Source organism: Cibotium barometz, chromosome 1, assembly GCF_041138505.1.
Source record: "Cibotium barometz isolate CiBa-2024 chromosome 1, ASM4113850v1, whole genome shotgun sequence".
NCBI lineage: Eukaryota > Viridiplantae > Streptophyta > Polypodiopsida > Cyatheales > Cibotiaceae > Cibotium > Cibotium barometz.
The window spans coordinates 14,660,138-14,804,316 of record NC_141046.1 but is presented as its reverse complement, the minus strand read 5'-3'; the positions used below and the strand labels follow the sequence as shown (position 1 = coordinate 14,804,316).

Genomic DNA, 144,179 nt, shown 5'->3' with positions numbered 1-144,179 from the left:
GCCCTGGAGTCCAAGGCAAAGATTTCTAGCATAGAGAGGGAGAAAGAAGTATTGTACACTGAGCTTGAGGGCATGCCCAACTTTACAGGTGTAAGCCCTGGAGCCCAAGGCAAAGATCTCTAGCATACAGAGGGAGAAGGAAGTATTGTAGACTGAGCTTGAGGGCATGCCCAAGTGGTAGCCAAGAAATTATTAGAATACTTGGGGCAGCCTAAGAAATCATTAAAAAACACCCAAAAAGGTAAAATCTATCAGTTACCATGTTTTTCACGCCCATTAAAAAGTTTTTTTTATGCCATGAAAAGCTTCCTAATATCGCATCGCGATTGTAGGGATTACATGATCAAGAATAAGGCATTGAATAGATTACCTTATCCACAAGTTAGGCTTCTTCACGTTGTGAAAGATTAGCGATTTTCACATGAAAAACACCTTTTCACAATACAACAAATTCACAATGTGTGAGATTTTCACATTATGAAAAATAACTTTTCACAGTTAGCCATTTCATAGTGTACGAGTTTTTCACGCCATGAGAGACCAAATATTTTCATGCCAAAAAAAAATACATGTTAAAGTTTTCACGGTACAACCAATTCACGGTGTAAAAGTTTTTTACATTAGAGTTTTGGAATGAAAAAATAGAATTTTTAAAGCTGTTAAAAACCAAATGCTAACGTCAAGAAATGGACACAAAAGTGCAAGAAAAAGTGGGGAGAAGCTTCAAAGAAGTGGGAAAATACTCCTCACACAAGCCTATAAAAAATGATACTCAAGAAAAATTGCAAGAAGAAGGGAGAGAAGCTTTAAATACATGGGAAAATACTCCAGCTTACACAAGCCTATAAAAAATGAGACTCGAGATACCACACCCCCCCAAAGTGGACTTTAGGAGAGAAGGGAGAATTTTTATCTCTAAAATGTGCGTAGGTTTGTTTTCTTTAAAATGAACACCTGAAAGTCTTACACAAAGCATTCCTAAGAAAACCTCCACATTTTAAGGTTAACCATTTTTAGAAGCTAATATTTAAGTGTCTCCTTATTCAAAAACACTAAAGAGATGGGTGAGATAACCTCCCGAGAGCATTTGATGAACACAAATGGGATGGGTGCTTGTTCAAGAACACCACTAGGATGGGTGAGACTTGAACATTTTGACTATACACATAGTCGAAGTTGAACAAAGAGAGACAAATTATCTCAAATTCAAACCGTGTGTATTCTTATACACTTTTGCTTACTTCGAGACCTAAATGGGATTAGCTAAACATTTGCACTTTATTTAAGAGGTTATGTGCACACAAATTATTTAATCTTGTCTTGCCAAGCCAACACAAAACACTAAAAACATCTAGAGCCTAAAAAATCTAAACCTATATAAATACAAAAAACTCAAAAAATAAACTAATATAAAACCTAAAATTATCTAAATAATGTATAAAACTCCAAACTATTCAAACAAATAGAAATATATATAAACAAAATGTGCACTAGCTCATCAAGGCATGAAATGCCATTTTTTTCGCATGAGACCTTAAGGCATGAAACACCGTTTTTTTTTTTGCGTGATGCCTTAGGCATGAGATGCTTAAGGCGTGAAACATAAATTTTTATTTATTTTTAGTCCAAAGGGAAATTCGAATTTCCTTGTTTGGGAGGGGGGTATTTTTTTGAATTTTAAATTAGGGAGATATTGGCATTTTTCCAAAAAGGCAGAATCAAAAAAGTCAACCCTTTTATGACACCCCCTTACACCCTTCATAAATGACCTCCAAAATGGACAATTTGACAACTCATTCGTATCTTCTCATTCAACGCTCATTAGCCTTAATGAGTTATGCAAAAAAGTGTTTAGAAATCAATCAAAGATTAATCCTTCCCCCTTTTAGACTAATTAAGAGCACTTTAATTAATCACTAATCACTAATTAATTCACACCATTGAGCACATCATTGGATAGAGTATGAAATTGCTAAGCTATGTGCATCAATAAATGTGTCAATTAATGTATAATTAGATATTAATTAAACTCTTAATCAATGTCTCTTCTCTTTAAGAAAAATTAAGCAAAAGAGAGGAAAATTCATCCAATTGATGTAATTAGGTGTTTTGATGCATCTAGATGCTCTCAAAACACTCAGAAACACTAATTTCAACTTCTTACATGATCAATTTGGACCCCAAAAAACACATCTTCTAAAATTTTTACCTCTTGAATTGGATTAATCACCCTTAATGATAAAAACCAATCAATTAAGGAAGATTAGTCGATTCCAAGGGTTTTTTATGATTTTGAGAATTTTTTGAAGGATTAAGCTTCTCCTAATACTTGCTAACACTCTAATGCATACAAATCAATCAAAAAACATACAAATCATGCAAAAAATAATGATTCTAACTCTATGTTTAACTCTAAAGAGAGCTAAAATTTACTAAAAATTGCATTCTTTTATATTATTTGATGCAATGGATACAAACTAAGCCTAATACAATCTATGTGCAAGCCCTAGGAACATTAAAAACCACATTAACAACAACAAAAATAACAAATTAAGCAAAAAAAAAGCATTCTTTACAAAACAAAAAAGAGAGCTATTTTGTACAAAATCACACACAAATCTCTATCAAATCCATATCTATTTCATGGGAAACCATTAATCAAGACACTGGCAATGGGTAATGTGCAGATTAGAGAAAAACAATGGAAAAAACCAAGGGTATTTCATGGGAAACCATTAATCAAGACACTAGGCAATGAGTAATGCGCAGATTAGAGAAAAACAATGGAAAAAGCAAAGGGATGGCTCCCCAGTAGCAGCACCAAAAATATTATGGCTCACCCTAACCCTCCTTGAAACACATGGAACAAGAGATTACCTGATGAACCGCAACTATCGTGAGGATCTTTCCAAATGGCCGAGCTCATGACCCTTGAGGTCTCCAAGCTCTACAACTCCTTGAGAATCAATTCCACCACGTCTTCCGTGAGCGTTGTCACACCGCCGCGTTACACTACGTGTACTCGTTCCTCCTCTCACCTCACATTACTCACACACACTCACTAGCATGCATTAGAGAGAGAGATTAGCAAGAGGATTAGTAAGAGCATGACTCTATTGCACAATGGGAGAGTATCCTTGTATTATGAGAGATATTCACTTATATGGGCGGTTGCAAGATAAGGGTACTCACTTTCGTTCACTCTCTCTAAAATTGGGACATCCACGCATCTCGGGCGGAGTACCTCGATCGTGATATCGCCATAAATTAAAACACGACACGTGCCTCCCAAGCCTAAAGCGACATATCTCAAACGAGATACCCACTAATGCCATGCTAGCAGGTCCGGGTTTCCAGTCATCATCCATGTCACCAATACAGGTCACCGCCACCACACTATCTCGATCGAGATATTCATGCCACTCGGATCAACATCAATGCCACGCTGTATCCCCCTAAGCATATTTGACTAGCCCATCTCCACCGTCCATGTACCTTGAACGAGATATTGAAATAAAATCTCGACCATTCATTGTTCGAGGTATAGGGATACAATCTCCACCGTCCACATATCTCGAACGAGATATTGAGATCAAATCTTGACCATTGAAATACCTCGTTCGAGGTAAAGAGATGCAATCTCGGAGGTACAGAGATGCAATCTCCACCATCTAAATATCTCGTTCGAGGTACAGAGATGCAATCTCCATCGTCTATTCACGCACACATTGGAAGATGCGATCCCAACCGTTTAAATATCTCGATCGAGGTGTTTAATGAATCTCTACCGTCAAAATACCTCGGTCGTGGTAATGACTTAAAATCTAAGCCGTCCATGTACCTCAAACGAGAACTAATATCAAATCTCAGCCATCGTCGATCCTTCACCAACCCTAAAATTAAGTGTGTATCTTGGCCGTTTGTTTCACTAACCCTAAAATCCAAAGTGTACATCTTGCAAACCCTAAAGTGCATGATGCCACCGAACCTCGTTCGAGGTTATAAAACTGGGGAAAAAAAAATTTTGCCTCATTGTTAGAAGTCGTTTTCACTCTCCTTGCTCTCTTGATTTGGATTAGCATTAGTGGGCCCATTAGCATTGTTATATAGCTTCATTAGTGCTACTTAGCACTAAGCATTGGACCCTTCACATTGGACCTTTGTCTTAGGCTTAGGTTTTAGCATGGAGTCACACGAGGAGGGCCGCTCGTCTATTGTGGACCTCATCTCGTAGACCGCGAGTTAGCGGCTATCCGTAGAAGTGGTAGAGACACACCGTCTACATTACATATCGTTGGCAGACTTGGAGGCGATGCTTTCGTCCCTTCGTAGCCTTCACGATATTGTTTATGTAGATGAGTGGATAGCCCACCATCGCACTGCTCCTGTGTCACATGGCCTGACATATCGTTAGGTTTGTGATCTTGGTCCGATTAGGGATGGATCCTACTTAGATCTTTTCCTCGATAGTCATGGGATGAGGCCTGGGGGGCGGGTAAGCCCCTTACTATTTCGCGGTGTTCGCATCCTCGTATGGCGGCACATATCTATAGTCGATATGTTGCCGCATATGGGAGGATGCCGAACAACTGCCAGATTCCCATATACTTTGCAAAGTAATTATATGTGGAGTTTGTCTTAGGGGAGGAGGTGGATTACACTAGCCATCGGCCAGGTGGTGGTGCTGGCCGAGTCCACCAGCCCTTCGTGTAGCTCCTACAGATCCTTCATTTGTTCCTATGTCGACAGTCGAGGCTCTTGGCACACCCAGGTTGGCATCGACGTACGGAGTACCACACGGAGAGCATCCAGCACGTGGTGCGCATGTTCTCACGATCGATACCGACGACAGATGTTGAGGTATTTACATATTTATTACTTCTTAAGTTTTTTAAGTCATTTATTTACATGTTTATATGAGTGGCATGGTTGATTGTGTCATGTAGGATCCCACACCTACCACACTGAGAGACTCACTCAGGAGTTGGTAGAGGCGAGAGTAGAGATTGACCGCCTTAGAGCTGCATTACAGATGGCAGAGGCAGCTACTACAGAGGCAGCTACTGCATTACAAACGGCAGAGGCACGGCATGTGAGAGAGTCTCACATCCAGCATGTAGGTTTCTCTTGCACATAAAAGAGTTATAATTAAGGTCCTAAGTTATAAATTTCTTGTTATAAATTTCTTTAAGTAATACCAAATGAGAGAGACTAATCAATTATTTTTATGCTTTACTTTTTTGCGTAGGCTCGGATTGAGGCGCAGCATCACCAGATTATGGAGCGGATTGCACAGCATAGGGCAGAGCAGTTGATGCTGCATGTTCAAGAGTTCCGCAGATCCTCAGACGTGATAGTGCCTTACTTGCCTTTATATCCACGGCTTGTTTACAGAGGTTTTTCGATTACCTTTCCCTCAAGATGCACCACCATTCCTACGTGATGCCTGTTGCGCTCTCTGTATCGAGGATATTGATAGTACTGGTGGATATGCCCTGGGATGTGGACATTTTTTCCATTTGTCTTGCATCACCCAAGAGCTAGTACGCTTCTCAGCATGTCCCTCTTGCCGTGCACGTGTCGACCTAGCGACATACAGAGTTTTGGACATTGATGATCTTCACCCAGGACTCGTTCGAGTAGATGCTAGGACTGGCAGGCCTACTGATTTTACCTCAGCTACTACTGACTTGGGACTCAACGCCTTCGATGATAGAGATCAGGAGCCTCCAGAGATTGAGTGGAGGGCACATGAGTTCGATGCATACCAGAGAGTCCTTCACGAGAGCCAGATCACAGTATACGAGCGTGTGGGTGGTGGTGGTCCCTATCGGGTGATGGTGCTAGCAGCAGTGCTGCTTCTCATGAGCAGTTCTCATGAGCAGCGTGTCCTTACAGCAGAGGAGCTTACATGAGTAGAGTGGCAGACATATACCATTGCTGATTATAGATTTTGGGTTTACAGACAGAGACTTGCAGTAGCACGATGTAGAGAGAGGGAGAGGGCTATAGTAGCTTATGGGACTCGTGAGCTCCCGAGTACACTGACACCAACTCATGATTCTGCCTTTGAGGCAGACCTCCTCGCAGACCTTCGATGACCCCTGCAGTCAGCACAGCCTCCTCGACGTGCACAGCAGCCTCCGACGCACACGTCTACCAGTAGTTAGAGATGACGATTTTGATTGGGTTGCCGTTGATAGTGACTAAACTCAGACTAGCTGGGTTAGCTCACTTACATTGTACTTAGATTTATGGACAGTGACTAACCTCAGACTAGCTGGGGTAGCTCATTTTCATTTTGATGTACTTATTTGATTGGGTTGCCGTTGATAGTGACTAAACTCAGACTAGCTGGGTTAGCTCACTTACATTGTACTTAGATTTATGGGCAGTGACTAACCTCAGACTAACTGGGGTAGCTCATTTTCATTTTGATGTACTTATTTGATGTTTATATCATTTATGGATTTTTTCATTATTATCATTACATTTTAGTTGATATTCTTGATTTTTTTAAATTTTTTAACACTTTGGCTATCATATTGTTTGTTGAAAATCTCCATGCCATTGTACCCAAACATGCTCCGATGGGGGGAACCACACTTTGCAAGCATGTGGGGGAGACCCCACCCCCACATGCTTGCAAAGTTTGGTCATGATCGGAGTGTGTTTGGGTTAGTAATTAGTGCCCATTGTGGATTTTTCAAGTCTCTTAGTGCTTAAGAGGCCATGGAAAATCCGGGCCTTCCCCATACCATCGTACCCAAACATGCCCCAATGGGAACCATACTTTACAAGCATGTGGAGGGAGCCCACCCCCACATGCATGAAAAGTTGTCATAATCGGAGTATGTTTGGATTGTTAATTAGCGACGGCCAGTGAGGATTTTTCAAGTCTTTCTTGGTGCTTAAGAGGCCATGGAAAATCTGGGCCTTCCCATACCATCGTACCCAAACATGCTCCGATAGGGACCAAACTTTGCAAGCATGTGGGGTGGACCCACCCCCCCATGCTTGCAAAGTTTGGTCACAATCGAAGCATGTTTAGATTGGTAATTAGCAGCCAGTGTGGATTTTTCAAGTCTCTTAGTGCTTAAGAGGCCATGGAAAATCGGGGGCTTCCCCATACCATCGTACCCAAACATGCCCCGATGGGAACCAAACTTTGCAAGCATGTGGGAGGGGCCCACCCCCACATGTTTGCAAAGTTTGGTCACAATCGGAGCATGTTTGGATTGGTAATTAGCGGCGGCCAGTGCAGATTTTTCAAGTCTCTTGGTGCTTAAGAGGCCATGGAAAATCTGGGCCTTCCCCATATACCATTGTACACAAACATGCTCCGATGGGAACCAAACTTTGGAAGCATGTGGGGGGGATCCACCCCCACATGCTTGAAAAGTTTGGTCACAATCGGAGCATGTTTGGATTGGTAATTAGCGGCCAGTGTGGATTTTTCAAGTCTCTTGGTGCTAGAGGCCATGGAAAATCCGGGCCTTCCCCATACCATCGTACCTAAACATGCCCCGATGGGAACCAAACTTTGCAAGCATGTGGGGGGAGCCCACCCCCACATGCATGCAAAGTTTGGTTCCCATCGGGGCATGTTTAGGTACGATGGTATGGGGAAGGCCCGATTCACCCCCACATGCATGCAAAGTTTAGTCATAATCAGAGCATGTTTGGATTGTTAATTAGCGGCCAGTGCAGATTTTTCAAGTCTCTTGGTGATTAAGAGGCCATAGAAAATCCGGGCCTTCCCCATACCATCATACCCAAACATGCTCCAATGGGGACCAAACTTTGCATGCGGGACCCACCCCCCCATGCTTTCACAATCGAAGCATGTTTGGATTAGTAATTAGCAGCCAGTGCAGATTTTTCAAGTCTCTTGGTGCTTAAGAGGCCATGGAAAATCGGGGCCTTCCCCATACGATCGTACCCAAACATGCCCCGATGGGAACCAAACTTTGCAAGCATGTGGGCGGGGCCAACCCCCACATGTTTACAAAGTTTGGTCACAATCGGAGCATGTTTGGATTGGTAATTAGCGGCCAGTGTAGATTTTTCAAGTCTCTTGGTGCTTAAGAGGCCATGGAAAATCTGGGCCTTCCCCATACCATCGTACCGAAACATGCTCCGATGGGAACCAAACTTTGCAAGCATATGGGGGGACCCACTCCCCCATGCTTGCAAAGTTTGGTCACAATCGAATCATGTTTGGATTGGTAATTAGCGCGGCCAGTTTGGATTGGTAATTAGCGCGGCCAGTGTGGATTTTTCAAGTCTCTTGGTGCTTAAGAGGCCATGGAAAATCGGGGCCTTTCCCATACCATCGTACACAATGTTGCCATATACATAGGCAGTGATGTGTGTGAACACACTTCGGACCGCCGGGGCACTTTTTCCCTCTTTAGGAGGTTTTTTCCCCCGGCTTGTATATACGCCCATCCTTCTAGGGCTAACTAATCTTTTGTACATTGACACAATCTAATACACTTTGTGTTGTGTGCATTCTTGCTTCTTCTTCTCCAAGCTTTGTTTGCTTTCCTGCAACCCTAATTCCAACAATTGGTATCAGAGCAGGCATCGGCTCCCAGGGCTACACCGTCAGCACCCTCCGACTCACGTTCTCCGATTGAGGTGAGTTTTCATGAGCGCTTGTAGGTCCCTATACTCTGCAAATAAGCCCGTAGGGCATTGCGTTCTCAGAATTTGCATCTGAGGTCGTTTCGGGCTCCGTTTTTGCATTTCAAGTTCTGCACAGGTGTTTTCGTCATTTTTTGCAGAAATTTCGACAGTGCAGTTTTTTGCAAAACAGGCATACGTGTTCTATTGTGGACCGTGCTACATAGCACAAGTTGTCTTCTGTTCAGTCTTTGCTTCATTACAGGTAGCTTTTGCATCAGTTTCAGTCAGTGGCCATGGCTGATAACAGCAATGATGTATTTCGCATGTTGTCTGCTGAAGACAAACTGGATGGAGACAGCAACTACCCACTTTGGGCATACATGATGCAGCATGTTTTGGTTGCAAAAGGAGTGTGGAACATTGTGCAGGGTATGGATATACGTCCAGGTTCTGTGGATGTAGGATCTGTTGAGGATGTTGCAGGTTCTAGTAGCTCTACTGTTGCTGCTGTTTTACCCACTGCTGAACAAGCTCGTTGGGATGGTAAAGATGCGCAGGCTCATGCCTTAATTGCACTTTCTGTCAAACGGAACATCACCCCACATATTCGTTCAGCTAAAACAACAAAACAGGCTAGGTCGTAACGAGGCAAAAATCGCTTACCTGCGTAAAGAGCTAGAATTGAAGATTATGCAAGAAGATGATGACATGAATGTTTTTCTTGCTGAGATTAAAGATCTCAAAGAACAGTTGATTTCTGCAGGTGAGATTATTCCTGATCATTCTCTTGTGCAGACTGTTCTTGATGCTTTACCTGAGACATATCAGACTTTTGCTTCCACGTGGAGACTTCTTAATGAGGACAGACCTGATGCTGTCAAGTATGATACTTTAGTCAACAAGCTCTTGCAAGAAGCGCAGTCCAGGAAAAACAGGGCCAGGCAGCGTGCAGTTGATCAAGCATTTATGGCTGCCCAGCAGCAGAGAAGAAGTGGTAAGGCAGCCCCTTCCACTGTTTCTTCTCCTATTAGTAGGTCTGCAACTTCTTCTACTTCCACAGGTAGCAACAATAAGTCTGAGAAGGCTCTTGATAAAGGCAAGAAAAAGACCAGGTGCAACTATTGTAAGGCAAATGATCATGTCATTAAGAATTGCCCTAAGCTAAAGGCTAAAGAGGCAAAGAAGAAAGAGTCAAATGCAGCCACAATAGCGGATGCTTCTATAAATGCAGATTCTGCAAATGTTGTGCAGGATACAGAATGGGCGTTTAGCGTGTATTGCCAGTATGACCCATCTGTACATGATGCATGTTTGGCAGTTTCTGTTGACTCTCATGTTTGGTATTTTGACAGTGGTGCTACTAAGCACATTACCTCGCATCGTGATATGTTCACTTCTCTTGAGGCTGTCCCTAATGGGAATACTGTCACATGTGCCAATAATGCTTCTTACCCAGTGAAGGGCGTTGGTAAAATCATGCTTACGGCTGCAAATGGCAGCGCTTTCACACTTTCAGATGCTTTGTATGTGCCAGGGATAAAGAAGAATCTATTGTCTGTCTCTGCGCTTGCTAAACTTGGATTTGTAATCAAATTTGTGGATGACAGATGTACTGTTCATGATTTGACTTCTGGTGATACGATTATTGCATCTGGCACCTTGTTTCGTGGGCTGTATAGGCTCAATTCTTATGACAAGTGTGTGGAAGATTCAGCAAATGCAGTTTCTGATGAAAAGGCAGTTTCAGATGCAAAACTATGGCATGCTCGTTTTGGTCATTTGAACTTTGCTAGTTTGCTGCGTTTGCAGAAATTTGATATGGTTGCTTCATTGCCCCCTCTTGAGGCACCATTGAAACATGTTTGTGAAGGCTGTATTTTGGGCAAAATGCAGCGTTCTGTGTTTTCAAAGGATGGTTCTGTGCGGGCCACTCGCAAATTGCAGCTTGTACATAGTGATGTATGTGGGCCTATGCAAACTCCATCATTTGGTAAACACTTGTACTTCGTGACTTTCATTGATGATTACTCAAGACATGCATGGGTATATCCACTGAAGGCAAAGTCCGAAGTGTTATTGTGCTTCAAACAGTTTTTTCTTATGGTTGAAAATGTATCCAATTGTACTGTGGGCACCCTCCGTACTGATCGAGGGGGGGAGTACATGTCTAAAGAGTTTGATGCATTTCTGGCTAATCGTGGGATAAAACACCAATGTACAGTGCCGTATACCCCTCAGCAAAATGGTGTTGCTGAGAGGAAGAACAGGTCACTTATGGAGATGGCACGATGTATGGTCAAGAGCCAAGCTTTGCCACATGCGTTTTGGCTTGAGGCTGTCATGTGTGCTTCATATGTACTCAACAGGTGTCCCACTAAGGCCTTGCAGTCTATTACTCCATATGAAGCTTGGCATGGCAGGAAGCCTTCTATTGGTCACTTGCGTGTCTTTGGTTGCTTGGCCTATGCTTTAGTGCCTGTGCAACAACGCAGAAAATTGGATGATAAGGCTGTCAAATGCATTTTTGTTGGTTACAGTGCTGAAAGCAAGGGTTACAGATTGTATCATCCACAGTCAAAGCGTATCTTGATTAGTCGAGATGTTGTTTTTGTAGAAGATGCTGTGCAGCCTTTATCATGTACCAAAGAGACAGGTGTGAGCTCACGGGATGTATTTGATACATTGTTGCCTCTGTTTACAGGTGGGAATTCAAATGTAAGTCCTAATGAGGCAAATATTCAGCCTATGCAGATTTCAAACGACATCATAGATCAGCCTATTTCTGATGCAGATTTACAGGATGTAATTCATGAGGATAGGGCTGAAAATGAGCAGGCTAGAGGTATGCCTAAATGGCTGGTGCAAACCTTGCGTGATAGTAAGATTGATGCACCTATGCCTAGTCGTACTCGTTCAGGTTTTCAGCATGCCTCTTATGCATCAGATTGTTATGCTTTGGCTGTGTCTAGTATGTGTGAAGAGGAAGAACCTCTTTCATTTGATGAGGCACAAAATTCAGAAAATTGGTTGGCTGCAATGCAAAGTGAATATGATGCCATAATGAAGAATGGTACATGGTCTTTGTGTGATTTGCCTATTGGTAAAAAGGCCATTGGATGTAAGTGGGTTTTTAAGTTGAAACGAAAGCCAGATGGCAATGTTGATCGCTATAAGGCTAGACTTGTTGTTGCAAAGGGTTATGCTCAAGAAAAGGGCATTGATTTTGATGAGACCTTTGCTCCCACTTGTCGTATGACTACCATTCGTAGCATTTGTGCATTGGCAGCTCATAATGGTTGGAATGTACATCAGCTGGACATAAAGACTGCGTTCTTAAATGGAGATTTGCATGAGGAGGTGTATGTATCGCAGCCTCGTGGTTTTGTTCAAAGAGGGCAGGAAAACAAAGTGTGCAGGTTAAAAAAGGCTTTATATGGTTTAAAGCAAGCTCCACGAGCTTGGTATGAAAAGATACATGCATATTTGACTGCACATGGGTTTCAGAATAGTCCAACAGAAAGCACTTTGTATGTTAAACGTGTGGATGGTGTACATCTAATCATTGCTCTCTATGTCGATGACATGCTGCTCACAGGACCAAATGAGAGTCATATTGCTGATTTTAAGGCTGATTTGAATGCCTCTTTTGAGATGTCAGATTTGGGGCATTTGCATCATTATTTGGGGATACAATTTAAGCAGTGTGATGGAGGTATTGCTTTGTGTCAAACAAAGTATATTGAAATATTGTTGCGGAGATTTGGCCTTGAAGACTGCAAGCCTATTGCTACTCCAATGGAGACAGGTTTGAAGTTGAGTCTTCATGATGCTGGAGATCACTTTGATGTCACACTCTATCAGACAGCTGTTGGTTGCCTCATTTATGTATGCATTACGAGGCCAGACATTCAGTTTGCAGTCTCACAGGTGAGCAGGTTTATGCATAGCCCAGGGTCTCAGCATTGGAAGGCAGTTAAACGCATCTTTCGCTACTTGAGTGGCACCATACATCTTGGGTTGTTTTATCCCAAGGGGGGATCGTTGCCGCCAGATTTACATGCTTTTTCGGACTCAGATTGGGCTGGTTGCTATGACACAAGAGTGTCCACAAGTGGTTTTTGTTTCATGCTCGGTAGCTCATGCATATCTTGGTTGAGCAAGAAAGCAACCTACTGTGGCCACTTCTAGTTGTGAAGCTGAGTACAGGGCAGCTTTCACAGCTACGGTTGAGTGTGTGTGGCTGACTTGGGTGTTGGGCAGGAGTCTGTCACCTCTATCTTCACTGACAGTCAGAGCGCATTGGCAGTTGCGAGAAACCCAGTTTTTCATGCTCGCACAAAGCACATTGAGGTGCATTATCACTATGTCAGGGAGAGACTCTCAGCAGGAGAGATCAGCTTGGCCTATGTGCCAACACAGGACAACCTTCGCCGATCTTTTCACAAAGGCGCTTCCTCGTGAGAAGTTCGAAGCTTTCCGCAAAACTTTGGGCTTGCTCCCCTTTGTGGATTGATCTACTTCGGGCATGGCACTCCCCTATACATGAGTGCCAGCTCTCGTTCACACCATCACTCCCAGGGGGGATTTGTTGCCATATACATAGGCAGTGATGTGTGTGAACACACTTAGGACCACCGGGGCACTTTTTCCCTCTTTAGGAGGTTTTTTCCCCCGGCTTGTATATACGCCCATCCTTCTAGGGCTAACTAATCTTTTGTACATTGACACAATCTAATACACTTTGTGTTGTGTGCATTCTTGCTTCTTCTTCTCCAAGCTTTGTTTGCTTTCCTGCAACCCTAATTCCAACACACAAACATGCCCCAATGGGAACCAAACTTTACAAGCATGTGGGGGGGACCCACCCCCACATGTTTGCAAAGTTTGGTCACAATCGGAGCATGTTTGGATTAGTAATTAGCGGCCAGTGCGGATTTTTCAAGTCTCTTGCTTAAGAGGCCATGGAAAATCCAGGCCTTCCCCATACCATCGTACCCAAACATGCTCTGATGGGAAACCAAACTTTGCAAGCATGTGGGGGGGCCCACCCCCACATGCTTACAAAGTTTGGTCACACAATCAGAGCATGTTTGGATTGGTAATTAGCGGCCAGTGTGGATTTTTCAAGTCTCTTGGTGCTTAAGAGGCCATGGAAAATCCGGGCCTTCCCCATATTATCGTATCCAAACATGCTCCGATGGGAACCAAACTTTGCAAGCATGTGGGGGGGACCCACCCCCACATGCTTGCAAAGTTTGGTCATAATCAGAGTATGTTTGGATTGGTAATTAGCAGCCAATGTGGATTTTTCAAGTCTCTTGGTGCTTAAGAGACCATGGAAAATCCGGGCCTTCCCCATGCCATCGTACCCAAACCTGCTCCGATGGGGACCAAACTTTGCAAGCATGTGGGTCGAGCCCACCCACATTCATGCAAAGTTTAGTCATAAATAATCAGAGCATGTTTGGATTGGTAATTAGCGCCCAGTGCTTGCAAAGTTTGGTGATTTTCAACAAACAATATGGTGATGGTGATTTTCAACAAACGATATAATAGCCAAAGTGTTAAAAAAATCAAAAAACCATGAACATCAACTAAAATGCAATGATCCTCAATAATGAGAAAACTCATAATGATATAAACATCAACTAAGTACATCAGAATGTGAGCTAACACAGCCACTAACTCAAAAGATCAAGGTATTTTGAAAACGAGCTACCCCAGCTATTCTGAGATTAGTCACTCCCAAAAAATCTAAGTACAATGTAAGTGAGCTAACCCAGCTAGTCTGAGTTTAGTCACTATCAAGATAGAGATCTAGTCACAGCAGCACCCTCTCTAGCTCTCAACTACTCTAGAATGCTCTCATGGTCATCCACTCAAAGCCGAAAACGAGGGTGAGAACTGTGTTTTCGGCCTGTACTACTCGATCAAGAGTGAGTCTGGTAGCAACCACTAGATGAGAGAACTGAAATGCCTCTAACTCCCACTTCCATTGCTGGAACTCAAGACTCCCCCAATGAAGTCGAATCTACTGGTAGAACCGGCTTGCCACAATCATGCTATGGGCATCAAAAGAAAACCCATGATCATCCATTGTATCTTGGTCAAGGATGCACTTTTGTTTCGTGTTTGAGCTATATTACTTATTTGATTTTGTGTCCTAAACGTCTGTATTGCTTACCTCACCAAGTTGCTATGATGTAGCTATCGACATGCAGAGGCTCATGTAGATGGTATAGCGAGTACCCCCGAGACCCGTGTCATTATTTGAGAGTATCATTTTTATATCAGTTATGATCGTTCACATGATGCACATTTTGTGTAACACTGTTTTCGTCTCCATGATGATTTTTTAGGAGATTGTGGGATCATACGTGGCCAGCGATGGGTTTGGTCGGATGGTTGTGGCGCACAGTTCAAGTCATCTCACGACAATTCTATTGGCTCTACAGGTAGTACTTATGGTTCTCTTATATTTGCAATTAAACTAAATTCACTAGAACATCTTAAAGAAAACAATAACTAAGACTATCTTTTATGGATTTATAGGTGGCATGTGCAATCTACTATCCCAGTGATTTGGTCACTTTGAGACTGGTTCACGGGAAGGGAGAGCATGATGGTGCGGGCGCGTGTGTGAAACGTGCCCTGAGGCATCATCAGCTACGGCAGGATGCTCAGCGGTTCAGAGATGCGGACCACGTAGCCTGGCGGTTGCGTGTAAGGTCGCCATGGGAGCTGCAACAACAGGTAGCGTAAGAAGCTTGTGAGAAGGAGAAGAGTGATACGGGTCCCAAAAGCAACATTGCATTGGCAGGTGCTTTCAATGTGCAAGTCTGCTGGCATTGGCAATAGCGCAATTCAGAGGAGGCAGCACATACTACAACGCAATAAATAAATAAATAATATTTTCTTAAAAGTCTTTAAAAGACCTTTAGAAATCACTTCATTAAGGGGGCATTCACACCACCAAGGTATATGCCTTGTTCACATGCCTTTAAAAGGCATTATATGAGAACACACCAATTTTCAAAGTTTTTTAGAAGATGTTCACACACACATCGAGGGTCCCCTGTCCGATTACGACCAAAATGGAGATAAAAATTGTAATTTGATATTCACCCATGTACTTAGGGGTAACCGTACCCGAGCTTGAGTGCTCAAAACGAGATGTGTATTCACCCATGGTATGAGGGTAACCTACCCGAGCTCACCGAGAAGCTCGAAATGGTTATCATGATGTGTGCACCTCACACGTGCATGAGCGATGCACGTGTGAGGTGCATGCACATGGGTTGATTCCTACCCGAACTTCTATGTTCAAATTGGACTCAGTGGTTCTGCTATGAGAGAGTCGGCTCAAAACAGACTTGGTGTCTAAGATGGTAGACACGCGCACACATGACTGGTTGATGGACACTCCAATGTATCATTGAGGGGAAGTGTTGAGAGGTACCGATTGCGTTTGTGTAATGCTACATTGATATGGGTGATGGATGATGGGTGAGTTGTGAAACACCTCAATTAAGAGGGGGTGTTGAGAGATGTAATCGTGGTGTTGTGTGTGTGTGGGAAAGCACCCTAGAGGTGCAAGATATTGTGGCAAGATAAGAATGCCACATGTAATATTATATGGTGTGTGAGTGTTGACCACCAAAAGAGTGGAAAAGGAGTTGCCACATGGATGATGACATGTAAAGTGGGATAAGGCTAGAAAGCCTATATCATTGTATGGTTCATTTGTGATATGCAATAGAATTGAGTGTTGAGTGTGCAATCTCCCTCTCTCTCTTATCGAGTTCTTAGTGTGGTTTAATCCACCTTAATTATGTTGCTTAATCTATGTCTATCACCATGATCAATCCCATTTTAGGATTGTTTAACAATATGTACATTTTCGAGGACTCTATTGGCCTTCATTCCCTCTTGGAATGCTTTTATCAAATCTGTGAAATTCATCTCCGCTAAAGTATTACTTTTAGCAAGGGGTTTAACTATAGAAATGATATGTCCCGTGACTCTCCGGATGCAATAGATTTAGAATCCAATGTTTTAGCTCCTTTGGCCATGAGATTATCCTCTAGTTGGATGGCATTTGTTGTTGTGACTTCATCCCATGTAGTGATCCCTTTAATGACTAAGCCATTATAGATCACTTCATGGTTAAGCCCATGGATGAATCTATCCAACAAATCGATTATTCAAATAGTGTTCATGTGGTGGAAGGAAATTGTTGAAATATACAAGTGAATAGGGTGTGTGCGGGAACAAGCCCTTAGTAAGAGGGTGTAAAAGAGAATCTGTAAATGAGAGGGAAGCTGTGAAAAGGTGAGAAGTATCTATTGGGAGAGAATAAAGGGTAGCATGAGAAGATTTAGGATGTGTGGAGATATTCTGGGAAGAGGTGGAGAGAATCAAGTAAAAGAGGTGGAGTGAATCAAGGAGAGACCAATGGGATTAGATGCTTAGATGTAAAATCTATAAATTGAGGCATTGGCCTAACAAGAATTTGCTGGTTTTTGATTATCCATGCCTACATTAAGCTATCAGTTAATTGCTCACTAATCACATCTTAATCATCGTCTAATCTCTTTATTGATGATGTTGATTCTAGCATTTGATCCACCATAGCTCATCACATTGCTGCAAATTTAACATGGTATCAGAGCCTACTTTAGAATCCATCAAATTTATGAGCCCATTATCTTGCTAATCACCTAGTTAATTAGGATTAGTAGATAATCAAGTTTTTACCTCTTTTTTTCAAATAGCTTCTGTACCCCCAGCTCTGGTGGAGGAGCTCTCTCTCCCTTCACACATAAAATTGACCCAAAACCTCTTAGCCACATGTAGCCATACTCCTTATGCTTCAGCTTGTCAAAACAAAACGCCAAACCGCCATCACATGCTGTCAATTTTCACTAAAAAGCCAGCGCCATTTTTTTGAAGGAAAATGGAGATCTTGTCTTCCACAGATACAATGGGTCTAATTCCTCTTGGCCCTAGGGGTTTTCAAGGGTGCTCTACAAGCTGGTGCAGACAGTTTTTAATTTCATCAAGTCTACAGTGAGATCCGAGCTCTCCATCAAATCTGCAGGTGACTTTAGTAAAACAGAGATTAAGCATTCAATGTTTGGTCAAATCTTATGTTTATTAGCTTAATCCTCTACTAGACTAACTGCTATTGATGTCTTTGAAAGGGGTTGAGCTCATTTGAACTCTAAGGCCCCAGATCCAGACTCCCCGCATACTCTATTTTTTGCACACAAAACAGAGGATTATTTTGCTAATCAGTGATTAATCAGCACTAATCACTATATTTTGGTGCAATTGAAGGTTCATTGGTACAGATCCCTATAACTTCAAATTGTAATTCGGAGATGGTTTGATACTCCAACCATTTAATACAGATTTGTTACCCTTGGTTTTATGTAATTTCTGGTGAATTTATGCTGATTGTAATCATCACCTAAACACCAGATTGAGTTGTAAAAGGATAGACACTGCCCTTGAATCTTGAAATCAAGAGGTAAGACCCCCTTCACATCATCTCATGAGCATGGCACAAGAGATAGCCAAATTTAATGGAGAGCAGTTTTATACATGGCAAACAAAAACCATGTATTTGCTCATGAGGAAAAATCTGTGGGGGCTAGTTAAGGGAAGAGATGAATGCCCAGAGGTGAGTAGGAAAAATGAGTGGAAGAGCAGGAATGAGAAAGCATTAGGAATTATCGCACTCGGTTTAAACGATGAGCTATGGTGGATCAAATGCTAGAATCACCATCATTACGATCATTAAGACGTGATTAGTAATTAACTGATAGCTTAATATAGGCATGGATAATGAAAAACCAACAAATTCTCATTAGGCCAATGCCTCAATTTATAGATATGCCAGGCACAAGGGACTCCATGTGTGAAGTGGTGTTGGCTACCATGTAACCGTGGGCATGTGGCTCAAGGGCGTTAGTCATAGATGCCATAGTTGGTGGTGTGGTACCTGCCACTAGATGAGGCAGTGCACTAGTATTATCTTGGGTTGGGGTAGCTCTAGGATCTAAGAAGGTGAATCTCATGTTAGAATGCTCTTGAGTCCTACAACATGGCCTTGTGGGTTACTAGATGTGGGGTGGATAGCCGGGTGATACTACAAAATTAGGATCCGTTGGGTTCATAGGAGGTGTTACCATTTGCTCATTGTGGGCATTCTTGCTTTGGATGTCCCAACTTGCGCCATAGGTCTTTGGATTCTTTCATGTTCAATGACCCTATATATGCAATCGTAGATACCCTACAATCATTCCTCCTCTGTTGTGGCCCGAGATATGGATTGCACAATCCCTTCCCAACTAACATCATAAGCTTGCCCTATGGCAAAATCCACAAGAGTCTATGTTGATGAGTCATACTCCCAATCATTTGTAAGAAGACGATCCATGATTTGCAAGCTTGGCTCTTTCCCCGAGGTAGACGATCCATGATTTGCAAGCTTGGCTCTTTCCCCGCCGAGGTAGACGTAATGTTATTGTGTATGTCAAGACTATCGGGCACTACTTATGTAGTCTTGGCTTGGGACTCGTTTTGAGTGTATTGAGCTGCAAATCTTTGTTGTGCCAATTGAAAAGATGCAAAGAGGAAGAGAGCTTGAGCTCTTGCAAGCACACACACACACTCACACAAACAAACCCTAGAACACACAAGATGAGAGGCTAAAAATTGTTCTTCTCCTTCTTCACAACAAAAAGGATTCTAACAAAAGATAAGGGAAATACAACATAAGTACTAAAGTACTATACGGTCCACGCTAAGTGAGTGAGCTGGCAAGATAAGTATGTACATAGTACTAAAGTACATAGTACTAAAGTACATACGGTCCACGCTAAGTGAGTGAGCTGGCAAGATAAGTATGCCATAACTCAATGGTGGACTAGTCGCTGGTGTAGTCCAACTGTAGAATCACTAGCAAAGATCTATTATGTCAGCATCCTACCAAACACGCCAGTGATGGAAGTGGTGGAAACAATCACCTAGGCATATCATAAGTGTCAGCTCGTGTTGAGCTTAACATCTCAACAATCCCCCTCAAGTTCAAATCCATCTCTAGGACTCCAAGCATAGTCTGGAATCTACAAAGCTTCTCTGCTCCCAGGGCTTTCGTGAAAATTCAGCTTCATGCTTCTCTGTGCTAACACACAGGAGATCAATGTCTTGCTATAAGACCCTCTCTCAAATGAAGTGATAGTGGACCTCTATGTGTTTAGTCTGCGCATGAAAAATCAGGTTCCTTGCCAACTGTATACTCCTAAGGTTATCACAATAGATGACAACTGTATACTCCTAAGGTTATCACAATAGATGACAACCTGTGTGTCAACGTACAGCCCCAAATCACCAAGTAGCTTGCACAACCAAGCTACCTCACATGCTTCCATTGTAGCACCCCTATACTCTGCCTTTGTACTCGACAAGGTAACTGTTGGGCTGCTTCTTGCTACTCCTGTCACACAGCACCACTCCCAAAAGAGAACATAAATCCACTGGTAAATCTCCTATTTGCTACTCCTGTCACACAGCACCACTCCCAAAAGAGAACATAAATCCATTGGTAGATCTCCTATTTACTATACTATGAGCCCAATCTATATCGATGTATCCAAACACCTGTAACTCTGTACTAGCCTCATAAAAGAGACGATAGTCTACTGTAGACTTCACATAGTGCAATGTGCGCCTCACACCATCTAGATGTGGCTTCCGAGGAACCTGCACAAACTGACTCTACAATCTAAGTGTATGGTTAAAATTTGGCTTGGTGATCATCATGTAAATCAAGCTACCCACTATCTTCATATACATGTGGTTCTCCAAAATCTCACCCGCAAACTACACTCAACTTGCCATTTAAATCTAATGGCATAGAAATTGGCTCACAACTAGCCATACCATATTTGAATAGCATGTCCAATGCATACTACCTATGTGATAGCCATATGCCCTTGGCCATCCTAATAACCTCAATGACAAGGAAGTACCTCAGCTCACCCAAATCCTTCATGTCAAATTTCTGCTTGAGGAGACATTTCACACTCTCAACTTCCTCTCCACTATCACCCCCAACAATCAAGTCATCCACATAGATTGTGATCTTTTCTATCTTTGGATCCAACTTCGTACGCAACTCATCTGGCACATGCACATAAGCTATGCATCTAAAAACTTTTACGTGAGACAAATCAGGTTTCTTGCCACCCACTGAACTTCTTCTTTGGCGCTACATCATATATGGCTGTAGTAGAAGTCATGTACATGATATAAACTATTGTAGAAATTATGCCCAATAGCTATGCGGCATATTCTTCTCTGTCACCAATGCTTATGCTATCTCTACAATGTGCCTACATGTAAATTATCTCTGAATGCCATTCTACAAAAAATTAGAGAACTTATTAGAGAAGTACTCTCCCCCTCCATCTGACCTTAGGCACTTCACATGCTTCCCTGTGTGCTTTTCAGCCATCACTCTGAAATTCTAAAAATGAGTGAAAACTTCACTCTTCTCCTTCATGAAATACACCCACACTTTCCTCGTATGGTCATCAATGAATGCTACATATAGTACCTGCATCCACCCATAGACGTAGTTTTGCAGGACCCCATACATCTAAATGCACAACATCTAGTACATTCCTGCTCACATTTTTGTCATGTGGAAATACATGCTTTGTCTTCTTTCCAAATTGACATGCTTCACATACTTTATGCATACCATCAACCTTAAAACTTAGGCAACTCTGTCACAATTTCTTTAGTCTGTATAGACTTCATTCTTTGCACATTTATATGTCCAATTCTTTTATGCCAAATGTCTGTATTTGCAACAACTCATGAACCCTGTGCAAACATTGCAGTTTTCACTTGAGGCATATTTACATCTAGTGCAAGCATTCTACCCACTCTATTGCCTTTTGGCAACCAACCTACACTTGTCTTTAAAGTCTTTAACATAACAACCATCAGGGTTAAAACACACTTGCGAACCCCGCTCAATCATATGGCCAACAAAAACTAGATTCTTTGTAATATTTGGAATGTGAAGTACATCTACAAGATACTTCACCTTACCATTCTGCATAGACAATGACACATGTCCACAACATGGGCAATTCAATGACCCATGTTTCAACATAACCTGGCTTTTCAAGATTTTTCATATCCTTGAACCATTTGCCATGACTGGTCATGTGGTTTGAATTACATGAATCCACATACCATACAGCATCATTACATGATGCGAATACATCATTTTCCAACACAGCATTAAGCACATGTCATATAACAAACAACCTTTCATTCAACTAGAGGACGCATAAGTATTTTGCTAAACTTTTTCACTTCTCATGTCATTTTGCTTCTTATAGTAATTTGCCTGCACATGCACAGATTTGCTACAATAAAAACAGCCTCATGTATCATTTTGTTGTCTTTGCCAATTTTCATGACCTCTTTGACTCCCCCTACCTCTGAGCGGCGGGCCTCTTCCACCTGTGTGTTGTTGTTGTGATTCATGGGACTGTTGTTGCTGACCAAAATGTTAATTACCTATTCAGCCACCACCTTGGCCATGGCCTCGGCCTCTACCTGCACTTGTGTAGAAGGCTTGTTGCTCCAAATTGCCTTTGTTTGGGTGAAGACTGATCTTCACCCAAACTCTTTTCTTCAATGATCAGCATCATTGACACCAAATCTGTAAAGTTGGGAATGTTCTTTTGAGTCAGAAGAATAGACGTCTTGAATGCCTTGTATTGTGGCCCGAGACCACATAGACACACTTCCACCTTATCATCATCATCAACAGAAACACCAATAGATGCAAGGGATTCTAAAATGCCCTTGATCTTCAAGGCATAATTATTCACATACATGTTTTTCTTCTCCACAGTATGAAGCTCATTCTCCAACTGAATCTTTTGTGCCTTGGTGTTAGTTTCATATACAACTTCACCAAGGTGTCCCTTGCCTCCTTGGGTGACTTGGCATCATGTATATGCCAAATCATGGTGTCCTGTATATTAATAAAAAGCTAATACATGACTTTCCTTGCTCCTTGATTCCAATCCTTGTATTCTTTTACATCTTCAACAATTGGATTACTCTCAGGTATCTCTAGTGCCTCGTCATGTTCACCTTCAGCCTTTTCTCATCAAGAAATTTGTTAATCTAAACCTCCAAGCATGGAAGTTATTATTGTCAAGCTTCTTTGTTGCAAGAATCTAGTTAATTCCATCATTGACATCTTGTCTACAACAAACTCACCGAAAATAGCACACTTGTTTGACATGTACAAACTACTGTATTCTCTACAGCAGTACTATACTGCACCCAAATTGTCACAACCAGTGACCTCAACTTGCATACATATAACCAATAGCACATGTAAGACCTCTTTGCAGTACACATAGTGTCTGCATGACCAAATGCCCTTCATGTAGTTCCAAAAATAGAATTCTACAAAGAATCGAAACTTACCCACAATGCACGACGACGCAAACACCTGTGAACTGAAAAACAAAGGTCAAGACGTGGCCAAAGTGCGTTTTCGATCACAAAAATGTCATTCAAAGGAAAATATACTAGCCTTGCAGCTCCGCTCCCACGAAGGCAGCTCCTCAATCGGAGTTTGTTTGCCGGTGCCTCCCGAAGAGCTCCGACAAGGGTGTAGTAACCAACACAAAGGGGGAAGGGTAGGTGAATCTCTTACCCTCGTACCGCTTTCTGTGCTTCTCTTGCTTGCTGCTCAGCTTCTTAGCATGAACCAGGCTCCAATACCATGAAAAGATGCAAGGAGGAAGAGAGCTTGAGCTCTTGCAACAAGCACACATACACTCACACAAACCCTAGAAGAGAACACACAAGATAAGAGGTTGAAAATTATTTTTTCTCCTTCTTCACAACAAAAAGGGTTCTACCAAAAGATAAGGGAAATATAACATAAGTACTAAAGTACTATGTATATGCGGTCCATAATGTGAACACGTTAAGTGAGTGAGCTGGAAATATAAGTATGCCATAACTCAATGGTGGACTAGTAGTTGGTGTAGTCCAGTTGTAGAATCACTATGTGGCGAAGATCTATCATGTGAGCATCCTACCAAACATACCAGTGATGTAAGTGGTGGAAATGGTTGCCCATGCATATCATAAGTGTCAGCTTATGTTGAGCTTGACATCTCAACACCGATTGCAAAGCCTCTTCTTCCTTTTCTTTAGCAGCCTGGATCAGTGCCCTACACACTTCTTCTAATGTCCCACCATCAGGCATAAGCACTTGTGCACGGGGCGATTCAATGGTCACAAGTGCAGCAAGTGCAACAAGCGTTGTATGAACAGGGATATCAACGTAAATGCCCCTGCTTGCAAAAACAACGATGAGAATACACCAGGTGTCTCTCTGGAGTTAACCTCAACTTCTTCATCATATTATATGTGAGTCTTAAGATTTGGTTCAAAGGTAGCAAGGTTGAGGCCGAACCTCTGAGGTGGCTAGCTACGCAGTCAAAAAGATTGGTAGCTGGCTTGACTGGTGAGACTTGGTTAGGGTTCTCACTTCTTGGGACTGGGGATCCTTCCATTGACTCAAAATTTGATGAAGTATCACTGGCCCCTAGTACAGGTCCTTGTCAATGCTAAACTAGGTTCCAACCGAAGGTCCTAAGCCTAGTGTAGACTGGTACATACCTAGCTCGATAGATGCACTATCATCTATATTGGTCTCTAATACATGCCCAGATCATAGGTGCATGTGATTATGGGGTGTAAGAAGGTCCTACAGATGCCCCGAACAAGTTTGAAAATTTTTAAATTTTTATTTTCAGAAAATTTTTGGATTGGCCAAAGTTTTTTTTGAAACACGTCTTTTGTGTTTCTTAACCCGTCTGGCACCAGAAATAATGTATTTTTTTGGGTCAGTCAAGCACTACACGTGCTGGCTCCCATAGTTAAGAAGCTCCTTAACTAAAAATGTAAATTTCTTGGGTGTCACACAAGTTGCGTCAACACGATCGCACGACCTAAAAGATATATTGGGCAAGTTTGTGCTTACACTTTTCAAAAAAACTTCTATACTCTTTTTTAAAACCCCCCGACCTTTTACCTTTCCCCTTTTACATTTTCACTTTTCACTTTTTTACTTTTTTACCTTTTTACTTTTTTTTTTGCTTTTTATGTTTTCTATTTACTGTTTACGGTTTCAATTTTCAGTTTTATCGAAAAAGGGTTTTTCCAGAATCTTTGACTTGGGGCCTGCACATATTAAATGCGTCCCACCACTCAAAACAGACTATTAGACCTTTTTTTGGCTAATGGTGGCTAATGGCCTAAAAGCCTGCACGCATTAAATGCGGCCAACAAATCAAGATGTTTCAAATTAGAGAGGATTAAAACTAATTAACTCACGTTAATTATACTAATTCAAAAAACATAGAATGTGCAGAAAACACAAAAATTTTTGTGTGCACCAAATCCATCCCTAATTTCTATTTTTATCCCGATTTCTCCATGTAGGGAGTTGAAAAAATTGGGATAAACACTATGCTAAGAAACCGATTTTGTGGTCTATTTAACCCAATTTTCATTTTGAAATTAAAAATGACTTTTTTAATTTCAAAATTAAAAAAATGGAAAAACTAAAAAATACAGAAATCACAAATTGAACTTGTAAATAATATGTGGGAGAAGAATTAACCTAAATGCACAAATTGCAGAACTCATAGAAAATGAAAAACATGTAGAAATTGAGGAACATGTCGAAAGTGTAAGAATTGTAAAAATTGAACATGTAGAAATTGTAAATTTCAACAAAATGCCAAGATTGCCATAAAATGAGTAGATTTTCAGCAATTCATTTCTACCATTCTTGAAAAAACAGAAAATAGAATTCATTCATACACACACACGCATTCAAAAAGCATTGTGGCTATGCAATAGGACTATTCCTTAGCAGAGGCGCCATTTATGAAAGCCCTTGCACCATAGAAAGAGTGCAAGAACTAACCAAAGTCGTGGGGCTTTGCCCAACCGTACTCGAGAGAGCATAAAACAGCTCAAAACGAGAAGCTAACCTTCTATAACCTAGATGACAATTGCATGGGCAAGGTGTGTCACTCACCTCATGAAGGCTTGTGCTCGAATTCTTGTAAAGGAGATGATGTCGTCTTGCAACCACACTCCAAAGCTCCACTCCAACGTCGCCGCCACACTCTAATGAAAGTTCGATCCTCCTCTCACTCAATCGCCCTCTCTCACGTGCACTCACACATACACAATGAGCATATAGTAGCTCTAATTGAATTAGGCAAGCAAGCAAGACACACAAGAGAGCAAGAGAGGAGTAGACAAGAAGAGCACTCTATTAGTTACATAAGAGAATGAATGGTGAGAATACAAATTGACCCTTTTCTTGGCCCCCAGCCTTCACACCTTGGCCAGCCATACTTAAAAAATAGGTCCATGGCTATTCAGGGCCACCTAGGCTTGTGAAAACACTTAATCTAAGAATGCAATCTCCATAATTAATCCTGTGGCATGCCTTTCATAGACAAGCGGTGATTGCACATGTAAAATATACAATGTTAGCATTTTTTATGTCAATGGCCAAATGAAGTGACGGCTGCCAATGGATGGAGTCGACGCTAGAGAGGTGTCCAATGAGGGTTAACAATTATTCTCACTGCCTATCGTCTCAACTAGTGCTCTTCTTCAATTTTGTGATTGCACGTGTCTCGAGTTTCTATTCTTTACTCCTTATTGTAAAACTTGTCTTTGTTCCTCTCCTACCTTCATTGTGTATTTCATGTGCTCTTCTTTTCAATGGCTCATTTTTCTTTCTCTATCTATTCATACATGGTAGAGAAAATAAGTAGATGCTGCACATTCATTCGACATTGTGCTAGAATTTTGTTTGCTCATAATTTGGAGTTTCCATCTCATTGGAATACCATAGAAATGACAGTCTGACACTTGACACTTCAGCAAGGATGTGTAACTTATTGTTCTAGTAATCTCCTATTCTGTTCTACTACTAAAGGTTCATTTGGATCTTGCCAAAAACTAGCTTCTATTCCATCAATTTCTTAAGCACATGGTGGTTTGCGCACTCGCACATAGGGGTGCACACGATCAGCTAACTATATGGCCGAAATATTGTAGACAGCTTAGTGAGACTTGGACAACCATGTAGATTTCAATTCGGATTGACGTGAAAGGCCATTTTCAAATTATCTTGAAATTTAATAAATTGAATCATCTGTAATAGTAAATGTTATTCTTAGGCATCTATATACTATTATGACATGCAATAAAGTTGTTTATATCTCTTTGGAGATTGGACATGTTAGTGTTATGTTAACAGGGATCAATTTTTGAGGCTTGAGTGACTTCTAAACATAATGAGATTAGAAACCAAAGACTTCTCCAAAGGAACTTCATCTCAGGCTAGATAGTAAACTAGAAAGCTGGGACTTGGAGGAAGAGGGGGAAACATATATGGGAGGCAAACATTCCCTTGAAATTTTAGGTATTTTTATGGAGAGTCTGCATGCTGGCCCTGCCCCTTGGGACTAAGCTTCTCCAAAGGAACTTCACCTCAGGTTGTTGCCCTAGATGTAGAACAACTCTGGAGGATGGGAGGCATGCTGTCTAGGAATGTCTTGCCATTAGGGGAACTTGGGTTAGAATTGGGAAATGGGTAGCTAAGTCCCTAGGAGTCTAGGGTCTTTGGGGAAATTGGGTTCTTGGAAGGGGGTGGATATTGAGGATGTTACTAGTATGTTATTCAATATTATTAGATTTGCTTGCTTATGGGAGATATGGGTTTCCAGGAACAGTATAGTCTTTCAGAAAGGGAGGCCCACTGGTCTAGATGTATAAATGTACTCATTTGTGTTGGTCCATATACAATGTTAATAAGTTTAATAATGCTAACATCTACAGATTGGGATCAGTTGATCTGTTGGGCAGCATACCCTTATACATATACTAGGTCTCCTAATTTCTGGTGTTATGCAGGGCTACTTAGGATATAATATAAACCTCAAAGAAAAACACCCAGTTACACCTTTGTGGCTTTGATTGAGATTCCCATGGGCACCAGACTAGTGGTGGTGAAGGTGTGGGTGGGCAAACAAGTGTTGGAGAATCTGCCTCCCAAAGGGTGTAATGATGATAGCAGGGATACCATGTATCTTCCTTTGCTTGGGAAGATGAGAGATGGGAACTTTTATGTAAGCTACTCAATTGCAATGTAAAAGATCTAATAGGCTCTGGATTTGGGCATCTATGAACTTTTTGTAAAGGAGTTTTTATTATAATAAAAAAATAATATATATATATATTTCCCATTAAATAAAGAAACCAAAGACTTCAATATGTGATACTTTCTAAATGTACACCAAATAGATAGTTTCTTTTCTCTTTTTAAATTTATATATTGGAGCCACGTGGAAAAGGCTACTTAGGTCCAAACTTTTCAAACTTAGCGGGAGAATGCGAGGGCCCAGGGCCGTTCGATGACTGGCGATCGAAGGGAGGCGGTGTGATGAGCAGGCGATCTGTGAGCAATGTTGTGATTGGTGGACACGAAAGAGGTCTTTATAAATATTGTGTCTAATCTAAACTTCTATAATTTAGGGTGCCTTCTCTCAATTCTCTCCTCCTCTCTCCCTCTCCTCCCTCTGTGGTGGTTGCGTATAGGTCGTGCGTAGTATCAATGGCGCCCAAGTCCAAGGAAACCGCCCCTGCAGCAGCGGAGGCGGAGCAGAAGGCCCTCAAAACTACCAAAGCCGGCAAGAAGCCTGCCGGAAAGAAGCCAGCGGCTGAGAAGAAGCCTGCTGTGGTGGCCAAGGACGGCGGCGAGAAGAAGAAGAAGAAGTCCAAGAAGAGCGTGGAGACATACAAGATCTACATCTTCAAGGTGTTGAAGCAGGTTCATCCGGACACGGGCATTTCGTCTAAGGCCATGGGCATCATGAACTCCTTCATTAACGACATCTTTGAGAAGCTCGCCCAGGAGGCAGCTCGCCTCGCCCGCTACAACAAGAAGCCCACCATCACATCTCGGGAGATCCAGACTGCTGTACGCCTCATCCTGCCTGGAGAACTAGCGAAGCATGCTGTCTCTGAGGGCACAAAGGCTGTCACTAAATTCACGAGTGCGTAACCTGGCACCACTGTAGAAGGTACTCGTAGTCTGTGTCTTTCCTGATGGGGGTTCTGGCCCTGCATATATTCACTTAATGCATTTTGAGAATCGCGTAATTGTAACCATTGTCTTCTTTTCGGTTCACTGCCTAATGCGTACACTCTTACACAGCAATTCCATCTCTGTGTATGTGTAAGCCCTGGAATAAGGGCAGAGTTTGGTGGTTGTAGTCTCTGTCAATGTGTCTTGTGCTCTTCTTTCTTAAAATCGGCATTCGGTTCATTTCCCGTTTCATATGCTTAGGACGTTCTTGGTAATTTTTTGTGATTTCCAGGACCATTGTTTAGAAGCGCCGTTCCATCATGTGCTGACAGTTTTTTGCATGTGAATCTCGGAGGCACCAACTGCCTTGGTTGCTTGTTGTAACCATGCAGGCTTTACGTAATAATGGCATTCTGTTGGCAATGTGTTTCTAGGGTTAGTTTCGATGCTGAGCCATTCTGTGGTATGTTTTTTGGTGAAGGCATTAATGAGGATTGCTGTTAGCTATGTGTAAGAAATTCGGTCTTGTTTAGCACCCTTTGTTTTTGGCGGGTGTGCTTCAAGTAAATTGATGTTCACCACTCTCAATTAAATGAGCTGAATAAGGGGAGACACGCATAAGAGCTACTGTTTAACCATGTTTGAGCTTTGTTAGCTGTGCCAAGATGCGTAGGCTGAAATTAAAAAGAGCTGGACATGGGGAGGCATACTGTTTAACCATGTTTGAGATACAGTCTGGCTGATTTGCTCTGCTACAATGCAGATCCACACAGGCTGCTAGTCAATTGGTATGTGCCGTCTTGATTTGTGTTGATGTGCTTTTACCGATCCTAGTGCATTGACATCCCAAACATCAATGGTGTGAAGCAAACAAGAGATTGTTTGCTTTTGGCCAACCTTTGGTTTTGGACATTTTGTGTATTCTTAATCATGGATTTATTTGTTAGTGTGTGCTAGGGTAAAGTTAAAGCATGCCAAGCATAGATTTATTGTGAGTATGACATGGCACATGCAAGAGTTGTGCACGTAATGTGGAGGGTTTTGAAAAGATACAAAATATTAGATACTAAATATGGTAAATATATTGGGTTAGTCTTGAGGAGTATTTATAAATAGACGGAGACCATATCACCTAAGGGTTAGCCTAGGTGATACAGTTTTCATCTCTATAAGTAAATGGAGACCATTACCTGAGGGCTAGCTTGAGAAGAGAGGTTAGGTAGGTTTCTTATAAAGGAGAAGTAAAATTTTGGACCATCTAGGGAGGAACTTGAAGAGATCACTTGTCATTGTGGGTATGATCTTGCTTGCTTGTTCTATTGTAAGATGTACTATCTTATGTGGAGTGGTCTTACTTGCTTCTTTCTTGCATGAGCTTTCTTGCTTGATGGATGTTTGCTTGGATAGGTTTGATTGTAGGTTTCTTTTTTGCTTGGGCTTCTCATCTATGTCATGTGGATGAGAACTAGGAAATCCTCTTGTTTGTCTCTATCTAGGTGGATAGTCTCCACACCCATGGCTATGAAAGCTCTTTGGAGTGGATGTGGATGATGAGGTAGCATATCCATAGGGTAGGTTGGAGATAGTTTTTGATGGTAGAGGGGGGAAGCATTTCTCCCAAGTGTTGTATGTTTCGTCATTTGGTATTCATCGATTGTATGAACTATAGGTTTAAGAAAGCATGTGAGGAATTTGATAATTCTTTTGTAAGATTAAAACAATCTCTTAAAATCTCATTCGGAGGAATGCTTTTCTTTCATGATAAAGCTAGCAACACATCATCACTTGTATCTTTAATGGTTCAACCTAAGTTATACAAGCACATAACGAACTCTATAAAATAGAATTGTGAGGATTTGTAAATTTTTAAATAGTCTTTATTAAGAATTGTTAGAGGGCTAAGTGTGTTAGTGTACGTATTGGGTACTCTTGAAAAAGTTGAGACTTAAACAGAGGATGAAAGTGAATGGGAATATGAAACAGACACAATATCTAAAGTTGAAATAATAATCGAAAAACCCATGGTTTCTTTGGAAGATTTTATTATGATATGGTTGGATTTCTTACATGCAATGATATTCAACGTAAATGCGTATTGATTAGTTCTCGAGTAATTCATAACATCGTGACAATAGACACTTGGGTGTCATTGGGACAACCTAAACTCATCCTTGTAAGCAATAGTCTTGTGACTACTCAATGGTGATATGAAATTTACATTTCATGCTATCCTAGATTTCCTCGAGTATGTAGGAGTCGGAATATCCAACATATCTTATTGAAAAGATTCTTAGGATTCTGGTTGGATTAAAAATTGCAAATAAAATCATCACAGCTTAAGCACAACTTTATCCAACATGAGAATACAATCTCCTAACTCTCGATTTATGAGATTTGTTAGGTCAACCAACACTCACGGCATATCTTAAAAGGATTACCTTTACACAAGACTTGAACATGCTATGTTTGGGGTACTTTGAATATATAATGTATATTGAAATTAACTCTCTCTCATTTGCAAGTTTTTTGTGATTAAGTATGTGTTGGAAGTAGATTTAATCTTGGGGCATAAATGGATTGTTTACTGTCCAAGTACCACTGTATTTTGCGAGCGATAGAGTCATCATGATGGTCAACGACAAAAAGTTGACAATACCATACTGCAAGGAAGAGGATCCAACTTGAATGGATATCTATGATGCTGAATGTAAAAGGATGCAAGCCTTTTTTATAAAAGTTTCTTTTACTTGTAGCTCAAGGCTACTATGAAGGTGCCAATCAAATTTGGGTGCCTCAACAGTCAAAACCTCTTCCTCAACGTAGTACTCAAAAGCCAAGGAAGAAGAAGAGTACTCCACAATACCGTCCACAAAAGCCTATGCGAGTTTCTCAAAGAACTCCACCAATGCAACAAGTGTGGACACCAAAAACACTGCTCTGCAAGCACAAGGATACTACTACCAAAGAAATACCAAAGCTTAGGTCCCCAAGCGCATCACAAAGTCTCCCAAGCTTGCACAAAGAAGAAAGCCTACCATCATAGTATCCTTGTTGTTGAAGCACATGCACAGGCACCCATCATATGGTTACCAAAATCGAACAATGTGAACACCACCGATCTTCAACCCCAACAACTTCACCTAAAGTTTGACAAGAATGGAGGCCCAAGCAACAACAAGCAAATCACAAACCACTCTCGTACATTCAGCACCAACACAAGAGCTTGTCTGTTCAAGCAAACAATCAGTAGTCTTCCCTACCGCCTTGACATCATTTCAGCAACAAATTCAAGAAGAAATACACAGACTTAGGAGCACATTAAGAACAGAATAACAATGCTCTTTTCACCCCTCTAGAAGTGAGAAATGAGCACACAAGAAGCTGTTGCTTGCAAATCATGACCTAGATGATCCATATAAATCCCAAAAAAAAACCTCGATGTCAAAACTTGTAAATTCACGGAATTCCATCTCATGGAATTACGGCTTAAGAACCAGCTTTCATGATTTAAGCCCCATCACACGGATTAAGCAATAGCCACTATATATTTGTTAAGCTTATTGCTTACTATTCTTTTGGCTAAATTAATGTATTAACTGCTCCATGATGAGTACATATCCATACTCATGCACCGGAGAACATTTACTCCCAGGTACATCTTTGGATGGGGGGCCATGGTGGGTGAAAGCCTGGTCAATCCATCGCATGGAATTTTCCTTCAAATTACAAACCTCTCCAAATGACGCCACCATCTTCACAAATCAATGATCTTCAATCCTTAGTGAAGATATCTATATTAACCTTGCAAGTTGACATAATTCTTTCAATCCTCAAGAACACATGGGGCTACTTCAACACCACAGAGAGCAATTCAATAAGAGTCTATATGACTCAATTCTTGTACTTCATGTGAATCTGCTTCTAAGAGCACTTAAATATACATAAAAACATAAAAAGCACATGGGCAAAAGAAGACAGGAACATGTCCTTCTCAACAACATTTAACAAGAATCCTGCCATACAAAGGGACATCATCAAAAGCCAATTACTTCAAATGATGAATGTCGCTTCAATGAATCAAACGAGGAACTATGAATCACCATCTCGTTCTGATGATAAAGTCTACGTTCCTCCGGAATGCTCCCCTCTCTTCTCTCCCATTATTAACATCTCTTAGGGTCCCCACTAACAAAAATCACATGTAACCTTGCTGATGATTGCCAAAAACAAATTGAGCAAAAAACAAAAGGGCGCACACAAATATAAAAATACAATCATTCCCAAAAAAATCCCACCCACCACCCCGTTAGGAACTCCCAATAAACCACTAACCTCTTCATTCATTAACTAGATTTTCTTATTTCCTTCGGAGGAACAAAGACCATTGAACATCATTCAACATCAAAGCCATCGACAAAGCTTGTTCATTCTCCCCACCACCCCGTTAGGAACTCCCAATAAACCACTAACCTCTTCATTCATGAACTAGATTTTCTTATTTCCTTCGGAGGAACAAAGACCATTGAACGTCATTCAACATCAAAGCCATCGACAAAGCTTGTTCATTCTCCCCACACAAAGGTCTTCATCAATGCGATCACGCGGACGTGATCGCCATCAGGAAGGGGGGGAATGTTAATCCAATTCTAGGATTAACAAGAGCTACCACCATTATCTTACATCAAGGAGTCATGGTAGATACACCAAAGGGTCATACATTCAAGATATGAAGCAATAGTGTCCAAAACTACAACTTGGGCAGGCACCCGTAATGGTGTGACGGAGTATTTATGGTGATTCTTGCTTTAAGAGCGTGTGGTAGTAAGATAGGATGAAGTCCTAAGTGATGTACTTCATGGATATATTATGAGAGTAGTCATTGTAATAGCATTAGGCCTATTATGAGCCTAAACTGCTCGATCGGCCATAGTTTAAGTGAGTGTGAACACTTATGGCCATGTATATAAGTGAATTTCTCTCATAATATAACATACTCTCCCATTGTGCAATTGATTCTTCCTCTTGCTAATCTCTCTCCCTACTGCATACTAATGAGTGTGTGTGAGTGAAGTGAGGTGAGAGGAGGGATGAGGACCCGTAGTGCAATGCGGCGGCATGACAACGCTCGTGGGAGACGCGGTGGAATTACTTCTCAGGGAGTTATAGAGCTTGGAGACCTCAAAGGTTACAAGCTTGGCCATTGGAAAGATCCCACGACAGTTGTTCGGTTCACCAGGTAATATCTTTTTGGATGTGTTTCAAGGAGGGTTAGGGTGAGCCATAACATAAATATATGAGCTAGCCGACGCATGAGATAATATGATATGAGGGTAGAGCACTGATATCCAACACCTCCTCTCAATGTCCACCCTAAAGGTGAACTACCTCTATTGTGTGCTGTCGAGTCGATAAAGATGATACTCTATCTAGTCTTTGCTTAAGAGCCTTTATGAAGATGTCTACACAGTATACCCTCTTAACCTCCCTACACATGATGACCTCGTGATAATGAATCTCAATGTGTTTTGGAGGATACAAGCTCACAAGGAGTAGGATCTTTCAAAGCACAAAACTTTAACCTCAAATTGCATAATAACAGAGATAAAGAAGAATATTATATTATTAAAGTGATACAATAGATGGCAAAGCTCCACACTTGTGTGCTCCTATGAAGGGAGCTTCGATGGGAGGAAACTCACAGTGATGTTTGATGAAACTATGTGGAGAAAAGGACTGACCGTGTATCTCTATAGACCTGTATACGTGGGGGGGGTGGTCATGACATGATCACATTGGTTGTAGTTGATGTGTCACTGTTTACCGTGTAGACTCAGTCCATAAAGATGAACTACTAACTCTACATTATAGTTTCATCGCCTCCCACGGCCATCGAGGCTTGTCTTGAGCTGCCCGTAATGTTAGGATAGGGTGTCCAAGAGTAAAGTCTGCCTACTCCATGTGTGGACCATTATCTAATCCAAGCCTATTGACAGTGTGTCAAATCAAATCCAACCTATCTTTAAACCATATGTCCTCCTAGGCCACTGCGAGGATGATGAGTGGGCGCTCAAGTGGCTCCTCATAAGCTAGTGGTGTGTGGATAATACAATAATACGAGGGTAGAGAGTATCAATATCCAACATAGTGCAACACCCCTTTTGGGAGCAAACAGTGACTTTGAAAAGAAGTAGCTACTAAAACATCTAGCTAGGACTCCTTTGTAGAAGGATCAACTTCTGCATTGCCTATTGTCACCTAGCCAAGAAGGATATGTTGAGATTGACAGCTGGAGCCAGGCACAATATGTGCTAGCATGTTAGACAATAGCATGTGTGTGACAATAAATGGCTGCGTCCAGCTAGCCACAGTGTGTGGACATTAGATAGGGTTATTTGGTGTGTGAACAGAGCACATGTGTGGTGTGTAGTTCTCTTCTATTATGCATTGTGTAAGAGTGGATATGGCTTCCCTCTATGGTTAGGGTTACATTAATGAATTAGGGTTTTCTCTCATGTGTATGTGCTCTCTCATTATTAGTCTTTTATCATGGTATCAGAGCGTGGTGCTCTCTATTAGGTTTTTGTGAGTGAGTGAAGAAGAGGAAAATTTTTGTTTTGGAGCTATCCATTAGAGCTTGGAGCAAAGAGAAGCTTGGAGCACACACCAACTCAATAGATCTGAAAGCTAAGGACCATGGGTAAGAAAACCTGAACACCCTTGAGCAGAGTGTAGGTGATTTGACACAAGCAACGCAGGATTTGAGTTTCGCAAAACAAGTGAAAATTGTGGTTTTTGCAAGCTTTAATGGAAAGCTTGAGAGCTTGATTGGAAAGAGGAAAATGCATGTACTAGGTAAAGGATACATGTATGTGGCATTGTGACATGTAATAGCAACTTGGGAGCAAGCACAACCATCGATTCGAAGCTATTTGATGCATTGCAAAAAAGGAAGAATTAATGTTTTGGAAGCCTCACAAAAACAAAGAATACATGCCCAAAATCGAAGCCATTGAAGGTGTTTAATGCACAAATTGGAAGCATTAATGTGTTGGGAGCATGCATAGATGAATTGCTAAGGCATATGCGCACTCATTGATGATTGAATAGCCTCCCAACTTCACTAAGAGTAGACGGCACTAGAAAACCAGTCCATTGGACCAGATTTTTATAATTTTGCATATGTTTGGTACCCCTTGGAGCTATATGAAGTGATTGGTTACACATGGAGCTTAGCAAATGGGTGCACATTGATGTAGAGAAGCCCTTGCAACACTTCATAAGTTTATTGAGAAATAATGAGCTGATTTGGAGTAGATTAGTAGAGAATTAAGCTCGTAATTAGCAAAATAGAGCTCACTAAATCACTCACTACTCAAAATTGGATCAATTCCTCTTACACGGAGGTGGAGCAACATTATACAAAGCTAATTAATGTCTTGGCCTTGAATTTGGATCTCATTTGAAGCAATTAGAGCAAGATTAATGACTGTAAATCACTGTTTATAGGTTTTTATCAAAACAAAGTATAACATTTGGCATGTGTTTGGCATGTAATGACCTCAGATGATGTTTGTATGCTACATGGAGGATGTATGGATGTCAATGCATATCTTCCACACTTGCTTTGATCATTTCCCAGAGATTTGGAAGATTGAAAGGCTTGGCAAAACTTATCACAACAAGGCAAAGTGGACTGTTCGTACATAGTTGAGCTCAAATGTTATGTGGGTGATCTTGTATGCATAATACGAGCTAATTGAAGAGTTTTAGAAAGTGGAGGACTATTTTGGATGCACTTATTAGAATTTGTGAATGGCGCAAAGTTGTTTTAGATTTTGCAAACGGTGTTTTTTATTCCAAGAAGTTATCGCCATAAACATTGTGGGCTGTGTGGACAACATTGGTGCCAAGGTATATGTATGTATGTATATGTCTGAGTTGATTATTGGAAATCCTCAATGAACATTGTGCTAAGAAACATGAGTGAGAGTCTCGATAAAATTTTTGGTGAGAAGCTTGATAGACATAAGTTCCGCACACACACCTGGAAGTATCATATGACAAATTTCCTTCAAAGGCAAAGGACTATGGAACTTGGTGAGTGATAGGTGAGGAGACGGAGCCAAGGGTTCCCCAAATGAATGCAACACCTATTCAACTTATAGCACATCAGAATTGGACAAACAATACATTCGAATTGTTGCATTAATTCTCAATTTGCGCAACAAACACCATGTTATGCCATATACAAGACACACATAATCCTAAGAATACATGGGATACTTTGGTAAAGTTGCATGATACGACTACAACACCAAAGAAGATACAATTGAAGTAGAAGATACATGATGTGGCTCAAAACAACAGGAGCATAAATGATTATGTGCAGGAGATCAAAGCATGTGCTAATGCATTAGCATCTATTGGTACCCCCATGGATGATGATGATTTGGTAGCCGTTACATTGAATGGCTTGGGTAAGGAGTACAAGGCATTTGAAACCTCTATCAATGTTAGAGGTGGAGATTCCCCAGATTTTGATGAGCTGATTTTGTTGCTTATTGTGGAAGAGATGAAAGTTAGTTTAGGTGCCTCATCTAGCACAAATGAAAATGCAAGGGATCAAGCATATTATACTTATTGAGGTGCTAGAGGCAGGGGGAGATTCAGTCCAAGAGGACATACAGGTGGACGTGGTTGGCAGGATAGGTCACCACAGTCTCAACAGAATTTTCAGCCACCATCATTTGGTGCTAGAGGTGGTCATGGTTATGCACCTCAAAGAGATCGAGGTAATACTCATGGAAGAGGTCATTGGCAAGGCCAACAATCATCTATGCAGCATGCAGATTGTCACAATTGTGGAAAGTTTGTCACATGGCTTGTGACTGTTATCGCAAACCGCATGATTTGAGAGGGGGTAGAGTATATGGTGGTAATTTTGCATCCAGCAGTCATGATGGTAGTGCAAATCATTTGTCTATAATGAAGCATGTAGTGGGTTCTATTGTGACACATGGAGACAGTGATGATACATGGTATATGGATTCAAGAGCATCAAATCACGACTTGCCATGGTGAGTGGTTTGAGCATATGCAATCAAGGGATGAAAAAGGATATGTGGAGACAAGTGATGACACTCAGTATGATATCACTTGTTGAAAGAACGGTAGAGGGGGAGGAGACACACACACAGGAGCAAACCCTAATGTATATTAACCATAGAGGGAAGCCATGTCCACTCTCACACAAAGCATAATGCCATAATCCATAATCCACACAACACACAATGAGTTGTGTCCACACACATCTAACCCTAGGTAATGTCCACACACTATGACCAGCTGGACACGCGGTCATTTATGTCTCACACATGTTTCTACCTAATCTGCCAGCACATAGCATAGCTGGCTCACACTGACATCGAGCTTGAATCTCAACAGCCCCTCTCAAGCTCATGATGTACTGCCGATGAAGATGTAGATGAGCTTGGGATATCAAGACTCTCAACACTCCCCCTCAAGCTCATCCCATGTACTCCCAACATAGTACGGAAGTACTCAAACTTCTCCCTGCTAAGTGGCTTTGTAAAGATGTCTGCCACCTGCTCATCAGTCTTCACATACTGAAGATCAACTGTACCATCGCACCTTCTCTCTGAGAAAGTGATAATGGACCTCTATGTGTTTGGTCCTCGCATGAAATACTGGATTCTTTGCCAACTGTATATTGCTCATGTTGTCACAATGAATGACAACTTTGCCATCAATAGGCTCACATAAATCTGCCAAGAGACTCTTTAACCATATAGCCTCACAAGTAGCAATGGCTGCACCCCTGTATTCAGCCTCTGTACTGGATAAAGCAACTGTAGGTTGCTTCTTGCTACTCCAACTCACCACGGCACTTCCAAGTGTAAAAGCATAACCACTAGTAGATCTCCTCTCATATGCGCTACCTGCCCAATCAGCATCTGTGTAGCCATGTATGTCCAAGCTTTTACCACTCTCATAAAGTAGACCATAATGTGCAGTGGTCTTCACATATCTCATGATGCGTCTCACTGCATCCAAATGTGGTTTCCTGGGGCTCTGCGTAAACTGGCTTACTAGCCCCACAACATAACTCAAATCCGGGCGTGTGATAGTCATGTATATGAGACTACCAACCATCTTCCTGTACATAGAAGGATCATACAATTCCTCGCCATAATCAGCCCACAACTTCACATTTTGCTCCAAAGGTGTACTCATAGGCTTACACCCTGTCATGCCATACTTTGCCAACATATCCAATGCATATTGGCGTTGTACTAACCATGTACCTGCATGATCTTTGACCACTTCAATTCCAAGGAAGTATCTCAACTCACCAAGATCTTTCATGTCAAATTTCCCACTCAAAGCTTTCTTGACATGCATCACATCTGCACCATGATCACCTGTGATAATCAAGTCATCCACATAGATGACTAGTAAAACAATCCCATGCTGTGTCTTCTTCACATAGAGTGAAGAATCTGGTGTAGAAATCTGAAAACCAAGTGAAATAAGATATCTGCTCATCTTATCACTCCAAGCACGAGGTGCTTGCTTTAGACCATACAATGCCTTTTTCAATCTGCATACATGAGTGGGATATCTTGGGTGTACATGCCCTTCTGGCTGTGCCATGTACACTTCCTCTTGTAGATCTCCATTTAGAAATGCATTTTTGACATCCATCTGATGCATTTCCCAGCCATTAGCTACAACCATAGCAATGACTGCTCTCACTGTGCCCATCTTAGCCACTGGACTAAACGTCTCATCATAGTCCAATCCATGGGTTTGTGCATAACCCTTTGCTACCAATCTTGCTTTATGTCTTTCAATAGAACCATCAGATTTGCACTTCACTTTGTAAACCCATTTACATCCAATAACATTCTTGTCCTTTGGTAATGCAACCAAGTCCCATGTATCATTATGGACCAATGCGTCCATCTCTACATCCATTGCTTTCTCCCATACATGCTCTCCAATAGCCTCTGTATAGCATGTAGGTTCCACATGCTTCACCATAGATGTCATATATACATAGTGCATAGCAAAATCTCTATATGTCAATCTGTCAACTGGATATCTGACTCTTTGGGATCTCCGTAATGCATGCGGGTCACTCTGTACACCTGTAACTCTAGCATGTGGTGGCACATATCTATCCTGTCTAGCACCAGGTGTGCGTAAAACAGGTATGCCAAGCTCCTCATCCAAACTCTCTGAACTAGATGACTCATAACCTGTGATTCCAATTCCTTCGACCTTCTTCTTTCCTTTATCCATAGCACTACTCCCAGTGCTTACACTCTCATGCCTCAACTGTCCTGACCATGGACGTACAGTGCTACTCTCAGCTTCTGCTGGCCCAGACATAGAAGTAGAACTAGAACTTGCTTGTGATGGCAAGTTCACAGGCACATCTGCTTCAAGTGACTCAATAACACCCTCATCTTTTGCTTTGTACCAACTAGCAAGCTCATCAAACACCACATCACTTGAGATGACCACTTGTCTAGTTTGTGGATTATAACATTTGTATGCCTTTCGATCCTGTACATATCCAACAAATACACATTTCTCTGCCTTAGGATCCAACTTCCTTCTTCTTTCATCAGGCACATGTACATAAGCTATGCATCCAAAAACTTTGAGATGTCCAATGTCTGGCCTATAACCTGTAAGCCGCATCTATGGCGTGCTTCCATGAATGGCTGCTGTAGGTGTTTTGTTCAGTATATACACTGGAGTAGCACATGCTTCTGCGCAATAGTAATCTGGCATGCTCTTTTCATTGAGCATCGCCCTAGCCACTTCACATATGACTCTATTCTTTCTCTCAGCCACACCATTCTGCTGAGGTGTATACCTGCAAGTCAATTGTCTTCTTATTCCATGCTTCCTCAAGAAATGCTCAAAAGCCTTTGAGGTGTATTCAGCACCTCCATCTGTCCTCAAACATTTAATCCAACAGCCATATTGCTTTTCTACAAAAGCTTTGAAATCCATGAACTTTTCCAATACTTCACTCTTCTCTCTGAGAAAGTATATCCATGTCATCCTACTGAAATCATCTATGAATGTAACATAGTATAAACTGCCTTTGATAGATGGGTTTTGTGCAGGACCCCATACATCACTGTGTACTATCTCAAGTGGCATGTTACTCATATTTCCTTCTCTAGGAAACCTCAACCTTGCCTGCTTTCCAAACTGACAGGCTTCACAAACATGCGTATGTCCATCATATTTGAACCTAGGCAATCCATTGACAATGCCTCTTGTTTGCATGTTCTTTAATCTCTGTATATTGACATGTCCAATCCTCTTATGCCACATATCAATGTCCTGTTCCACATTTTTACTTTTGGAGAACATGGCTGATTTTAGCTCAGGAATTCCAGCATCCAGCTTAAACAATCTGCCTTCTTTCTTTCCTTTAGCAATCACTCTACATCCATGTTTAAAATATTCAACGAAGCATCCATGCTCGTTGAAACGAACCTGTAATCCTTGTTCCACCATTTGACCAACTGAGGCCAAGCTCTTTGTGATAGAAGGCACGTACAATACATTAGACATAGACTTTGTTTGACCATTGTGCATGACCAATGGTACACTTCCAACATGTGTAATGACATGCTGGGTATCATCACCTGTTTCCACATAGCCTTTTACATCCATAGGCTTCATATGCTCAAACCATTCACCATGACATGTCATATGGTTTGATGCTCCTGAGTCCATATACCATGTATCATCATTCTCAGCATTTGTCATCATCGATCCCACAACATGCTTCATAGCAAACAAATGATTTGCAATGCCATCATTGCTGCTTGATGCATAGTTTCCACCATGTTGTGCATAATTTCCACCATAATGACCACCACGTTGTGCTCTACCCCCTCTCAAATCATTCTGTTTGCGAAAACAATCTCTCGCCATATGTCCAAATTTGCCACAATAATGGCATTCCACATCTTGCATAGAATTTTGTTGGCCTTGCCAACGTCCTCGACCACGGGGGTTACCTCTGCCTCGCTGAGGTGCATATCCACGACCACCTCGAGCACCATATGAAGGCTGAAAATTCTGTTGTGGAGGCCTGTCCTACCATCCACGACCATTACCACCACGTCCACGTGATGCGAATCTCCCCCTGCCTCTAAAACCTCTCTGCGAGTAAAAAGCCTGATTTTTGCCATCATCATGGCTAGTAGAGGCATCCAGAAATGAATCACTGAGCTTGATTTTTGCCATCATCATGGCTAGTAGAGGCATCCAGAAATGAATCACTGAGCTTGATTTTTGCCATCATCATGGCTAGTAGAGGCATCCAGAAATGAATCACTGAGCTTGATTTCCTCAACCAACAAGAGTGAAACCAACTCATCAAAGTCGGGTAGACCTGTACTCCTCACTGAGATAGATGTATCAAAAGATTTATATTCCTTGCCAAGACCACGCAAGGTAATATCCACCAAATCATCATCAGGCATGGGGGCATTTATTGTGGCCAATGCATCTGCAAACTTCTTGATTTCTTGCACATAATCATGTATGCTTCTTTTATTTCTTTTCACATTATGTATCTGCTGTTGCAATTGAGACTTGTTGCGACACTCGTATCTGTATCAAACATCTTGACCAAGGTATCCCATGCATCTTTGGGATTCTCAGCATCCTGTATGTGTATGAGCATAGCATCAGAAATACATATAGACAGATAATGCAGCACTTTGAATGCTCTCTTTGACCATTGCTTATGAGCAATAAGCTGCTGCTGTGTAGGTTGTCGAGGTAGCTCAGGCTCTGGCTCAGCACCTGTAATGAGATTCCAAAATCCTTTTCCTTTCAAGAAACTTTTTATCCTGTACTTCCATGCCTGTAAGTTCTTCCTATCCAGCTTTTTACCAACAATCTGAACTGGATTATCCGACATGTTTGCTCAATGCATACACCTTCCGCACACTTCAAATCTGTAAATGAGCCTTCCTCAGCTCAACCACACTCCAATGAATGTTCCAGATACTCCAAGGTAGCCAACAAACTCCAAATTTGATGTAGAAAATCAACCTGTATGCATCCAAGATGAACTGTCTCACGCAGTCCGAGATACCCTGCTTTGATGCGCTTCCACGGCTCCAAATCACAATGTAGTGGTGTAATCAAGTATGGACAACTTGCATTAACACCTAAACATCCTCAATGTAGAGTATCAACACCATCTGACATGTGTACATATCAATTTTTGAAAACCCCTTTCTCTGTTTTGGGAAAAACCAGAAAAACCAAAAAAACCAGTAGAAAATTTGCTCTAATTCCTTCAATATTTGTTCAAATTGAGCAACCAGGCATTCAATAGCTTAGCAATAGTGTCCATCAACTCCATGTAAGAGGAATTTATCCAATTGTATAAGACCAAAGATTAATTGCTCAATTAAAATGACCCTGTTTCTGTGCAACCAGTGGACAGCCTGTTTTAATCAGCTCATTCCCAGATCAATTAGGCATAATTCATCAATCCAATCACATAGCCCTCTTCTCCAAAGTGTAAAGCATCCAATTGCTAAAGAAATTGTGGAAGATTTCAAGCACCCAATGAGAAATCGATCTCCTCGTAGCCAAAAAATCAAAAAACTGCACTGTTTCCTCTGTTCTGGCTGCGCCGCCTGCAAATGAGGGGTTTGGGAGTGGTGGTGATGCTAATTGATGATGGATATTAGTCCCCAAGACACCTAGGTACATGTGCAATCCATCAATGGTTGGATTTTTGCCAAAAACTCACTCCAAATGCTTCAATTTTGAGCTTCCTTCTCTCTGTTTTGTGAGAGCTCAAAAACCAGAGATTTTCACTCAATCAAATGCATGTAAATTGCTCCAAAATTTGTTCAAGGCTTGTGTATGGGTTGCCAATACATCCCTCTTTGTCAAATACATATGTCTTTACATGTATTTCCACCATACATCAATGTTGCCAAGCTTTAATGGAAAGCTTCCAAAAACCAGAATTTTTCTTTGCTTTGATTTGCTCTAACTTGCGTTGTTTTTGCCTGTATCACCTGCAATCCGCTCAAGGATGTTTAGAAGACCTTACCCGATAGGCCAAGCTCTTAGATTTGATAGTATTTGGTGTGCTCCAAGCTTCACAGCTCCAATGGCAAGCTTCACAGCTCCAATGGCAAGCTTCACAGCTTCTCTTCACAGCTCCAATGGCAAGCTTCACAGCTTCTTCTCCCTCTTCACTCACTCACTCATAAACCCTAATAAACAGCACAAGGCTCTGATACCATGTTGAAAGAACGGTAGAGGGGGAGGAGACACACACACAGGAGCAAACCCTAATGTATATTGCAAACCCTAACCATAGAGGGAAGCCATGTCCACTCTCACACAAAGCATAATGCCATAATCCATAATCCACACAACACACAATGAGTTGTGTCCACACACATCTAACCCTAGCTAATGTCCACACACTATGACCAGGTGGACATGCGGTCATTTATGTCTCACACATGTTCCTACCTAATCTGCCAGCACATAGCATAGCTGGCTCACACTGACATGGAGCTTGAATCTCAACATCACTCATGTTGGGAGGAGTGTGCCATTGGTGATGCATAATGGCGAGGTGAAGTCTATGTCAGATGTTTTGTATGTGCCTTCCATTATACAAAGAGTTTTGGTCAAATGGTTGAGCAAGGATTACAGGTACGATTCAACGAGCATGGTTGCTTTGTTGAAGATTTTAAGAATGGTTGTAGAGTTATTGCCAAGGGCAAGAAGGAAGGCAGGTTATTCAAATTGAATGCAGGTATTCCAGAGTTGTAGTCGGCTATGTTTTCTAAAAGCCATAATGTGGTCCAAGATATTGATATGTGGCACAAACGTATTGGGTATGTGAACATATAGAAGCTGAAGAATATGCAATCAAGAGGCATAGTTGGTGGGCTACCCAGATTCAAATATGATGGGAGTATGCATGTATGTGATGCTTGCCACAGTTTGGAAAGCAAGCAAGGTTGCTATTTCCTAGAGAAGGCAACATGAGTAACACGCCACTTGAGATTGTTCACAGTGATGTATGGGGGCCTGCAAAGAAAGCCCATCTATTAGTGGGTAGCAGCAGGTACTATGTAACCTTCATTTATGATTATAGCAAGATGACTTGGATCTATTTCCTCAAAGAGAAGAGTGACGTGTTATCAAAGTTCATGGATTTCAAAGCATTTGCAAAAACGCAATATGGTTGTTGGATCAAATGTTTAAGGACAAATGGAGGTGTTGAATATACCTCACATGCATTTGAGGGCTTCTTGAGGAAGAATAGCATTAGAAGGTAGCTTTCATGCAAGTACACACCTCTGCAAAATGGTGTTGCTAAGAGGAAAAATAGGGTCATTGGTGATGTGGCTAGGGAAATGCTAAATGAGAAGAGCATGCCAAACTTTTTTTGGGAAGAAGCATGCGCCACAATGGTGTATTTGCTTAACAAGACACCTACAGCTGCCATACATGGAAGTATGCCAGAGATGCGTCTTACTAGATATAGGCCAGACATTGGGCATCCAAAAGTGTTTGGTAGCATTGCTTATGTGTATGTGCTAGATGAGAGGAGGAAGAAACTTGATCCAAGGTAGGAAAGTGCATCTTTGTTGGGTATGCATAGGATCGCAAAGCATACAAATGTTACAATCTAAATACAAGGCAAGTTCTCATTTCACAAGATGTGATGTTTAATGAGCTTGCTAGTTGGTACAAAGCAAAAGATGAGGATGTGAGTGATTCCGTTGATGACGATGTTCATGTGGACTTGCCACAAGAAAGTTCTACTTCTATGTTTGGGCCACAAGAGTCAAGTGGTAGCAATGTACGTCCATGGTCAGGGCGTTTGAGGCATGATAGTGGAAGCACTAGTAGTAGTGCTGTGGACAAAGGAAAGAAGAAAGTTGAGGGTATTGGCATTACATGATATGATTCATCTAGTTTGGAGAGTTTGGATGAGGAACTTGGCATACTAGTCTTACACACACCAGGTACGAAGCAAGAGAGATATGTACCTCCACATGCTAGAGTGACAGGTGTACAGAGTGATCCACATGCTTTATGGAGACAACAGAGAGTCAGGTATCCAATTGACAGGTTGAAATATCGTGGTTTTGCTATGCACTATGCATATATGACTTCTTTGGTAAAGCATGTGTGAAAGATCCCTGCTCCCTCCGCGCAGTAGATTCGGGGGTGCTAGCAGCAGAAGTAGCACTTCTTGCACGGGGAAGGATCCCTCACTCGGGGCCTCGCCCACGGATATCCCGGACAAGAGACTAATCCCTTGGTTCTTCAAAAATTGAACCCGGAAAAACTTCCCCCTACCAGAAAGCACGGGCGATTCCTTCAAGATATTTGTACTCTAATATAGTCAGGGTCATTACTGACCAAACTGACCCGACCGAACCTGGAGTCACTTGGTCAGATCAAGGAAGATACTTTCACTTGGATCATAGAAACCAACGCTTTTTTTCCCATCGAGAGGCACAGCTATTGATTCTTTTTCCATAGAACAATTACTATCCGGGATTTACTTCATCTATCATACTATAACAGAATTGAGTCTCATTTTACGGATCCATTAGTCCAGCAATCCAGTCCCATGGGTTACCACTGTAGTGATGGGATCCAATTATGAATTTGGTTAGGTTTTGTCCCGGTACTAGGGAAAAGAGTTCCCATGCCCCCTAGCCGGATATTCATGCAAATTTAACGCCAGTCTTACCACTTACACACCCAATATGAAATGGCCTTTTTCATAGATTCAGCTATCTTTAAAACAATCATTTAATGAAACCATAGTGTCACTGATCATAATCCTCCAAAATATCCAGTTGAATCCTAATTTCCAATCATTCCTTCATCGGTGTACCTATGGCATCATTGGCAACCAAAATGCCACCACCTGTCCCTCGGCGGGGGCCTTTTCGATAGTTCCTAGCTCATAGTACCCGACAATATATTTATTTATAAAAATCAAGATGGAATCTCCGTTGAAGATCAGCAAGATCAACCAACAGATCCATATAAAAGAGCCATGGACTCATCCGTTTTGAGGACCAGCAAGGTCAATCAACCAGATCCATGCCTGGTTGTTTCAAAAAACAACTTACTCCTTGATCCAATATCTTCCCCGACGCACGTGTGGGTACCTTCGGCAACCCAGAGCCTGAGCACCGTATGGTCAGCACCCTCTAGGATCCTTCGCAGGGTCACCTAGCACCTCACTCTTTCTTGGTCCCTCATCCACCGTACCAAAAGCTCTCTATTTAAATCGAACCGAGGCTAGTCAAGACCTCGGCCGATCTTGCTACACGAGATGTTCTCCGTTGACTCTCCGTCAGTTGTTGCAACTTTATCAGTTTGGTCTTCACGACCTCATTCTCAAGACGGTCAAAATGCTTCCCCAGCATTATTGACATAAAACAGTCATTTAAAAACACGTCATAAATATAGGTTCCACATCTATCCACATTACTTAATCCATATCCAATTCATATGTATTCCTATTCTCATCCAATCACATCATTTTTCCTCTTATCACATCTTTCCTCATTTATTCTCATCATATCTCATCCTCTCGCATCAACCCATATTCACATCCCATCACACCTCATTCATTTCACATCTATCTCAATTTACATCACATCTCATCTCATTCATTCTTATCCCGATTCACATCACATCACATCTCATCCATTCACATCCCATATCATACATTTACATCCGATTCGCATGACATCACATCTCATTCATTCACATCCCGATTCACATCACATCACATCTCATTCATTCACTCACACCGACATCACATCCTTTCACATATACATCCACATTCTTCCACATACACATCCACATCCACATCCACATCCACATCCACATCCACATCCATTCTTCCACATACACATCCACATTCATTCTTCCGCATACACATCCACATTCATTCTTCCACATCCATTCTTCCACATACGCATCCACATTCATTCTTCCACATACGCATCCACATTCATTCTTCCACATACACATCCACATTCATTCTTATTACATCACATCTTATCACATTCTATTTTCATCTTGTCACATCCTATCACATCCCATACACATCCATTCACATTCTATCACATCCCATACACCTCTTATCACATCCATTCACATCCCATACACATATTATCATATCCATTCTCATCCTATCGCATCCCGTTTACATCTTATCACATCCTATCACATCCCATACACATCTTATCGCATTCTATTTTCACCTTATCTCATCCATTCACATGCTATTCCCATTTAATAGCTTTTTCTAGGTTGATCCCGATAATGGGACTTTTTCTAAATTTTTACCAATTGCTTGGCCTAATTAAAGGTTCTTTTTCTCGACGACTATGTCCATATTCATTCTCAATTTCTCAAATGAATTATATTCAATATTCCTCTTTTGAATAAAAGAATTCATAGGATTTACAGAAATCAATTCTACCCATATTTTCACTTTTGATAAATAATCATAAATTTAATTATACTAAAAATTTCTCTTCTTCTCATTTAATTTCTTGGATCTCAAATACCATGGGAATTTCTCTTTTTGCATTTAATTAATTGTATTCCAATTTCATGGGTATTCCTTTTTTATCATCAAATATTTCTCATAAAGTAATTTCATCTAAAATAAAATATTTCTCATAAATTAAATTATACTAAAAATTTCTCTTCTTCTCATTTAATTTCTTAGATCTCAAATACCATGGGAATTTCTCTTTTTGCATTTAATTAATTGCATTCCAATTTCATGGGTATTCCTCTTTTATCATCAAATATTTCTCATAAAGTAATTTCATCTAAAACAAAATACCCATTAATTCAATATGCTAGGAATTTCTCTTTTTCCATCTAAATGATGGAATTCCAAATGTCATAGGAATTCCTCTTTTAACATTTAAATATTTCTCATAGATAAAATAAATTTATCTAAATTTTATCTTTGAATTTAATTAAAATACTCATTAATTCCAATATACTAATGCTACTACAACACTAAGAATAAGAATCCTAGGAAAATAGAGAGGAAGAAAATGTCAGCAAACCTTCACTGAGATGACCATCAATCACGTAGCCAAAATTGCACCTCAAAATAATCATCCATATGGAAGAGGAGGTGGAAGGTTTGGTCAAAGAGGAGTAGGATCAACTTGCTCCTCTTTGATTAAACCTACTATGACTACTACAACATGCCTGCTTACTAGCTATTACTAGCTTACATCATGCCTACTTATTACTAGCTATTACTACAACATGCCTGCTTACTAGCTATTACTACAACATGCCTTCTTACTATTTATTACTACAACATGCCTCCTTACTAGCTATTATTACAACACGCCTTCTTACTAGCTATTACTATAACATGCCTGCTTACCAGCTATTACTACAGTACGCTTGCTTACTAGCTATTACTATAACATATGTGTTTAGTAATAGCATGATTGACCTATTATTATTACAACATGCCTGGTCTCACAGAGATGGATAGCAGACCATCTAATCTAGAAAATACCCAACAGGAGTTGTAACAAGCATAAGAGATCAAATATATGGTAGTTCCAGGTGGACCTAATCCAAGCTTGTGAACATGATATGCCACACCCGAGAGATTATAGTAAAATCCCCCATGAGTATTGGAAGCAACAAGGTCACAAAAAAGGATTAGTAAAGGATTTGGTAGGTAAGAGATGCGATCCAAAAAAACCAGCTGAAGTAAGAACAATGGGGGTGGGATAACAAAGGGTTCGTGTGAACAAGACACCAAACTTGTGAAGAATGCACAAGGAGGAGTGATTCAATGAAGGGGAACCCACACATAAGGGCAAGCTGAGAATAGTTTAGACAAGGCCACTCTAGCTAGGAAAAGAGACAAAATTGATGCAAAAGTAGCAAGAAGCCACAAGGCGACATGGATGTGTGGATTGAAGGGGTGCAAGGGTGCTAGAGAACCCAGGACAAGAAAGCCTTATTACATGAAAAATTGAATACATAAATGGAATCTTGAGATGAAACGGTCAAGGAAAATAAAAATAAGAGCAAGAAACAATTGGAATCTTGAGAGGAAAGGGTCAAGGGAGGAAAGCACAAATAGGAGGAACAAGAGCCAAGCAAGAGAAGCACAAAGTCTTTTCACGAACAAGACAATAGTAAAAGTGGAGTAGGATATGAGCTATGGGGGAAGATTTAGCAAGATGAAGCTCAATATCACTTTAAAAGAATCTTAAACTTGGTGCCTATCTTATACGTGCAAAAGTTTCTCCAAAAAATAGTGCCCACAGAGAAACTAGTAGAACTTCCAAGGTTTGGTGCCAAAGCCCCAAATATGGACTAAAGAAATGTGGAAAAAGTGTAGGACTATGACGTAACAGATTCAAAAGTAACAATTAATCTAAGAGGGTGTTGAGAGTTATGGTGCCATGAATCACAAGGAAGGTAGGGAGTGAGTATAAGAGCAAGTTGCCACATGAGTAGTTTGGAATTATTCGACATGAGCTAACAAAACCAAGATGTACCCACCTCATATAAAAGGGGTCACTTTCAAGCAATCAAAGCAAGCAAGCTCTCAAGTATTTCTATGAGTACAAGTCTCATTTTTATAACCTAAATTAACTTGAGTCTAAAGATTAATTAGTTCATCTTCTCATCTCATTATGAGTGTATTCAAGCATCATACACCTTAGCCTAAGGTTTTGCATCAATCCCTTAGGTCATAGCTTCCATATCTTGAGGTGCTATGTTTTTCAACATGGTATCCAGGAGAACTTCACGGGAGACCTTCATGAGGGAACTTCACGAGAGACCTTCACGGGAGACCTTCACGGGGGAACACGGGGGAGCTTCACGCGACGAGGGAACTTCACAGGACACTGTCATGGGAGAACTTCACGTCCTCGAGTCTGCACCTTTACAAAAACTTTTCACACCTTCAAATTCACATATTTTAATATATGGGAAGGCTATCACGAATCTTTCACTAACATACTAACAAAATAAAAATAAAAATGTGGGGGGGTGGCTTCCACCAGTCATTCGACTGACAATATATGCTTGTACATATGTCTATGTCAGAATCTGAGTCCTGGGAGCAACCACCTCCAACACAAGCCAGTAGTGCCACAAAGTCCCAGAGTGCCAACAAGCTGAGGAGCAACTTCTTGGGCCCTTATGCCTAGTCCTTCCGCGGTCAGAAGACATGTCATTACACCACATAGGAAAATCACTTTGCAGTGCCACAGTAAAAGAATGCCTCCACAGTAAAGAATGCCTCCATATGTTGGAAGATGCAGAAGTAAAAGATAAGCTGGAAAAAGTCAGCCTCGGTAGAATGGCTACATTGTTACCCAGAGGGATTGACACAAAACTCTGTGCAGAATATCTCCGTACATATGATAATTAAGCAGACAAAGCGAGGAAAAGTTACAAAAGCAGATGGTACCACAAAAGAACTGCTCATAACAGAAGACCTTATCAAAGACGCCTTACAGCTCCCCGCAACAGTCAGGGCCCATAGACACACAATAGATACAATGCCCATCAAGGAGATGCTAAAGAGAGATTCTTATAACTCCAATGGGGCAGAGTACGAGAACATCAAGGATGAAGCCACGGAGAAAGCTTGTAGGGCAATGTCTTTGATGATGCAAATCAAACCAGTTTGACAGGTATAACAGGGTCAGTCTTAATAACAAGATTGCCAAAGCACATGAAGAAAAGGAGGACGATTGGGCCTTTTTTATGCACAAAAAAAATGGAGACTTATCTCAAGGCACATCAGTCCAAAGTCAACAACCCATACCTGTTAACACAAATACTTAACCATGTGGCACAACGGCCAGTAAAAGATGAACCAGAGGAAAACTTGTCAGTAGCCCTAATCCCTAGTCAACCCACCGAAGCTACTGGAAGGATGGATAAAGGACAAGCAGTGTTAATGGAGACAGAACAGCTCATAAAGTCAATCAAGAAAGATCCAAAGAAGAAGACTAACAGAAGAATGAGAGGACTACTAGTGGATGTCACCACAGAATCTCAACAATTGGAAGCTGCTGTGGCATCAGAGATACCAAGAGGCTCTCCAAGAAAAACTACAAAGCCCTACTATGCAAGAGCAACACCAACAGCTCTCTTCTCCAATGAGCCCTGCACAACAAATATTCAAAGACCTCTCCCCACTAAAGGATTCACAACTAGCGGAGATGCACACAGAGGAAGCTGGAGAACAAACATTGAAAGATCATACTTTGGAAGGACCAGTACACGAGGAGGCATCAGTTGCACAACAAGATTTTGTAATGCCAGCAGAATCTAGTAAGAGGCCACACTCCCCATAAATGTCCATGCCAAGCAAACAAAAAAGATTGGATGCAGACAAGCCATTGCCGCATCTTGGTTCATTCAAGGAGATGGATACTCAACAATTCCTCTAGGATACCTTGGAAGGTCTCGACACACTCCTCAATGATCCCCATACAAAAATAAGTGAGGCCACTAGTACCAACTGGGAACATGAACAGAAGGTATGGCGTTGCCATCTGTTGACAACACACTCCTCAATGATCCCCATACAAAAATAAGTGAGGCCACTAGTACCAACTGGGAACATGAACAGAAGGTATGGCGTTGCCATCTGTTGACAACACACATGCTGCACGACAGGTTCCTGTCCTCATGAGCCCCTCCATTTTGAGCTTAGACCATTTATTTCAACCTTATTAGCAATAATTATCTCATTAAGGTCACTAATCTTAGCTTAATCTAATATTATCTTCTTATCCCCCTTGTGGCCCAAAATTAGTGAACTCAATTCTCCTTATTCTCTTCACCATTGGTCAAGCTCTCCTAGCCACTTGCTTTACATCTCTAGGTGACCAAGAACTAGACAAGTTCAATGAATTTGCTCTCCAACTCACGATTTTTGGACTACATTATCGATTGGTAATTTCAACCATTCCACCTCCTTGCTTATAATCAACCCAAATCCCTTTAGGTGCTGGTTAGCAATGTCATGAGCTACTCATAGACTGATCTTGTAAGATCCCTGACCCCACTGCACAACGAATTTGGGAGTGCTAGCAACGGAAGTAGCACTTCTTGCGCGGGGCAGGGTCCCACACTCGAGGCCTCGCCCATGGATATCCAGACAAGAGACTAATCCATCGATTCTTCCAAAATCGAACTCGAAAAAACTTCTCTTGCCCGGAAAGCACAAGCGATTCCTCCAGGATAACTTTTCTCTAACGTAGTCAAAAGCCTGAACTAACTGAACTGATCTGACCGAACTCGTAAGTCCCATAGTCAGATCATGAAAAAGATTGTACTTGGATCATAGAGACTAACACTTTTTTCCTCATTGAGAGGCACAGCCGTTGATTCTTTTCTATAGAATAATTTTTATCCAGGATTTACCTCATCTATCGTACTATACAGAAATTGAGTCTCGATTTACAGATCCATCAGGCTAGCCTAACAATTGTCGGGTACTATGAGCTAGGAACTATTGAAAAGGCCCCTGAGTGAATAGGTGGTGAGCGTTCTGGTTACCAATGATGCCATAGGTACATCGATGAAGGAATGAATTGGAAATTAGGATTTAACTGGATAATTAGAGGATTATGATCTGTAACACTATGGTTTCATTAAATGATTGTTTTAAAGATTGTTGAATCTGTGAAAAAGGCAAGTTCATGTTGGGTGTGTAAGTGGTGTGACTAGTTTTATGTTTGCATGAATATCCGGCTAGGGGGCCTGGGAACTCTTTTCCCGGTACCCGAGACAAAACCTAACCAAATTCCTAATTGGATCCCATCACTACAGTGGTTGGGCGGTTTTATTGTTTTTAAACTTGGACACATGTTTTTTCTGAGGCAAGACAAAAGCCTCCTCTTTGGCTGGGGTTTTATCACTAGTAGCTGGTTGATGGAGATCAGGGCAGTCCCTGATCAGATGCCCTTGCTTATTACAGTTAAAACAGGCGTTCGGGAGGTTCTTATAGGTCAGAGTTTGCTCATAAATAATATCACCCTCTCTGTTTTTCAAGGGGACTTTCTCTTTAAGAGATTTGGCGGTGTCTACCTCAATAAGCATTTGATGTGCCCATTGAGGATTGACAACTTGAAAAGGTTTTTGCCCTAGAACCTTTCCTACAGAACCCCTAATCCTCTTGGCCCATATGGAATACTTAGTAGGCATATCTGTAAATTCCACCCAGACAGGGATTTTGGTGGGTTTGGGGCCTTTGGGATCAAAGGAATCATACCATCTAAAGAAAGAAAGGGGGGTGTTTTCTGATTATATCACATAAAAATATCTAGATGGAATCTTCAATCCACACGTCAATCCACATTATCCATACATCCATCCACATTATCCACACATCCATTCACATCATCCACATCAATCCACATCATCCATACATCCATCCACATCAATCCACATCAATCCACATCAATCCACATTCATTTCATATAAGTATTCCCATTCTCATCTAATCACATCTTTTTCTATCTCATCACTTACTTTCTCATTTATCCTCATCAGGTCTCATCCACTTGCATCTACCCATACATCTCATCACTTCACCACTTATCATTCATTCACATCCCGATTCACATCACATCACATCCATTCACATCCCTTATCATTCATTCACATCCCGATTCACATACTAACACATTCATTCACATCCTACATCATTCATTCACATCCCTTATCATTCATATCTATCCAATTTACATCACATCTCATCGCCTCAATTCTCGTTCATATCCATCACATTTACATCCACATGTATTCTCCCACATACATCCACATCCATACTTATCACATACACATCCACATCTATCCTTTCACATACATCCACATCCATACTTATCACATACACATCCACATCTATCCTTTCACATACATCCACATCCATTCTTTCACATACATCCACTTCTACTCTTCACATACATCCACTTCTATTCTATTCTTCACATACATCCACATCCATCCTTTCACATACACACATACACACATCCACATCCATTCTTTCACATACATCCACTTCTATTCTTCACATACATCCACATCCATCCATCCATTCATTCACGTTTATCTGATTCACATCACATCTATCCATCCATTCATTCACATTTATCTGATTCACATCACATCTATCCATCCATTCATTCACATTTATCTAATTTACATCTTATCTATCCATCCATTCATTTACATTTATCTGATTCACATTCACCATCGATTATATCACTTCAATAATACAATATTCTTCTCTATTTTATTTGTGCAATTTGATTTTAAAGTTTTGTGTTGTGAAAGATCTTACTACTTCTTGTGAGTGTTCTCTTGTATACATTGCACATTGCATCCTCTTATACACTAAGCATGAATAGGGAGGTTATTTCCATCTCATCAAGTCTTGCAAACTTTGTTCCAAGTGTTTGTGGAAGAGTTTCTATGTTTATCAAGACATACATCCAATCCTTAGAGTTGTTAGGCTCTCAAAGTGGCTCATAATTCAAGCTCTTATCTTCACTATCCACCAACTTGTTGCAAGCTTGACTGTTAACCTATGACGGACATTGAGACGTATTATGTTTTACGTCATTAATTTAAATATTCTGAGTCATGGGCCGGGCTTGTCGGCACCATATGTTAAGGATGAAGGGATTGGGTGATCGCCGATGAGAGGCGCACCTTGAATATCAGTAGGATAAGGGTTAGGATCGGCCGGCCATGTATGGGTGCCCAAGTGTGAACGGCCAAGTCACCTATAAGAGTCAAATGTAACCCTAAAATCCTCATTCTCATGTGTTATGAATACAAGAGTGCTCTTGCCTTATCTCTTTGGTTTCCTTCTCCTGCGTGTGTGAGAGAGTGAGAGTGAGAGTGAGAGAGCGATCGAGCACTGTGTAGCGGCACAGCGGCGGAGAGGCGGTAGAGCGACGCGACGGCAGCTCCTCCTTCACGGCTGCGATGCGAGAATCCTTCAAGGCGACAGTTAAGCGGTGAGTGACACACCTTTTGCATTCTTTTTTGAGCTTGCCTTCCTGGTTGTATGCTTGCAGCCATTCGTGGCTCGCATACGGTGTTCGGCAAGTCCCCAGCTACGACCTGTGCGGCAAAAGCGCACATTGACTAATGACTTGACCCAATAGATGTGGCTTCCTTGTTTTCAAAATCTATTTTTAAGGACTCATTATCCTTACGTATGTAAATGTGATTAGTTTTCCAATCATGAAGAACCAACCTTGCATCTCTCGTGTAAGACCTTCCAAGGATCATGGTGTACGACCTCTTCTCTAAAAATCCATCACCATAAATAAGAGGTGAAAGCTTAGTCTAAATGTCTTAAGCTTTGCATCTTATAGAGAGGACATCCAATGGTTTAGTTGTGTTCCCGTTTGGCAAGCTGCGAATGTGTAAGGGATGTGCGCATTGAATCTTCTCTAGGAGGTGGTGCCCTTCATGATATGAAGTCACCTTACAAGCAATGATGTGATGACTATGATGAGCCATGGAAGGCTAGCTCTTGCCTTTCACCACTAAGTCCTCCTTCACTCTATCTACTAGAGTAATGCAAGGTTTGGGTGAATTGATTCTAGAGGCAAAGGCTCCATGATTAATTCTTTTTAGAGATTCAGTTAAGGCTTTTGGCATGCTCTAAGGTTCCCTCATAGGTTCTATGATTGGTTTAGGTATAAGGCCTGTGATATACTCAAGTAGGGTGTTTTTTTTTTTGCTATTGTAGCCTTTGGGGCTTGCCCCTCAAGCTCTTTAGTTGCTTGCTTTAAAGTTACAGCTTAGGTTTTTGCTTATTTGTAACTTGAATGTTGCCTTGGCTACTACTCTCATCTTGGTACACTCAACAAGTTAAGTCTCATTCATCGAAGTGGTTACTGATGCTTCTGCCCCATTGGGCCGATTGTCATTCCGTTTGGGGGAGGGGCATGTGATTCATGGTGCTTGGAGCACTTGGGTGATTCGGTGAAAGATCTTTGTAAGGACACTCCGCATACGTTATGGACCTTTTGTATAAAAATCATTTCATGGGTGGCCTGCATACCATTTTGTTGAGGTCTCTCGTTGTTTGTTGCACCATGTCTTTAAACAAGGAGGCAAAGTATTATGGCTAGAGCCTATTCACGATACCCAAAGGGATTATATTGTTGCTCGTATGGGTTTTGTTGCTCAAAAGAGCCACGAGTATCCTATTATTGGGTTTTCGCATCCACAGATAGAGTCACTACTATTATGTTCATATTAGTGTGGTTCTTGGAGGAACCAGAGGTTGATGTGATAATATTGGAGGTGGGTATGGAAGATGTGGCAATCTATACATACATCTCAGTAAGTGGTTTTAGTAGGTAGGCACTAGAGTTTGTTTGAGGAGTAAATTGGTGGGACTGGTAAGGCTAATGGATTGCCTTGGCATAGGAAGCATATGTCATGGCTCCCATGGCGCTGGTAATGGCACAATACTACTAATGTCTAGGCCTAGCAAACAGACACTCCATACTTGTATGGTTTCAATGATAAAAAGCATATTTTTTCATGTAGGCACAAACCTTGTTAGGCCCGGAGCCCCATGCACTAGGTGAGCCTACATACGTGAACCTAGATAATCCATAAGACCTATGCACCTACTACCAATTGTGATACGACTCTAGCTCACCAAACTTGCACAAGCCTATTTCATATAAAAAAGATGTGAGTCTAGAGGCTTGAGTCTATAGGCATGAGTTTATTTTATATAAAAAGGCATGCATCAATAAGAGGCATGAGTTTAGAGGTGTGAGATTAAAGACGTGAGCCAATAGACGCGGACCTACATACATGAGCTTATAGACATGGACCTACATACATGAGCTTATAGACATGGACCTACATACATGAGCTTTGGGATGAAATAAGCCAATTAAATGCACACATCATCACTATAGAGGAATAATAAAGTCCCTGAAAAAATGAGAGGACCCCCATGATCCTTTGAGCCCTAGATTCACAAACTAGCTTTGTAAACAATGCCACCACCTTTTTGAAAAGGATATTAAACCATGAGTAGGATTAGGAAAACTAGGACCTCAAAGTTCACTCCCTCAAGAAGTGCTCAAACCATGTCAGTAGACTCCATAATGTTTGAAAACTTTGGTGCCAACCCTAAGTTGGGATTTCTCAAACCATTGTCGGGGAAAACACCACAATGTTTCAAACCTTTGGTGGTGACAACCCTGAGTTGCGTTTGCCCTAAACTAACCATAGTCAAGTATCTAACAACCATCATTACAAAAATCATGATATGTCTCTTTGGTAGTATAGTTAGGGACGAGCATTCCATAAAAGCACACATAGTGCAAGCAAGTGTCCCACCTTCTTAAGAAGCCCACTTTGTTCAGATGAGGAACATGGAACACAAGGACTACCTTAAACCCGAGGGTTCCACAAGATCAATCACATAATGTCCAGAAGCCTGCAGCCTTAGAGCCAGGTTTGCTTAGGATAAGTGCCATTTTGGAAAACTACACAACATAACTCTATGGAGCAAGATAATCCAAACCTTGAGAGAGAGAGAGGGTTTTGCATAACCATTCCCTTACATTCCACCACCACCACGTAAATATATAGAAGACATGGTTAGGATCACATTTGAAATGGAAAGAGAGATTCCCATGAGCATAGCACCTAGAGGCTTGGAATTGGGTAAAAAATATCCAATCCACATCTCAAGGATGATGATGACCAAATTTGATAGAACTAGATATCCCATTTAGTACCTAGAGAAGTTCACTCAAGTTTTCGAAGCCATGGGAAGGATTGTGATCCCACAAAGATCTACTCATTCAGACTTTGGCTTGAAGGCAAAGCAGGCCAGTGGGTTTAGGGTAGTAAAGCCACTTGAAAAGTCTAGCGCTATGAGGTCTTGCGACACAGCTTTATTGTGAGATTATCACACCCACCAGTGGAGCCAAATAGAGCTCTCCAACATATTTCTACCACCTCAAGCAAGAGGAGGGAGAGACAACAACTAGGACTACCTTGATTCTACATTGCTAGAACCAATTATCTCCATATGAGATATAGTCTCGCCACCACACGAAGAGTGGATTCATGAACATCTCTACAAGTTTAGGCACTACAAGTTTCATGATGGTCTCTATAGGTTTAGACACTACATATTTAATGAGTGTTGTTATGAGGAAATAGACTTAGTATCTACAAGATAGGGATGTAGAAGTCATCCACCACCAGAACAAAGAGATAGGGGATGCAACATTTAAAGCCTCAACAGCTGCCACACTAGCACTAGTAAGAGTCCTAATTAAGGACATGAGCATGGATGAGTTGGCAATCTAATAGGCTAGGAGTGACACATGGCTAGTCTTAAGGGTAGCCTCAGGGCCCACCCAAGTTTCTTAGGCTGGGATACTAATGCTCCATAATAATTACAAAAAAGAACAAGAAATTTTCTTATAAATTGTAGGTATAGCTTGTGTAAATAGAAACTTTGTATAGCACATGAGTAATTTTTTTAAAGAAATTTAGCTGGTATAGATTCTATGTGTGGATGACTCCATTGGTCCTCACTCTAGGGAACTCGAGACTACCTACACAAACACTATGGTTGGGGGAAAGGAAGCGTGGATCCTCTCAGGGAAGTATACCACCGGCGGCCAAGGATGGGTCGACCTCACTGGCTAAACATGAAAGACCTATGCTATACACTGTCTATTATGCTCTCTGATCACCTCCTACCACCGCAGTATCCCCACAGGCCACTCACTCACACCACACCCACCACTGACCACTCACTCACCTCACACACACACATAGATAGAAAAAACACCACAAGAGCATAACATTGTATACCAAAATGTGGAAAAGAATGATACAAGAGAGACTGTGATCCAAGAGATAATGTGCTCACTGCGGAGAGAGTGCTCCCCTTGACTCATCCTTGGGTGTCCTCCTCGAAGTCCCAACCCCTCATCATGTTGTGTAGAGGGAAGATATTCTGTTGGGAAAAGGTGTTGAAATATACAAGTGAATGGGTGTGTCCTTAGCAGCACAGCAGCAGCAGCAAGAGGCTATAAAAGAGAGTCTGCAATTGAGTGGGTAGCAGCAAAAAGGTGAGAGGAATCTACTGATGAGAGAATCAAGGGTAGCATGAGTGAATATAGGGGTGTGGAAAGATTAATGTAGGGGAGGTGGCACAAATCAAGGAGAAATCAGTGGGATTAGATGCTTGGCATCTTGTGGATGTACAAACTATAAATTGAGGCATTGGCCTAACGCGAGAATTTGTTGGTTTTTGAGTATCCATGCCTACATTAAGCTATTAAATTAATTGCTCACTAATCTCATTTTAATCATCATCTAATCACTTGCTAATCATGTTGATCCTTACATTTGATCCACCATAGCTCATTACATTGCTACAAATTTAACATGGTATCAGAGACAAGCTTAGGATTCATCCAATTTATGAGCCTAATTATCTTGCTAATCATCCTATTAATCATAATTAAGAGTTAACCTATTTTTTAAACCTCTTTTCAACCATTCTCTACACCCCAGCTGGTGAAGGAGCTATCTCTCACTCTAGCCTTAACAATAGGCCAAAAGCCTTTAGCCACACCTAGCCATAACCCCCACGCTCCAGCCCATCACTTCAAGTCATTAAACTACTGCGCAGAGCTCCTGAAAATCATGATTTTTTAGGCACCATTTTTTTGTAGAAGATCTCAGATCTACACTTACACAAAAGGAATTGGTCTAATTCCTCTTATCCCCAAGAGTTTTCAAGGGTGCTCTACATGTTGGCAATCTCAGATTTGAGAAATTCCTCAAGGAGAAGTGGCATCAAGCTCTGCATCAAATCTACAAGTGACTTTGGTAAAATAGAGATTAAGCATTCAATGTTTGGTCAAATCTTTTGTTTCTCGGCTTGATCCTCTACTAGACTAACTGCTATTGATTCCTTTGAAAGGATTTGAGCTCGTTTGAACTCTAAGGCACCAGATCTAGCCTCCCCGCACACTCTATTTTTGCACACAAAATAGGAGATTATTTCACTAATCAATGATTAATCAATACTAATCATTGCATTTTGGTAAAATTGATGGTTTGAATTTACCATTGGGTATCTGATACAGATCCCTATCACTTCAGATTGCAATTCGGAGATGGTTTGATATTCCAACCATTCAGAACAATTCAATTACCCTTGGCTTTATGTAATTTTTGGTGAATTCATGCTGATAAACTTGTTGTAATCATCATTAAACATCAAATTTGAGTTGTAAAAGGGTAGACTCTACCCTTGAATCTTGAATTGGATTAAGAGGTAAGACCCCCTTCATATCATCATGAGCAATGCACAAGAAATAACTAAATTTAATGGGGATCAGTTCCATACATGGCAAACAAAGACCATGTATTTGCTCATGACAAAAAATCTGTGGGGACTAGTTGAGGGAAGAGATGAATGTCCAGAGGAGCATGGGGAGAATGAGTGGAAGAACAGGAATGAGAAAGCATTAGGACTCATTGCACTGAGTTTAAATGATGAAATCATTCACCACATTGCAGCAGGGATACAACGGGCTAAAGATGCATGGGATGAACTTAATAAATTATTTGGCATTCAAGCAAAAAATTCAAAGATAAATATGCTAATGCAATTCTATAAACTTGACATGAAGGAAAGTAAACCTCTAACCACACACTTGAACAAATACAAAAGCATTAAGCAACAACTGGCAGCCATTGGTAAGAAGGTAGAGGATGATGAGACACTAGCAGTGCTTCTGAAGAGTGTGGACAAAGGAGAATATGAGAACATTGTGGCAACCTTAAAGAATGTACCAGAATTGAAGCTGCATGAGATAGAAGGAGCTCTACTAGAGCAAGAGAAAAAGGTCAAGAGAAGAAAGGGTTGAACCTAACAACCAGAGAGGAAAGAGCATTCTACACTCGAGGAGAATTCTCACGAGGATGAGGACAAGGAAGAGGCAGGGGAGGAGGAAGGACCTTCACTTTCACAACTGTGGGAAGCCAGGATACCTGGCTAGAGACTGCTACAGCAAACCAAATGAAGAGGGATCGACATCGGCAAACTTCATGGAGACTCTTATGGAAGAGGAGTTAGGACATCTTTTTTGAGAGAGAAACCCCACAACCCAATGTAACCTACCCCAATAGAGTAAAACCACCTTTGAGCCACCGAGATGATGTAGGCCATGTGGTAAATGTATGTGTGAGCACTTTAGTGAAGGTCACGGCGGCGGCGGGCACTTATAGTAGCCTTGGACACATAGAGAGAGAGAGTGTCAAGGACTATGAGTTAGGGACTTGAGGCACTGGTCGCGGGCTACCAAGTACGAGGGAAACTTGGTATAGGGTCCAAGTGTGCTAGAATTATTCACTTGAGGGGAGGTGTTGAAATATGCAAGTGAATGGGTGTGTGCGGGAACAAGCCCTTAGCAAGAGGCTGTAAAAGAGAGTCTATAATTGAGTGGGTAGCAGTGAAAAGGTGAGAGGGATCTACTGATTAGAGAATCAAGGGTAGCATGAGTGAATATAGGGGTATGGAAAAATTCTAGAAAAAGGTGCCCCCATATGTAGGGGAGGTGGCACAAATCAAGGAGAAATCAATGGGATTAGATGCTTGGCATCTTGTGGATGTACAACCTATAAATTGAGGCATTGACCTAATGAGAATTTGCTGGTTTTTGAGTATCCATGCCTACATTAAGCTATTAAATTAATTGCTCACTAATCTCATCTTAATTTTCATCTAATCACTTGCTAATTATGTTGATCCTTGCATTTGATCCACCATAGTTCATCACATTGCTGCAAATTTAACAAAAGGGAGATGGTTCTCAAAGAGAATCTCACCCTGCCTTGGGAAAGGGACATGGGTGTTGCCTCCCCATGAGTACCTTTGGAGTTGGCCATGCACGTTGTAAGTGCCACTGGTAGTCGGAGGACCCGATGGTCGAAGATGTCGGAGGGCACCGGCGGTGTGACGGGCGGTCGGAGGAGGCGATCAGAGGTGATAGTGGGAGGAGTTGCTCTTGGTGGAGTGTGGAGGACTTGGCTTCTTGTCCCCACAGGTTGCCCACTACTACTACTCAATTCACCGTCCTGATGAATGCCATAGAAATAACAAGTGGGTCTCTGGCAAGCTAGACCCCGCGAGTGCAAAACATCCAACAGACGGGCTCCCAGGCATACCTTATACAACTATCTTCCTAGGCAAACTTTTTGGAGAGATACACAAACAATAAAAATGATTTAGTAGGGCTCTTAGGCAACTTTATCCATCAAAATAGCTGTGGAGAAAATGATTATCTATATTACATGTCTATATTACCATTATCGTTGCTTGCATCCAATAAGCTATCTCTGTTGCGTCACCCGGGCAAAGCATCCGACACGAAAGTTACTCTTACACCAATAGAAGCACAAACCAACTAAATAATAATCGTTGGCCACTACGTCTGAGCAAAAATTTTGACACACGAAGTCTAGGCATACAAAGAGACAAAATGAAAGGTGGCCATGGCCAATACATGCCCGTAGGCAAATAGAAAAAATAAAAAATACTAAAGATAAAATCAACCATCCTGAGTGGTGTGGGATGAGGCCTACAAAACCGGTTTAGGGTTTAGGGTTTCGGCCTGCTACTTCTACCATCTGCAGGCCTCTTGGCCCTATTTTGTTGCAGCAATTACCTTTCTCATATCCTTGTCCTTATCCTTTCCACTCTCCACTTGTTGCTTGTCCTCTTCTTTACCTCCCTCCCCTTGTTGCTCTACCTCTTTGGGCTGGATTGATGGATTCCTATAGTAAAATTCAATTCGGCTGTTCAATGTTGCGGTGACAAAAAGGGCAGGCTGGAGTAGGAGAGCATTGCATGGTTGCACCCCATGCTAGAAGCTCTTTTACACATTCATTTGACCCACCTTGGGCCGCAAATTGCAAAGGTGTGCTCCCAAATCTGCGGCTACTTTTGCCAGATTTTGTTGGTGTTGCACAAACAAGGGCCCCATTACTTAGTAGCAAGTGGACTACCGTTGGATGACAGGCCGTGGCCACAAGGTGTAAAGGGGTAACTCCGCTCCCATCTCAAACGTTGATAAACCGTGCAAAGCCCCAAGTTTGGGTTATGATAGGCAATTGAGCAACATTCAAGCTTATACGATGGCAGTGGAGGTGCCGACTTTTTGCAGTGTAGTGCATGCAAGTCCTCCCACGGGATGCATCAAATATGAGGACATTAGCTCCCCATTCCACCAACAGCTCAATGCAAGCTACTCTTCCATTCTTGCAAGCAAATCTTAATGGTGTTTGTTTGTGATGATTCAATGCATCCACCATAGCCCCATTCTCCAAAAGCAACAAAAGCACATCAGGTTGGCCATAGCTACATGGTGTGGAGAGGAGAGAGGGGGTGGCGCGAGTGAGATAGAGGGGGGTGAGGGGAGCACAAGGGAGAGAGGGGGGGTCGGTGGGGAATGAAGAAAGGGGGCGGTGAGGTGGCGAACGAGAGGGGGGAGCATGGGAGGTCGATGGGGAGTGAAGCAAGGGGGGGCCAGTGAGGTGGTAAACGAGGGGGGGAGGTTTGACAGAGAGAGAAGGAGAGGGGGGCTTGGGTGAGAGGGAGAGAGTGGGGAGTTGTTGGTGAGGGGGGGTTGTTGGGGAGTGAGGCAAGGGGGGGTTGGTGGGGAGGTTTGACAGAGAGAGAAGGAGAGGGGGGGGGTGAGAAGGAGAGGGGGGGTTGGGTGAGAGGGAGAGAGTGGGGAGTTGTTGGTGAGCGGGGGTTGGTGGGGAGTGAGGCAAAGGGGGGGGGTTGTGCCAACAACAGAAGGAGAGGGGGGGTCAGGTGAGAGGGCAAGGGTGGGGAGTGGTCAGTGAGGGGGGGCATGGGGGGTCGGTGGGGAGTGAAGCAAGGGGGGGTTTGCACCAGATGAAGAAGGAGAGGGTGGGTTAGGCGAGAGGGAGAGGGAGAGGGTGGGGAGTTAAGCAAGGGGGGGTTTGCGCCAGACAGAGAAGGAGAGGGGTTGGGTGAGAGGGAGAGGGAGAGGGTGGGGAGTTAAGCAAGGGGGGGTTTTGCGCCAGGGAGAGAAGGAGAGGGGGGTTGGGTTAGGCGAGAGGGAGAGGGAGAGGGTGGGGAGTTAAGCAAAGGGGGGGGTTGTGCCAGACAGAGAAGGAGAGGGGGGTTGGGTTAAGCGAGAGGGAGAGGGAGAGGGTGGGGAGTTAAGCAAGGGGGGGGGTTTGCGCCAGACAGAGAAGGAGAGGGGGGTTGGGTGAGAGGGAGAGGGTGGGGAGTGGTTGGTGAGGGGGGCGTGGGGGGTCTGTGCGCTAGAAAGAGAAGGAGAGGGGGTCGAGTGAGAGGGAGAGGGGGATGGAGAGGGTGGGGAGTGGTCGATGAGGGGGGTGTGGGGGATCGATGGGGAGTGAAACAAGGGGGGGCTGGTTTTGCGCCAGAGAGAGGAGAGGGGGGTCCGGTGAGCGACAGGGGAGAGAAGTGATAAGGGGGGGTGTGTGCGAGTGAGAGGGGGGTGGGCTGGGTGCACGAAGGAGAGAGAGAGGGAGTGAGTGTCGGCTACGCACGAGAGAGTGAGGGGGGGGCTGCACATGAGGGAGAAGGAGAGGGGGGTGACATTGAGCGATAGGGGAGAGAAGAGATAAGGGGGGGGGTGTGTGGTCAGTGGGGTCGGTGGGGTGAGGTGAGGTGGTGAGAGAGGGGGTAGTCGGTGAGGGACAAAGATAAGGGGGTGGTGAGAGAGGGGGTGGTCGGTGAGGGACAAAGATAAGGGGGTGGTCGGTGAGGGACAAAGATAAGGGGGTGGTGAGAGAGGGGGTGGTCGGTGAGGGACAAAGATAAGGGGGTGGAGAGAGAGAGAGATGTTTTTTTTGTTTTTCTTTTGGTTTGTGTTTCTTGTTTTGTTTTATTTTTTTTGTTTTTTGTGGGAAAAATACCTAGAGGGGGCTTCTTTTTTTTTTGTAATGGAAAAAATACCAAAATGGGGGTTTTTTATTTTTTAGAGGCGGAGACCCTATACCTGGCAATTCATGAACACCACCACCCTTGGCATTCCCTTTTTCCCGCTTACGTTAGAGTGTCATCCAAAAAGATGCATAAGAAATCATTCAAATACTCCTCGAAAATCTTTGTGGCGGTCCTCTTAAAAGAGGCTTGGGCATTGAAAAGACCAAAGGGCATCATCCTAGGAATAGAGCACATGGCCAGCCACATCTTCCAAAACCCGCTCTATGAAGGGCAAGGGAAACCCGTCTTTGATTGTGCACTGACTTAGGGGTCTGAAATCTACACATATCCTGATCTTGTTGATCTTGTTTTTGGGAATCACCACTATAGGTGATAACCACTTCGAGTGCTCGATGGGAACAATAATATCGGCCTCTTCCATCTTGTTCAGCTCTTTCTTCATCACCATTTCTGAATATTTTGTATTCATGTGGTGATGCCCTTCCTGACTGGCCGGCTACCTTCTTTTAGTGGAATTTTGTGAGTGCAAATGACTGAATTATCCCTGGGAGATCCTTATAGGTCCATGGAAACACATATTGGTGTTCTCTAAAAAAGTTGGTGATTCTCTGAAGAGTGGAAGGGTCCTCCCTGATCCAAGCTGCCACTAAGATGGGGTGTGGCTCCTCTATTGTGCCCAGGTTCAATGCACTCACCTCTTCGTGGTAAGTGGTGGTTGGAAGAGGAGCTGTGCCTAGTGCTGCTTGATGGAGAGATAAGGGGTCATGGGCAGGGGTTATGTCCAGATGGAAATCACCAATGCGTTCCTCCATCCAGCCAGCAGGTATCTCTTCTACTAGCAAGGCTTCCTCCCTAGTCTTGAGGTGCTCTGCCCGCCTCTCCTTTTGCGGGTGACCTTCTTTCTAGGTTGTCTAGAAAACTCTGGTTCTCCTAGACCTATGACCTCTATTGCTTCCTGTTGAGACACAGAGGAGGAGGACAGAGTAAGCAAGGATTCTATCCAATCTCGCACTACTGCTTCTTCTGAGAGCTCTTCTTCTTGGGGACACCTCTTGAATGGGGTCTGGGTCCAACTTCACTATGTCCACCATATTGCACACTGGAACTCCTCATAGGAATGTAACCAATTCATAGAGGTTCTGCCATGTCTCCTTCTAAGCTGAATGGAATGTAACCAATTCATAGAGGTTCTGCCATGTCTCCTTCTAAGCTGAATGGACCCCAAGCCTCCTCCAATGGTAATCCTTGCCATTCTTCTTGCTTTTCCTCATCACCGGTTCCTCCCTCCCAAATGGGAATCGTGTCATGTAGGGAAGTGCCCCTTGCACTCGCATCGGGGCCCTTTTCCAAGGGCAAGGTCACTATCACCTCCAGGTTAGGGATATGCAAGTTTTCTAGGCACCAACAATCATGGATCACCCGAGCTTCCCTATACCAAGGCCTTCCAATGAGCAAGCTGTAGGTCCCTCTAGATGGTGGGAGGTCTAACACCACAAAATTCATTTCAAATACTAAACCCTCAAAAGTGATCGGAACTTGCCTAACTAGTCCCAAGGGCATCACTTCCCTCTAGTCTACCACTTTGCTAGTGAAGGGAGCTGGCTCGATAATTCAAAGACCCAAGGCTTTCCTAGTAGCTTCAGGCATGATGTTAATACCAAAACCACCATCCACAATGGCCCCTGTAATTTGAGTTCCTCCCACAGAGACTGTTACCCTCATGTGGTGATTAGCCACTCTTGGGGCGGTGAGGCTTACCCTTGCTTGCTGCATGGGCCGTCACCCACTATCACTAGATGTGACTTCACCCCTAGTTGCCTTTGAATCCACCCAATGCTAGACCAACCCTAGCAGTTGCTCTTCTATTTCTTGGCTCAAACCACATAATTGAGGAAGGGCGATTTCCACCTTTGCCTCTACCAACATTGCCTCCCAATGTAAATTACTAACCTTGGGTTGGGTATGGTGGATTAAGTGGGGTGGTACCTTGCTTAAGTTGTTGTTGCATATTACTCCTTGTCCTCATGGCCCGCCTTTGAGCAAAATGAGCAATATTTCTTAGTGGGACAATCACTTGGAAGATGGTCTTGGGAACTACATACCGGGCACCATGGACTCGTCTTGGGATCTTTGGCCTCGAGCTGCTTGATCTCCTTCCTCAGTGCTCCCATGGTTGCATCCTCTGCTATGACCTTTTGAAATCTTCAAGCTCCTTCTTGAGCTTAGCGAGCTCATCCATGGAAGGAGATGTAGAAGCTACCGTCAGGGCTAGAGGAACCGTTGGGGGAGTCGACGGCATGCCAGAGATAAGTGAGGACCAAGAGGTACTGCGCTCTGCCATGAGGCAAGCATTCTCTAGTTGTGTAGCTCTGTCTTGGAAGTCTTGGAGGGTGCCTTGGGGTGGAAAGGTCTCTCTCATCTTCATTGCCATTTGAGTAGGGAGTGCACGAAGCACCCACTGTTGCAGCGTGTAGTTTCTAGGATCTTGGGGTAGCCGAGCAACCAAAACTTTAGCTCTTGTGACAAGTTAGGGGCCACTGATTCCCTCGTCTTCATGGAGAGTTGGTTGAGCTCTTGAGTTATGAGGTCAAAGTAGTTCCCAGGCTGAAAGGTAGCCAAGAACTGTAGCTTGAGGGTGGCCCAATCTGGGAAGTGGTTGGCGGGGAATTGATTGTACCACTAGTTTGCACTTTCTTCTAGCATTGTCGGGGACAAGACCAAGCGTGCATCATCTCGGTTGAGCCCTCTTGAGTCACACATAGTGAGGAACTGTCGCACATGGTCTTCGACATCTTCAGTGATGGTATCTTTGAAGGTTAGTAGTTTAACTTGCACGCGGTTAAGGACAATAGCCAATAATATATAATATAGAGTGTCAAGCAAGAATCTAGACATTCATTAGAATGTGTACACCATATGAATTATGATATAGAGTCCCAAGAATATAGACGTTCACTAGAATGTATACACCATATGAATCATGATATAGAGTGCCAAGAATCTAGCCATTGATTACGCTCTGATTATGATTATGTTGAATTCCATTATCTCTATGCAAGTTAAGAGGTGGTGACAACGATAGTTATCACACACTTGTCAAATTTCTAAGGTGGCTCTAGAGATTATGCTACCTAAAATACAGGCACCAAAGTGGGTGGTATGAGCTCTCTCACACCACATCTGAGATAGCTTCTCAAAACATGGAAAATGTGAGTCACAAACGATTATTAGATCTTCCCTTGGATGGAGGCATTCATTTAGAAATGGAGGAGGAGGTTAAGGGTATATGGTAGCTCTTTGTGTATTTTTAGTGAAATGCATCCATTAAAAATACCTACTTTTGGTGACTTTCCTTTGCTTTTTCTGAAAAAGATTTAAAAAAGCTGGTTTGTGGAGTTTTTTAATGACCGTGCTCTAATACGAGGGATCATGGCCGCCGCGTTGTCCAGGTCCCCTTGCGCGTCCGATGGGTATTGCTGGATGATGTGTAAAACCCCACTGTGGGTGTCAGTCTGTCAACCCCGTGAACGGCGCCACATTTCTTTCGTAGATACGACGTGCGGCGACGAACGACAGTGTTGTGTCGTGGCTGTGGCGTCCAATCTCCGTCGTGTTGTGTTGTAGCTGTGGCAGGCCGCAGGAAGTTCCAACTGATAGGGAAAGCTGAAAAGCTCACAGTTAAGTGTTCATGTCGTGGTGTGTAGGGCCGGCCCAAATTCGCTATCCACCCTGTTTCAATCGTCAATGTCATACTCCGCCGGCACAAGCGACGGACGACAGGCTTTTTAGTCGGTGCTTTTTATACTTACCTTCCAATTAATCCGAGCCTTATTAGTACCATCTCTCTCTACAATTTCTTAATCATAGGTGGATTCTTGCTAAATATACTTTAAAGCTCTCGTTTTCCCAAACTTCCATGCGCTCTCTCTCCCCAATTTCTTCAAAAGAAGGTCACAGCTTTACAGAGGGGACTAATAATACTGAAGCATTATTATTATTATTTTTTGGCGAAAATTAGCAAGGTTAAGCTAAGTAGAATGAAGCTAAATGAGCTCTGCATTATCCGTAGAATTGTAATAAACCTGCTCTGTTTCTTCTTGCTGTTGAACATCAATCCCTGCACTGTAATCGCTGGCTGTTTAGGGAGTGTGCAAGCTCCATCATCACTAATTCAAGGTAAGAGTTTTCCCTTGCAATTTAAGCAATAGATCACAATGAGGGTAATTTTCTTAAAGGAAAAACTGAAGGATATTGCGAATCATCATCAATTTCTGACTTGCATCTATAATCTGCTGTAGCTAAAGGCAGGGGTTATTTGCTTAATCTCATATGATTAAATCTTTTATAATTTCTTGTGTTCTTTTTTAGAATGGCCAAGAAGACATGGGCGCGCGTTGATGCAAGCATCCCCTTCCCAACCGAACGTTACAAGAAGCTATCTTGTTCTGGCTCAAGATCGAACAGAAAGAAGAGATCCTCTCAACGCTCTCCAAATCTACGATCAAGGCTGGGACATTAAAAATGAACATTATTGGGCAGTGAGTGTTTTCGTTGCTTGTGTAACATCGCATTTTTCGTGACACACACACACACTCTCTCTCTCTCTCTCTCTCTCTCTCACACACACACACACACACACACACACACGCACAAACACACACACACCCCCCGCCCCTCCAAAAAAAAAACACACACATGTTTGTGTTTTTGGGTTATTTCATTAATCTCAAGTAAATCTTTTAATCCACAGCTGAAACCATCTATTATTTAGATCAAATGAAAAATAAGCAAGATAATAATATCTGTGTGCTGTGCTGTGCTCTGCTCCGCTCCCTGTGTGTGTGTGAGAGAGAGAGAGATTAATGTCGCAGACGGAAGTGCAGGGAATGGGAGGATCGCTCCATTAGGAGCCTGATGTGGAAACCCCCCCCCACACACACAGATATATATATATATATATATATATATATATATATATATATATATAGAGAGAGAGAGAGAGAGAGAGAGAGAGAGAGAGAGAGAGAGAGATGTTTTTTTTGAAGCAAAACGAGTCCTTGCTTGCCTCTTACAAAGGTAGTCCAAAAACACACTACAAAGTGCACCATGAAAGAAAAACAGAATTTTTACTAATTTGCCCCTTAACATTAGATAATATACACACCAAAGAAAAGAAGCAGGCTGATTTTTTTTTTTCCCTTTTGGGTCTTTGAACTTGCAGTCGGTTGGGTTTACTGGTGCCCCTGGTTTTGTTCTAGCAGCTGTCTGGCTGGTAATAGGGTTGGCCCATTTGTTGCTTCTCTGTTGCTGTTGCTGCTGCTGCTGCTGCAGACACAGGCTGAAGGGGCGCCATCAAGGCGGCATTTTCTTCCCTCTGCTTTTCTTGCTTCTCTTCACGGGGGCTGCAGTGTAAGTAGATCACCCCTTCTCTTTCAATAAGGCATCACCACATAAACAATGTAAGATGAACCTCAGCACTGTTCTTTTCGTTGTATGCATCTTCACTGTATGCATATCCCTAGAGGGTTTTTTTAAAGAACATGAAATATTACCAAGGATTTTACACCGTGCATGATTTTACTCTTTCCATACCCTTGTGGATATTCATTACTAGCACCCAATGTTAACTTGCTCACAGAAGGGTACTTGAAATCCAAGCTCCCTCATAAGACAGAATAGCTTGCCATATCCATTCATGAAAAATTCATAGATAAAATTACCCTTTTATCCACTGACAGTATTTTCTAGATAGAGATGTTCCATGCCCCCCCCCCCTTTGCCCCCCCAACAGAGAGAGAGAGAGAGAGCGAGAGAGGATTCAATCAACTTCGCAGCGAAGGCCAAATATGACTTATGATACAAAGGTGACCAGTAGTGGCCTGCCGCCGTGGTAGACTGCTCACTGGCCCATCTTGCGGGCTGCTCATACTTTCTCCAGTCTTTCTTCGCTCTTTTGCTTGAGTTGTGCTGGTGGTGTGAGTTCCTTGGCTAAGATGTACCTTTTAGTTTGTTTGACTGTTTGAGGATCTTCCTTGGTACAGAAAGTAACCACGCTCTTGGTTCGATGGTTTTTTATGGCTGATAGTGCTAATTGTCTGGGTTGGTTGCCCCTCTTGTAGGAGCAGACATAATCCTAAGGATTCTTTGCTTTCACAAGTTCCATCCAGACATTGATTGAGAATGGCACACTTTTGGAATTTTCCGAAATGTGTCAAAGGCTCCTGTGACCATCAAGGATACCACCTTTCCTCTCACAAGCCACATGTAGGTTAAACGAGAAATGCGGAAAGGTGCACATTGTGAGGTGATCTATGTTGACAATTACCAGTGCTTCCAAGAAGTACCAGGCCCTACATGAGTAGTCTCCCTGACTAGATCGGAGGATCATAGAATAGATCTCCTCCCAAGCTCGGAACCACTGAGCAAGTTTCTGTATCGCTTGAGCAAGGCTATGGAAGTGGAGTTGGATTGCCAACTCCAAGAATTGTTGCAAGTAGGTTTCATAAGTTCCAGTGTGTCTCCTTTTGCAGTAGCGATCCTTTTTTGTCAAGAAAAAGGATGGATCTTTTAGACTTTGTGTGGATTATCGTGCTCAGAATAAACTGACAGTCAATATGTCTTAGAGAGGCTGAATGGAACCAAGTTGTTTTCGAAGCTTGACCTAAAAAGTGGATACCATCAGGTACAGATTGTCGACGGGAACATCTCCAAGATATCATTCCGTAACAAAACAGACCCAATACATGTATGTGGTTATGCCCTTAGTGTTGACAAACGTCCCGACAACATTTAACCGCGTGATGATACATGTTTTTAGGGACTTGATTGGAAAGTGTCTCTTTATTTTATTGGATGACATACTAGTATTTTCAGCTATAGTTGAGCAACATGACATTGACGTCAAAAAAGTGCTGAAGTTGCTTGACATCATCAGAAGCCCATGCAATGCCTGATGATCAGTTTAAACCTCAAAGTCGTGCCCATATAGAAAATGTTTCAAAGGTTTTCTAGGGCTTGGATCACGGCAAGGAGTTCCCAATCATAGACCGAGTAATTCTTCTCTGCAGTGATCAACTACGAGACATGTAAGCAACTCGATGGCCATTCTCTTGTAACATAGCTCCATAGTTTCCACGAGTTTCGGAAACGGGGGTGCGGAGCACGGCGGGAAACGGAGTTTCGGAGTTTCGGCCTTCGGGAAGAAACGGGGAAACGGAGTTTCGGTTTTAGGGTTTAATACATACATATATAATTAATAAAAACATTACAAAAGCTTGAAAAATACATCTTTGCTCAAGTTCAATGTCAAAGTGTCACGATTGTGACGTGTTTATATACCAGATTCTCTCTTCATTGCTGATTACTGTTGCAGATGCAAAGAGTTACCAGCCAAAGGGAACCCCTACCCTCGACTGGTTGCGACTCTTCGTCAAAGGATGTACCTCTTCATCGAATAGCCACATCTCTTCGACGAATGGTTGTATCCCTTAGTGAATGGTTGTGCCTCTACATCGACTAGACACATCCCTTAGCCTAAAAGTTGTACCCTTTCGTCTAAGGTCATGTCCTTTCATCAAAGGACATGCCTCTTCAAATGTGTCTCTTCATCTCTTATATAAGAGACCTATTGTACTCAGTTTAATAACAACAAGTCAATTCAATCTTCTCTCAAGTGTTCTCCTGAAGGTTCTTGTTCTAAGTTAATTACTTAAGTAGTAATTAGTACACAATATGCAGGATTAACAACATAATCCTCACAGTGGTATCAGAGCAAATTTTTTCCTACCCGTGGGTTGTGAAGCCCTCACCCTCTCCGCGGCACTCCCTCATCCACCTCTCCTCTCGGTGTTGTATGGAAGAAGCAGAGCGATGGCGGACTTGGCGTGAATCTTTGCTTGTAGCAATGTAAACAAGTACACAAGGTCTCACACCCATATACACGTGTTGTGTGTATAGCAGAGAGGGACCCATTTCCGGAATGCCCTCCCTCCCTGCTGCCGGTGGCGTTCGCAACATGGCAGGAACTGCCCCCTTCGCTGCTGACTATGGAGCCCCCCTCTCTTCGCCTTGGTTGCTGCCAACCGGCGCTCTTGTTTGCTGAGCGTGGCTGCCTACTATATGCTGAGCGTGGAGAAGCGTCACCTCCACTCATACCTGGTGTGCTACTATATGCAGTGACTGCAGCGCCCATTCGGTGATTCAGCGAAGCGTCACCTCCACTCGGCGATTCAGCGTTCGAAGCGTCACCTCCACCCGGCGGCGACGGCCTTCGAAGCGTCAACCTTCAATCAAAAACAAAAAAAAACACCAATACACAACATTAATAAGTGTACTGCCACGTGGAACTTTATAAAAAAAAAAAACCCAAACAAACCCAACAGGCGTGCGTAACCCGCTGGGCGTGCGCTGGCCGCCGTTTGGGATTTGCTGGTGTGAACAGCTACGGTGGGCGACTCGAAAACCACCACCCGGCTGTCAGGATGTCGCCTTGTTCTTGTTCGCCTCCCTCTTCCCAGCGATTAGGCGCCCTTCCTCCTGGCTGTTCGTGGGTTTTCCTGGCTTTCTTGGCATGCATGTTGACTACCTTTCACACTTCTCCGGCTACCTTGTCTATTTCCAAGGTTTCTTTGGCGCGTATGCTCGTGGTAGCACATGTTCCATTGAATGGTTCTTACTAGCGCAATCAAAATGAAGGCATTTCAACTACTCTTGAAGCCTTCTCTGGCTACTTTTTCGTCACACTTGATCCATGGTGAGCCAAAGCCTCCTCAAGCTCCCGGCAAGCAACTTCTCGGCGTACAACACCCACAACAGGTTTCTTGTCCTCAGCACAGTTCTGTAGAGACCACCAGACATGAAATACCTTCGTTCGAGCCTCTGCATGCTCGTCGCAAACATTCTCAGGATTACAACAGTTATGAGAAAGATCCATCTTTGAATCACTATCAGCAGAAGCCAAAGCAGCAATATGAAGCTTTCAGAAGATCTCCCCTTGAAGAGTCATCAATCTCTTCGAAGTGGGCTCACATAGTGGCACATATTTGCGACCCTAGTCGAGTACTCGGTCGTGAATGCCGCAACGCTGGACAAGTTCCCCCTTGCGAGCCATGCCATGCTCCTCCTACTCTGGAAGCCTTAATACCCGCTGATAAAGCTGAAGATTCAAGAGGTTCTGGTTCATGTGTGGCATCCCAAATGCACATAACTTCTTTGGCTGTGGTCCAGGCAAAAACAAAAGCCTTGTCACCGCCCCTGCAGAATGAAGTCTTTGTCTCTTACACAATAACCGATGCAGTTGCAATGGTGAATGAAGATTCTTCAAGTCTGAAGGCTCCAGTTCTTACCTTGAATGGTACAAAGAATAATTCTCATACAGACTCTTGCAGTATGACTTCAGTCACTGCCTCTTTGGACAATACTTGTCCTAGTCTCGATGCACTATCTTTGCAGATGAAAGAGCCTTTAAACAATACCTCTTCTTCATCTACGACAACCCTTGAAGACATCCGTGTTCCAGACAAGCCAATGGAATCCCTTTCAGATTTTCAAATGATGGTCACTAACCAAATGCAAAGTTTGGTGACACAATCCTTGATATTGGAGATTCAAGACAGTTTGCTTATGGTTTCTCTAAAGGCAGATGAAGATTCAGTCTTTTCTTGGACAAAGCTCGAAGTTACCAATGATGTTAACAAAAAAGTTCCAGATATGATTCTCATACTTTCGGTAAAGATGAGACAAGTTGCAGATGCAGTTAATATTCAGTTTGGTATATGCAAGATTGTTATGGTCAACAATAATGCCATGACATGGGATCTAGCAGCTAGAGCTTTGGATGCAGAAGCACTTCAATCATTTCCCTTCTTCTAGAGTCTCAACAACTACCCCTGGATTTTATTTTAAATGGGAGGGAATGTCACGATTGTGACGTGTTTATATACCAGATTCTCTCTTCATTGCTGATTACTGTTGCAGATGCAAAGAGTTACCAGCCAAAGGGAACCCCTACCCTCGACTGGTTGCGACTCTTCGTCAAAGGATGTACCTCTTCATCGAATAGCCACATCTCTTCGACGAATGGTTGTATCCCTTAGTGAATGGTTGTGCCTCTACATCGACTAGACACATCCCTTAGCCTAAAAGTTGTACCCTTTCGTCTAAGGTCATGTCCTTTCATCAAAGGACATGCCTCTTCAAATGTGTCTCTTCATCTCTTATATAAGAGACCTATTGTACTCAGTTTAATAACAACAAGTCAATTCAATCTTCTCTCAAGTGTTCTCCTGAAGGTTCTTGTTCTAAGTTAATTACTTAAGTAGTAATTAGTACACAATATGCAGGATTAACAACATAATCCTCACACAAAGACTCAAATGATAGATCAAAATTCAGAAATGACAACTGTAGGCTCAAGGCTCAAGCCTCAAAAGAGTCAATACAAAACAAGATCCATCATCCATCATCCATAATCCATAATCCATATGTATAGACTATAGTAAATACAAAACATGATCAAAAAATATCCATGTGGCTGGCAGGCTGGCAGCAGCTGCTGGCATGACAAAATCCTAGAGCTAAGTGCTCCAAAAATCACTCATCAAGATCATCCATGGAGGAGTCATCCTCCGACTCATGAGAGTCAGGCTCAGATGAAGAAATGGTAGGATCGTGGTCCTCTGCCTCTGCTGAAGTGGAAGCGATGGATCCCCCCCTCTGCCTCTGAGAATGGGTGGTGCAGCGGGTGTTGTGGCTCGGCATTGTCAGCTCCTCATAAAGCAAGGTGTACATATCACGCTCATTCCGTGGGATCTCTGGGATGAACCTCTCCCTCCTGATGTCGATCTTATCCACATTCACCTGCGAAGGCTCCGGATGTCGGGCATTCCTCTCAAGGAGCTGGAGGTTGCAATGACAAAACACCAACCGCTCTAGCTGAGCGGTACTCAGCCTATTCCTCTTCTTTGTATGGAAGAGGGCCCAAGTGCTCCAATTCCTCTCACATGGACCCGAACTGCAATCCTGTGAGAGCACTCGAATGGCGATGCGTTTCTGTTATTGAAATGCACATACAATTAGAAATTAGAACTAAGTGGAAACAAGAAAGATGCACATTGTACAGTGTACTATGTAAACTGTAGTTAAGGGTAGTGAATTACCAGCGTGGGAGCACAATTTCCATACTTCTCCCACCATGAGACAGGCTGTAGCTGAGTCTCTCGAAGCTTTGCAGTCTCTCGACCAAAGCTCCCTGTCTGGTTGCGAAAGGCCAAGAGATCATCCTCTATACATTTCAGCATGTGCACATTACCAGATGTCAAGTTCCTCATGTATGTCATGAAGCCTTCTTCTAGCTCCTCGTTCTCGTATTGCTCCTCATCTCGCCACAAAGGATGCAATACATGTGCTACTGCATGAATCGGCCTGTGAAACCAATCCCATCGCCGATTCCACATAGCCTTGATTTCATCAACCCTTTAGAGATCAAACCATAAGATAAAAAAGGACAAAAAACAAGAGTCAAGAGTCGAGACCAATGTAAAGACTCAAGAGTAAAATAAAGATAAGAAGTAAAGCAAGGGTAGCCATGACTGAGGAGACTTACTGCTCTGCACTCAAGTAGTCTTGCTTGTTGAGAGCCTCCCCAATCTTGTCCATGTACTCGTATAAAAGGCCTAGAGTACTGCCCTCCATGTCTGTAATGCGTAACACTGTGTAGATGGGGTTGAGAGTTTTGATCAACCCCTCAACCTCTACCCACCACTCCTCTCTCATGACATCACGCACAAAAGCTCTTGCCTTGGGGCTCTCTCTCTCATCCCACTCTAGCCATTCATTTGAGTAGACAGTGCGTACCAACTCTCTGCGGACTCGCAGGAGTCTCTCAAGCACAATGAACATGTATGCAAATCTGGTGGCTGCAGGCTGCAATAGCTCAAGAGTGCTGTAGGCCCGATACATGCTCAAGACTTTTGGCCTCTTCTTCACAAACTTCACCATGCTTCGTGCGGTGCAAAAGATGGCTTCAACCCATTGTATTTGACCTATGTCCTCAATCAATAAGTCGAGGCTATGTGATGCACAAGGGGTCCACACAATGGCTGGAAATTCATCCTCTAGCATAGAGCCCATAGACTTACAATTACTTCCATTATCTGTCACCACCTGCACAACATTCTCAGGCCCAACTTGCACTATAGCCTCCCTTATATGTGTCCAAATAAATGCACCTGTAACTGTGAGACCTGGGAGGGAGGCATCAATGGCTTTCAAAAACATAGTGCCTTTGCAGCATGACACCAAAACATTGTATACATTTCTCCTGCGTACATCTGACCACCCATCACACAATATAGTGCAGCCATACTTTTTCCATGTTTCCTTCAAGGGCTCTAGCTGCACTTCTATGCATGATTTTTCCCGCTTTAGCTCTCGTGTCCGCAGAGCCTCAGATGTAGGGCCATCCCACTCGCATCCAATGCGGCTGATGGCCCTCATGGTCTTCCTCCATTGATTTGTCTTGGCCACATGAAAGGGAATGGCACACCGTATGAACATCCGGGTGAGCTCCCTAGTTGCCTCTGCAATTGCTTGCTTTTGAAATCCTGCTTGGATGCTAGCCCTTTGTACAGTATTTATTGGAGGGGTGTCTTGTGAATGTGATACATCACCTGGCAAAGGAGTCCTCCTTGCATGCACACCCGACACTGAGGTAGAGGAGAAATCTGATCCTGTGTCTCTCCCTCTGGCCCTCTTTGCTGCTGCTGCTTGACTTGAACCAGCTTCATGCTCTTGACCACCCATTGCTGTAGATACTTCCTCTTCGGGAATGGCCAAACGCTTTCGCCTCCACATTTCAAGGCTTTTCCGAACATCTAGAGGAACAGAGGGGCATGGCCCTACATCTTTGTTTGGAACATGAGCAAGATGGTCCTTCACACGGGTGACACTCCCCGTTTTGACCAACCCACAATATTTACATCTCCATTTCCTGGAGCCACCCGATCCTGCATAACCCCCCACTTGCTCCACATGCTGCCAAAAAGGATCCGGAGTACGAGCCATGTTACTTAACTTACTTGTGCGGTTCGAGGTCGGAAGACTCGGAGAGATTCGAGAAGTGGAGGCTGTTTTTCTGATCCTGCAGGCTGCGAGCAAGGTGTGACTCCTTCTTGCTTGGTAGAGCTTAGATGGCAAAGGTGGAGGCCCCAAGTAGAGAGGTAGAGGGCGTGGTAGAGGGCTGATGTGGAGGTAGAGGAGTAGAGGGCAAGGTAGATGGGTAGAGCAGCTCCAAACAGGCGGCAGAAAGAAGGCGCAAAATGCCGGCGAAAGAGAGCACGCGGGTTTCTAAACCCTGGAAAAAATAAAACTTGGAAACACCGTTTCCGTTTCTGGAAACGTTTCCGAAACGTTTCCACGTTTCGGTGGTCCAGAAACGGCGTTTCTAGAAACTATGCTGATAGCTCCAAAGGTGATGTGACTCGCATTGATGATTACCTGGGATGGATCATCCCATGAGACAAGCTCTAAATAAGGGGTCTTTGCTAAAGCAACCTTGAGGTACTTGAAAGCCTCCAATCCACACGGAGTCATGTGCTGCCTACGAGTCTTGACACACTCGAGTGGATTTGCGAGAGCTATTGAGAGATCAGAGAACTTGTTGATGTGGATGAAATATGCGTAGCAAATTCCCACAAACAATCGTATATCGTACACTATTTTTGGAATCTTTCAATTCAAGATTTCTAACACTTTGGTGGGATTTAATCGGATGCCATCGGTGCTAATAATATACCCAAGGTAATGAACCTCGAACAAGTAAAACTCCGGTTTCTTTTCATTGACATAAGCTGTCACGTGCATCCCGCACTTGGATGCCACGTAGACATTTCTGTACAGAAGGTGCAGGACCTGGGATGGTGAACTGGTCCCATGTGAGCCCAGTCCGGGACGAGTCAGCCAGGGATCCATCTCAGTCGTCCGAGGTCAGGTGTGCATTGTCCTGCACATGAGTCCAAGGTCAGGTGTGCACTGTCCTGCACATGAAGCAGTGCCAGTCCGCGCTGTGAGTCTCCCTCTGGCCGCCGCCGCCTCCACAGCTTCCGTGGTGAGCACAGCTCCCACACAGACCCCAGCGGCTACCCCTAGTTCTTCAAACCCCGGTGCTTCAGTTGGAGCAATTATTAGCCGGGAGCTCGAAGATAAGCAGAAGGGCGCCCATGACCAGGAGTATGAGCGCAACGAATTGCTCAAGTCCTTTGGCTACATAGGTGGCCAGAGAGTCGTTGTCTTGTTTGACAGCGGCAGCACAGAGGATGTGGTCACGGAACAGGCCGCTAGGCGTGCCCGTTTCGAGCTGACTCCGGTGGACAAACAGGTTGAGGGATTTAGCACAGGTATGACAACGAGCGTCAAGTATGAAGCTCTAGGTGCTAAGTTAGTGATTCAGGGCATAGAGTTTGTGCGTGACTTTATGGTTGCCCCTCTTGTAGGAGCAGACATAATTTTGGGTATCCAGTGGTTTCACAAGTTTCTTCCTGATGTCAAGTGGGACAAGCACACGTTCCAGATTGATCGGAATGTGTCAAACACCCCGGTGACCATTAAGTGTGAGCCAGGTATTCCAAACTTTCCGCTCATAAGCCACTTGCAGGCTAAGCGAGCAGTCAGGAAAGGCGCACAGTGTGCGATGATTTACATCCAGACAGCCCAGACGGTGGCCAGTGCTTCCGAGAAGTACTCGGTTCTCCATGAAAAGTTCCAGAAGATTTTTCTTCGGGACAGTCTCCCTCCCCAGCTCCCCCCGTCCAAACCGGAGGATCACAAGATTGACCTCCTCCCAGGCTCGGAACCCCTGAGCAAGTTTCCGTATCGCCTTTCTAAGGCAATGGAATCGGAGTTGGACCGCCAACTCCAAGAATTGTTGCAAGCTGGCTTCATCCGCCCCAGCGTGTAGCCATTTGCAGCACCGATCTTATTTGTCAAGAAGAAAGATGGGTCTTCTCGGTTGTGTGTCGATTATCGTGCACTCAACAAGCTGACTATCAAGAGCAGATTCCCGATGCCTCGAATTGACTATATTCTGGAGAGGCTGAATGGAGCTAAGGTGTTCTCCAAACTGGATTTAAAGAGTGGGTACCACCAGGTTCGGATTGTTGAGGGGGACATCCTCAAGACAGCTTTCCGTACAGAACGGGCCCACTATGAATTTGTGGTTATGCCATTTGGATTGACGAACGCCCCAGCTACATTTAACCGCATGATGATGCGTATTTTCCGGGAGTTGATTGGAGTGTGTGTGTTCATATTTCTGGACGACATACTCATATTTTCAGCTACAGTTGAGCAACATGACATTGATGTGGAGAAAGTCCTTAAGTTGCTGGAAAGCAACGAGCTCTATGTCAATGAAAAGAAGTCAGAATTCTATCTGTTCCAAGTACATTACTTGGGATATATAATCAGTGCCGAAGGCATTCGACTTGATCCGGCTAAAGTGGCCGAGATTGTTAACTGGGAAGTACCTCAGACCGCCTATGACATTAGATCATTTGTGGGTATATGCCAGGCATATTCCACCCACATTGACAAGTTTTCTGATCTCTCGGCAGACCTCACCGATCTGCTAAAGGGAGTGAAAACAAGGAGGCAAAAGATTCGAATGACTCGCTTGGTGCTTTCGAGTGCGCAATGGAGTGACTAGAAATGTTTTCTATATCCAATCCACACAAATGAATCTCACTAGTACAAGACTAGATGAGATGAAGCATAAGTTTGCGGATTCTGATGAATTCAGTACTTAGTGGAAACATGCATTGGATGCCATTTCTTGATACGGGTTGATTGGTTTTTCTACAAAAGTCGACCCTGTGTCTTGAAGCAATTTAGGGCAACTATTCTCCATGACATCCATGACGCTATCACTGGCGGTGATAGGAGCATGAACTCAACGTTGGAGAAGATAGAGGCAATACTATTGGCCGAGAATGAGGTAGGACATGTTCACTTATGCGTAACATTGTCCAATTTGTCAAAAGGTGAAAGCGTCGCATGGGAAGAAAGAATGCCTGTTACAACCATTGCCCTTTCTAAGATATATCTATGGATTTTGTAACAAATTTGCCTCTTGGTCCACGTAAGCGTGACATGCAACGTTTAACGATTGTGGATCATTTTAGCAAGTTTGTCATGCTTATTCCTTGCAGGGCTCATGTTACTGTCGATGATGTTACAAAGCTGTTTATCTGGCATCGATACACCCACTTGGTGCCATATCTAGGACCATTGTGTTAGATCACGATGCTAAGTTCATCGGTCATTAATCCAAGCTCTAGCTATTTTTGCTCATAGTTTATCATTTAATAGTTGCTTCCATGATTCGACCAAAAGCTAAGGTTTCTTAACGTTCTTTGGCAATAATCTTGGGTACATTACGAGTAGTCCTTGCGATTCTTACTTTCTTGATTTTGCGAGTAGGCTTGACATTCTCTATGGTTAATGCCAGAAGTATGATAACATGAACAATTTGGAGAGTATTGTTTGATAATTTTGGTACTAAGTTGAAGTTTTCCAGTGCATTCCATCCACAAATGGACAACGAGACTTAGATTTACAATCATGTCACATGCACTCTGCACTTAGTGCATGGTGACAATATGGCTCATCATCAGCAGTGCAACATTTGTACATTATTAGAACCCAATAGGATGATATTTGTCGTACGCCGTGACCCCATTGTACATCCTCAGTCCAGGATAAGTCAGGCACGAGCTACGTAGGTCATTCCTCAACCTTAGTGGATCAGTCAGTCAGTCAAGTCCCTTAACCCACTTGGAGAGAATCATTCATGCATGTAGAGTCAGTAGAAGCCTTAGGGTTTGCATCAGAAAGCACTCTGCATCTTGCATAATATGCATTCATATGCCTGTGCATCATTCAAAACATCCCAAAGCCTTAGGGAATTTACTAGGATTTATCTGGTATTTTTCCCATATTTTATGGTATTTATTTAGCATTTAATGTCATTTATAAACATAAAGTTTATTAAAGTTATGACCAGCCAACTTGACCAACCCCTAACTAGTATAAATAGGCTTGCTTAGTGCTTAGAAGAGCATTCGGCTCTCAGAATCTAGGCATCTCATATCCTCAGCCCTAGGAGCATCCCGGCCTGCAGAGCCATAGTCTCATCCAGCCCTTGGAGTACTTGCGTTTTGCTTCAGCCAACCCTGGTTCTCCAACGCAGTAGTTCAGCAGTCCCTACAGCCATCAGGCGCAGCCATTCAGTACTTCCACAGGCCCCAAATCCACAAACACATCTGCGTTTTCTGCATATATCACAGCCGGCCTGTGTACAGTTTACTACAGCTCTTTGTTTTCAGTCCTACAGCAGTCCAGGTCTGCGTTTTCAGTCCTACAGGAGTCCTACAGCAGTCTACATCCTTCTATGCATCATCCACACATGCTACAGTCATCTGGTGAAGGTAACATATCATTCATAAGCATTTACAGCATAGTTACATAGATTAGAACAGTCCACCGCAGTCCTTTCTCAGCGTCAGGTGTGCAGCCCTTCCTCATGCCCTTGGGAAGAGTGCATCGGCTCGAGATCAGTTCATTGAGACAGCCGTGTACAGTTCAGCCAGGCTTCCGATCCTCCGAGATCTTGCGTTTGGCTTATCTACAGTCCACAGTCATTCTCTCTAAAGTAATAAAGCAAATACTATCTCGTTATCGGGATAGGGGGTCCTTCAGTGGGTAATTTGGGACCCAATCTGGTGTACAGTTCTCATATATCTCTCTCTCATCTCTTTAAAGTTTGAAGTATTAAAATGGATTGCTAAACTCACGAAACTCAGGATACTGAAGATGGTGTGAGCATTTGTGTGACAGGATCTTCCAATACAAAGACTTCCGCTGCATATTACATTGGCATCAGATTCAGATTGTCCACACACACCGTATCCTAGCGTGGGGGCATCCTTGGATGGTTAGATTGCATTCCGACACGACCACCGACTTCAGCATCATGTCTACAGAAGAGAGTACTCATCAGCCGGAAGACGTCTCCCCCGAAGGAGACCATGTTCTTCCGCCTACAGCAGACACCATAGCTCTTCTTAGAGCTCAGAACCAGCTGCTCATGGAGCGTCTCCAACTCTTGGAGGCAGCAGTAGCACGTCCCCCTCCGCCTCCAGTAGCACCCGACTACATCTCCCTCTTCTTTCAGATGGAACAACAAAGGAGAGATGATGAGACCCGAAGGAAAGAAGAAAAAGCAGAAAGACGGGACTATGAGGAAGCCCAACGCAGGATCAACGAAGACCGGCGTCAGGCTGAACTCGCTGCTCGAGAACACCAACGTGAGCTTGATCGAGAATGTATGTTACTCGAGCACCAACGGGAAAAGGAGGCCATACACTTGAGGTATCAGCAGCTCTCCTCAGTCTCCCCAGTCATAGGTGTCACCAGCCAGTAGTCCGCAGCAGCATCAACCATCGTCATTCACAGTCAACCAAACTTCAGTAAGTATGATGGTAAGTGTGATCATTCATCAGTTAATCAATTTATTCATCAGTTTAATGCTCATTTTCCATTAGCTAGGATCACAGACCCCCAAGATAAAGTCCACTTAGCAGCTTCCCATCTCACTGGTGAGGCAGTCACTTGGTGGCAGCATTGGTCTAGTATTCATATAGACCAGGCCACAGGTGTCACAGCCTTTGATTGGGACATCTTTGTCCATGACCTGAAGACCAGATTTCTCCCGCCCTAGTACATGACCGGTTTGAAAGATGAGTTCTATGGACTCAGACAGAACGGATCCCCAGTGCTTTAGTTTTCCGGAAAGGTTATTACTTTAGCACAGCAGTTAGGGCGATTTGCGCAGGCTAAGATGGAGCAATTCATTCGTGGATTGGACTCTAACATTCGGTTCACAGTTCATAACTTTGAACCAAGTACATATGACCGGGCTCAGACTCTCGCTCAGAATGAAGAAATGAAGCTGAACGGGGGCAAGCCCAAGCAGTCATCTCAATCCAGTACCAAACCCCAGCAGCAGCAATCAGCTGCACAGACAGGGAAAGGTAACGCTTCTTCTAAAGATGCTACGGACGGTAGTAATAGCTCCAATTCAGGGGGTAAGAAAGATAAGGAATCTAAACCTAAGAAAACCCCTGATGAAAAGGCTAAAGTAGGCATTACTGGAGGTTATCTTTCTCCAGAGGAGCAAAGGAAGTACCAGTCAGAAAATAGATGTTTTTTCTGTCATATTATAGGGCATGGTAAGAAGGATTGCCACAAATGGCAAGCGCGGCACAAGCCGCCAAAGCTCCTTTTGCCACAGTTGCCACAGCCTCCCCAGCTCCTCCAGCCCCACCTACTACCTCAAATGTAGTTTAACTTTTACCTTCTATGGATCCTATGTCATCCGTGGTATTTGATGCTAAGCAGGAGGGTGAGAGCGATGTTGCTCAGAAGAGCCTCATCTGAGCTTATGGCTCTGTCCAGGGCCGACAGTTTGTAGTCTTTTTCGATATGGGTAGTTCTGAAGATGCCATCTCTCCCCAGTTGGCTAATAAATTGAACTGCACATTAGTCCCATATCATTTGGATGTGGACGGGTTTACACCTGGTCTTCGCACCCACATTTCTCAGAAGGCCTCATTTCAACGAGATTTCATCGTCTCACCTCTATTGGGGTGTGATATGATCTTAGGAATTTAGTGGTTCCGTCAGTATGAGCCTATTCCCGATTGGGAGCAGGACACTTTTACTATTTGTAAAGGTTTTCCTAAGCCTATCATGATTCGTGGGGATAGAAGCATTCTTGGTATCCCATTGATTTCGCATCTCCAGGCCAGACGAGCTATTCGCAAGGGAGCAGAAGGAGCACTCCTTTATGTTCGTGCTCAAAGAGCCCCTCCCTCATTAGTAGCATCCATTACGTCTTCAGTCCCTCAATTAGCAGACCCATCCAGACATCAGGACATTAGGCTTAGGGATGATCTCCCGCCGAGTCTCCCACCCTCTCGCCCTGAGGACCATCACATTGATTTGGTCCCTGGTTCAGATTCTCCTAGCAGGTTTCCCTATCGTCTTTCCAAGACTTTAGAGGGCGAGTTAGAAAAGCAGTTATCTAAGCTTCTTTGAGCCGGATTCATTCGGCCTTCTTCCTCCCCATTTGCTGCACGGTCCATAGTCACAGGGGACGGAGGGGACGGAGCCTTGGAACGCCGGGATCGCGAAACGGGACGGCGCAGGGATGGGGACGGATGGGGACGGACGGACGTCCCCCGACGGACGTTTCTCACAGGGGACGGCGCAGGGACGGGGACGCCTGTCGGGGACGGCGCTGTGCGGGGACGGTAGAGAGCTGTTGCGCCTGTCGTTGCTGCGTTTTTGGCCGTTGCGCCTGCCTGCCGCCTGCCTGCTCCTTTCGAGCTGTTTATGGCTGTTGGGCCTTGGCTCTTCTAGCCGTTTATGGCTGTTGCGCCTTGGCTCTTTGAGGCTTGGCCCTCTCTCTCTCTCTCTTGCCCTTGAGGCTTTCCTCTCTCTCTCTTGCCTATCTATATAAGAACAAGCCTCTACAAGGCTACAAGCACACACAAGTTCACAACTCTCAAGGCTCATTGCTCAAGCTTTCAAGGCTCATTGCTCAAGCTTCTTGAATCTTCTCTCTTCCAACTTCCAAGTTCCAAGCTCTAGGGCCTAGGCTCTCACCTCTCCCTCAAGCCTCTTGAGTCTTGACTCTTCGAGTCTTCCAACTTCCAAGCCTCTAGGCTCTCTCTCTCTCTCTCTCTCTCATTCCTCAAGGCTCAAGAGTCAAGCCATCTTCAACCATGGCATCCTCCTCACGTGCCGGGGCTTCTCGTAGAAGGACAACGGGATGGACATGGTGGGAGGAGGTTAACTTCACCACATCCGTTCATGGAGGCGGTTCTCGGCCATGGGTATGCAAGCTTTGCCCGTACCGGCGAACGGGTGGCGCCGACAAAGTGCGAGCCCACCTCTTGCATGAGAGTGGGCATGAGGTGAGGTTTTGCACGAATGTCACGCCCGAGAAGAGACGGGAACTTCTTGACAAGCTTAGCGTCTACGAAGCGGTCGAAGCGACAAGAAGGACACCACGAGTGGCCGTGGATCCCGCGACGATGGGGAGAGGAACTCAAGCCTCTACAATGGAGTCATGTGGTGGATCGGGATCATGCACACCATCACCTTCACCATCAAGTCGGAATGTTACTCCATCCATGACACCGGCACCCTCCATCTCCACGGCCTCTCAATCATTACGTGGCCCACGGCGACAATCTACACTTGGGGAGAATTGGAACCCCAAGTTGAAGGAGGAGGTGGATATGGCGGTGGCCCGCTTCTTCTTCCACGACCACATTGCCTTTCAAGCGGCTAGGTAAGTGCAATCGATCATTGCTAATTCATCATTCATGTTTTCATCATCCTAGTCCCCTTCTCATTAGTAAATTACTTTCTTGAATAGGTCGGAATACTTCAAGGTCATGGTTAAGAAGATTGGGTAGTATGGCTCAACCTATACGCCTCCCTCATTCGAGAGCTTGCGCACTACATTGCTCGACAAGGAGAAGCGCATTGTAGAGCAAGCGGCCGACAACACAAAGCGGCAATGGGAGAGGAACGGAGTCTCCCTCATTGTGGATGGATGGAGTGACACCTGCAAGAGGAGTATTCACGGCATGGTTGCATATTCCCGCGGAGAGATGTACTTCATCTCATCTCATCATGCATCCGGCACTGGGAAGAGCGCGGATGTGCTTGCGGCGGAGTGGGCTACCACCATGGAGATCGTTGGCCCCGAGCATGTAGTGGGCTTTGTTGCGGATGGGGAGCCTTCCAATAGGGCGGCGGGAGCTATTCTCCAAAGTATGTATGGACATGTCACGGTGTCCTTTTGTAAGGCTCATTGCCTAAACAACCTCCTCAAGGACATCGGGGCATTACCATGGATCAGCCCGCTCATTGAGGAGGCTAACACCATGGTCTCCTTTGTCCTCAACCACCAAAGACTTCGGCATGAGTTCAACAAGAGGTCCTATCTCTCTCTCCTCAAATATTCCGACACCCGGTTTGCCTACAACTTTCTCATGTTGGGCTGGTTGAAGGATTGTAGCGGTGCTTTGAGGGGGCTTTTCCTTAGCGACGAGTTTGTCGCCATGCAAGAGTCCCATACAAACACTGGCCAAGAGTGTAGGCTACGGGCGGATGACGCCTCTTGGTGGGAGCGTGTGAAGACCACAGATGCTATGGTGAGGCCCATAGTCCACCTATTGAGGATTGTAGACGCTATGCAACCATGCATAGGCAAGGTCTACGAGGCCATGGATCGCATGATAGAGAAGTTGAAAGACTTCGTGCCTGACGAAGACAAATACGAGGAGATCCATGCCTTGTGTCTAGGAAGGTGGAATTCCTACTACTCTCCATTGCATGCAGCAGCTTCTGTGGTGGACCCAGAATTCCAAGGCAACAAGCAGGAGAGCGACCGGGAGGTGAGCGCTGGATGGAGGATCATCTTGGATCGTCTTGTGCCTGATGCATCGGTTAGGCGCAAGATCAGGGACCAGCTTTCGATGTACAAGTCATTTCATGGCTCCTATGGCTGTCATGATGCACAGGTTGACCGCTCCAAAGTTGGTGCTGCTCTTTTTTTTTTTTTCCGAGAAAAGATCCTTTCATTAGTTATATAAAAGTGCCCGTAGGGCTACAAAAGATCCTCTCTTGCTCACAAGAAAAACAGAGCAGTGAACAAAGCAAGGCAGCCCGGGAGACTCTCCCTAGGTGCTGAAAAGTACAAGCATCAGTACTAAGAACTGAGGGGCTAAATCATACAATAGGAGGGGGGAAAAGCCAAACAGGTGGCCTGTAATGCCAACGGGGGGACCCCACGTGTAGGGTATAGAAGGGGCCGTTGCGCCAGGTGGTGTGAAAGGCCTGGCGCCGCAAGATCGCCTCATCCGAGTCGCCCCGGATGCGGTCATACTGTCCTCGCAGGGTGTGGATCAGCTCCTGCCAAATCCCCCGTATAGTCTCTGCTGCTGGCTCCAGTCTCCCCTCAAAGGCCCTGAAACACCGGGCCCTCCAGGTGAACCAGATGGTGAGGCTGCTGAGGAGCTCCCATCGTAGATCCCTCTCCTGTGTCCAGCTGGCGGACGAGAAATCCGGTGAAGGAACAAGGCGAGGCTGGCCCCTACTGAATCTGATAGCCTGACTGTCCTGCTCCGTCTCATAGCCCATAGCAGGCCCTGACGAAGTCGACCAAGCAGCGGCACCCCACGTAAACATACCCTCTGGAGAGAGGGGGCCCAGAATACGCAGCATCCGCAGCCAAATCTGCTGCGCCTGAGGGTAATCCCATAGGCAATGTCTCTGTGTCTCCATAGGGTGGGCGCAGCGGACGCAGGCCGCCGGAAGACCGCTGTAGACAAGCCAGGTGCCAACTGCTGAGCCCCTGTGGGCGACCAGTCACCACTGGAAAGTCGAGATCCTGCGGGCCTGTCAACTAGCCCAGAGCCGGGCCCAAAAATCCTCCAGGAACTCCTGTGAAAGTCCCTGTAGCTGCCAGTACCCCACTGCAGCTGGAGAGACCGTTCTCCTCGCCGTCAAAATATGCCGCCCCAGCCGAACAGTATACTGGAAAAAGGTGATCTCTGTGGCCTCAAGGGATGCATAAGGATCATGCCACTCGTACTCCCCAGGGTCCCACTATAGCCGGCGGGCCAAGGGGCGCGCTGCATATGTCCATATGCGCCAATCTGGGAGCACATCTGCAGGGTCTGGGTCAATATGCCACTTCCGAGAAGCGGCGACCACTACCCGTATCCTTTGAAAGGTGCACTCTGCAACCAAAGGCGACTCCACCTCCACTCTCTGAAGTCTGCTCTCATCCTGAATCTCATAGTAGAGGCATCTGCCATCCTCAGTGCAAGCTTTGACAGCAATCAGGATCTCCAACTGTGTAAAGGCTCCCATCCACCGTGGGGCCGCAAGCTCGAGAGGCGTGAACCACTCCTCTGTGAGTGCCTCCTGAATGTCATCCCTCATAATCAACCCCCCTCTGAAGTGACTCAGCGTCTCCACCTGGATCTCCTCTGGGAGACTGCAAAAGGCCTGCCAGTCTCCAAAGCTACGTGCTGGGCCTGCCGCCAAAGGTCCCCAGGCTAGACGAGGCCGAGAACCCAGCATATGACCCTGCTCTGTGCGAACCGCTGGGCTCCAGATGAGCTGCTGTCTGGCCCGCTCCTCCACACACGAAGGAGGTCTCTGAGAGAGCCCCGGTCTCAGCAGCTCCCAAGCTCTCAGGATGCTCAAAGCAAATCTGTCCTCCCATCCTCTACTGAGGCCTGTCCTCCTCATCTCTATGAAGATCCATCTAATCTCTGGTGCCCAAGTGCCCCCTGCTGGGGGAGCCCGAGCCTGCAGCCACTGCAAAAGAAGCTCTTTCCAAGGCTCAGCGCCTGGAAGCAGCCCCCGAACAATAAGCTTCCCCAATAAGGCTCTACTCTGATCGACTGGATCTATAATGCCCAAGCCTCCCTGGGCCAACGGAAGTGTAATAACTGCCCAAGCAACCTTTGCCCGAGCTGACCGTCCATCCCGCTCAGACCAAAGAAAGTTCCTGATCAACCTCTGTACCTGGCTAATGCAAGAGCTCGAGAAGATCCAGCAAGACGTAATGTACCACATGGTCGCTAAAAGCACCTGATTTGCCACCACCACCCTCCCAGCCAAGGATAGCCGAGCTGTACTCCAATACAAAAGCTTCTTCCGAATGCTCAGAAGAAGCGGGGCAATCTGCTGCTCAGGTGACAAATCTAGTCCAATCTGGCATCCCAAATATCGCACTGCTGTGCCAGGAGGAATCCATCTAAAATCGGGGTCTGGGCTCCATGCCGGAGTGGGAGCGCTACTGATCCAAAAGGCCACTGTCTTGCGCCAATTGATCAATGCTCCCGAAGCTGCACTAAAAACCTGGAGCGACTGCTCTGCCCGAAGAAGATTGGCCTCTTGGCCATGCAAAAATAAGCCCGTGTCGTCAGCAAACTCAGCATCGAGCAGGTCCTCCCCCCGGACTGGGAGCAAGAGTCCTCTCAAACCAACCTCCTCTGCCGTCAAATACATGCTCATAGCCTCAGCAAAGAAGAGAAATAGAAACGGGGCGAGAGGACACCCCTGTCGGACTGATCTGGTCAGCTCAAAACTCGGCCCCCGTCCTCCTGCAATCAACACTTGGCTACGAGCTGTGGAATATAGAGCCGCCACCCCTCTAATCCAACCTGGCTCAAAGCCCAGGCAAAGCATAGTGCCCTCTAAGAAACCCCAATCGACTCTATCGTATGCCTTCTCAAAATCGAGAAGCATCACGACCAAGTCCTCACCAAGAAATCTAGCTCGGGCCGTTGCCTCCCAGAAGGTGAAAATGTTGTCAAGGATACTACGCTCCTTGACAAATCCTGTCTAGGTAGCATGAATCAACTCCCCTAGGAAGGGCTGGATCCTCAAACTCAAGGCCTTTGCTAAGACCTTGTAGACAGTATTGAGGATCGTAATAGGTCTCCAATGCCGAATATCATCTGATACTCCCTCCCCCTTGGGGATAAGAAAGATCAAGCCCTCTGAAAAGCTCTGTGGCATCATCCCAGTGTCCAAAACATACTGAAAGCCCCTGCGGAGGCCTGGCCCCAAAAGGTCCCAATAGCGCATAAAAAAGGCAAGCGTCAATCCGTCCTCCCCTGGGCAACTATGGCGCGGCAGGACCCTCAAGGCCTCAGCAAGCTCAACCTCTGAAAGAGGCTCACCCAGAACTGTACGCATACGATTTGTGACTCTCCTCTGCACATGGGCCCACACAGTCTGTCTGCAAGCATCCCGAGCGTCAGTGGCTGGCTCCGCTGAAAGCAGGTCTCTATAGAACCCAGTGGCAATGGCTCTGATCTCCCCGGGCTCAGTAGCTACCGATCCGTCCGGCCTCCCAAGCTGGCGGACTCCTGCTCGAGCATGGCGGGGTCCAGTGATCTCAAAAAACTCCCCAGTCACTCTATCACCAAGCTGCGTCCACTGAGAGGCCTGGCGACGATAGTAAAACTCATGTCTCTGCTCCTCTACCTCTCTACCCTCCTGGCGTGCCTGGCTCAGCTGGGATGCCACCCACTCACATGCAGGCTGTTGCTCCTGAAGGCGCTGAAGTGAAGCAAGGCTGCGTCTCAGCTGATGCTCCCGCTCGTGCGTCTCTCTCAGCCGTGTCAAAGCTGCAGCGTGCAGAAAAGAGCTAAGCTCAATGAGTCCTGGGCACACTGGCCTGCTGCATCCTGGTCAGAGCACTGACTATCATGCCAGATCCTCTCAATGTCCTCAGCGAGACTAGGATCTGTAAGTACCCTCTCTGGGATCCTCAACTACAGGCTGGGCTCCCGTGTCCTCTCCTCAAGTGTCAAAATAACTGGCGCATGGTCTGAAAATGAGGTGCCAGCAAGAATGCCAATTAAGCCCCCTCGCTCTGCTAACCAGTCGCCCACATAAAAGCGATCAATCCGAGATAGATTAGTCCCTCCCTGCCGGCGATCCGACCGAGAGAAACTAAGACTGTCCTGAGAGCGGGAGAAGGCCCCATGCTGCCATGCATCAGTGATCCTCAGTGACATGCAAAATCGCTCCCAAGCTGCAAGCTCCGTGCCGTGCACTGTAACATGACTGCCTCCCACCCTATCGGCCGGGTCCTCAAGCATGTTGAAGTCTCCCCCGACACACCAATGTGCGGCCTCTGGCAATGCATCCGTAACCTGGGTCCAGAACTCTGCTCTGGCACTAGCATGGTTGGGCGCATAGATGTTGAGCACGCCTAAGAGCTCATCATGCATCCTCAGAATGACGTACTATGCTCTACCAGGCACAATGATCCCTCGGTCCACAACGACCTGCCGCCATACATCTGCAATGACCATGCATACTCCTCCCTGTCCACCCAAAGGGCCAAACCCTGCAGACCAAAAGGTATCCCATCTACCAGGCATCACCGAACCATATCTCCGGATCCTGCTCTCACCCAAGTGGTGCTCCTGTATCATCAAAATATCAATACTGCCACCAACCAGGCATCTCTGCAGCTCCTGCCTCAAGCAACCACGATAGCGTATATAATGTGCTCCACCAAGGCCCTGTACATTCCATGAGATGATCCTCATGGATGACCTACTGAGGTGGATGCTGTCTCAGCCGTACGGCGGGCCTTCACAAGCGGCTTGGATGGAGAATAGTCCCCATCCGAGCGGCTACGAATCTGCCCACCCGGTGTGCTGCAAGAATCACGGATCAGGCGCCAGTGGGTGGCTGTGTCCCATGGCGACTGCCTCCCGCTCCAACAAAGCAACCTCGTGTATGCATACATATCCGGGGTCGCGTGCTAAGTCTGCCACTATGCGAACGACCAAATGACGAATCCCTGAGGCATCCACACTCCAGGGATCCAAGAAAAAATGAGCAAACTCCCATAGTCGGCCTATCACATCTGTCACCTCCAGATCGCATGGTGGGAAAACTCAACTGCCTGAGTCCTCAAAGTGCTAAGAGCGAGCTCCAGAGTCCACTCCCGGTCGCATGGGCCACAGAGAGGGAACGAGAAGGCCACCGCTGAATCAAGTGCCTCCTCCCCGCGGGCCGGAGGTATCACTACATGAACTCGGATGGGTGCTGGCTCATGGGGGCCCTCTGCTCCAAAAAGCCGTGTGAAGGAGTAATCAAAAGCCTCCGAGCGCTGTCTAGTGCCGAGGTGACTCAGCCGACTGCGGATAGATGATATCCGTGAAGCCCGGATCGGCATGGTAAGTCTCCTCGGCGGTGCTCGATCAAGATCGGTGCTCAGAGCCCTCTGGACTACAGGTGAACGTTAGGGGACTGCCAGGGCCTCACGAGGAGCTGAGGCGGGCGGGGGGGGGGAGGAGGGGGGGGTGAGGGGGGTGGAGAAGGAGCCGCTGCCGAAACCGGAGCGGGGATGGGAGGCTGCGAAGGTGGAAGCGAGGCGGTAGGGGGGGATGGGGGTGGGGGGGGTGAAGGAGGGGGTGCTGGCATCTCCTGGTCCTCAGTCGTCGCAGGGGTCTCCTCCTGTAGGGGAGCAAAGCTGTTCCTCACGGGAACCCAGTGGTGCTGAGACTATGGCTGCTGCTGCATCGGTCTCGGGGCGTGCTGCTGCGGCTGTCTCCCTCGATGGCGCCCCTGTCCAGGCTGCCACTCCGAGGTCTCTGTGGCCTGAGCAGGTGTCCCGGAGGCTGCCTGCCGAGCCGCATCTATGGGCGGGCCATCAGGGGCCTGCTGCTGCGGTGAGGGTCGGGGTCTCCTGCGAGGACAGGCCTTGGCCAGATGGCCGACCTGCCTGCAAATAAAGCACTGGTTCGGGAGCCCTGAGAACTCCACTCTTTGATCAATCCATCCCCCCCTATCCTAGGTAGCTGAATGACCTTCGGAAGGGAGGAGATGTCAGACACCAACACTCTGACTGAAGGTAGCCCAGCTGCTCTGGCCACCACTGAAGCTGCTGTGGGGCCAGTCTCTAGCACCAAACCCACCAATGCTCCTAGCCTAGAAAGGAGCGGCAGGTACTCACGGCGGAGTCCAGGGAAGCAAACTGTAACATGGAAAAGGCGCTCTCCCTGCTCGGCCGCTGCTGGGTCAAAGCCATGCTGCCAAGGTCTAAAGAATGCCCGAGCACCCCTGATGTCTAGGGGACTCATGGCTAGGACCTTGGCCATGCTCTGGGCAGTCTCGAACTCGATCTGGTAGTGACCACGGCCCAGTAGCTGAACGTCCAGGATCTTGCCCACATCTGCAAGAAGGCGGGGCCTGGAGAAGATCCCGAATCTCCCCTCTGCTGGGGCGAGTGCCGACTATACGGCAGATGGTGGAGTGTGCTTGGAGGCGTTCCACCTCTGCGGCGGCGAGGCTCGCTTCCTCTTCTGGCGAAAGAGAAAGCCTGATGGGGGTATCCTCAGGGGTGGGCGAGGGGGCTGCGGGAGAGTCCCTCTGAGGTGGGGCGGGAGGAGTCTCCATCAGTGTCTGAAGCAAAGTCGAAGGCGGAGCGAAAGCGGAGAGTCCTGCAAGAGCCGAGCTGCACACAAAGGACGGAGGGGGAAGACGGAAGGCAAAAAGAAAAAAGAGGAAGACCCCAGGGGACGAAAAAAATCAAAAAAAAAGAGGGGGGGGAGGTAAGGCGGCGAAGACAAAAAACCCAAGGGGGGCGGCGGAACAGCGCGAAACAGGGAGCGGGGGGGAAGATAAGGCGACGGCGGCGAACAGGGGGGCAGGGCGCTGAAGAAAAACCGGAGGGCGCGAAGGAGAGGAGGAGGAGCAGGGGGGCGGGCGCTGCAGCGCTGGGGCGCGCAGGACAGCCAGGCGGGGGAGGGGGGGGCAAATGCGAGCGCAGGCGGGGGGGAGGGTGGGGTGAGCAGACGCGATGGCGGGAGAGGGGGGAAGGCGAGCAGTCAGCGCGAGCAGGGGGGGAGCGTAGCTTCAGCGAGCGATACTTCCTTGTGTATTGCCTCAAGTTGGTGCTGCTCTATGGTGGGAGGACTTTGGTTCAGATGGACCAGAGCTGCAGCAGCTTGCCATCTGCATACTTAGCCAGGCCATCAGCTCCTCTTGCTTGGAGCAACTTTGGAGTACCTACAGCCACATTGCCTCTAGGAAGAGGAACCGACTTGGGGTAGAGCGTGCCAATGACCTTGTCTTCGTCAGCGCGAACTTGCGAATGCTTTGCAAGAGCGTGACCAAGAAGGCAGATTCCTTCACCGAGTGGGAGATGAGTCAACAAGAAGAGCAACAAGAGGATGAGGTGCAGGAGCAGCATGCCAGTGAGGATGAGACTGAGGATGAGCTTGATGCTTCTTTGGCACAAGCTACCCATGACCATGAGGCGAGCACTTCACATGGATGATCATTCATGGATCATGATTCATGGGCCTTACTACTTAGCTCTAGCCTCTAGCCTCTAGCCTCTAGCCTCTAGTCTTCAGCACTTTTTTGTCATTGACTCATTTGAGTCCGTCCATGTATTTTGCCTCCTTAAGGCTTAGTCCTGACTCTTGAGTCATGACTCATTTTGTATCTACTTAATTATTAATATGACTCAAAAGCTTACCATTTTAGTGTAAATTTGTGCTCATTTTGATGTACTTCCAAAGTAGAATAAGTGTAGAGTAGAAAAATTTAAAAAAAAAGTATTTTTTGAGTGCCGTTCTCTCCCCCGTCCCCGTTCCCTACTTATGGCCGTCCCCCGTCCCGTCCCCGTCCCCGTCCCCTGTCACCGTCCCCATCCCTTGTGACTATGGCTGCATCTATCCTGTTTGTCCAAAAGGACAAGTCTGCATGCCTTTGTGTAGACTACAGGACATTAAACAAACTCACTATCAAGAATAAGGTTCCTATGCCAAGGATAGAGTACATTTTGGAGCGTTTAGACGGTGCTAAGTTTTTCACTAAGATCGGCCTCAAGAGTAGTTACCATCAGGTCTGCATTTTTGAAGCTAACATTCCAAAAACAGCTTTTTGGACAGAGCGTGGTCACTATGAGTTCGTAGTCATGCCTTTTGGGCTTACAAATGCACCCGCAACCTTCAATAAGATGATGTCTAGGATTTTCGCAGTCCACATTGGGAAGTGTGTTTTCATATTCCTTGATGACATACTAGTCTTCTCAGCCACTGCGGAGCAGCATGAGAAAGATGTGGAGAAAGTCTTGCAACTTTTGCGAGATAATCAGCTCTACATAAATGCCAAAAAATGTGTCTTTGGTGTTAAGGGAGTTCAGTATTTGGGCTACATCATCGGTTCCGATGGGATTAGACCGGATCCATCAAAGGTTCAGGAGATCTTAGATTGGGACATTCCTAAGACCACCCAAGAAATCCGCTCATTCGTAGGTCTTTGTCAGGCCTATAGTACCCATGTCCATCAATTTTCCACAACCTTGTAGTACCGTTACAGGCAAGGCGCTTGATGCATTCCGTGCACTCTAGAAAGCTGCCTCAGAAGCACCTGTATTAAAGTTAGCATCATGGGACGAACCTTTCGAGGTCATCACTGATGCCAGCAATGTAGCCATAGGTGCAGTCCTCCAGCAAGACAATAGACCCATGGCATATTACATTAGAAAGTTGGAGGTCACCGAAAAGAATTATTCGGTATATGACAAAGAGCTTTTGGGTGTGATCACATCGCTCAAACATTGGAAGCCTTTTCTTTATGGAGAGGCTTTCACAGTGAAAACAGACCACCAAGCACTTAAGTGGCTTCAGACTATGTCCAGTGCCCAGTGGAGTAATCGACAGGCCAAGTGGAGTCAAATCTTCCAACAGTTTGGAGGTATAATTGAATACATCCCTGGTAAGCATAACCCAGTAGAGCAGATGCTCTTAGTCGAAAGGCCAGCATCCAGGCAGTCCAAGAATCTACCATTCTCAAAATCACGGGGAAGGACTTTTTTTTTTCCGAGAAAAGATCCTTTCATTAGTTATATAAAAAACGCCCGTAGGGCTACAAAAGATCTCGCCTGCTCATAAGAGAGACAGAGCAGTGAATACAGCATGGCAGCCCGGGAGACTCTCCCTAGGTGCTGCAAAATACAAGCATCAGTACAAAGAACTGAGAGGCTAAATCATACAATAGGGGGGGGGGAAGAGCCAAACAGGTGGCCTGTAGTGCCAAGGGGGGATCCCGTGTGTAAGGTGTAGAAAGGGCCACAGCGCCAAGTGGTGTGAAAGGCCTGGCGCCGTAAGATCGCCTCATCCGAGTCTCCCCGGATGCGGTCGTACTGTCCTCGTAGGGTGTGGATCAACTCCTGCCAAATCCCCCGTATAGTCTCTGCTGGTGGCTCCAATCTCCCCTCAAAGGCCGTAAAGCACCGGGCCCTCCAGGTGAACCAGATGGTGAGGCTGCTGAGGAGCTCCCATCGTAAATCCCTCTCCTGTGTCCAGCTGGCGGACGAGAAATCCGGTGCCGGAACCAGGCGAGGCTGGCCCCTAATAAATCTGATGACCTGACTGCCCTGCTCCATCTCATAGCCCATAGCAGGCCCTGACGAAGTCGACCAAGCAGCGGCACCCCACGTAAACATTCCCTCTGGAGAGAGGGGGGCCAGAATACGCAGCATCCGCAGCCAAATCTGCTGCGCCTGAGGGCAATCCCAAAGGCAATGTCTCTGTGTCTCCATAGGGTGGCCGCATCAGACGCAGGCCGCCGGAAGACCGCTGTAAACAAGCCAAGTACCAACTGCTGAGCCCCTGTGGGCGACCAGCCACTGAAAAGTCGAGATCCTGCGGGCCTGTCGACTAGCCCAGAGCCGAGCCCAAAAATCCTCCAGGAACTCCTGTGAGAGTCCCTGTAGTCGCCAATGCCCCGCTGCCGCTGGAGAGACCGTCCTCCTCGCCGTCAAAATATGTCGCCCCAGCCGAATAGTATACTGGAAAAAGGTGATCTCTGTGGCCTCAAGGGATGCATAAGGATCATGCCACTCGTACTCCCCGGGGTCCCACTGTAGCTGGGCCAAGGGGCGCGCTGCATATGCCCATATGCGCCAATCCGGGAGCACATCAGCAGGGTCGGGGTCAATATGCCACTTCCGAGAAGCGGCGGCCACTACCCGAATCCTCTGAAAGGTGCACTCTGCAACCAAAGGCGACTCCACCTCCACTCTCTGGAGTCTGCCCTCATCCTGAATCTCATAGTAGAGGCAACTGCCATCCTCAGTGCAAGCTCTGACAGCAATCAGGATCTCCAACTGTGTAAAGGCTCCCATCCACCGTGGGGCCATTGGCTCGAGAGGCGTGAACCACTCCTCTGTGAGTGCCTCCTGAATATCATCCCTCATAATCAACTCCCCTCTGAAGTGACTCAGCCTCTCCACCTGGATCTCCTCTGGTAGATTGCAGAAGGCCTGCCAGTCTCCAAAACTACGAGCTGGGCCTGCCGCTAAAGGCCCCCAGGCTAGCCGAGGCCGAGAACCCAGCATATGACCCTGCTCTGTGCGAACCGCTGGGCTCCAGATGAGCGGCTGTCTGGCCCGCTCCTCAACACAAGGAGGAGGTCGCTGAGAGAGCCCCGGTCTCAGCAGCTCCCAAGCTCTCAGGATACTCAAAGCAAATCTGTCCTCCCATCCTCTACTGAGGCCTGTTCTCCTCATCTCTATAAAGATCCAGCGAATCTCTGGTGCCCAAGTGCCCCCTCCTGGGGGCGCCCGAGCGTGCAGCCGCTGCAAGAGGAGCTCTTTCCAAGGCTCAGCGCGCCTGGAAGCAACCCCCGAACGATAAGCTTCCCCAATAAAGCTCTACTCTGATCGACTGGATCTATAATGCCCAAACCTCCCTGCGGAAGTGTAATAACTGCCCATGCAACCTTTGCCCGATCTGGCTGACCGTCCTGCCCAGACCACAGAAAGTTCCTGATCAGCCTCTGTACCTGGCTGATGCAAGAGCTCGAGAAGATCCAGCAAGACGTAATGTACCACATGGTCGCTAACAGCACCTGATTTGCCACCACCACCCTCCCAGCCAAGGATAGTCGAGCTGTACTCCAATACAAAAGCTTCTTCCGAATGCTGAGAAGAAGCGGGGCAATCTGTTGCTCAGGTGACAAATCTAGGCCAATCTGGCATCCCAAATACCGCACTGCTGTGCTTGGAGGAATCCATCTAAAACCGGGGTCCGGGCTCCATGCCGGAGTGGGAGCACTACTGATCCAAAAGGCCACTGTCTTTGCTCCAATTGATCAATGCTCTCGAAGCTGTACTAAAAACCTGGAGCGACTGCTCTGCCTGAAGAAGATTGGCCTCTTGGCCATGCAAAAATAAGCCCATGTCGTCTGCAAACTCGGCATCAAGCAGGTCCTCCCCCCGGACTGGGAGCTGAAGTCCTCTCAAACCGACCTCCTCTGCCGTCAAATACATGCTTATAGCCTCCGCAAAGAAGAGAAAAAGAAAAGGGGCGAGGGGACACCCCTGACGGACTGATCTGGTCAGCTCAAAACTCGGCCCCCGTCCTCCTGCAATCAACACCTGGCTGCGAGCTGTGGAATACAGAGCCGCCACCCCTCTGATCCATCCTGGCTCAAAGCCCAGGCGAAGCATAGTGCCCTCTAAGAAACCCCAATCAACTCTATCGTATGCCTTCTCAAAATCGAGAAGCATCACGACCAAGTCCTCGCCAAGAAATCTAGCTCGGCCGTCGCCTCCCAGAAAGTAAAGATGTTGTCAAGGATACTGCGCTCCTTGACAAATCCTGTCTGAGTAGCATGAATCAACTCCCCCAGGAACGGCTGGATCCTCAAACTCAAGGCCTTTGCTAAGACCTTGTAGACAGTATTGAGGATCGTAATAGGCCTCCAATGCCTAATATCATCTGATACTCCCTCCCCCTTGGGGATAAGATAGATCAAGCCCTCTGAAAAGCTCTGCGGCATCACCCCAGTGTCCAAAACATGCTGAAAGCCCCTGCGGAGGCCTGGCCCCAAAAGGTCCCAATAGCGCATAAAAAAGGCCGGCGTCAGTCCGTCCTCCCCTGGGCAACTATGTCGCGGCAGGACCCTCAAGGCCTCGGCAAGCTCAATCTCTGACAGAGGTGCACCTAGAACTGTACGCATATGGTCTGTGACCCTCCTCTGCACATGGGCCCACACAGTCTGTCTGCAAACATCTCGATCCTCAGTGGCAGGCTCCGCTGAAAGCAGGTCTCTATAGAATGCAGTGGCAATGGCTCTCATCTCCCCGAGCTCAGTAGCTACCGATCCATCCGGTCTACCAAGCTGGCGGACTCCTGCTCGCGCATGACGGGGCCCAGTGATCTCAAAAAACTCTCCAGTCACTCTATCACCAAGCTGCGTTCACTGAGAGGCTGGCGACGATAGTAAAATTCATGTCTCTGCTCCTCTACCTCTCGAACCTCCTGGCGTGCTTGGCTCAGCTGGGACGCCACCCACTCACATGCAGGCTGCTGCTCCTGAAGGCGCTGTAGCGAAGCAAGGCTGCGTCTCAGCCGATGCTCCCGCTTGCGAATCTCTCCCAACCGTGTCAAAGCTGCAGCGTGCAGAAAAGAGCTAAGATCGATGAGTCCCTGGGCACACTGGCCCGCTGCATCCTGGTCAGAGCACTGACTATCATGCCAGATCCTCTCAATGTCCTCAGCGAGACTAGGATCTCTAAGTACCCTCTCTGGGATCCTCAAGTGCAAGCTGGGCTCCCGTGTCCTCTCCTCCAATGTCAAGATAACTGGCGCATGATCTGAAAATGAGGTGCCAGCGAGAATTGCCCACATAAAAGCGATCAATCCATGATAGATTAGTCCCTCCCTGCCGGCGATCCGACCGGGAGAAACTAAGACTTTCCTGAGACCGGGAGAAAGCCCCATGCTACCATGCATCAGTGATCCTCAGTGACATGCACAACCGGTCCCAAGCTGCAAGCTCCGTGCTGTGCACTGTAACATGACTGCCTCCCACCCTATCTGCCGGGTCCTCAAGCATGTTGAAGTCTCCCCCGACACACCAATGTGCGGCCTTTGGCAATGCATCCGTAACCTGGGTCCAGAACTCTGCTCTGGCACTAGCATGATTGGGCGCATAGACGTTGAGCACGCCCAATAGCTCATCATGCATCCTCAGAATGACATACTGTGCTCTACCAGGCACAACAATCCCTCGATCCACAATGGCCTGCCGCCATACATCTGCAATGACCATGCATACTCCTCCCTGTCCACCCAAAGGACCAAACCCTGCAGACCAAAAAGTGTCCCATCTACCAGGCATCACCGAACCATATCTCCGGATCCTGCTCTCACCCAAGTGGTGCTCCTGCATCATCAAAATATCAATGCTGCCACCAACCAGGCATCTCTGAAGCTCTTGCCTCAAGCAACCACGATAGCGTATAAAATGTGCTCCGCCAAGGCCCTGTACATTCCATGAGATGATCCTCATGGATGCCCTGCTGAGGTGGATGCTGTCTCAGCCGTACGGCGGGCCTTCGCAAGCGGCTTGGATGGAGAGTAGTCCCCATCCGAGCGGCTGCGAATCTGCCCACCAGGTGTGCTGCAAGAATCCCGGATCAGGCGCCAGTGGGGCTGTGGCCCATGGCGACTGCCTCCCGCTCTGACAAAGCAACCTCGTGTATACACACATATCCAGGGTCGCGTGCTAATGCGAACGACCAAATGCCGAATCCCTGAGGTATCCACACTCCCGGGTTCAAGAAAAAATGAGCCAACTCCCAAAGTCGGCCTATCACGTCTGTCACCTCCAGATCGCTCATGTGATGAGAAAACTCAATTGCCTGAGTCTTCAAAGTGCTGAGAGCGAGCTCTAGAGTCCACTCCCGGTCGCAAGGGCCACATAGAGGGAACGAGAAGGCCACCGCTGAGTCTAGTGCCTCCTCCCCGCGGGCCGGAGGTATCACTACATGAACTCGGATGGGTGCTGGCTCATGGGGGCCCTCTGCTCCAAAAAGCCGTGTGAAGGTATAATCAAAAGCCTCCGAGCGCTGTCTAATGCCAAGGCGACTCAGCTGACTGCGGATAGATGAAATCCGTGAAGCCCTAATCGGCATAGGTCTCCTCTGTGATGCTTGAGCGAGGTCAGTGCTCAGCGTTCTCCGGACTGCAGGTGAACGCCGGGGAACTACCAGGGCCTCCCGGGAAGGTGAGGCGGGTGGAGGGGGAGGAGGGGGAGGCGAGGGGGGTGGAGAGGGAGCCGCTGCCGAAACCGGAGCGGAGGCGGGAGGAGGCGATGGTGGAAGCGAGGCGGTGGGAGGGGATGGGGGTGGGGGGGGTGAAGGAGGGGGTGCTGGCATCTCCTGGTCCTCAGTCATCGCCGCGCGGGTCTCCTCTTGGAGGGGAGAAAAGCTGTTCCTCACGGGAACCCAGTGAGGCTGAGACTGTGGTTGCTGCTGCAGCGGTCTCTGGACGTGCTGCTGTGGTGGCTGTCTCCCTCGGCGGCGCCCCTGTCCAGGCTGCCACTCCGAGGCCTCTGTGGCCTGAGCAGGTGTCCCGGAGGCAGCCTGCCGAGCCGAATCTGTGGGCGGGCCATCAGTAGTCTGCTGTGGTGAGGGTCGGGGTCTCCTGCGAGGGCAGGCCTTGGCCAGATGGCCGACCTGTCTGTAAATGAAGCACTGATTCGGGAGCCCCGAGAACTCCACTCTCTGATCTATCCATCCCCCCCCTATCCTAGGTAGCTGAATGACCTTAGGAAGGGAGGGGATGTCAGACACCAACACTCTGACCGAAGGTAGCCCAGCTGCTCTGGCCACCACTGAAGCAGCTGAGGGGCCAGTCTCTAGTACCGAGCCCACCAATGCTCCGAGCCTGGGGAGGAGCGGAAGATACTCCCGGCGGAGTCCAGGGAAGCAAAGTGTAACATGAAAAAGGCGCTCTCCCTGCTCCGCCGCTGCTGGGTCAAATTCATGCTGCCAAGGTCTGAAGAAAGCCCGAGCACCCCTGATGTCAAGGGGACTCGTGGCAAGGACCTTGGCAACACTCTGGGCGGCCTCGAACTCGATCTGGTAATGTCCACGGCCCAATAGCTGTACATCCAGGATCTTGCCCACATCTGCAAGAAGGCGGGCCTGAAGAAGATCCCGGATCTCCCCTCTGCTGGGGCGAGTGCCGACTATACGACAGATGGTGGAATGTGCCTGGAGGCGTTCCACCTCTGCGGCGAGGCTCGCTTCCTCTTCTGGCGAAAGAGAAAGCCTGATGGGGGTATCCTCAGGGGCGGTCCAGGGGGCTGCAGAAGAGTCTCTCTGAGGTGGGGCGGGAGGAGCCTCCATCAGAGTCTGAAGCTGTGGCGAAGGCGGAGCGAATGCGATACCTGCAAGAACCGAGCTGCACGCGAAGGGCGGAGAGGGAAAGCGGGAGGATAAAAAAAGAAAGATCCCCAAGGGGCGAAAAAAAAAAGAAGAAGAAGAAGAAGAAGAAAAAAGAAAAAAGAAAAAAGAAAAAAGAAAAAAGGAAAAAAAAACCGCAAGAACGGGGGGTAAGGCGAGGAAGAAACAAGGGGGGCGGGAGCAGCGCGAAAGGCGGTGGGGGGGGGAGAGGGCTGGCGGAGAGGGGGGGGGGACGGGGCGCTGACGAGGGGCGGGGGCGTGAAGGCGAAATGAAGGGGGGGCGTGAAGGCGAACTGAAGGGGGGGGGCGAAGGCGAACTGAAGGGGGGGGGGAGGGGGGCGCTTCAGCGCGAGAGAGGGAGAGAAAGCGAGGAGAAGGGGGGGGGGCACGATGGCGAGAAGAGGGGGGGGCGCAGAAGCGCTGGTAGGAGGGGGGGGGGGACAGGGCGCGAGGAAGGGATGGCGAGGGGCGAGCAGCGAGAGCAAGGGGGCGACGGCGGGAGCTTCAGCGAGCCGGAGTCGTTTGTTTTTCGTTATGCTCATCACGGGGAAGGACTTAGATAGTATGAAAGACCAATATGTTAACTCCCCTGAGTTTGGTACTCAGTACAGTTTGGCCCTCAATTCTGAGCCTGGCCACTATTCAGTACAGAGGTGTTGGTTGTTCTACAAGAATCATCTCTGTGTTACTCGAGAAAAGCGTTCCGCTCTTCTCCATGATGCCCATGACTCCTTAGTTGGAGGACATAGAGGTATCAACAGTACCCTCGAGAAATTAGAACGGTCCTTTTATTGGCCAAAGATGAGGCGTGATGTCTATGCACATGTACAAGCCTGTAAGAAAAAAGTCAAGGTTCTCCATACAAAGAAGGCAGGTTTACTTCAACCTTTGCCTATCCCCGATGGACCTTTCATCGACATATCTATGGACTTTGTAGGGCCTCTACCAGCATCCACCGGATCTCGTTACCATTGTGGATCGCTTTAGTAAATTCTGCATGCTCATCCCATGCAAGCATACGGCCACAGCCGAGGACGTAGCCCGTCTATTTCTCAAGCATTGGTATCCAGTTTGTGGTTTGCCTAGCACCATACCATCAGATAGAGATTCCAAGTTTACCTCGCATTTTTGGAGGGCATTATTTGAAAACTAGTGCATTCCATCCGCAGACACATGGCCAAACAGAAATTTATAACCAGTTGGCCTTTGATGTTCTCAAGTCATACTGTCATGAGTAGCAGTCCAAATGGGAACATTATCTTCCATTGGTCCAAGCTATCTTGAACGACACTCATTCATCCAATGTCGGACGGACTCCATATGAAGCAGCCTTTGGTCGCCGTTTTTCTTCTCTTTTGACGAGAATGGTGTCTCCATCTTTAGAGGCTAATAAAACCACGGAAGCATTTTCCGAGATCATTGAGTCAGTCAACCAACGCTCAGTTAGCATATAGCAGACATGCAAATAAGTCTAGACGAGATGTCCACTTAAAGGAAGGAGATTGGGTCTATCTGCGTATCATGAAACAGAGATTGAAACAAGTGGGCAAACGTTGTCCCAAGCTTTCATTCCGTAGTTTTGGCGCTTTTTCAATAGTTAAGAAGTTAAGTGATCTCCATGAAGTTAAAGTTGCCTACTAGTTGGACAATGCATGATGTTTTCTATGTTTCTTGGCTAAAACCATATGTTGGTCTAGAAGTGTTTGATGTTTCAGATGAACAGCAACCAGACGTGGTAGACGAAGCAGAAGTTATTGAGCCCGAGCAGATCCGTCTTCATCGTTGGAAGCATGGTTTCGGTCGACGGATACATCAGTTCTATACGATGATGTACTTGGAAGATATACACATGCTTTAAACACTTGCGGTCCGCAGTTGAGGACAACTGCAATGTAAGATGGAGGGAATGTAACTATTTGGTTCTCCTAGCTCTATTTCACATGATGAAACTCATGCCCGGACACCAAACAGGTGGAAGAACACATGGGGACTGGGTCCATAAGGTTTGATTTAGAAAAAGCACCATTCTTGGTCAAAAAGCATGAAAAAGCAAAAAGTCAAACAGGGTTGACCGCGAGCCAAGGGCACCATTGGAAAGAGGAGACTGAGCCGGACCAAAAAGCTAAAAGACGCTTTCTCAAAAAGTGGCTCTAAGGCCAAAAAGCAAGGCCTTAAAGCCAGAAAAGCAAAGCACCAAAAGTTGAGTAATATTTTATTAATAAAAGTAAAAAAAGCAAAACCAAAGGCAAAAAGAGAAAAGCAAAGCATAAAAAGACAAAGCAAAAGCATGAAGGCTTTTTAACCAAAAACAGGGTCTCTTACAAGTATAAAAAGGATTGGACTTCTCTTGTAGTACCATGAACAAGATCATTGAAGATTGAAGGAGATCATGGAGTGTATGTGTGGACATCATTATGATCATGGAGAGCTTCTTCTTCGCCATCAACACCTTTTCCAACTCGATTTTCAAATGTACGGTCAGCCCTAAACTTGGTCAGCCCTAGACTTGTACGGGCATATGCATGGGCGATACAGATGCGTGTACAGAGCTATATGGACATGTACAAAGCTATACGGACCTTTTTCTTGCCAGAAAGACCTTTTCCATGGTTTTCTTCATCGACAAGGTTGTTCTAGGAACCCTATTGTGCACGCCATCTCCAGCAACCTTGTTGCCTATGCTTGTCGCTACCCCCGTCTGCACTTCACCGCTCACCTCAATCCCCGCTCCACCCCTAACCCGGCAGTTGCGGTTCCCAACGGTCTGCCTCTGCCTAGCTCCACAAAACATCGATAAAAGGCTATAAGGCCGAGAAATCCACGAAGCTCGTGTACATTTTCTAGTGTGGGTTACAAAACAATGGCCTCAATCTTCTCCGGATCCATCGAGATTCCATCCTTAGAGATAAAATGTCCCAAAAAAAGAAATTTTGACCATGAAAAACTCGGTCTTTCAAGGGTGAAGTTGCAATTTATGGGCATCAATCAAATGCAAAGACGTCTCCACATGCTTCTTTAGTCTTGCTAAAGACCAAGATATCATCTAAGAAGACAATGATGAATATCCCAAGGAAAGGTTGGTAGATCCGGGACATCATCCTACCAAAGGTAGCCGGGGCATTCGTTAATCCACATGGCATCACAAGAAACTTGAACAAACCAAACGAAGGCCAAAAAGTCGTCTTCTCTAAATATCATCCAGATGTATGCGAACTTGATGGTATGTGGATTTCTGATCCAACTTGCTAAATTACTTTGCCCTTGCCAGTTGATCCACCAAGTTATCAATGTGGGGCAACGGAAACTTGTTTTTGAAAGTGAGCTTGAGGGCCTGGTAGTCCACACACAAATGCATACTCCCGTTTTTCTTCTTGACCAAGAGGACCGGAGCTCCAAATGGGAAGGAGCTCGGATAGACCAAGGCCTTATCTTTGGACTTCTCCTTGTCCTTACCATTATGCTCCCTTGTGTTCTTTGGGTAGTCCCTTTCAATATGCTCGGTAGAAGCACAGTAAAAGCACCAGTAACCATCTTGGCACAACGCTCTTTAGGGGTGAAGCGAGTCACTGAGGCTTCCCCACTTTCCTTGTCCTTATCATCCTCGGCCTTGGACTGGTGAGTCATCGAGGCTCCTCCACTTTCCTTGTCCTTATCATCCTTGGCCTTGGAGTGGCTGACTGTTGCCCCTGTTTTTGAGTCCTAACTTGAAACTCTCCTGCGTCTCGAGGGTTGTAGCAAGATGAACCACATCTGAAAGATCATGGGGCCGATGTGCATGAACCTTTGCATGCAAAGACGGTTTCAAACCATCCACAAATCACTCAACTTACTTCGACCGCTAGACGGTCCTTAGGAGCATGAGCACAGACTTCCAAAAACGAGCGAGATAATCGGTTATTGATTCGCCATGTTTTTGCATAAAACTCTTCCACTGTTTCTTCAATTCACGCTAGTAATCTATGGGAATAAACTGCTTCAAGGTCGCCTTGCGGTAGTCATCCCTGCAAGTCACAGACTGGCGTTTAAGGTGATCTTCCTACCACATGAGAGCGATGCCCATGAAAGCTATGCGCATCAAATGGAGTTGAAAAATACCTGAACCACTTGCTGCTGCTAACGTGGCAGCCACCTCATTGGTCCAATCGGTGACAACTTCTCCATCCATCTTCCCTTTGAACTTGGAAGGCTTTAGAAGCTTCATTAATTGAGCTCATTCCTCATGAGGCATGGAGAAAGAACTTGGCAAACCGGTAGTCCCTCAACGTTGAGTCGCTAAAGGCAAGCGGGAACTATCCAGAGAATCTGGTGGAGAGGGACTTTGCGAAGGATCCTATTGGTGACGTGAACGATGTATGACTATGCGTAGGTGTAGACTACTGGAGTGGGAGCAAAGCTCATCTAGTACATCCTTGCTTGCATTCAAAGGAGGGAAAAATCCTCCTCGAGAAAGTTTTGCCCCTTCGTTCTTGGAATTGTCCACCAACATTTGCTCCAAAGCATGGGCCCTTGTAGATCCCAGATCCGGAATACTAGGTGCTCGAGGTGCCAACTCCATCTTGTCGAGATGGGTAGATATACCCTCCATTTTAGCCGCCTGTGTGTCCATTGATGCCTTCATACCGAGAAGCAAATCAGTGAGTTGTGAAACCATGACAAATATCAAGAACCGGCTGAGGGATTTCAGCCCTACGCAATGAGGTAAGGGTTTGGTGGGGCAAGGTGACACAATATATTCCAATTAACTGAGGTGCAATGAAGAGAACCCAAAGATTCTCTTTTTCCAAATCTGAACTTGTGCACTCTTGGAATCTAGGTGCTCTACCTATCCAAGCAGTCAACGCATGTGGGTGCCAGAAAAGAAAAGAAATTCTCTAGGCTCTGATACTAACTGTAGAACATTTGCGCCTATGTGCTAGGGTTTTCTAGAGATAGAAAGAAGAGTGTGGCGGAATCACACATACAACACACACACAAGAGTCCTACATTATTGCGTTGTATTGTGTACAAGAAATATGTAATACAACTGAAATTCAAGTACAAGATGTGGCTGATAATGAAGACGTCAAATGACCTACTGTACACTCCTGGCTAGCACTTCGCCTATAAAGAAACGCTTTGTGAAGTGAACAGTGAGGAAAGCATATAAATATGACGATTTGGCTACCCACGTATATATATGCACCAATGCTCCTAGTCGGCTAGTAGTACAGTTGTCGGCCACTCATACCCGAGTGCCATGTCATCAATGACACTTTATCTCTGCCATGTCATCATTGCCATGTGTACTCTGCACTTTCTATCGGTTGCAATTTGATGTCCGGTTGTGCCCCGCATACTCGTAGGTGTGTCACAGCATTCTCGAAAGATGGTTTGGTGAGAGCTGTTTAAAAATTACAGCTAGTACAGAGTGTTTGCAGTCCTACGAGGACACCATCTATTGGGGGATAACCTCTACTTAGTGACATTTATTGATGATTACACTAGGCATGCTTGGGTGTATGACGATAAAGTTCGAGGTTTTTATGTTTTAGACCATAGTTCCAAACATTCATGAATGATTGATGAGCTAGACGTTTGAAAATGTTTGCCAAAAGATGAATGATATAGGGGTTTCATACTTGACTCTTGACACATGTGACATGACTTTGTGTCTAGACTTTGGACTCTGGAGTCTGATTATCTAGTGTCTACTTTCTGGTATCTACTATCTGGTTTCGTATCTAGATTGTTGGGATTTGTTTTTTTCCAAACTCTTTTGGGATTTGTTCTTGACTCTTACGTCAAAGAATGTTAAGAAAATTAGATATTCAGCTTGTCATCTTGATTCTTGATTCTCATTAGAAATTCAGTAGTATAGCCACTCTTATGATTTATCATTTATGTATAATGCAATGAGTTTTTTTTGAATTGCAGCATGTATTTATTTCATTGAACCTATGTCTTGGCCCTTTCAACAAGGGGTATTTGGGAGGTCATGTATGATACTTCACCGAGGGGCCAGGCAAACATTTTCATACTTTTCATTCTCCCAAACGTTTGACGTTTGCCAATGTATGTTTTGAACTATGCTTCAAACACTCTCCATGGCTGAAAATGCGTTTGTATATAAAGTTGGTACACTTCATACAGATCGCGGAGGGGAGTATATGTCAAAGGAATTTGCTACATCCATGTTTGAAAGAGGCATAAAGCATCAATGTACAGTGCCCTACACACCTCAGCAAAACGATGTGGCAGAAAGAGAAAATAGGTCTCTTATGGAGATGGCATGTTGCATGGTGAAGGGGCAATATGTGCCTCATGGTTGTTGGTTGGAGGTTGTTATGTGCGCCACTTATGTGCTGAATAGATATCCCACTAAAGCCTTGCAAACAGTGATCCCTTCTGAAGCTTGGAATGGCAGGAAGCTCTTTGTGGCTCACATGCATGTGTTCGGATGACTGCCTTATGCTCTTGTGCGTGAGCAACACCGCAGTAAGTTTGATGATGAGGTAATCAAATGTATTTTTGTGGATATAGCCCGAAAAGCAAGGGGTATAGGCTCTACCATTCGGCCACAAAGCAGATTTTGGTGAGCAGAGGCGTTTTTGTGGAAAACTCAGTTCAACCCATGCTTACATGCAAAAACAACAAGGGGTATGCCCACATGATTTGTTTGATACCTACCTTTGTACAATTTGGGTCAACTTGCTCTACAGGGTGCTGTAATTCAGTCCCTTAACAGTTGCAAATCAGCCTCCATTGGCTGATATTTAGATTGTTTTACAGCACATAGATCAGCCCATAGATGAAGCTGTTGTGGAGGATGTAGTTGATGAGGAATGGACAGCCATTCAAGAGTCCAGACTAGTGCTGAGATGGTTGTTGGATACATTACGTGATGGTAGAATGGTAGTTCCTTTGCGGAGTTGGACACGTGCATATTCTCATTATGCATCTACTTATGTTCTGGATCATGCTCTTATTGCCAGTTCATGCGATGAAGAGGAACTTATTTCTTTTGAGGATACTGTCATTTGCACAGTGTGTATCTACCGTGTGCTACACGCACACAAGACTAGCTTCGAGGTTTGGGGAAGCTTGGAGCTAGGCAGGCTGATTGGTGAGCTGAGTTAGGGATAGACTAACGGGCGGGCGCCCAAGTGTGGACGCCCGATGACCGACCAAGAGCCTATAAAAGGGTGGCCAAGGTTAGTCATTAGTTATACAGAGTCTCGCGTGATTTGTGAGAGCTCTATGGTTTGGAGCCTAGATCTAGTGCAGACGTGCACCTGCTTTACACAGCCGAGGCCGGCAGCAATCTCGAGGCCCACGAGGGTAGCTTCGTGGCAGTATGGGACGTCGCGAGGAGGAGATTGGTCGGTACGTCAACCTAGTTAGCTCAGCTCGTGGCTCGGTGGGGACAGCCAAGACTGTGGGCTTGCCCACGGCTGTCATGGTTGGGAGGTGCATGCCTGCACCCCCATGTTGTTTGTTTGTTTGCAAGTTTCGAGTCTCGAACCAGGAGTGTTCCACGAGGAGATCCGGTGGGGATTTGATAGTGGTATCAGAGCGTGCCTCGTGAACGAGCAAGTCGGTAGGTAGAGAAGATGAGGTCGAAGAAAGGTATGTGTTCAAGAAGCTTGCTGTTTTGTTTATGCATGCTGTTGTTTTTTTTCAGTTAGTATGTGCTTTTTTCATCAAAGAACCGTGATGGAGAAGATGGTCTAGTAGGGTTGATTTGCTTTGCAAGAAGAAGGTTGAAGATTCGTGTTTGTGCAATCGCATCAACAGTTGAGAGAGAAAAAAAAGCAAAAAAGCCAGTCGGCTATTGTTGTAAGAGAAAGAGAGAGAGAGTGAGAGAAAGGATCGCTGGCTGTCGTATGCGCAGGGTACTGCTGGCCGGGACTTGCACGCAGGCACTGGGTTGGCATCTCCAGTAGTGCGCAGGCAGGCAGGCTCCGTACGCAGGCAGGCAGGCAGGCAGGCAGGCGGCCATGCCTATGCGCAGTCGGCAAAGCTTGTGCGCAAGCGTGCAACGTGGACAGGCAGCCGTGCGCAGGCAACCACGCCTTTGCGCAGACGGCAAGGCATGAGCGCAGGCGTCGGCGACTTTAGTCCCATGCAGGCGACTTCACGCCACGCAGGCGGCAGGTGGTGCTATTTTCAGTTGGGCACAGAAAAAACACGAAAGCATACCAACGTTCGAATTTAGTTTTTGTTTTTTTTTGAAAAAAAACAAAAACAAAACATATGCTTTGCTTTCGTTTTTTTGGATTAAACCTTATTAAAAGGTTTAAAGACCCATTTAAAGTTTAAAGGTCCCCTCTAAGGTTTAAAAGTGTTTTTTTTATTTAAAAGTAAGCATAATATATATATATATATATATGTATATATATATATATATAGAGAGAGAGAGATAAAAACACAAAAGCAAAAGCTCAAGTAGCTTTTGGGGACAATTATATAAACCCCTTAAGTGGGCTTCTTGCCACATATCTCTCAAGTTTTCAAGCTCTCAAGCTCTCAAGTTCCCTCGCACTTTTATTGTGCAAAGATCGAATTTTCTCTCCACTTGCTCTCTTCACGATGTCGACCCAAGAATCGGAGTTGGAGCCCCTTGTCGAATGCTAAGGCTACGGAAGATGCCGATGCCGATCTTTTTGACGATTATGTGTCAAAATCAGATTTCCAAGAGTTCAAAGTTGCTCTCGAAGCTTCTTCTTCGGAACGTCAAGCACAAATCGCCGCCCAGATGCAAGCTTTGCAGAACTCCATCTCTCTCTTGACCACTACTCTCTCTACTCTTTCGGGTATGGATACCTTAGCCTCTGCTTTAGGCCCCAATATTACTCCGGAACCGTTCGGGGTCGAGCAAAAGCAGCGTACCAAGGAGATCGTGGACACTTGGCTACATAAGTGGCAGGTCCATTTTCAGTTTCATCCATATGATGATGGAAAAAAGATCCAGTTAGCAGCAGGTTTCCTCTCAGGCAAAGCTTTGCTTTGGTGGAAGGAACTCAATCCTAAGTCAACAACTTGGGCACAATTTGAAGACGTCTTCAAGAAGGAATTCCTTAAGAAAGAGGATGATATGATGTTGTTGCCCGGTTTACCGCTTTGACCATGACCTCGCAGCACCTCACTTATGAGGTCTACCTCCAGAAGTTTAGGGACTTGCAAATGAAAGCTACAAAGATGGACCACTACTCTTTTGGGGTTCTTCGTAGCTGGTTTACCAGACTCATACCGTTTACAGGTTAACCCGTCTCACCGAGCAGGGGAACAAGCATAAAAGAAAGTTCTCTGCACCTATGGCTAACACGACTGAAGGAAAGTCTTCGGACCAACCTTCGAAGAATTCAAGTTTGACACCAGCGAAGAAGAAACGACTCCTTAAGGCTTTAAAGCTCAAGAAGGAGGGACTTTGTTTCATCTGCGAAGAAAAAGGACACATGTGTAACGAGTGCCCGAAGCAAAAGGGTGCAAAGACCAACGCAGGACCCAAGCCAAACGCAGCTAACCAGTTGTCTTTGACAGGTACGTCAGTTTTACTGTACTTTCTCGCCCTAGTACATGTTTTGATTGTCTGTTCAACTCTAAAGTATTTGGCTTGCACGATCTTCTCCGAGTTTATGGAGAAGTGAATGGCCATAAAATTCACATTCTTCTAGACCGTGGCAGCTCACACAACTTTGTTAACTACAAACTTGTGCAGAAATTGAGTCTTGATACGACACCCAAGCGATCATACCTATGAGGTACGCCTACTTGTGGGAAGGCAAGTATGGGATCGAAAAGTGGAGATGCTTTCAATCCAGATTGAGGACTACAAAGATACTCTGGAATGCTATGTTATGCACCTAGAAAACGTAGACTTGTTATTAGGGATTGAGTGGTTTAAGACTCTTTAAGTCCAGATAGATTGGTCTAGTCATATTTTTTCTTTTCAGCATAAGGACATCCAGTATAGTATTTTAGGTGATTGTGTACATCCCTCTCAGGGACCTCTTGTAAATACATTTGATTTTGGAAATATAATAGATTTTTCTTTGTATAGCGCTTTCCATTGTGTATTGATTCCATTTTCTTCCTTTCTCATCCCTTCCATGGATGTCAATGAATTAAGTGTGTTTGAAAGCAAAGAATTACAGAAGATACTTGATTCGTTTTAAGACGTATTTTCTAAGGAACTGCCATCGGGTTTACCACCTGAACGGGCAGTAGATCATCGTATTGACTTGATCCCTGGTGCTCATCCTGTCAGTATTCCACCTTACAGGATGAGCCAAGCTGAGAAAGATGAGTTGGCTAAACAACTCGAAAATTATTTGAGGATGGGCTAGATCCATCCAAGTAAATCACCTTGGGGTGCACCTGTGTTGCTTAGGAGAAAGAAGGATAACACCTGGAGAATGTGTATAGATTACAAGAGATTGAACAAGCTGACAATTAAGAACCGTTATGCTCTCCCTAGATCAGATGACCTGATTGACCGGTTAGCCGGAGCGAAATATTTCACGAAGATAGATTTACGTACTGGCTATCACCAGATACGTATTCATGAAAGGCATGTCGAAAGAACCGCCTTTCGGACTAGGTATGGCCATTACGAGTTTCTCGTATTACCTTTTGGGTTAACCAATGCTCCAGCTACTTTCCAGCAAATGATGAACGATCTTTTTCGTGACCATTTGGGAAAATTTGTGGTGGTGTTTCTAGATGATATTTTGATATATAGTCATACTCTTGAGGATCATGTTAGACACCTCACGATTGTCTTATCTATTTCAAGACAGAATCGACTATATGCTAAGTTAAGTAAATGTGAGTTTTTTATGAGAGACACATCATTTACTCGGGACACAAGATCACTAGAGATGGATTGAGCATTGACTATGCCCGAGTTCAGAAGGTTCTGGACTGGCCTATACCGCGAACAGTGAAACAACTTCGTTCTTTTCTTGGTTTTGTTGTTTTTCTTTCGGAAATCTGTGTGGGAGTACTCTCAGCTCACACTACTGATGACCGACTTATTGAAAGGTCGTGGACGTAAGTCAAATCAGCCTATCTCTTGGAATAACGATTTGGATATGGCCTTCAGACTTTTGAAAGATAAAGTCAAGGAAGCACCTATCTTAGCATTACCCGATCCTAGTCGGCCTTATGTTCTTGAAACTGATGCCAGTGACTATGCCATCGGGGCTGCTCTATTTCAAGATGGTAGACCAGTTGCTTTTGAAAGTAAAAAGTAAACGACACTCAATCTCGTTGGCCAACCCTTGAGAAAGAGCTTTATGTTGTGATTCATGCTCTCAAGGTTTAGAGACATTATTTATATGGCTCCAAGTTTGTGGTATTGACTGATCATCAGTCAATCAAGTATGTGTGTGATGCGGATGATTTGAGAGGAAGGAAAGCTCGTTGGGCTGAGTTAATGCAAGATTTTGATTTTGAGATTCATTATCGAAAAGGGTCCATGAATAGTGTTACAGATGCGCTTAGTCGAATTAGAGAGGTGAATACTTTGTCGTTCACCGAGATTTCTACTGACTTATTTCAGTCATTGAGAGGGCTTTGCAGGACTGATAGTTATTTTGGTCCATTTTGGCAGAAGATCCAAGACGGGAGCTCATTGATTAACCAAGACTCAATGACTGAGCAGTCTACCATTCAGGCTATAGGAGGCCAGTGGATGATTCGGAATGGTTTACTATTCCGTAATGACAAAATTTGTGTACCACAGATCCCGGACATCAGGTCCAAGATTTTTAAGGAGTGTCACGACGCCCCTTCTGTTGGACACCCTGGGGTACATAGGACACTATCGTTAGTGAAACACACTTTTTATTGCCCAAAGATGAAAGGGTATGTAGAAGATTATGTTCTCAAGTGTCAAATTTGTCAAGCAAATAAAGCTGAACGCTTTAGACAGGCTGGGTTGTTGCATCCTTTGCAAATCCCAGGTAGTAAATGGAAACGTATTTTCATGGATTTTATTACCGGATTGCCAAGAACACATCAAGGCCACGATTCTATTTGGGTTGTGGTAGATCGCTTGACAAAAATGGCTAGATTTTTACCGACTCGAAAGACTATTACAGCAACGCAATTAGCACGGCAGTTTATCGAGCAATTGTTTAGACTGTACGGGTTACCGCAGGACATAGTCAGTGATAGAGACTCTAAGTTTACGAGTGATTTTTGGAAACTTGTTTTTGAGAAGTTGGAAACAACTTTGAATTTGAGTTCCTCAGATCATCCTCAATCTGATGGCCAGACTGAAAGAGTGAATCAGATTTTGGAGGATATGCTTTGAGCATATGTATCCAAAAGACAGAGTTCATGGGAGGATTATCTTCCTATGTTAGAATTTGCATATAACAGTACTAAGCATACGAGTACAGGTTTTAGTCCTTTCATGCTTATGTATGGTTTTCAACCTAGATCACCTGTTACAGTAGGATTCTCAGGACTTCAGCATGATGCAGCACGTAATTTTTTGCAAGATATGCAAGACATGTTACAAGTTGCGAAGGAATCTATTAGAAGTGCTCAAGACCGAGACATATTTTATTCTAATAGACATCGTTCACCCAGAGAGTTCTCTGAAGGAACAATGGTGTATTTGTGAGTTCCGAAAGATTCCGGGACTTTACGGACAGGTCGATCTCCGAAATTATCCCCTAGATACTGTGGACCATTTCGTATTACACGAAGGATTGGTTCAATTGCATATGAATTGGATTTGCCTTCTCATGTGAAAGTTCATCCTGTATTTCATGTCAGTAGACTTAAGGAAGTACTGGGTGGAACAGACCAGTTAGTTACTCCTCAAGAAATCATAGATGTCGAGGACATGACATTTGTTCCGCATGAACCTAAAAAGATTCTTGGATTTCGTGAAAGAAGATTGCGTAATACGCTTATCACGGAATACAAGATCAAGTGGAAGGATCATGTTGAGGAGGACGCTACATGGGAGACATTGCCTACTCTTCAGAGAGATTACCCTGGCTTTTTAGTGAGCTCAGGAGTGAGCTCTTAGAGGAAGGGGAGTATGTCATGTGCACAGTGTGTATCTACCGTGTGCTACACGCACACAAGACTAGCTTCGAGGTTTGGGGAAGCTTGGAGCTAGGTAGGCTGATTGGCGAGCTGAGTTAGGGATAGACTAACGGGTGGGCGCCCAAGTGTGGACACCCGATGACCGGCCATTTGTGAGAGCTTTATGGTTTGGAGCCTGGATCTAGTGTAGACGTGCACTTGCTTTACGCAGCCGAGGCCGGCAGCAATCTCGAGGCCTGCGAGGGTAGCTTCGTGGCGGTATGGGACGTCGCGAGGAGGAGATTGGTCGGTGTGTCAACCTAGTTAGCTCAGCTCATGGCTCGGTGGGGACAGTCAAGACTGTGGGCTTGCCCACGGCTGTCGTGGTTGGGAGGTGAGTCAGGCCTGCACTCCCATGTTGTTTGTTTGTTTGCAGGTTTCGAGTCTCGAACTAGGAGCGTTCCACGAGGAGATCCTGTGGGGATTTGACAGATACACAGGAAGATGATCATTGGATGCATGCCACGCAAGATGAGTATGACTCAATCCTTAAGAATGACATGTGGTATTTGGTTGATTTGCTTCATTGCAAAAAAATCCATATGGTTGCTTAAGCCGAGTGTGTGCTTCCTCCGCTTGGGAGCATTTGGCACTTTCAGCAATATACATACCAAGAAGATGAACCACATTGGAACCCAAAGAGCTGATCATCTTTTCTTTGTTAATGCAACCTTATATTTCCTAACAAAGATGAAGAACAAGTACACACATGATAAGTACATCAGCTTCCATAAATCAGAGATAGAGACAGGCTGTGTTGTTCCTCCCGTTCTTGAGGAGCCGTTTGGGAATGAAGATAATGATGAGACAGTGGCACAAAATAAGCAAGAGGATGAGAAAGATGAGGAGGTGGCACCGGAAGACCCGAATGACATGGCATTCCTTGCAAATTGAGACATCTAGATTCTAGATTAGATGTGTAGAAAAATAGAGAGAGATGAAGAAGAGGACACAGTATCGGGTCTCGAATACCCTCTGTAAGGCCCCCACCACGAATGGTGTATTTGCTTTTATTAGAATGATGTAAAATACTGAAATAAAAGACTGACTGAACCTTCTTGGCTGAGATGAATCTCTGCCCTTGACCTTCAATCCTTCACCTTTTCAGCGTTAGCTTGATCTAGGCTGTCCTGGCCCTTGCTTGAGCTTCAGCACTTGGCAAATGATGAGATGAATAGAATGATATGTGGGCTGGGTATTTATACCCTTTCTGGACAGCAGTCGGCTGGCTAAAAGGCAATCGGCTGTCTCAATATGCTCCACGACTGAATAAAACAGCACAAATCAGAATTAAATGCTGCGCATGACTAATAATAGGCTTGGGTACTTAGGCGCATGGGCAAAGGAGGCTGGGCACTGTGTGCCTGCTGTCCTGGAGGCTGGGAAGACTGTATGGGTTGCCCCACACTTGCCCTACAGCCATCCCATGGCTGGATAACCAATCGGCTACCCATGCCAAGCCCCTAGGGCTGTCTGTAGCCCTCCCATGACCTACCCATGGTTGGTGGGTACAGCCAGGGCCTTCCTAGCCCTTACGGTGATTGTCTTATACTTTCCCCATGCCCACATGAGTTCCTGGGGTAGCCCTATGGGCTGGCCCCTTTTCCTAAATGCAAACCCTAACTGTCTACGCAGTGTTCTGGCATCTGGTATCATACCAGATACACAGAGTCACTGACATCATTCCAGAGGGAGACTCACAGCGCGGACTGGCACTGTTTCATGTGCAAGACAATGCACACCTGACCTTGGACGACCAGGATGGAACCCTGGTTGACTCGTCTCGGATTGGGCTCACAGTTTACCATCCCAGGTCCTGCACCTTCTGTACAGATACGTCTACGTGGCATCCAAGTGCGGGATGCACGTGACATCCCCTTCTGCTTAACTTGACGGAAGTTGCATAGCCTCCAAATAATCCATCAATAACGCCATACTGCTTCGTGGGTCCCTCGGTCTTGAAATGAGGAACTGTCTTTGCCTTCGATCGAAGCCATCCTTGAAACGGTGCAAAAGGATTTGTTTTGGAACCATAACTTCAGCTTCATCAATAATATCTAGTTCTGCCTCGTCTTTAACTGCTAAAGGGATCGGACCTACATATGGCTTTAACCAATTGACGTGAAACACATCGTGCATAGTCCAACTCGGAGGTAGCTTCAACTTCATTGAAACCTCATTAATCTTTCTTTGGATGGGAAAAGGTCCGAAGCTCCTAAAATACAACTTTGTGCATCGCTTGCCCACTTGCTTCAACCTTTGCTTCATAATCTGAAGAAAACTTCATATCCCTTCGGTCTTTATTGGCCTGTCGAGTGTAAGCCTCTTGTGCTTTAGTCAACCTATCTTTTACTGACTCTAAAATCTCTTGGTAAGACTCCGTCACTGTGTTCGCTTCAGGTACTGAAGACGAGGTCCTGGTCAAAAACGATTGGAATGGTCCTCCAAACGCTGCCTCATATGGAATCCTGCCAATAGCTGAAGAAAAAGAATCATTCAAAACAGCTTGAACTAAAGGCAAATAAGATTCCCACTTACCTTGCTGATTGTGGACATAACACTTCAGCACATCAAAGGCCAACTGGTTGTATATCTCTGTCTGGCCGTCTGTTTGTGGGTGAAATGCACTGGAAAAATTCAATTTAGTACCAGAGTTATCAAACAATGCTCTCCAAAAATGATTGGTAAACTTGGCATCTTGGTTTGACACTATGATCCTAGGAATCCTTCCAATCAGGTACCAATGCCGAATGAACAACTGGGCAACATCCTTGGCGGTCACATTGGCCCTGCAAGGAATAAGCATAACAAATTTGCTAAATCTATCAACAATAGTTAAGCACTGAGTATTACGCTTACTCGGACTGGGGAGCAGATTCGTGACAAAGTCATTGAAATATCTTGGAAAGGTTCCTCAGGAATTTGCAAGGGCTGTAATAACCCTATCTTCTTTCCACGAGGAGCTTTCACCTTTTGACAAATATCACAGTGTTGTACATATGAAAACACATCTCATCTCATCTTTGGCCAATAATATTGTCGTTCCAATTTCTCCAGAGTTGAATTCATGCCCCTATGACCACCAGTAATGGCGTCATGGGCATCATGGACACGAGCTACCCTGAACGACTTCGTGACACACAGTCGGCCTTTGTAGAAAAGCCAACCATCGTGTATCAGAAAGTGGCATGGTCATGTGGCATCCAATGCCTATTCCCATTGTGTAACGAATTCCTCGGAATCCGCGTACGTGTGCTTCATGTTGTCTAGTCCCGTACCAACAAGGTCGAGTCTAGTGGTCTGAATCGAAGTCACTTGTCCCTTTCTGCTCAAAGCATTGGCCACTGGATTGGCCTTTCTTGGAAGGTACTCAATCATACCACCAAATTGCTCTGAGGTACTTCCCAATTGACAATCTCGGCCACCTTAGCTGGATCAAGTCGAATGCCTTCTGCACTAATTATGTATCCAAGGTAATGTACCTGGAACAAATAAAATTCCGACTTCTTCTCATTGACGTAGAGCTCGTTGCTTTTCGGCAACTTAAGGACTTTCTCCACATCAATGTCATGCTGCTCAACCGTAGCTGAAAATACCAGTATGTCGTCCAGAAATATGAACACACACTTTCCATTAAATCCCGGAAAACACGTATCATCATGCGGTTGAATGTAGCTAGGGCGTTCGTCAAGCCAAACGGCATGACCACAAATTCATAGTGGGCTCGTTCCGTACGAAGGCTGTCTTGGGGATGTCCCCCTTCACAATCCGCACTTGGTGGTACCCACTCTTTAAATCAAATTTCGAGAACACCTTAGCTCCATTCAGTCTCTCGAGAATATAATCTATTTGAGGCATCGGGAATCTACTCTTGATAGTCAGCTTATTGAGTGCACGATAATCGATACACAAACGAGAAGACCCATCTTTTTTCTTGACAAACAAGATCGGTGCTGCAAATGGCGACACGCTGGGGCGGATGAAGCTAGATTGCAACAATTCTTGGAGTTGGCGGTCCAACTCCGATTCCATTGCCTTGGAAAGGCGATACGGAAACTTGCTCGGGGGTTCCGAGCCTGGGAGGAGGTCAATCTTGTGTCTTCCGGTCTGGACAGGGAGAGCTAGGGAGGGAGATTGTCCTGAAGAAAAATCTTCTGGAACTTTTCATGGAGAGCCAAATACTTCTCGGAAGCACTGGCCACCGTCTGGGCTGTCTGGATGTATATCATCGCACAATGTGTGCCTTTCTTGACTGCTCGCTTAGCCTGCAACAAGTGGCTTATGAGCGAAAAGTTCGGAATTCCTGGCTCACACTTAATGGTCACTGGGGCGTTTGACACATCCTGATTAATCTGGAAAGTGTGCTTGTCCCACTGGACATCAGGAAGAAACTTGTGAAACCACTGAATGCCCAAAATTATGTCTGCTCCTACAAGAGAGGCAACCATAAAATCATGCACAAACTCTATGCCTTGAATAACTAATTTAGCACCTAGAGCTTCATACTTCACGCTCGTTGTCATGCTTATGCTAAAACCCTCAACTTGTTTGTCCATCGAAGTCAAGACGAAACGGGCACGCCGAGCGGCCTGTTCCATAACGACGTCCTCCGTGCTGCCGCTGAGACAACGACTCTTTGGCCACCTATGTAGCCAAAGGTCTTGAGCAGTTCGTTGCGCTCATACTGCTGGTCATGGGCGCCCTTCTGCTTATCTTTGAGCTCCTGGCTAATGATTGCTCCAACTGAAGCATTGGGATTTGAAGAACTAGGGGTAGCCACCAGGGTCTGTGGAAGCTGGGCTCACCATGGAAGCTGTGGAAGCTGTGGTGGCGGTCTTTGGAGCGGTAGTCTTCTTAGGACACTCCCGAGAAGTGTTGCCTTTTGTATGACAAAAGAAACACCTACCCTCCTTGTACTGAGAAATCTCCTCAGCACTCAACTTGCCACCTGTCTTGCCTGCCTCCGCTTTTTGGTCTTGAGTAAAGCTTGGACGCATTGTTCGAGTTCTTGGAGCCAGAGGCTCCTGTGCTCTGTCTTGGGGAAGACCCCGTTTGGTTCTGGCCTTTTCTCCCCGAGGAGATAGCCTTGGGAGTAGCCGGCTGGGAAGTTTTGGGCTTGCCACCATTATGCTTCATTTCTGCACTCTGCACAAGCGCGAGTGCGTCTTCGAAGGTGGTTGGCCTAAACATACGCACCTCCCACTAGATTTGCGTGTCAAGGCCATACAAGAGTTGCCCTTTCTTGTCCGAATCAGATAAGCCTAATTACAAACATAAAGTCGAAATTCTATTGGCAAACTGAAGGACTGGTTGCGCGTTCTGACGCGCTCCCCTGAACTCGTCTTCGAGTCGCTCAAGGTAATGGGGCGGTAGAAATCGCTGCTTAAGGTCGCAGACAAACTCGTCCCACACATAAGCTGCCATACCTAATCTGGTGTGGGCTGAGCCCATTGGGTCTACCAAGGAATGGCCTCACCTTCCAAGTACCAACTGGCTAAGATCACTCTATCAGTATTTGTCTACCAAGGAATGGCCTCACCTTCCAAGTACCCACTGGCTAAGATCACTCTATCAGTATTTGTCTTTCTAACTGCGGCAAAGTAAGCTTCAACTTGATGCAACCATGAATAAAGAGTTGTGGGGTCGAGTTTACCATTATACTTATTGAAGTTCATTTTCTCGGGAAAATGATTTGAGGGCGCCGCTGGTGTCAATTTGGCATCCAAAGCTGCAAGGTAACGCTCATGTTCCACGCGTCGCATGGCTTTGTCTTCACGTTGTCGGATCTCCAACGCACGCATCTGCAACTCAAGCAAAGAACTCGGCTGTGGTCGTGACCCTGCGAGAGGGTCCCTGTGTAGAGGATCTAGAATCTGGGATATGGAAGGAGAGGGAGGGAGGAGATGGAAAACGCGGCGTTGGAGAACGGGTACGCTCTTCGAGAGCCAGGATCTGCGCCTTCTGCTCTTCCAACTTGGTCGTTTGGTCTACGGCGATTGCCCGCATCATCTGCTGGAACATCTCTATAACACTCAAGCCTGTTGCCCTAGCTGGGCTGCCTGGTGCACTCTAGTCCCCAAGGTTCTTGGTCTCTCTCGTTGCTGAAGCTCGCCATAGCAGGAAAATGCACTTCCTTTCCGGAGCGCAATCTGACCATCCATTGTGTGTGTTGACTTCCGGAGGCTGAACACCAACCGTCCTTCAAGGGAGAGGAGTCACTCCGAAAGGGGTAGTCCACCGGAGTTTGAAAACCAACCACACGAGTGAGAATTTTTTTTTTTGGTTTCTTGCTGAATCTTTACACTTGAAGTAGGCTCTGATACCACTATAACATGCAGAAGCTTCGGGGGAGATCGGTAACTTCAATGCTCAGAAATCAGCACACTTGTCGCGACGAAACTAACGCACAAAACTGAATATAGATGTGCAGAAAAATAGAGAGAGAGAGAGGGAGAAGAGGACAGTATTGGGTCCCGAATACCCTTTGTAGGGCCCCCACCACGAATGGTGTATTTGCTTTTATTAGAATGATGTAAAATACTGAAATAAAAGACTGACTGAACCTTCTTGGCTCAGATGAATCTCTGCCCTTGACCTTCAATCCTTCACCCCTTCTGCGTTAGCTTGATCTAGGCTGTCTTGGCCCTTGCTTCAGCGTCAGCACTTGGCAAATGATGAGATGAATAGAATGATATGTGGGCTGGGTATTTATACCCTTTCTGGACAGCAGTCGGCTGGCTTAAAGGCAGTCGGCTGTCTCAATATGCTCCAGGACTGAATAAAACAGCACAAATCAGAATTAAATGCTGCTCATGACTAATAATAGGCTTGGGCACTTAGGCACGGGCAAAGGAGGCTTGGCACTGTGCGCCTGCTGTCCCGGAGGCTGGGCTGCCCCACACTTTCCCTACAGCCATCCCATGGCTGGATAACCAGTCGGCTACCCATGCCAAGCCCCTAGGGCTGTCTCTAGCCCTCCCATGACCTACCCATGGCTGGTGGGTACAGCCAGGGCCTTCCTGGCCCTTATGGGGATTGTCTTATACTTTCCCCATGCCCACATGAGTTCGTGGGGTAGCACTATGGGCTGGCCCCTTTTCCTAAATGCAAACCCTAACTGTCTACACAGTGTTCTGACATCCGGTATCATACCAGATACACAGAGTCACTGACATCATTCCAGAGGGAGACTCACAGCGCGGACTGGCACCGTTTCATGTTGGACTCATGTGTAGGACAATGCACACCTGACCTTGGACGACTGGGATGGAACCCTGGCTGACTCGTCCCGGACTGGGCTCACATGGGACCAGTTTACCATCCCAGGTCCTGCACCTTCTGTACAGATATGTCTACGTGGCATCCAAGTGCGGGATGCACATGACACGTATGGGAATGAAGATAACAATGAGACAGTGGCACAAAATAAGCAAGAGGATGAGAAAGATGAGGAGGTGGCACCAGAAGACCGGGATGACATGGCATTCCTTGCAAATTGAGACATCTAGATTCTAGATTCTTCATTCATGACTTGACTCCTATTTTTCAGCTTTTGAGTATGCTTATGTGATGCTTTCGTACACAGTTACCAGCATCATAGCTTTATGTGAACAATACAATGACTTTTTGATTATGCATTACTACTTGGAGTTTCAACTTATAACCCTCGAGTCTTGACTCTCGAGTCATGGATATTTCTTTTTTACTGTTAAGTTTTGAACTCATTCTCAAATGTTTCTAGTATCTATTTTCTAAAGTGTACTCCTTCACTCTTACTACCTAGGTGCCCTACCTTAAATTTAAACCCATTTCGGTCTTCTAAATTTCTATTTCCGTTTTCCTAGTTTCCCATAAAAGTGTGCCTCTAACGTTGAGTAATTCTTTATTCTTCTGCTTGAGTTGCATTGGGGTGAGTTCCTCAGCAATCAATATCTTTGTGCGCTTGAATTGTTTTTGGACTCCAATCTTATCGTTTTGTAGTGATTACTGCATGATTGCCCTGTCTTGAAATTGAGGCACATACTCGCTCCCATTTAATGGCTGCACGACCTAAGTACCCCTCCTAATCTCGATCCATGTACCATGCATCAGGTAAACTACCAACACAGATCTCAAGGGCCTTCGACTGTTTTTCGACTTCCACTGATTCTGATTCTATGTGTTCTTTCAAGTCTTCCTTGACCGCCATCTTGATGGAACTGACTGTCTTGTGTAGATCATCTTTCATCTCTCTTACTTTGGTGATTATTCCTTGGGTTTGTTCTCTCCCGGATCACGACTCGATCTTCGAGCTCAAAGAGAGAGAGAGAGAGAGAGTTGTTTAACGTCATAGCCAAGTCATCATACCACATATGATGGCACCAAAGTGCAGGGGAAGGAAATGCATCACAATAGCTGTGCTCACATCTTGATAAAAGTGTTGTAACATTTGCATAACAATCTTCAATTTCGATGTGTTTGTAAAAACAGGGTGGGTTGCGTCTTTGTGTACATTGGCCAAGGCAAGTCCCATGATGAGCTCTCAGCCACATTAGACTATGTGGTTCAAGAATCAAAAGAGGTTGTGGTCCGCCTGCGGAATACTTCCACCGTTCTTTCAGATGCCCAATCAGTAGATGTTGTAAATTTTACTCTGCCGGCTTCCAAGAAGGCACGGATCCAACAGTTGAATTCACAGCTGACAGTTGCTGCAGACAATTTGGAAACGGAAACACGTGAGAATGCAGATAACATAACGTCTGTTCTGAATAAAGTGTAAGTATCCTGTCGCTGCAATTCTGCCTTTGGATGAACATAAGGATGAGGTGGTAGAAAGAAATTTTTTCTGGATGCGTTGCAGGCGCCTTGCTATGATTGTGGTTGCTGGAGTAATGCTACTGTTGGCTCTTCTTGGATTCTGTAATCTCTCTCTCTCTCTCTCTCTCTCTCTCTCTCTCTCTCTCTCCACATATGTGTGTGTGTTTCAAACTGTTTTAATACGGGAAAAACTACATGATTTTGTACGTTGTTAGGCCAGTGTTCTTTCATAACCATGGCACTGTAGAGAGGTCATGCCAATGTCTCAAATGCCTTAGCATATGTTTGTGCATTCACTTCTTGACACACTTTCCTGAGGACCTCTCCTCCTCCCCCCCCCTTCCTTCCCCTTCTTTTCCTCTTTTTATAGTCGTTCCTACCATTGTGGTTCTCGGTCCCGGGTCATCTGTCACCTCTCATATTAACCTGGCTCTTAAGAAGCAAGCTTAGCCCGCCTGTTTTATTTTATGAGAGATGAATTCGTTCTTGCAAAGAAGCCACCATGTTTACTTTTGCATCTCTAATGCTCGTTTCTTTATGCACAGTGCTTTCCACAATTGGAATCACACCACTCATGTATTTGTAAGTTCTCTGTTATGCTGTATTGGATCTTTCTAGATTTGTCAAGGTGTGTTTGACACCACTCAAGCTTCATAAGTTGAAAGGATCTATGACATTCATACGTTGTTAAATGTTTAATCATGATACAGGTTGGTGTTTGTTGGCTGGTTTCTTGTTGCTGGCACTTGGATTTTATGTGGGGTCTACATTATGCTCAATAAGTGAGTGCAATTTGTATGCAGAGCAACGAGTTTAGTTTGCATTACAATGTGCAGAGAATATTAATACTCGGCCTGGTTTTTACAGTGTCATTGGAGATACTTGCATTGCTATGGAAGAATGGGTTGCCAACCCCTCTGCCCAAACAAGCTTGCAAGACATTTTACCTTGTGTTGATATCAACACAACCAATAAGGCATTGGACCAAACTAGAGAACTAACAAACAATACAGTTACAGGCGTCAACAATGTTATCACCACCTTTATAAATAATGGCTCTTCTCAAGGCTTGCCTTTGATGTGCAATCCTTTGCAGCCAAGTCTATCACCAGCTGGCTGTGTTAACATAGCAAGTGCTTCTCAGGTGAGATTCTGGCATCATGGAATTCAGGCACTTTACATGTATTGGCTGCCCCCGTGTGCCTGTTAGGTGGCCACATGCGTCACTTATCCATCACATGTATTGGCTGCCCCCGTGTGCCTGTTAGGTGGCCACATGCGTCACTTATCCATCACACCGAGGGTGTGTATGTGTGTGTGCACATGTGCACGTTTTGATTAAGGCCCTCATTGCTTAAGGAGGAAGGGGAAAGGAGGGTGCGTGTTAGACTGAATGGTCTTTGTCTGGGCTCTATATACGTGCATGTGTTGTTCATAAAGGTCCTCATTTCTCAAGGAGGGAAGGAAAAGGGGTGTGTGTGTTTAGTTTGGAGTGGTCTATGTCCAGGCCTTGGATTGCAAATGGTTGACTATATATGCTCGTGGGTGTTTGGGTAATGTCCCTCATTTCTTAGGGAGTGAGGGATAAGGGGTCTCTCTCTCCCTTTCTCTCTCCCCAGCACAAGCACAGATGGCACACTGGCGTGAGGCGATGGTGACAGTTCATGAGGCCCATAGAGCAGGCAAGTGGGCTATCTATAGAGATGGTAGGGTCATTATCACTGAGCGTCGTTGATAGGTTTTTTTGTGTCAAGACTATTGTGCCCAATAGATGTGTCCCCGCTCAAAGCTAGGAATAAGAATAAATCATCGAGTATAGTTAGAACCTTAGGGAATAAGGGACTGTTGCATGGCCACCTTCTATAATAGAACTAGCCATTGTCAGTCCAGCTAAATGAAGAAAGATCTCTTGCATGCGTAAGTGGGAGAAGAGGAGATGCTTAGGAGCTAGAAGGGAAGAACATATTTGCGGGGAAGAGGATAGAGGTGAAGGATTGTGAAAAAGGCAGGGGGTTCTTGTTGTGTAGCAGCTCTATGGAAGTTTGTTGGGTTGTTTTGTTCTGTTTGGGAAGAAGGCGACATGGGAATTGGGTCGAGGAAGTTTGGGTTTACCCAGAGCAGAGGATGCAAGGGTGATAGAGGATCTTGTAGGAGGTTGCTGCCCTAGGATCTCTGAAGCTACATCTCTGTTGGAACTTGACCAATCCAAAGCTCTGCTTACCAATTCTTTGTTGTATTTGATGGTGGAGGCCTGTAGGGTGGAGTTGCAGTTCTTTTTGTTGTCACTGGCTTTTGTGGAGTTGAAGATACAAATTTGAAAGGGTTTTTGTTGGGGATAATCGTGTGGAGCGTCCTTGGGTTTCATGTTGTTCTATCTTTTCTGTTTAATCCCCATGTCTCAGGGTTGTTGAGAGAGGCTCTTTATCATCTATATGGAGAAAGTTTCCTATGGTTTTGATTGATGAGTTGTTTATGTTCTTTCTGGTTTATGTTGTGCTATTTGAGATTGCGAAGAGAACTCATGTGTGAGTAAAGATCTGAGAATTGCTAAGTCAGGTCTGTGTCAAAAAGCTTCAATTTGGAGTCAGCAGGGTTTGACAGAGTCAGCTGGAGTCGGCCGTGTGTTTGGGTTAGTTAGCTGATGCTATTGAAAGATGGATCTTGACATGTTTGAAGCCTGTGGAGTTTGGTCTGACAATTTGAGTATAGTCGGAATTCGATCTGATAGGTTGTGGGCCGGATTGTGTCTAGGTGTCAGCTGAGGGTTGTCTCAGGTCAGCTGAAGCCAGGGGCTAAGCCAGTTGTACAGAGGTTGAGAAGATTGGGAATCATACAACAGTAGGTGTTGAGTGAGGAAGTGGATAAATTGTTGAAAGCAGGGTTTATATTCCTAGTGGATAACTCTGAGTGGGCTTCTCCAATGGTCATCACTCCAAAGAAGAATGGTAAATGAAGGGTATGTGTTGAGCAGAACTAAGACACAAGGGGAGAGGACATATTCTGAGGCTGAGCAAGTGATGGTGGCTTTTGTATTTTCTCTTAGAAAATTTAGTTCCTATCTACTCCCAAAGCCATTCACCATCCTGACCCATTATTCACTGCTTCCTCATCTGATCCAGGCTGACATTCCTTCCAAGAGATTGTCCAAGTGGTTGATTGAATTGCAGGAGTTTCATTTTACTTGTATGGTGGAAGATAGCACCAGAGCTACATTGGTTGACATTCTGATATATAGGCAGAATCCTGTGGTGTTGAAGGAGGAGACAATCATCGCAGAGAAGAAAGTGCCCAGATGGAAGAACCCAGAAACAGGGCTGTCGGATGCTTTTACTCTGTTCTTTGATGGGGCTTTCAAGAGGAGCTCAGGAGTGGCAAGTGGAGGTATAGTCTTATTGGATACAGAGGGCAAAGAAGTATTTAAAGAAGGGATTAAACTGCAGGTGCAGACCAGCAATGAAGCTGAGTATGCTACTTTGGAGTATGGGCTTCAGCAGTGCATTAAGAAGGGAATCAGAAGGCTGATCATCAAAGGGGATAGCTTGTTGGTCATTAGGCAGCTTCAAGCTGTTTGGAAAGCCAAAAATCCTAAATTGAAGGAATGGAATTTTCGTATAAAGAGGATGTTGCACAAACTCCAGGAAGTGCATATTCAACATGTGAAGAGGAAGCTAAATCAGGTTGTAGATGCATTAGCAAAAGGGGGTTGGGCAAGGATCTGGATGTGTATGCCATCACTATTGCCCATCCCAGCTATGTTGGAAAAGAGAACTTGCAAGAGATTGAAGATTTTTTACACATAGGTCATGCACCTTCAAATCTATCCAAGAGGCAGAAATATGGTTTCATAAGGAAAGCTTTGCAGTACATTATTTTGAATGATCAACTGTACATGAAAGGCAAGGACTTGATCCTGAGGAGAGTTCCAAACAAGGAGGAGATATTTGCCATTTTGGCCTCCTGTCATGAAGGTGTCTGTGGAGGGCATTTTGCCCTGAAGTTGACACTGAGGACGATTTTGATAGCTGGGTATGTTTTGCCTAGTTTGAGAAGAGACACTGGTGTAGGAGCTGTGAGCCCTATCAAAAACAAGGCATAAGGGTTTTGCAATATGAGTTGATGAAGAGTATTGTATCATATGGAGCTTTTGAAAAGTGGGGATTGGATGCAATTGGTCCTCTGCCCACTACTGCTAGGGTAAATACCTACATTCTAACTAGAGTAGACTACCTGACAAGATGGACTGAAGCTAGATATGTGAAGAATATAATTGCTAAAGAGGTGGCAAATTTTGTATTTGAAGACATGTGCCAGATTTGGCATGCCTTTGGAGTTGTTGACAGATCAAGGGCTTGGATTCAGAGGAGAGGTTGTACAAGAGCTGATGTAGAAATTACATACTACCCATAGGTACTCCACTCCTTATTATCCTCAGTGCAATGGGCTAGTAGAGAGATTTAATGGAGAGCTGTGCACTATGCTGACTAAGTGTCTGAAGGAACATCCCAAGCAATGGGATTTGCATGTTTCCTTGCTCTGTGGGCTTACATGACAGCTGTCAGATCAGCTATTGAGTTTTCACCTTACCATCTTGCTTTTGGGAAAGAGGCCATGATGCCTATTGAGGTTGAGATTCCTAGTTTACAGTTTCTTCTAAGACATCAAGAAAGGGGCTTAGATGAGTATGAAGAGAGGTTGTTGGATCTTCAAGAGTTGGAGTTAGCTAGAGAGGAAGCTTTAGACGACTATTCAGTTAAGCAATCAGAGAGCTAAGCATTTCAATGAGATTGTCAAAGATAAGGGTATTAACGAAGGAGATCTGGTTCTCAGGTACAACAACCAACTGGATAATACCTTCCAGACCAAGTTCCAGATTAAATGGAAGGGTCCATTTAAGGTGGTACATATATATGAGAATGGTACTTATCAGCTAGCTGACTTGGATGATCAGGTGCATTCAAAAGGAGTCGATCATTATAGGCTCACACCATATTGGTGCATAATTATGACAGTTCAGAAGGATTCAAAAATGTTGGATACCAGCCTGCATGCTGATGCAGATGTTCTAGCTGATCATGGAGATTTTTTTTGGGATGTTGGGTTGTTTTGTTCTGTTTGGGAAGAAGGCGACGTGGGAATTGGGTTGAGGAAGTTTGGGTTTGCCGAGAGCAGAGGATGCAAGGGTGATAGAGGATCTTGTAGGAGGTTTCTGCCCTAGGATCTCTGAAGCTACATCTCTATTGGAACTTGACAAATCCAAAGCTCTGCTTAACAATTCTTTGTTGTATTTGATGGTGGAGGCCTGTAGCGTGGAGTTGCAGTTCTTTTTGTTGTCACTGGCTTTTGTGGAGTTGAAGATACAAATTTGAAAGGGTTTTTGTTGGGGATAATCGTGTGGAGCGTCCCTAGGTTTCATGGTGTTTTCTCTTTTCTGTTTAATCCCCATGTCTCAGGGTTGTTGAGACAGGCTCTTTATCATCTATATGGAGAAAGTTTTCTATGGTTTTGATGGATGAGTTGTTTATGTTCTAGTTTATGTTGTTTTTGAGATTGCTAAGAGAACTCATGTGTGAGTAAAGATATGAGAATTGCTAAGTCAGGTTTCTGTCATAAGGCTTTAATTTGGAGTCAGCAGGGTCTGACAGAGTCAGCTGGAGTCGGCCGTGTGTTTGGGTTAGTTAGTTGATGCTATTGAAAGATGGATCTTGACTTGTTTGAAGCGTGTGGAGTCTGGTTTGACTATTTGAGTATAGTCGGAAGTCAGTCTGATAGGTTGTGGGTTGGATTGTGGTCTAGGTGTCAGCTGAGGGCTATGTCAAGTCAGAAAGGTGTCAGCTGCTAGTTGTTGTTAGCTTTGGGTGTGTGGAGTTGAGTCTTGGAGGGATTTGAGGGTTTGGGAGTGTTAGAGGACAGTGGAGGGTTGAGGTCTGACTCAGAACTGAGTCAGCTGAGGTAGATAAGTAAGATCTCAGTCAGTAGGGAGTCAACAAGGGGGTGCTGATAGGTTCTGTGAGGTTATAAAGCAGGTTTTTTTGAAGATAGCTGAGGCTGGAGGACAGTTTGGAAGATTAGCGGATAGTTGTTGCTGACTGGGGTCAGCAACAACTATCCGATTCAGTTTACAGTTAGCAATTAGTTAGTTGAGTATCACCTGGGAGTGTTTTTGGTCAACTGGTGGTCAGCTAAGGTTAGTTGGGGGGTTAGGAGTGAAGATCAAAGCTATTAGAGGTCTGGACGGACCTTGGAGGATAGCTGGAGAAGTCAGTTAAATCGGTTTGAGGGCTTTTGAGAGCTTTTCTGTGTCAGCTGAAGGGCTGAGGATATCAGCTGAGTGGATTGGTACTCTGGATTTGTGTTGTGGTGTTGGTTGTTAGTATCCTCCTCACGGTGGTGTGTTCAGACGAGCTATTGAGACAGGTCTCCCCCGACACATCACCGTCCTAAATAAGGATGTGGGGCCTATGAGACCAAACACTTGAGGTTAGCAGTATGAACTGCAATGGCACCTTGTGGTCGAATCCAGGAGGTTTGAGTGAGATTCTCACAGGCAAGGCTGTCATTTTCTATACAAAGACTCATCAGAGTCCTGAGAGGGGCTTACCATACATAGCCAGGTATGAGTGGGAGTTAGCTTTCCGAGGCGAGACCCGCATATCAGGAGTACTTGGCTCCGGAGGGGTAGTTGTCCTTTTTAGATCTCATCTCCGACAGACTCTGAGCATCATTCGGAAAGACGAGGATGCACGGTATCTTTGGGTGCGGCTACAACTTAGCAGTGACAAAGTCATCCACATTGTTGTGTGTTATTTTGCACCATGCCACTTCCCTTATGCCGCACAACATGGCCAGTCACCCTCTTACCATTATATGGGGATATTATGGAGTTCTGGGAAAGTCCTCCTGCTCTTCTCCATCCCACCACCCCCCTTTGAAGTTGACCATGCCCAACTCTCTTTCACTCTTACCTGCACACCACCCGTCCCTCCACCACCACCACCCCCCATCTCACATTACACCTAGGTCCATTTTGATCACGAGCTTTGACCTTGTTTACTCCAACCACATCTACCGCCAACTCCAGGATGTGGAACCTGCTATCTCCCTACCCACCCTCACATCACAGCTTACCACCATACTCTACATCCGCCACCACTTCTTTCATCTACACGCGGCGGTCTATCGCCAAGCCACCTTGCGGTTCCATGCTCCATAACTGTTGTATAATGAGTCATGACGAATGTTGAGCCACACACTCCCATCTTAAGCATGAGGCACGGATTTGGCAAATCACGAAGCGCCAATCGCAACGGATTTCTCAACGGCTCACCCAACGCAAGAAAGGGGAGTTCTACGCTTAGCAAGAGGATGAGTTATACAACTTTTCTTAGGGCCGAACTGCAAAGAGGCCTGGAGGAAACTCCCAAAACATCGCCCCTCCACACCTATCACTTGGCTAGACACATGGCACTCCTATGCGTGCTTCCTCTATAATATCACCCATCACCCATCAGCCACCCCTACTCCCACCACCAGATCCCCGCCCCACCACCTCCACCTTCTTCACAAAGGGCATGGTCCTTAAGGCCATTCATAAACTATGTAATGGGATCGTGAGGAACTCAGTGCCGAGTACATCTCACATACCGATGATACCTTGGCGCCCCTACTAGCCTCCATGTTCAATAGAGCCCTTTGTGAAGGATTTCCACTGACTTGGTCCACCAACACCATCACCCCCATCCTCCCGGAGATCCACTTGATCCTCATAATTACAGGACGATCATGATTGACCACACATGGCCAAACTCTATGGATCGGTGCTAGAGGCGGAGCTCAGTTCGTTTGCAGAGAGATAGGGATGCAAAGCCTTAGGACAAGCAGGCTTTCGGAGGAGCTACTCTACCCTCGACCACATCTGCACCCTCCGTGCCATCATCGAGGAGGGTAGAGCATGAAATTAGAGGATTTGCTACTACTTTGTGGATTTCGCAAAGCTTTTGATAATGTACCCCGAGCCCACTCCTACACTGTCTACAGGAGATAGGAGTCCCATCTGACATGGTTTGGAGCATCTCACTCGTCTGTCTCACTGGACGAGTGAGAGCCCTAGGAGGTACATTGTAGGAGATTTCCAGCACTATTGGGGTGAAACAGGGCTGCCCCTCTATCACCCACTCTTTTTGGCCTCTACATTGATGAGATCTTGAGCTTCATTGACGGATTAGGCGGGGCTGGTCCCACACTGGCAGGCATATTGATCCCCTACTACTTTATGCAGATGACATCGTCCTCCTCTCAGATTCAGCCAAGGGGCTTTAGAGACAGTTGGATGCCTTACAGGACTTCTGCACTCAGCGGGACCTCTCTGTTAACCTTGGTAAAATTAAGGTAATGGTCTTCAATACTTCCCGCCCCTTCACATCCAGAGTGAGCTTCACATACAAGGCGAACCTGTGGAAATTGTCTCATCCTATGTCTACCTTGGTGTTGCTTTCAGTGGCCCATGCTTCAACATGCTTCCCGCGGCACATGCTAGAGTGACACAGGGATATGCAGCCTTGAGCTTCCTTGCGTGGCAGCATTTCCAGGAGCCCAGGACAAAGGGTTGGATTTCTGGCACCCTTGTCACACCAGCCTTGATGTATGGAGCAGCCTTTTGGGGACCAGATTTATCCGATGAGGATTGGCAGTGAGTTGAGAGGCCCTGGGTCTTGATGTTCTTCCGTATGATCTGCAAAAAACCATCACTCCCACACCAGATTATCCAGGCAGAGTTTGCCGCAGCCCCAATGGTAGTGGATGCACTCTTCCTGACAGTCACATACCTCCATCGCATCAGTCACATGGATCCCCATAGGTACCCGAGGCTTGCCCTGGAGTCCTTGAGACAACTAGCACTGGTGGGCCACTCTAGAGTATGGTATGCCTTAGTTTCCACTTGGTTCTCAGTATATGGGCTCCGCATGGACCGCCTACCACTCCTTCAGTATAGTTTGGACTCCCCTTTTCTCCGGCTCTCTCATGAGGATACCAACTGGGTTATCTAGTTAGATCTTCTCAACCTCTACACCCATTGCACATGGATCACACCTCTGGAGCTCCTAACGAATTTGCACTTCTCCAGAGATCACCTCCTCATGCTGCCTAAGGATGGATTCATCTAGCAGCCGGGCTACTTGAGTGTTCACATGTCCCATGCCATGCGGATTGTGATTGGCCAAATACGGGTTTCATCCCACCGCGTCAGAGTGGAGACAGGTAGAGCTGAGCACGTCTTCAGAGCCAGGAAGCTTGTATGGAGACCTAGAGGAGAGGATCTGCCAATTATGGCACACAGAGGTTGAGACGGAGGAGCATTACATATGCCGCTGCCCAGTATACTAAGAGATCCGCGGGAGGTTTCATTGTCTGTTTCGTGAGGGATTTGGTCCACTCTTTAGGATCATTGACTCCCCGGACCAGCATCACCTAGGCCTCCTCCTACTAGAGAGCTTCGGCCCCAACCACCCCGCCCCCTCCGTCACCAACCAACCATCACAGATTTCTTTCAACCCCAGGTGGTGGACACTGATACAATGGATCTTGTGGACCCACCTCGAGCTGCTTTGGACTCACCTCGCCCGATAGGAGTTACCTCAGATTGGGCCTCCGCATTCTAGCGTGCCCCCAGCCCCCAGCCCCCCGGAAATCGGCCATGATCCCCTCATCAGCTCTAGATCCAGGACATGCTCCACCGCCATTGAGCTACCTTTCCACGTGACGTAGCTGAGGGAGACCTCTCGGCCATACTCATTAGCCGCATGCTTGATATTTTGGAGAGTGGTATACCATCTACTGGGAGCTGATGCTCCTCTTATGTTTCTATGTTCCTAGTATTCCATGATAAGTTTCCATGGACAGTTTTGTATCACCTCCATGAGATAGCTATGTTTATGTTTTGTTTCCGTTTTATTTTCCATTCCATGATGAGATATGCCATGGACATTATTGTATCACTTTGGTCTCATAGGCCCATTGGGTCTTTAGTAGACGCTTAATCTCTCTCTCTCTCTCTCTCTCTCTCTCTCTCTCTCTCTCTCTCTTCAGACTGCAGTAGTTGCTGGGGCGATATATGTGCATTAGATGCTGCGGGCAGTTGACTGAGCGGATATATGTGCATTGATGTGTGTGTGTGTGTGTGTGTGTAGAATGAGTAGGAAAGGGATTGTGTTCAGACTGAAGTAGTCTTTGTCCAGGCTTTGCATTGCGGGGGTTTAGTTGAGGGGCTTGGATGAGCTAGTGAGGTCTGAGCTAGCCATGACATTGGTGGGTTCTGGGCACAGACTACTGTAGTGTGGAGTTCTCTTATGTATAGGCCTAAGCATCAGCAAGTATTACACTATCATTTTTTTCTTCTTTTACATACACAACCCACCCACCCACCCACAGTAATAGTTCCTTTTCTTTCCATGTACATCATGGGCCATATCCTCATGTTCCATGGCTGCAGGAATGGTTACCTTATGTATGTGACAACACGTCGACTAGTCAGTCTTGTCCATTGGAACGCAAAATGACGACACAGATATATGATCAGCTCAACAAGTCAGTGGCTGTGGTGAATGGGCTAAATGACAACATCCCTTTCCTTCTGGATTTGGAGAACTGTCAGTCTGTGCGGCAGGCTTTCACAGAGATCCGCAAACAACATTGTCATCGGCTCCGAAAGTACATCAAATGGCAGTTCATAGGTCTTGCTTTGATCTCTGGAGGCTTGATGTTTTCAATCTTGCTATGGATAATCTTTAGCAGAAGACGGAGACACATGTTTTTCCACCACCAATCTAAAGAAGCCAAAAACCCCCAGTTCATTTCCAGGGGCACCACCCAGCAAACACAGTCTAAGGAGGCTTGATTTTGTCAGCATTTGCTTTTTCTTGTTTTTAAAACCCCTTTTTCCCCTCAAAACTTTGTTACACAGCATTATAAAACGTTGTAAGGAGTTTTTATTTGAAGGTAATTACGATCTCAATTCAAACAATGGCAATAATTAATTGTGAAAGATTTATTCATGGAGATTTACCTTATGTTTTATCATTTTTCAAGTAAATATTTATATATCTAAAAGTTTAACTAAGTCCTTTGTTGAACAACTTCTCTTGATCTTCATAAGATGTAGTCTTGAATTTAGTATAGATTCGTAATTTATAAATCATTAACTAGTTACTCAAAATAGTGTGCTTGGGTGGCAGTGTTTTGTAAGTTACTCAAAATAGAACTGCATGTATAACTGTACAGTATCAATAGCACGAAACGAAAACTTAGTCTTGTGGAAACCTTTGATGGAAATTGCAAGATAACCAAATGTGGAAGCCTAATTCTAGTAATTCAGTGTGATACCAACTCTCAAAGATTTGGCACAGAGAGATGGAGGGAGGAGAGAGAGAGAGAGAGAGAGAGAGAGAGAGAGCAGGAAGGGGTAAAGTTCCCTCTTAAAGGCACACATAGAGAGAGATGCAGGAGGGAGAGAGAGAAATAGAGAGAGAGAGAGAGAGAGAGAGAGAGAGAGAGAGAAGGGGGGAAGGAAGGGGTAAAGTCCCCCTCTTAGAAGAGAAAATGTTTCTTATATTACATAGCCATTTGACACAACTAGAAAAAGAAACATGTAAGAATAATTTGAAGTCTAACCTTAATGGTAAAGAACAGTCTAAAGCCTAACTTTAATGGTAAAGCTTTAAACATGTCAAACTATGTTATATATAGAGTGTTTGATATCTTTCAACTTCTCTACCCATTGAAACCATATAGCATACGACTTTCATTGATAGTGTACACCTCTTGACTCCTTGCATCACGAAAACCATACAAATGGGAGCTAAACAACAACATGAAAAATGATTAGTGTACAAGCTTTGATGACAAGATAGAGTACAAAGGAATAGAACAAAAATATGTGTAAGAGTGCTTTCAAGATAGAGTACAAAGGAATAGAACAAAGACGATATTCCCTCAAAAGGAGCTCTTTGTCCTCTGTAAGTGGTGGTCATGTACTCTCATTTGTGCAATCTCCTCTAATTACTGTCATGTTCGCATACCCTTTTTAATTTGCACGGTTATCACGATAATTATATGGAGAGTGGTCCTTGTTGGGATGCGCCTACGTCTGATGCGGGTTGTTGACTGTTTGAGGTGAGAGGAGAGCTGATGTTGGCCATGTTGGTGGTGCCCATGCAGCCATAAATCTCACTATGGAGGGGCTGATCGCTTGCTCATGTTGTATGGCTTTTAAGCTATAGCTAGAGAAAAAACTCTGCCGCAAGAAAACATTTCATTGAAAAAAATGGATCCAATCAAAGAATGCCACTTGGGTGCCACCACGGTTTTTTCCCAGTGAACCCAAGCAATCCATCTTACAAAATCATAATTTAAATTATAGGCTCAAGGGAATAGAGAGTAAGTACATAGCCTATGGCCAAGTTTGATTTGATTGAAAAAAGTGGATCAGATCACTACATACTCAAGAAGAGCAAAACACTTTAATTATCCTTGATACATCAACCACCTTACTTTTGAGCACAATTCTACATGTTCACATAGAAATCATACATTTGTTACCGAATTCGCAAAGGAACATCATCTAACTTTTACCCTAGTTTGAATGAAGTTCCAATCATATTGGGAGTGAGCTCCTAATTGCTGACTTGTATACTTAAGGTGAGGTATTGGGACGGGAAAAAGAGACTCCGCACATTTGGCCCCATAACTCAGAGATGGTACCTTGAAGAAAAACAAGTTGATTACACTTTTGTTGCTTATATACAAAACCTAGTGAAATCCAAACCCATAGTGAAGTATGGTCTAAGAAAGGGGGTATGTGGGAGAAACAGTCTCCTACAAGCTACACTACTGAAACATAATGGAAACCTATATCTTGTTGGGCTATCAGATATCTTAGGAGCATTCTAGTTTCTTGATGGAGGAGGAGAGATGGGATTTTCTTTGAAAAATTTTAAATGAAGTGAAAAATGGTGTAGAGTTTTTTTATAACTTTGTTGTATTTTAGAATACTTGGGTCTTTTTTAAAAAAAAAAGTTTATATATAATTATGATTGATTAAAAAAAAAAAAGAAAATCATACATTTGTAGGTAGATAATTTTGTAATGATCCTTATGAAAATCTAAAATTTGCAAAAGAAGATATATATATATATATTTTGTATGTTAAGTATAAGTTGATTAAGATTCATTTTACGATCTTATTATTCCACTTCTTCCGCATCATACACGGTTAGAATTGTTTGCATTAGCGCAATATAAAAAAGCAGTTTCAAGTTTCAAAAACTTTCCATGCAAGAGACATCAGTCAAACCTTTAAATAGCGAATAAATCTATCGAATTTATCCATGCCAAAGAAGCATTGCTTCTGTTCATCCTGGGAGTCTGCTAAATTTTCCTAGAGGCTTTGGCCAATTGTTCAGAAAAACCATCTTCTAGAAGAGCAGAAACTCTATACGACTCGAGACCAAAACTAGGAAAGGTGCAAGAGTTTCTATGGTTCCCATTTTGCAAACCATAGTTCTCTCTACTAATAAAACATCTTATCTGCTCCTCCCCACCACCCACTTTACTAATAATCAAGCCCGGCATTCTCCATGACATGAAGCAATGTCAACTAAAACAAATTGTTCCTATCAAAAATTTGCTGGTGCTGATCTACACTAAGGCTACAAGATCCTTCTGGCAGTTCTTTGTGCACCAAAATGCCTTCAAAGAAACATGCACGCTTTGCTAATAGGGTGGCCCCTTGTAGCATATCACAATAGGGAGCCCCCACTCTAAACAGCAGCAACGGGTTCTTTTTTTACCGGAGCAACTGCCTGATCTCCAACCTGAAATGAACACCATTGTTTCACAAATAAGCTGAACTACATTGACAGGTGTGCAGGACAATCCCATGACTAAAAGACCATGTACTCTCTCACCTTTGCAGACTTGAAAAGCTCATCCAAAACCTCTGACAATGTCGGGTGCGCATGAACTGCAAACTTGATATGCTGTACAAGCAAAGCCAAAGTTCCATAATAAAGCTTAATCAATGATATTCTCTTTATCCTGGTCTAAGGGTACTTGAAAGAGAAGAGAGGCGAATGAAGGTAGATGAATATATACTTGAATTGTAGTTCCCATGGCAATGGCATTTGAAGCTTCATGGATCAAGTCAGCAGCATGAAGCCCAAAAATGTGCACTCCCAAGACCTCTCCGGTATCAGGGCGATAAATGAGCTGCACAAAAAGTGGTGACTCAAAGTGAATCCATCTTAGAGACGCCAAATTAAGGATTGAAGAATGCCGAGAGAGAGAGAGAGAGAGAGAGAGAGAGAGAGAGAGAGAGAGAGATGTATATTTTTTTTCCCGGGAAAAAGATCCTTCAATCAGTTAATGAGAAAAACAGCCACAAAGGGCCAAGTACTACCACGAAGGGCTAAATACAAACTCGCCTCATATAAGGGTGGGAAACAAGTGATCATAAGGGGGAGAGATGCTTCTCCTTCGGCTGGCCACTCTATGAGGAGAAGGCTAACTCATTGGGGGGGGGGGGGGGCAAACAACCACACAAGTGGTCTGTAGTGCCAAATGGGGTCACCGCCTGTATCTGTGAGGAAAGGGCCAAGCCTCCAAAGTATCAAGAAAGCTTCCCGCCGTTTCCACATGCGGTCAGAACCTCCCATGCAACTTCCCCCACGACAGTGGAGGGTGTGAATGATGTCGAGCTATATGCTCCTGATGGTCTCATCCGGCAGAGTGTGGGTACCCTCGATGGCCTCGCTACATCTAACACGCCAGATGTGCCCGACTACTATGCTACTACAAATCTCCCAGCGCTGGCATGAGCCTAGGCGCCAAACGCCTGCAGGTGGGGCTGTGACTGGAAATACTGCAATACGATGGTGGGAGACCTGAAGGGCATGGCCTCCCCCATCCTCCTCGTAAGTCCTGACCACTCTAGCCTCGATGGCCCAAGCGACAGTACCCCAAGTGATAATCCGGGTCGATGTCCTTTCCAAGCAAAGATGCGAAGAATCCGCTACTAAATCTGTTGAGCTTTCGGGTAATCCCAAAGACAATGTGATTGAGACTCTGGGGGTGGCCGCACCTCGAGCAAGCTACTAGTCGCCCTTTGATTGCCAGCCAAGTGCCCACTGCTAGACTCCTGTCACCTGTGTGCCGTCAACCACAGGCAGAGAGTGATCTTCCTCGGCCGAAAGCTGTCCCAAAGCCTCTTCCAGAAATCTAAAAGGAAGCGCTATCGTAGGCCCTAAGACTGCCAGTGTGTTGCTGTTGCCAGTGTGCCATCTATCTCGGACATCTGGATCCTGCGGCCGAGCCTCACTGTATATGCAAAGAAAGGGGCATCCAGAGTCTCCACCCGGTCTGTGGGATCATGCCACGTCCACTCTCCCTGGTCCCACTGCAACCGCGTGAGAGGTCGGCACTCCCAAATCCATAACTGTCAAAATCTCTCCCTGGCCACCTTGGCTGGTGCTAGATCTATGCGCCATGCACGTGCCCGAAAACCAATCACCCTCACCCTCTGCAAGGTGTAGCCTCTGAAATCCTCCAAGAGATGCTCTGATCTCTCTAACCTGCCATGTAACCCAGTAGAAAAAGTGAGCAGACAATTGTCCTGATCTGCTCCATAGACCGCCACGAGAATATCGTGTCTGGTGAACATGCCTAGCCACATCGGGGGGGGTGTGGGGGGGTCGGGTCTGGAATAGGAGTTAGCGACTCCGGAGGAATAGCTGAGTCAATGTTGATGTTGAGCCTGTCTCTACCCCGGATCCCTGTCAAGCCTCTCTCCTACTCCTGAGGTAACTGCCTGTGTGCAACCCAATCTCCAAGAGACCTAGCTGGTCCCATGCTCAAGGCGCCATAGGATATGTGCGGTCGGGCCCCTAGCATGTGGCCACTGGGTAAACGGATGAGAGTGTTCCAGATCAAAGGCTGCCGAAGATGCTCCTTTGAGACCACTGGAACAATCTGCCTGAGGGCTGGCCTGAGATGATCCCAAGCACGAAATAGACTGGCTGCGAATCTGTCCTCAAAGGCAAGACTAAAACCACGGGCTCGCATCTCTGTGAAGATCCATCTAGTACTCTGCGGCCAAGGGCCTCCTAGGCGCGGAGTGCGGGCTGAAATCCGGGCCAAGAGGGTTCTTGGGAGATATTGCTAGCATCTCAGCTTGGAATATCTGGAAGGCTAGATGCACTGAGGCTGATCGTAGTGATGGCAATACAATTGTTGCTTATGGTACTTTGTCTCATGGCCTTTACAAGCTAGATGCATATGAAAGACAAAAGCATGTTGGATGTATAGTTTCTTCCACAAAGGCAACGGGTGATGCTAAGCTGTGGCATGCACGCTTTGGTCACTTAAACTTTGGGAGTTTGCTGCGTTTGCATAACCATGACATGGTGTCTGAGCTACCACATCTTGAATCCCCTATTAAACATGTTTATGAGGATTGTATTCTTGGAAGTGCAGCGGGTATCATTTTCCAAAGATGGTTCAACTAGAGCTATCCAAAAATTGCAGCTTATACACAATGATGTATGTAGTCCTATAAGGACACCATCTATTAGGGACTACCTCTATTTTGTCACGTTCATTGATGATTATTCCAGACATACCTGGGTTTATGTGCTTTAAGCACTTTGTTGCTATGGTTGAAAATGTTTCTACATGTAAGATTGATACCTTGCATACTGATCTAGAGAGGGAGTATATGTCTGAGGAGTTTCATGTATACATGACTGATCATGGGATAAAACACCAATGTACTGTGTCCTATACACCTCAGTAAAACGGTGTAGCTAAACGCAAAAATAGGTCTGTCATGGAGATGGCACGTTGTATGGTCAAAAGTCAAGAGTTACCTCATGGTTTTTTGCTAGAAGCAGTCGTGTGCAACATATGTTTTGAACCGGTGTCCTATAAAGACTTTGCATACAATTACGCCTTTTGAAGCTTGGAATGGTAGAAAGATCTATGTGGCTCACTAACGCATTTTTGGATGTCTTACTTATGTACTTATGCATTAGTAAATTCGCAGCAAGCTTGACAATAAGACTGTTAAATACATGTTTATGGGATATAGCTCGGAAAGTAAAGATTACCGTCTCTATCATCCTGCTACCAAGCAGATTCTTGTGAGTAGAGATGATGTATTTGTGGAAGATGCAATCTAGTCCTTGCTTTTGTGTAAAAAACAGCAAAATGTATGTTCATAAGACATTCAACACTCTCCTTCCATTATTTAATGCAGGACATATTAATGTAGAGCATTTGAGTACTCAAAGAAATGCTAAAAATCAGCCCACATAGGTTAAAAATCAGCATGTTTTTCAGCCCACAAATCAGCCTATTGATGAGGCAAATGTGGATGATACAGTTAATGAGGAAAGGAAGGAAATTGAGGGTCAAAAAGATGGCTGGTGCAAACACTACGTGACAGCAAATGGGCCACTCCTTTGCCTAGCAGAACACATGCAGGTTCTTATGAGGAACTTGTCTCCTTTGATGAAGCAAAAGAATCAAAACAATGGATGAGTGCTATACAATCTGAATATGATGCTTTACTCAAAAAAAATACTTGTGAATTATCTGATTTGCTTCATGGCAAGAAGGCCATTGGTATGAAATGGGTTTACAAGCTTAAACATAAAGCTGACGGTAGTGTGAAGCGATACAAAGCCATGCTTATTGCAAAGGGTTATGCATAGAAAAAAGGCTTTGACTATGGTGAAATCTTTGCACCCACATGTCGTATGACTACCATGCGGAGTATCATTGCATTAGCAGCACATAAAGGTTGGAATGTACGTCAATTGGACATTAAAACTGCTTTTTTGAATGGAGATTTGCATAGGTTTTTGCAACAGTCCTACTGACAGTACCCTCTACATTAAGAGGACTAAAGATGAATTTTTGGTCATCGTGCTATACGTTGATGACATGTTGCTCACAAGCCCTGATGATGATCATATTTTAGCTTTTATAGATGATCAAAGGTCTTTTGAGATGTCAAATCTTGGCTCGTTGCACTATTATTTGGACACTTGGTTTCAGCAGCGTAATGATGGCATTGTTATGCTACAGACACAATACATAGAGACATTGTTAAAGAGGTTCAATCTTGGAGACTGCAAACCTGTTGCTATACCTATGGAACTTGGTTTACGACTTAGTCTTGAAGATCTAGGTGACTCTTTTGATGCTGGCATGTATCAAGAAGCTGTTGGATGGCTTATCTTCTTATGAAACACCAAGCTTGACATTCAATATGGGATCTCAGTATTGAGCAGATTTATGCATAGCCCAGGCGCAAAGCATTGGCAATCTGT

At 44.9% G+C, this 144,179-nt stretch overlaps 4 protein-coding genes across 5 annotated transcripts in view; 2 read left to right on the top strand and 2 right to left on the bottom strand.

Annotated features, from left to right (window-relative positions):
* The first annotated feature begins 28,319 nt into the window (after window positions 1–28,319).
* On the top strand, window positions 28,320–29,005 carry LOC147641640 (histone H2B.9-like). Its single transcript, XM_086796710.1, has one exon. It carries the CDS (start codon window positions 28,400–28,402, stop codon window positions 28,847–28,849), a length of 450 nt encoding a protein of 149 aa, XP_086652836.1. The 5' UTR covers window positions 28,320–28,399; the 3' UTR covers window positions 28,850–29,005.
* Window positions 29,006–69,485: 40,480 nt separating this feature from the next.
* Window positions 69,486–136,847, top strand: LOC147641638 (uncharacterized). 2 transcript variants are annotated; one of them, XR_015265608.1, is made up of 10 exons: window positions 69,486–70,205; window positions 70,398–70,567; window positions 71,251–71,438; window positions 125,473–125,757; window positions 125,843–125,901; window positions 126,345–126,381; window positions 126,510–126,581; window positions 126,667–127,009; window positions 127,068–130,715; window positions 130,814–131,409. XR_015265608.1 is itself a non-coding variant. In XM_086796455.1 (9 exons), the coding sequence occupies exons 1-9, from the start codon at window positions 70,067–70,069 to the stop codon at window positions 136,688–136,690; spliced, it is 1,632 nt and encodes a 543-aa protein (XP_086652581.1). In that variant the 5' UTR covers window positions 69,491–70,066; the 3' UTR covers window positions 136,691–136,847. The 2 variants fall into 2 exon arrangements, 1 of the variants encoding a protein (XP_086652581.1); XM_086796455.1 differs by lacking the exons at window positions 127,068–130,715; window positions 130,814–131,409 and adding an exon at window positions 136,286–136,847 and having other exon boundaries at window positions 69,491–70,205; window positions 126,667–126,943.
* On the bottom strand, window positions 76,818–79,092 carry LOC147641639 (uncharacterized). Its single transcript, XM_086796600.1, has 2 exons — window positions 77,186–79,092; window positions 76,818–77,078 (listed from the first exon to the last, which is right to left on the bottom strand). The coding sequence occupies exon 1, from the start codon at window positions 79,089–79,091 to the stop codon at window positions 77,628–77,630; it is 1,464 nt and encodes a 487-aa protein (XP_086652726.1). The 5' UTR covers window position 79,092; the 3' UTR covers window positions 76,818–77,078; window positions 77,186–77,627.
* A 2,304-nt stretch (window positions 136,848–139,151) lies between the features above and the next one.
* LOC147641637 (dihydrolipoyl dehydrogenase 2, chloroplastic-like) overlaps window positions 139,152–144,179 on the bottom strand; it is a 63,282-nt gene continuing 58,254 nt past the window's right edge. Inside the window, exons 13-15 of the mRNA XM_086796344.1 lie at window positions 139,945–140,058; window positions 139,758–139,829; window positions 139,152–139,664 (exon numbers count right to left, since the gene is read on the bottom strand). Of these exons, the coding sequence (XP_086652470.1) occupies window positions 139,611–139,664; window positions 139,758–139,829; window positions 139,945–140,058 (240 nt within the window). The 3' untranslated portion in view covers window positions 139,152–139,610. The remainder of the gene's footprint in view (window positions 139,665–139,757; window positions 139,830–139,944; window positions 140,059–144,179) is intronic.

Bases quoted from the DNA above. Each gene is read 5' to 3' on its own strand.
- LOC147641640 (XM_086796710.1), top strand. From the start codon at position 28,400: ATGGCGCCCAAGTCCAAGGAAACCGCCCCTGCAGCAGCGGAGGCGGAG.
- LOC147641638 (XM_086796455.1), top strand. From the start codon at position 70,067: ATGAAGCTAAATGAGCTCTGCATTATCCGTAGAATTGTAATAAACCTG. The intron at 125,902-126,344 runs GTAATCTCTCTC...CTTTATGCACAG, and splicing joins GTTGGCTCTTCTTGGATTCT to TGCTTTCCACAATTGGAATC. The intron at 126,382-126,509 runs GTAAGTTCTCTG...ATCATGATACAG, and splicing joins ATCACACCACTCATGTATTT to GTTGGTGTTTGTTGGCTGGT.
- LOC147641639 (XM_086796600.1), bottom strand. From the start codon at position 79,091: ATGGCTCGTACTCCGGATCCTTTTTGGCAGCATGTGGAGCAAGTGGGG.